Source organism: Labeo rohita, chromosome 22 (assembly GCF_022985175.1).
Source record: "Labeo rohita strain BAU-BD-2019 chromosome 22, IGBB_LRoh.1.0, whole genome shotgun sequence".
In the NCBI taxonomy this organism is placed as follows: domain Eukaryota; kingdom Metazoa; phylum Chordata; class Actinopteri; order Cypriniformes; family Cyprinidae; genus Labeo; species Labeo rohita.
The window spans coordinates 59326979-59471157 of record NC_066890.1 but is presented as its reverse complement, the minus strand read 5'-3'; the positions used below and the strand labels follow the sequence as shown (position 1 = coordinate 59471157).

The 144179-nt window shown below is 33.9% G+C and overlaps 5 protein-coding genes, 2 long non-coding RNA genes and 3 pseudogenes across 10 annotated transcripts; 9 read left to right on the top strand and 1 right to left on the bottom strand.

The window, feature by feature from the left end:
• Positions 1-12670: 12670 nt before the first annotated feature.
• Positions 12671-29561, top strand: LOC127154096 (uncharacterized). Its single transcript, XR_007825439.1, has 3 exons — positions 12671-14947; positions 15153-15206; positions 29440-29561. It is a non-coding gene; the product is annotated as an uncharacterized LOC127154096 (long non-coding RNA).
• Positions 29562-38418: 8857 nt separating this feature from the next.
• LOC127153443 (major histocompatibility complex class I-related gene protein) lies at positions 38419-45891 on the bottom strand. Its single transcript, XM_051094495.1, has 5 exons — positions 45675-45891; positions 44656-44931; positions 44156-44455; positions 43601-43671; positions 38419-38583 (listed from the first exon to the last, which is right to left on the bottom strand). The coding sequence occupies exons 1-5, from the start codon at positions 45889-45891 to the stop codon at positions 38419-38421; spliced, it is 1029 nt and encodes a 342-aa protein (XP_050950452.1).
• A 3218-nt stretch (positions 45892-49109) lies between these two features.
• Positions 49110-52218, top strand: LOC127154093 (major histocompatibility complex class I-related gene protein-like). The gene is made up of 5 exons (XM_051095495.1): positions 49110-49321; positions 49423-49701; positions 49918-50208; positions 50949-51034; positions 51717-52218. The coding sequence occupies exons 1-5, from the start codon at positions 49204-49206 to the stop codon at positions 51783-51785; spliced, it is 843 nt and encodes a 280-aa protein (XP_050951452.1). The 5' UTR covers positions 49110-49203; the 3' UTR covers positions 51786-52218.
• Positions 52219-53478: 1260 nt separating this feature from the next.
• LOC127153442 (major histocompatibility complex class I-related gene protein-like) lies at positions 53479-61404 on the top strand (annotated as a pseudogene).
• An 869-nt stretch (positions 61405-62273) lies between these two features.
• On the top strand, positions 62274-64395 carry LOC127153440 (major histocompatibility complex class I-related gene protein-like). The gene is made up of 4 exons (XM_051094494.1): positions 62274-62336; positions 63123-63389; positions 63468-63743; positions 64049-64395. The coding sequence occupies exons 1-4, from the start codon at positions 62294-62296 to the stop codon at positions 64393-64395; spliced, it is 933 nt and encodes a 310-aa protein (XP_050950451.1). The 5' UTR covers positions 62274-62293.
• Positions 64396-65936: 1541 nt separating this feature from the next.
• Positions 65937-68555, top strand: LOC127153439 (saoe class I histocompatibility antigen, A alpha chain-like; annotated as a pseudogene).
• Positions 68556-70007: 1452 nt separating this feature from the next.
• On the top strand, positions 70008-107911 carry LOC127154092 (major histocompatibility complex class I-related gene protein-like). Of its 4 annotated transcripts, none has more exons than XM_051095494.1 (6): positions 70008-70016; positions 89865-90134; positions 104806-105084; positions 105256-105546; positions 107529-107613; positions 107761-107911. In XM_051095494.1, exons 2-5 carry the CDS (start codon positions 89879-89881, stop codon positions 107588-107590), a joined length of 888 nt encoding a protein of 295 aa, XP_050951451.1. In that variant the 5' UTR covers positions 70008-70016; positions 89865-89878; the 3' UTR covers positions 107591-107613; positions 107761-107911. The 4 variants fall into 4 exon arrangements, with proteins under 4 accessions (XP_050951451.1, XP_050951450.1, XP_050951448.1 ...); XM_051095493.1 differs by lacking the exon at positions 70008-70016 and adding an exon at positions 78497-78505; XM_051095491.1 differs by lacking the exon at positions 70008-70016 and adding an exon at positions 83492-83623.
• LOC127153438 (major histocompatibility complex class I-related gene protein-like) lies at positions 70340-75544 on the top strand. Its single transcript, XM_051094492.1, has 4 exons — positions 70340-70427; positions 74486-74755; positions 74847-75131; positions 75213-75544. Exons 1-4 carry the CDS (start codon positions 70340-70342, stop codon positions 75542-75544), a joined length of 975 nt encoding a protein of 324 aa, XP_050950449.1.
• Positions 90997-98937, top strand: LOC127154094 (uncharacterized). Its single transcript, XR_007825438.1, has 4 exons — positions 90997-91189; positions 91932-91996; positions 93718-94763; positions 96730-98937. It is a non-coding gene; the product is annotated as an uncharacterized LOC127154094 (long non-coding RNA).
• Positions 107912-109204: 1293 nt separating the features above from the next.
• On the top strand, positions 109205-126580 carry LOC127153437 (major histocompatibility complex class I-related gene protein-like; annotated as a pseudogene).
• The last annotated feature ends 17599 nt before the right edge of the window (positions 126581-144179 follow it).

Below are 144179 nucleotides of genomic sequence, written 5' to 3'. Positions count from 1 at the left end.
TTTTTAGCATGTTTTAACAATTTATTTTGTTTAATGGTTGAGGTATTTTTTCTTATGTTTTTTGCATGTTGAATATGTGCAAAGGTATTATATTTTTTTTAGCTTGTTTTAAAATTTTTGCATGTTGAATGGTGTTTTTGTTATTTTTTAGCATGTTTTAGCATTGTAGCATGTTGAATAATTTTGAAGGTTTTTTGTCTTATTTTAACATTTTAACGTGTTGAATAGTTGCAAAGGTATTTTTTGTTTGGTTATTTAGCATGTTTTAGCTGGTGGAATAGTTGCAAAGGCAATTTTTTTTTTTTTTTTGCATGTTTTAGTATTTTAGCATGTACAATAGTTGCAAAGATATTTAGTTTTTTAAACATGTTTTAACATTTTATTTTGTTGAATAGTTACAGAGATATTTTTGGTGTTTTTGTTGTTGTTTAGCATCTTTTTTAGCATTTTAGCATGTTGAATAGTTGCGAAGGTGTTTTGGTGGATTTTTTTAGCATGGTTTAGTAATTTAGTATTTTAAATAGTTGCGAAGTTATTTTTGGTGATTTTTTTTTTTTTTTTTAACATTTTTGCATGTTGAATAGGTGCGAATGTATTTTTGGTGTTTTTTGTTTGTTAAGCTTTTTTTTTTTTTTTTTTTTAATTTTACCTTGTTGAATAGTTGCAAAGGTAGTTTTAGTTTGTTTTTAGCATGTTTTAGCATTTTAAGATGTTGAATAGTAGCAAAGGTATTTCTGGTGGGTTTTTGTTGTTCTTTAATATATTTTAACATTTTAGTATGTTGAATAGGTGTGAATGTATTTTTGGTGTTTTTTGTTTGTTTAGCTTGTTTTAGCATTTTAGCATGTTGAATATTTGCCAAGGGATTTTTTTTAAGCTTTTTTTAGCATTTTAACTTGTTGAATAGTTACAAAGGTATTTTTGGTTAGTTTTGTTAGCATGTTTTAGCATTTTAGCATGTTCAATAGTTGCAAAGGTATTTTTAATGTTTAAGTTGTTAAGTTTGGCTTTTAGCACATTGTTGAATGGTTTTGAATGTGCTTTGAGAGGGTTTTAGCATGTTGGAAAACATTGCTGTTTTTTTTTTAGCATGTTGCCAGTTTGTTATGAATGTTTTAGCACATTGCTTTGTGCCTGAGATGTGTGACTGGCTTTTAACACATTGTTGCATGCTTGTGAAGATGCTTTGAGAGGTTTTCTTAGCTTTTTTCAAGGTAATTTTTGATGGTAGGTCAAGCATTGCTGTTTTTTTAGCGTTGATCTGTATGCATGTTGTGTTTTTAACACATTACTATGCAGCTGATGTCTTTGAAAGGGTTTTAAGCATCTGCATGCTTTTTATATATATATATATATATATATATTTTTTTTTTTTTTTGGCAAGCTTAAACATTTATTCAAATACATTTTTTATATGTTTAGCCAATTGTAAAAATTAAAACATTTATTTAAAAAAAAAAAAAAAACAGTTGTTGGCATAATGAGCACTGATGTGCATTCATTAAAAAAAATTAATTAGAATAAAAATGTGTTTGTCAGCGAGTCTTGGTTCAAAAGTTGGCAAGGTCTGCTCTCATTTAACATTCATAATTTATTGCTTTTTCACACTTAACATGATCCGTCAAGCGTAACATCCACCCCATCTAATAAATTAGACAGAAAACTTATTATTATATTTATATTTTTCTCTCCAGTTCATATTATTGACTCCTGAATGCTAATGAGAGCAGGACAGAAGTGTACTAACACATTTCTCTCCTTCATTTTATAGTTCATTTAGTTTGAAATGACACATTGCTGTTTAAATACACTCTGTCTGATAGGATGAGTAAAATCTTTAAGAAATGTAACATAAAAATCATTATTTTAAGCCAAAACTACGTCCATTTCATGCAGTGATTTGGGCCTGTGATGTAAGACTGGGCTTTGAGGTTGCAGTCGGGTTAAGCTGAGCCTCCGGAGAGGCGCTTTTGCAGAAATCAAGGCTGTTTTTCTGTGTCGCGGACCCCGATGATGACGAGGCGCTTCTGTCAGGTCGCGCACTGAATTGGTGTCGAAACTCTCCGAATTCACGGGCGACTGATCAAAGCGGCTCCGGCGCGCCGATGAGACTCTTCGCCGACTTTCATCTCCACGTCGGGATCTTTTTTTGTTTGGGCTTGTCATTTCACAATGTTGCTTTCAAAGAAAAATCATCATTATTTATCACAGGAGCCTTTCTGATTTGTTTTGACTAGAGAATAATGACAGCGCTGTAGCAATAATTGATTCAGGTTTTTATTTTCACAGCTCTAATCCGACTCGCATATCTGCGGCCCGGTGCGATTCGTTAGGTTATTCAGTCGGAGCAACAATTAAAGCAGATCTCAGATGAAGTTTGGCTCAACTCTTGAAATATAAAGAGATTTGGAGAAGTTTTAGGATACACTCACAATTCAAACACATTTTTAGGAAGAAAAAGTACATGAAGTGCTTAAGTCGACTACATTAGCCATCAAACTGAATTAAACTTTAGATGAAACACCATTTTTTTTTTTTTCATTTGGCTGTTAAACTTATTAGTAAAGTGAATTTTTATTGTTCTATTTTATTTCACTCCTAAAAACCATTTTAATGCATTAGTGGTGTTTGGATTGGCTTTTAGTGCATTGCATGATTTAAAGATGTTTTGGGTGTTTTTAGTATGTTTTTAGTAAGTATTTTAGTATGTTCAGCATCTACATACTTTTGAAGTGCATTTGGAAGTTTTTAGCAAGCTGATGCATTGGTTGCAGTGCTTTTCAGTGTTATTTTTGCTAAAATGCTAATTGAATGATTTTAGTGCATTGTTTTGCTTTAAAGGTGTTTGAATTTTTTGTGCATTGATGCATGATGTAAATGCATTCTACATATTTTTTTTTCACATTGTTATTAGGTTGTCATTGCATGGTTGTTATTAGAATGGCTTGTAGCACATTTCTGTACTGCTGAGTCATTTGTATTGTTTGTAGCACCTTGCTGCATAGTTGCAATTTTTAGTGCATTGCAATACATTTGAGGTGTTCTGATTTTTAGAGAGCTGATGCATGCTTGCAGCATGTCTGGATGCTTTTAGCATGTTACCGTGCAATAATGAGGGTGTTCAAATGCATGCATTGATATTAAATTAAGGTGTTTGGACTGATCTTTAGCGCATTGCTTCATGACTGTTAATACATTAAGGGTGATTTCTGTAGAGTTGATGCATGCTTGCAGTGTTTTCGGCATTTTAAAGGAGAAGTCCACTTCCAGAACACAATTCACAAATAATTTACTCACCCCCTTGTCATACAAGATGTTCATGTCTTTGTCTTCAGTCATAAAGAAATTATGGTTTTTGAGGAAAACATTTCAGGATTTTTCTTCATGTAATGGACTTCTTTGGTGCCCCGATTTTTAACTTTTAAAAAGCAGTTTAAAGTTTAGTTTTTAAGCACAAAAGCTTGTGTAGCACAGGCTCTGGGATGCGTGTTCACGACACTACAAATTAGTGATGGGTTGTTCTTGAACGGTTCGTTCAATTTGAACGAATCTTTAATGTGACTCGGGAAGAACGAGTCGTCTTGGGGAGTGATTCGTTCAGTCGCGCATGTGCAACATCCTATTAGGTTCTGTACTGGAATTAGTTCACCCGTTTTGAGTCTTCGGGTTTTTCGAGTCGTTCGTTCTTCACGTGACAGCCCCATAAGATGAACGAACGACTCGAAAAACCCGAAGACTCAAAACGGGTGAACTAATTCCAGTACAGAACCTAATAGGATGTTGCACATGCGCGACTGAACGAATCACTCCCCGAGACAACTCGTTCTTCCCGAGTCACATTAAAGATCAAACCTCAAACCTGAAAACTTGTCAGATAAGAGGTGAGGTGAGCTAATCATAGACTAAAGACCCAGGTAAACAATGAATGAATCTTTTCTGTTTCTTATAGCATTACAGTTTTGTCTTGTTTGTAGTGTGATCAACGTTTGTGTAAGCAGTAGATGTGTTAGGGAAGTAACAGGTAACATTAATTATATTTTGCTAAAATGAACGAAATGACTCGAAAAGAGATTCGTTCATTTTGCTAAACGAGACTCAAAGGTCCGATTCGGTAAAATGATTCGAACTTCCCATTACTACTATGAATCACGTGTAAGTTCATCGTCTGTGTACTCCAACTAAAAAAGGTAGAGTGTGTTGAAAAACTCCATCTTATTTTCTCCTACAACTTCAGAATCGTCCAACATCGTTGTAGCTTTTTGTTTGTAAACAGCGTTTGACTTACTTGCACTTTCTTAGTCTTTGCGCGTTCACTTTGTAATCACTGGGTCTGTAGTTCTGGCGTGACCTTCGACGTGATTCAATAGTACGTGAACGTGCATCCCAGAACCTGTGCTACACGAGCTTTTGTGCTTAAAAAGTATACACATTTTTATTTTCCGAAAAAAATGACAAATCGTTTCACTAGATAAGACCCTTCTTCCTCGGCTGGGATCGTTTAGAGCCTTTGAAGCTGCATTTAAACTACATTTTGAAAGTTCAAAATCAGGGCACCAATGAAGTCCATTATGAAGAAAAATCCTGAAATGTTTTCCTCAAAAACCATAATTTCTTTACGAGTGAAGACAGAAAGACATGAGCATCTTGGATGACAAGCGCTTATTTTTAGTGCATTGCTGTGTGGTTGCAAATGCATTCTGCATGATTTTTTTGCACGGTGCTATTAGGTTGTTATGGTGTTTTATAGTGGTTTTTCAGCAGATTACTAGACCGTTGAGTTTTATTTTTTTTGTAGTGCATTGCTGCATGGTTGCGAGAGTGTTTAGAGTTTTTTTTTTAGTGTGTTGCAATACATTGTTTTTAGAATGTCGATGCATGGTTGAAGTATTTTTGGAAGTTTCTAGCATGTTACTGTGTGATAATGAAGGTGATCTGAATGGTTTTGGCGCCTTATGTTGTTTAGGTGTTTGAACTCATTTTTAATGCAATGCTGAATGGTTGTGAATGCATTTTTATATTTTATAAAAGTTTCATGGGATACACTTTTAATTTTTTGAGAAATGAAGAAATTGCATTTATGAAGTTATGCAAGTTATGAAGTCAAAATTGTGATATAAACTCTCAATTTCAAGTTATAAAGCCAAAATTGCCATATAAACTCACAATTCTGACGTTTCCCCTCAAGATTTCATGATATAAACTCACAATTGCAAGTTGTAAAGTCAAAACTGTGCTCTGAACTCACAATTCTGACTTTGTCTCACAACTGTGAAAAAAGTTAGAATTGAGAAATACAAACTCGCATTTGCATCTATTTCTTGCAATGAGTTTGTATCATGCAATTCTAAGGAAAAAATAATGAATTCAGAACTGTGAGTTTATATATAACTTGCAATTGTGAATTTATATTATGCAATCCCTACTTCATTTCTCAAAATTGTGAGTTTATCTCGCAACTCTTTTATAACTTATAATTACAAGTTTATATCTCACAATTGTGAGGAAAAAAAAATCTGAATTGTGAATTTATATAGGAATTTTGACTATAACTTATTATTGCAAGTTTTTATCAAACAAATCTGAGGAAAAAAGTTAGAATTGAGTTTATTTCGCAATTTTGACTTTATAATTTGCAATTGCGAGTTTATACCACACATTAACTACTACATTTCTGAAATTTGTGAGTTTATATCTCACAGTTCTGAGGAAAAAAGTCAGAATTGTGAGTTTATAGCACAGTTTTGACCTTATTTCTTGCAACTGCGAGTTTATACCACACATTAACTACATTTCTGAAATTTGTGAGTTTATATCTCACAGTTCTGAGAAAAAAAAGTTAGAATTGAGAGATACAAACTTGCATTTTTGAGAAAAAAACTCAGAATAGTGAGTTTTCACAATTCTGACTTGTATTTCTTGCAATGAGTTTGTCACGCAGTTCTGAGAAAAAATAATTGTAAGTTTATAACTCGCAAATTTTGACTTCATATCTTGCAATTGCGAGTTTATGTCTCTCAGTTCTGAGAAAAAAAAAGTCAAAATTGTGAGTTTATATTGTAATTTCGACTATATCTTGCAATTGTGAGTTTATATCTCACAATTCTGAAAACAAAAAGTCAGAAATGTGATTTTACATCTCGCAATTTTGACTATAACTTTTAATTGTGAGTTTATGCCACACATTAACTACTTAAGTTCTGAAATTTGTGAGTTTACATCTCACACTTCTGAGAAAAAAACTCAGAATTGCGAGTTTTCACAATTCTGACTTTTATTTCTTGCAATGAGTTTGTCATGTTTTAGCATGTTACTGTGCACTTGCTAAAGCGCTTTGATTGCTTTTACTGCATTGCTGTACATTAGTGAGGGTGGTTTCAAGGTGAAAATGGCTAGTTATAGCACTTAGTCATATCAATCACTCCTCAAGATGCATAATGATATATAAATGCTTTTCAGATGTTTATGCTTGATATGCATTGCACAGAAATATCTCAAAACCATATGCTGCTTCTATAGCAACCATGCTATCGCTGTCACGTGTCTCCTGCGGTTTAGGCCTCATGTGTTGCATGTGCAAAGCAATATGTGCTTTGTTTTCTGCCGTTGCATGCGTGCAGTATCTTAACGTGCACTGAGGGTGTTTGAGAAGGCATTCTGACTCTCATACCACCGCTGCGAGTTTGAGCTAATCTACAGCCGTAAATCCCCGGCCAATACGCATTACAGAAATCACATCCTACAGACTCCACATGAGGGCCGTTACGGGCTTAACGTGTGGAACGAAATATTTTCTGGATTATCCTCATTACAGCCTGATCAGTCCTCCATAGCAATTAGCGCTTCACTGTTTCATCCGCATATCGCTAGCGTCGAGCTCACGCGCCTGTACACGCTGTTAGCCTGCGCTTATTTATCTGTTTTGTGCGACTTGAAAGAACATTACTGGGATGGGGGATAGGGCTGAAAAATATTCATATTAATATTTTTCAGACTTAATACAATGTTTGATATGCATCTCAAGTTTAATTACTTTTTGTTGCATTCAAAGAACCATCATTTTGGCCAAACCAAGAAGATTTACAAGGTTTAATGCGAGTAGTAAACCACAGAAATCTAGGTAAAAATATTATTATTAAATAAAATATTTATTTTTTATATTTTATATATTTATTATATTTATAATAAAAATTAAATATTATTGATCTTTTTTTTGTTGTTGTTGTACAACAATAAAAGGTTATTTTAAACTTTATATGTATACAAATGTATAAATAATTTATATATATATATATATATATATATTTTTTTTAAACATTATATTTATAAAAATGTTTTTTAATTTATAGAAGTATTATTTTAAAACTTTATATTTATAAAAGTATTATTTATATATTGTATTCAGCAAAACATTTTTAAACTTTATTTATTTTAAACATAATTGTTTTTAAATGACGCAAATATTAAAAATAGTATTTATATATATTTTATTTATAAAAATACTTTTAAACTTTATGTTCCTGAAAAATATATTATTTGTGATTTAAACTATGCTTTTCATATTTATTTTAAAATTGTACAAATATTATTTTTAAGCTTTATATTTATAGAAGTACCATTTCTGTATTTTTATTATTAAAATATTTATATTTTTAAACTTTTTATGTATAAAAAATATTATTAGCCCTTAATATTTATGAAAAATATAATTTGATTTATTGAAACTATACTTTTTATTTTATTTATTTTAAATCGCAAAATATTTTTAAACTTTAAATTTATAAAAAAATATTTGTTTTTAATTTCTAAAAATAATATTTTTAAACTTTATTTATAAAAATATTATTTAGATATTTTATTCATGAAAATATTGTTACATTTTTATTTTAAACTAAATTGTTTTATAATACTTCTAACCTTCATATTTCTAAAAAAAAAATATTTGATTTATTAAAACTACTACTTATATATAGAGTACTGTTTATGTATTTCTATTAATAAAATATTTATATTATTTATTTTTAAACATTGTTTTAATATTTGAACATTTTATATTTACACAAATATTTGATAGAATTTATATTTATTTATAAAAATATGATTTATATTATTTTTATTTATAAACATTTTAGCCTGTGTGTGTATGTGTGTGTGTATATATATGTGTGTGTGTATATATATATATATGTGTGTATATATATATATATGTGTGTGTATATATATATATATATATATATATATATATATATATATATATATATATATATATGTGTGTGTGTGTGTGTGTGTGTGTATATATATATATATATATATATATATATATATATATACTGGCTAAAATGTTTATAAATAAAAATAATATAAATCATATTTGATTTATTTGAAGTTTACTGTAAGAATTTTTCTACAAATATTTTAGTACTTCATATTTAAGAAATTCTATGTAAAAATATTATCATAATATTATAACTATATTCATTAAAACATTGTTCATCATGTTGTTGTTGTTAGTTAGTTATATATTTTTTTACATGATTATATAATTATAAAAACATTACATAAAAATATAATTTATATATTTTTATTTATAAAAATAGTATTTTACATTTTTAATCCAATAATTAACAATTTTAAAAATTATAAAAATATTTAATAATAAAAAAATATTTAAACCAGAATTGATTAACTGAATCAATTAAGTAAACCGAATTCACTGATTCACTTTCTTGATTCAACAGTTCACTGAATTGGATCATTTGAACCGATTCACTGACATGAACCAAACTTTTTTGCCCATTTTTGCTGTTGATGCTTATTGAAACGTCTCTATTTTGTATTTGTTTCGTCTCCTGCTTCTTCTGTCCACTTCTTCCAGTGTCCTGTCCCAGAAAAAGGCAAATTTCCTCCAATATCCCCTCACAGATTGCCGTTCAGTGCTAGTTTTTACTCACAGATATCACACCACATGACGAAAACAGGTGCTCCTGCTCTATAAATATGTGTGTTCTTGCTGGCAGAGGAGGAGGAGGAGGACGATGAAGACGACGAGCGGCATTAGTCACTCCGTCAGCTGTAGATCCGTGGATTCTCAGCCAAACGCTGACCAAAATACTCAGTCACTCGCCCACCGACGCGACCGGGTGACTTCAGGAGTAATAGGGTGAGGAATCTGATTAGTGGTTTATAAAACATATTTTTACGACCATTAAGATGTCTGTACTTAAATACATAATTATACAGCAGTTAAAGTGCTATATATATATTGTCTCAAAATGTAAACAATATTATCAAACATCTCTAATCTGCTGAACGTGACTTTCAGGCATGGAAAAGATATTAGAAACATTAGCATCGTGATTTTCTGTAAAGAAATCTGATTTGAAACAATGCATGCTGTAAACAACACTATAGAAATTAATTTGTTTTTATGATTCACCTGTATGTTTTTAGTCTCTGCATGTAATTTTCTTCTACTTTCTTTTCCAGCAGGTGAATATATTTGACGGCCGGAGCCCCGCGGAGCCTCGGTACCAGCCGTGCCGCATCTATAATGAATGGATGGAGTGGCCAGACGTGTCTTGTGGAGGGTAACAGCGCTTCCTGCTGCTTTATGGCCACGCGCTTTATTTATGGATTTGACATGATGCCGCTGAGCAGAATGAGCAGGGAAAACCGGAAACAGCATGGTTGCAACCTGTCAAAACATCCGAAAGAAAAGCAAATAAGATTTGAGACAGTGGTAAGATTATGTGCAAGCGCTCAGATGTTTCTCCTGGGAAAATGAGTCTCGCATGAACTCTAGCATTTCTCATTAAATTCATCCAAAACCAAGTTTTTCACAATGCAATCCATCAAAAAAATATTGAAATTAGCCTAGTAAGATTTCACACTTTTATTTGACAGAAATATATCACATTATTGAGGCCAAACTCTGTAAACTATCATAAAAATGTTTAAAGTTACAAAAAAATTACGTATAAAGAAAAAACTGTAATAAGCATTAATGCAATGCATTACAATGTTGATGCTAATTGATATATATTAACCCATCTGCTTCTCTCATTTGCTCTTTTTACATTGACTATCTCTCTATACAGACTAATACAATCATATACAATCATTTATCAAATATTTATTACAATATGCTGATTGAACGTTCACTTCAACAGCGTAAGATTCAACTGATTTCCTATTAGACTGTATTACGTTGGTCAAACTATTTCAAACATAGTGAATTAAGCTACAAACTCGATCATAATGTGCAGTGTTTTCATTTAACATGTATTTTTATGAGCTACAGTTCGTCGCACCACGTCGTAAAATGATTCACTGTTTCAAAGCGCTCCAATCGGATCGCGTATCGCGAATCATTTGATTCAGATCGTGACTGCAAATCGCTTATCGCAAATCATTTGACTGAGATCGTGGCTTCAAATCGCGAATCATTTTATTTAGATCCGAATTTCGGAGCGGGTTCCATATTGTTTTCATATGATTCGCGCTGAAATTAAGGTTTGTGAACCATTCAGATGACTTCGGAGTGCGGGTCGCGAATCATTTAGATCCAGACTTCGGAGTGGGTTTGTGAATCATTTGATTCAGATCAGAACTTTCGAGCGGGCTCGCGAATCATTTCGCGATTTGACTGATTCGCGATACTCGCTACTAAGTCCTGATCTGAAATAATAGTTTGCAAATCATTTTCAGTTTTGGATTTCGTAGCGTGGATTGCGAATCATTTGATTTAGATCAGGACTTCTGAGCGGGATTGTGAATCTTTTGATTCAGATCGGAACTTTCGAGCGGGTTCACAAATCGTATCGTGAATGGATTGCGAATCATTTGATTTAGATCCAAACTTTGGAGCGTGTTCGAGAATCATTTCTGGAATTGAATGATTCGCGATTCGTTCTGATTCATGAATCATTATTCAGATGAGACTTTGGAGCGTGGAGCGCGAACCATTTGATTTAGATTCAAACTTCGGAGCAGGTATTTGAATCTTTTGATTCAGATCAGAACTTTCGAGCGGGTTCACGAATCATTTCGCGTTTTGTCTAATTCGCTATATATACTCGCTACTAAGTCCTGATCTGAAATAATAGTTCGCAAATCATTTTTAGTTTTGGATTTCGTAGCGTGGATTGTGAATCATTTGATTTAGATCAGGACTTCTGAGCGGGATCGTGAATCTTTTGATTCAGATCGGAACTTTCGAGCGGGTTCACGAATCGTATCGTGAATGGATTGCGAATCATTTGATTTAGATCCGAACTTCAGAGCGTGTTCGAGAATCATTTCTGGAATTGAATGATTCGCGATTCGTTCTGATTCATGAATCATTATTCAGATGAGACTTTGGAGCGTGGAGCGCGAACCGTTTGATTTAGATCCAAACTTCGGAGCGGGTATTTGGATCTTTTGATTCAGACCGGAACTTTCGAGCGGCTTCGCAAATCATTTCGTGATTTGAATGATTCGCGATACCCGCTCCGAAGTCCTGATCTGAAGTAATTTTCAAATGGGGTTTTGGAGTGTGGATTGCGAATCGTATCCTGAAAGATTCAATTAGCGAAAAGATTCGCAAACCCGCTCCGAAGTCCTGATCTGAAATGATGGTTCGCGAATCATTTTCAAATGGGATTTCGGAGCGTGGATCGCGAATGATTTAATTTAGATTTTGGAGGGGGTTCGCAAATCTTTTGATTCAGATTGAAGCGATGAGCTTGAATCATTTGATTCTGATCAGGATTCCGCTGTGGGTTCGCGAATCATTTGATTCAAATGGGGACTTCGGAGTGTGTATCGCAAATCTTTTTTTTGTGAGCTTTCTTTTTTTTTTTTTTTTTTTTATTTAAGAGTACAAAACATCACAACATTAATAAAATAAGTTATAAAAACAAACAAAAAAGAAAATAAAGTAAAGAAAGTGTGAACAAATACAAATCTTTTTTTTGTATAAACAGTTTTACTAGCAAAATGGTTAATTTTTGGTTAACATGGTTTAACTATAGTAACCATTTTATTTATTTATTTATTTATTTATTTATTTGTTCTAAGTAGAAACATGGTTAATTTTCACAAGGGATGTGTTGCCAGGTTAAATAAAAAAAAATAATAATAAATTTATACCTTAAAAGGACACACAGGATAAATATAGAGATGCAGTTTTGACTGCTTTAGAATGATCAGAGCTTTGTATAGTTTCCATATACTTGTCTTAATAATGTTGGTCAAATAAAGAATATAGAAAAGACCGCTTTAGAGCGAGGTTTCTGTTTATGTATGTGAAATGTAGCTAGCAGGAATCAAATTAAGTTATATTTTCCATATTCATTTTTGAGCACTCAAACAATCCAAAGACAACTTCTTTTAAATAGAAAAAAGTCACTTACAAAATTAAATTAGATAAATATTTAAAAAATAATAATAATAATTTAAATATTTAACAGGTGTTGTATTTTTTTATACATTTCATAAATATTTGAAATATTTAATAAAATCAAATATTGAATATAAATGAAACTTTTTAATAACTTTTTGTATGTTAAATATAAAATATAATATACTATCTGTATTTAATTATTTCAAATATATATTAAATATGTTTGATATTTATATTCCATTTTAATGTCAGAAACATATTAAGTACAACGTTCGGATAAAACTAGTATCCACCTGAAGATCAGGAAGTCAGTAAAGTATCAGCGCACTGACCAACATTTGTTCTTATGAACTCAGTAGTGTGCAACAGTAAGCTTAAACTATCCCAAAAATCCTTTCAAAACCGACTGTCAGTTTATTGTTTGTCTGCCGAGGTGTCTCCAAGAGTCCACCGAAGCAATAAGAAATCCCATCTCGTCAAAGGCGGCTCTGTTGCGCTTCAGTAATGTCTCCTGTGGTTTTTTGTTCTCGGCTGTTGTTCCTCCTCAGTTGTTACACCGCTGGAAGAAAAGCTGAGGCTGGCAAACATTTCCCCGGCTCATCGCCGCAAACAAGCTTCTGGAAACATCTAAGACCCAATATCTGACTAAGCGCTTCTCCGATCTCCGTCTGTTGGCGGCTTTATTCACTTGCGAGCTCACATCCATCAGAGGACGAGAAGATTAAAGTCCTCGCTCACATTTTCGGGCCCGATCCCATTTCATGCCAAAGATAGAATTCCAAGTTAATTACCGATGTTTTCCATCAAGACGTTTTTGCTAACTGACAGTCTAAAAATCACTGTCAGCGTGAAACGCTGTCCTGGATTATTTCCATATGAATCAGGGTATTTAATCAAGAAAAACATTTAACTTTTGTTCTGTTAGTAATTGATTGGGTGGTGAAAACTGGGCATTATGTACCAGGATGGATGCGGGGATTGGTGACGTCAACCGAAGAGCACAGAATGTTTCAGAATGAGTTATTACATATTGATTATGTGTTAAATAAAATATAAAGATCCATTTTTTTATGCAGGTTTCAAGAAGTGTTAAAGTCAGCAGATCTATTTGTTATAATATGTTCTATTTGTAATCCATTATTCATGGATTTTATTTTTGTGTCTTTCTGTCCATCTACAAAAAAAGTGACTGTCTGAAAAAGTATCTCTCTGTCTATCTGGAAAAAAATGATGTCTGTATCTCCATCTGTCCAAAAAGTATCTGTCTGTCCATCTATCTATCTGTCCGTCTGTCTGTCTCCATCTTTCTATCCGTCTGTCCGTCCATCTGTCTGTCTGCCTTTCCCTCAGTCTTGTCTATCTGTATCTGTCTGTCTGCCTCCCTGTCTGTCTATCATCTGTCAATTTATCTATCCATCCGTCTTTCCTTCTATCTGTATCCATCCGTCCATCTATCTGTCCCTCCGTCTATTTGTCTGTCCGTCCGTCTGTCTGCCTTTCCATCGGTCTTGTCTATTTGCATCCTTGTATCCGTCCGTCTGTCTCTCCGTCTGTCTATCAGTATATTCATCTGTCTGTCTATCTGTCTGTCCCATCTATCTATGCGTCCATCTGTCTGTCTATCTGCTTCTCCGGCTGTCTATCTATCTGTCTCTCTGTCCATCTGTCTATCCATCTGTCCATCCGTCTGTCTATCTGTCCATCTGTCTGTCTATCCATCTGTTTGTCCATCTATCTATATGTATGTCTGTCTGTCTGTCCGTCCGTTCATCTGTCAGTCTGTATCTCTGTCAGTCTATCTATCCAGCTGTCCATCTATCTGTCTTTCTGTCCGTCTGTCTATCTGCCTGTCTGTATAAAAAAGTATCTCTCTGTTAATTTGTCTCTGTCCATCTGGAAAAAAAAAAAAATCTGTCTGTATCTCTGCCTGTCCAAATACTATCTGCCTAAAATAATTTGTCTTTCTGTCTCTCCATCTGCATAAAAAACTATTTGTTTGTCTGTCTGTCTGTCTGTCCAAAAAGTATCTGTTTGTCCATGGGTCTCTTTGTCCATCTGAAAAAAAGTGTCTGTCTGAGATAATTTTGTCTGAAAAAGTATGTTCGTCTCTCCATCTGTCTATGTCCATCTGTCTCTTTGTGCATCTGAGAAAAAAAAATGTCTGTCTTACTGTCTAAAATGTATCTGTCTGAAAAAAAAAAAAGGTCTCTCTGAAAAAAGTATGTCCATCTGAAAAGGTGTCTGTCTGTCGGTCAGTCTATCTATCCATTTGTCTGAGTAGAATGTGTCTGCCTGTGTTTGTTTGTCCACATGAAAATCTGTCTGTAGGAAGTGCCTGATTGTTTTTCTCCGACTGTCTGAAAAAATATCTGCCTTTCTGTCTGTCTGTAGAAGTGCAGTGAAGTGTCTATTCATCTGTCCAAAAAAACCCCACCTGTCTGTCTTTAAAAATAAAGTTTGTTGCTGTCTGTCTGTCTGAAAAGTATTGTCTTCCAGTTGCAATGCATCATGGGAGTGGCCAGTTACTTGAGTGACTGATTGGTGGATCTGTCTTCGGGATTATGGGTAACTTTTTACAGAAACATACATCACTGAACAACCTTATGGTAACTCTCTCTTAAACTATTTATACATTATCATACAAATAGGACATCTTTACAATCTGATTAAAAATAAACAAGCTTGTTCTCTAGAGTGTGTCATTTGGCGTGTTATCACAGAGGCTTGATCTTACGTGTGTATGACCTCACGTTTGTGATTATCTTTTCAGTGTGGAGAGGAAAGTGCAGTAACAGCACCATCTGTTTGGGTGTTCAGTGCTCAGGTATGCCACACCACCTGTCTGCGTCTCTTCCATCGCTGTCATCTCACAGCGGCCGCCGTCGACATTTCAAGCATCAGGGTGTTTTTAACAAAACATCGCTGAGCTGAGTGCTGACATATGTTAAAGAGACACTCAGACAGACGCCACAGGAACACGTGCTGTTAGTACTCACTACACTGACACCTAGGAAGGGTTTGATTGTCCTGTCTGTCTGACAAGAGGATCCGTCTGTCTGAAAACAGTGTGTCTCTATGCGCTTTTCAGTCTGAAAAATGTCGAAGTATGTACCTGTCTGTCAGTCTAAACATCCATCTCTCTGTCCGTCCGTCCGTCTGTCTGTCCATCCTTCTGTTTGTCCATCTGTCTGTCTCTATGTCTGTCCGTCTATCTATCCGTCCTTCTATCTGTCTGTCCCTCCGTATGCCTGTTCTTCTGTCTGTCTGTCCGTCCATCTCTTTCTCTTCGTCTGTCCATCTATCTATCTGTCCATCTGTCCGTCCCTCTGTCTGTCTATCTGTCTGTCTCTGTCCGTCCGTCTGTCTATCTATCCGTCCTTCTATCTGTCTGTCCCTCCGTATATGTCTGTCCTTCTGTCCGTCCGTCCGTCTGTCCGTCCGTCCGTCTGTCCATCCATCCATCCATGTATCTATCTATCTATCCGTCTGTCTCTGTCTATCTACCTATCTGTCTGTCTGTCCGTCCTTCTGTCTATCTGTCCATCCAGCCATCTCTCTGTCTGTCTGGCCTTCTATCTATCTGTCCATCTCTGTCCATCCTTCTGTCTGTCTGTCTGTCTCTCTTTGTCTGTCTATCTGTCCATCTCTCTGTCTGTCTATCCATCCTTCTATGTCTGTTCATCCTTCTGTCTGTCCGTCTGTATGTCCTTTCTTCTGTCTGTCCTTCTGTCTCTGTCTATCCCCTTGTCTGTTTATTTTACGTCCGTCCGTCCATCTGTCTCTTTGTCTATCTGTCCGTCTCTTTGTCTGTCTATCTATCCATCCTTCCTTCTCTCTCCGTCCCTATGTCAGTCCTTTCCGTCCATCCTTCCCTATGTCAGTCCTTCTGTCCGTCCCTCCCTCCGTCTATCTACCCATCAGTCCTTCTATCTATCTGTCTGTTCATCCATTTGTCTGTCTGTCTATCTATCGGTCCGTCCGTCCGTCTGTCTCTCTTTGTTTGCCTGTCTATCTATACATCCTTCTATCTCTCTGTCTGTCTCTATGTCCGTCCTTTCTGTCCATCCTTCCCTATGTTAGTCCTTCTGTCTGTCTGTCCGTCCGTCCGTCCAACTACCTATCCATCCTTCTATCTATCTGTCCATCCGTCTCTTTGTTTGCCTGTCTATCCATCTTTCTGTTCATCCCTATGTCCATCCTTTCCGTTCATCCTTACCTATGTCCGGCCTTCTGTCTGTCCATCTGTCAATCTATCTACCTATCTATCCATACATGTGTCCATCCTTTTTCTCTCTCTGTCTGTCTGTTAGTAAAACAGTTTCTGATGATGGATTATTAATTACATTTGTATAAAGGAACAAAATTGCTCTTTGATTTCAACATTCATGTATAGTTAGGCACAGAATAGAATCTAATTTAAATGTTTTAAGTAAACTAAAAAAAAAAAATAATAACAACAAAGAAAACAGCAGAGAAATTCATTCCGGCAGCATGTTTTTGGCCCCACTCTTTTTTATCATCATATTTTTGCCCTGAGCCCTTGTTAATTTTCAGCCCTGCCTCTTTGCAATTAATTACTTCAAAGGGCTCAATCGCTAGCGTGCTTTGATAGTCTGCAGTGCGGCGAGGGCGTTCCACAACCGCTGCGCCATATTTCATCATAAAGGGTCACTTTATCAAACATCTCCGGCCGTTTTGGAGGCCTACCAAATGTGCAATTAACAGCGGATGTGGGGAGGAGGGCGGCTGCATCGCTGATAACGTCTGCGGCCGCCAGATGTACCGCGATGACTTTGCTAGCTGATTGCAGCATGGGGTGATTTTAATGACTCAGGTGTGGAAGGAGGAGAGCCGTGAGCCCGCGCTTATGCCTTCTGCTGTCTTCCGCTATTGATTTTGTCTGGAAGACTTTAGGCGGGATGCGTTTGTGTCTAGGGATGAAGATGATGTCTTTGTTTGTCCTGACGTTTGCTAATGTGGGGTAGCGTGTTTAAAACGCAGAGCGCAATCGAGAACTGAATGTTGGTTTATTGATTTGAGTTCACTTAAGGATATGAATGAAACGTTTGAATCATTTTTTATGCAAAAATGTAGACATGACCGCATTGCACCTGTTCATTCCCATTGGACGTTCTTGATGTGTGCTTGTTACTAAGGCACCACCAAACCTTCAATACTCAGTTTCTTCTTCTTCAAATTAAATTAAATTAAATAATATAAATAATTATTTATAAATGGTATGTTTATTGTGCTTGTTACGCTAGTTTATTTATATTCATTAAAATTAATAATTAATAATAATAATAAATGTATTATTAAATTAGTATTAAAATAATTTATTAATAATTATTTTAAATATTTAGTAACTTATTTATTTTATTAACTTATCATTAATAATAATAACAAATAAAGCTATTTTATTACATAAGCAAATAATTGTATTTAAATAATTTAATAATTAGCATTATTATGGTATTGTTGTCATTCTTAAATGATTTATTTTAATTATTTTAGTCTTTTTAGAATTAAATAATCAAATAATAATATATAATGAAATACAATTAACAAAATTATTTTCATTTTTTATTATTTTTATTATTATTGCAACAACAGAAATAAAATGACTTTACTGACTTAATAAAAAAATTAAGAAAGGTATCATTTAATCATTTTATTGTTATTATTAAATATTTATTTCTTTGTGTAATTGTCATTAACAATAAATGATTTATAATTTTCAGTTTTAGAATCAAATAATCACTGATTTAATTATTTAATTTATTAAATTAAGTTAACATAATACAAATACAATTATTGTAATTGTCATTATTTTAATTTATTCTATTATTATTATTATTATTATTATTATTATTGCAACAACAAAAAATTAAATGATTTATGTAATGTATTAATTGACACTTATTATTATTATAATTATTATTATTAAAAATGTTTGGTCATTTATTCATTTGATTTATTATTAAATCATTATATTTCTTTGTTATATTATATATAACTATAATTATACAATTAGATTTCTTAATTGTGTTTAACAATAATAATTCAAGTTATTATCTTGTTTTATTTTTAGAATTAATCAATGATTTAATAATTTATATTAAAATGTCATTGTTAAATTTATTATTATATTATTGTTAATTAAATCAAATAATGATTTTAATAATTTGTATAATTAAATTATTAGTATTATTATTATTGCAACAACAAAAAAATCAAATGACTTATTTAATTTATTGATATTATTATTATTATTAGTAGTAGTAGTAGTATCATTATTAAAAATGTGTTATATTTTATTCATTTTATTATTATTATTAATACATTATATTTTTGTAAATTGAGAGATAAATTCATATTTAAATATATGATTGTTTTTGTATTATTGTTAAATATATTTGTTTTGTATTATTGTTGATTCCCGTTGGAACATTTTGTTTCCTGCTCAAACTAAGTAGAAAATGCTGTATCATCAGCTCAGCAAAATGACACTAGTATTCACCGCTGCTAGCCATTATCGTTAGCGTCCGCCGTCAGCCCGCGCCAAACCACATAACAAGCAAACCATTTCCTAATTAGCCAGGAATGATCTGCCAGGAATGAAACTCTTTGTGTTTCGTCTTCAGTCTCTCTGTGTCGTGGCATAATAATAGCGAGGCGAATCAAAGCGCTAGGCCGCTAGGTTTCGTGTGGTAATAACGGAACAGAAGTAGCCTCGTCTCGACGCCTCGGTTAGATGGAAATGAAAGCGACGGGTGTGAATATCAACACCCACCCGGTGGCTCCATTTCACACTAACACACAGGAGACGGGCTAAATTTAAACTCTCGGGCTCCTCGCGGCGCTAGTATTAGCCGCTAATGCTCTCGGGGACTCGCGGACTCTCTCCAGACCGTCACGCCCACCCGCCTTCCTGTCACGCTGCTTATTGTTTATATTTACACGTTTGTCTTCTCCAGCACCTGAGCTAAAACTGTCCCGTCTTCTCGCCTGCGCTCGCACTATTAAATTTATCATGCGAGAAGTAAAAGAAGGTAAAAACACATGTAGTCGCTTGTTTAGTTTGAGAAAGGATTGAAAGCGACACTAGCGGGGATTGTTAGCACTTGTTGCATGGATTTGCTCACTTTTTCCTGTTTTAAGCTAATAAACGCATTTAGTCAGTTGGGTTTTGCTTGGTGGGTGATGTTAACCATGTTGCCTGTGATTTTTAGATAAAAAGTAATTGATTTATAAATTATTGATTTATAAAATATAATTATTTTATTATTATTAACAGTACATGGTAAAATGCACAGTATTTATTGGTTTATGCAATTTATATAATTGAATATTTTTTTTTTTCACATTATTATTAAACATCATAGTAGTAAAATTATAATTTTTATTATTAATGTAACTTACCTTTTATCATTTTAAATCAAGTATATAGTTAGTAAAAATGTTATTGATAAAAATGTAAGTTATTAAATAGTAACTTAATTATATAAATGAATTGCTTATTTTTTTATTATTTTTTTATTTTCAATTGTATTATTAAATGTTATTATTCATATATTATTATTATTTTTTAAATAATTTTAATTCAATAATTAATAATTTTATATTTAAAAATAATTGTTTATATAATATAATTTATAAAGTAAATTAATAGTAGTGGTAGTATTGATAATAAAATTATTATATATTTATATTACACATTTTAACTGATAAAACAAATAATATTATTTTTCGTTATTAAAAATAAGAATTAATTATTTACTGTTATAAATGTAATTGTTTTATTGTTTATTATTATTATTATAAAATACTTAAAATACTAATTAATTTAATTGTAATCAGATAATTATTAAAATAACAAGTAGTACCATTTAATAATTTAATGGTGTATTAGTTTTATTATACTATTTATATAAAATACTCATAGTTTTTAATAAATAAATGAGTTGTTGTAAAATATTTAAATCAATTTAATTTGAATCAGATAATTATTAAAACAAAATTAATAAAATATTTTTATTATTATAATTTTTAGTTTATTTATAAATTATTATTATTATTATTATTATTATTTATAGTAGTAGTAATATTTAATAATAATTAAATGATTTATTATTATTGTTGTTGTTAAATACTCAAATAGTTTATTTTAATCATATAATTAAAACAGACAATAATTCAAATTTAAAAAAAATAATAAAATAGTCTTTTATTCATAGTTTTATTAGTGTTAGTAATATTGTAATTTAATTGTAATAATTAAATGATTTATTATAATTGTTATTATTATTATAAAATGTTCAAATAGATTTAATTTAAATCAGATTATTAAAATAACAAAATTAAAATATAAATATTTATTAGTAGTAGTATTAGTAGTAGTAGTATCATATAATTAATATAAAATACTGTTTTAATTCATTTTAATCAGATAATTATTAAAATAAAAATATATATAAAAATAAAAAAAATTTGTTAATATTAGTAGTATTAGTACCATTTTATTAGATTATAATTTTCATTATACTGTCATTTTAATTAACTGATTTAAAATATATCATGCGAGAAGTAAAAATATATTAAAAACATATGTATGTTGTGCTTTAGCTTATTAAAGCACTGCTAGATTTGCACGTTTTCCTAGTTTAAGCTAATAAACACCATTTTAAAGTTTTCCGGAGGTTTTCAAACCCTAGAAATCACACTGATAATATTAGCAGTGTAGTATATATATGCGCGGGAAAATGGCGGCTTCTGACAGGAAACATTCCGTTTATTATTCCGCTTTAGTTTCATTTGGTTAACGTTAACAGCTTTGTAAATGGCCACAGTGGCAGAACAAAGGCTCATACAGATATAAAATGGCAAAATAAATCAGAATATTAGCCAGTTTAGGCGCTAACGCTAGTTTGAAAACTCAAAACGGAGACCGAACGATGACATAACTTCAAAAAACAGAACAACCCGTCAACTTTTACAGCGCTCAAATCTGTCCGACGGCGTTTTTAAACATGACGCTTGAACGTCGCTAGAAAATTGTCGTCACCAGAGCTTCAGGAATCTGCTGGCGCGCGTCAGAGTTTCTCGGAAACATGAATGTTTAATTCCTGATGGCTTTCCTCACCTGCGGGATCCGCGGAGCAGCGCTTTGATGGCGGCGAGCGCGAGTCTCATTATATTCGCTCTCTTCTGGCGTGTAGCCTATAGCCATGTGTTTGAAATGTATATATGCTTTCACAGGAGCTCTTAGTGGGAAATACGGCCCTCTGAACGACTCAAAGAATAGAGTTGCTCTGTTTGAAAGCTCAGCTTTTCTCACAGGAACAACGACTGCACGAAAACACACGCAGTCAGCTTTAAAACACACCAAAGTAGGAAAAATAGGGCAACCTGACTTGTTTTTGCTTTATTATACTGAAACATTATTATTTTTAGTTTTAGCTATTTTAATTATTTTAGCTATTTTAATCATAAAAATCCCATAAAGGTACATTGACAGAATGTTCAAATGAGCCAAGACTATTCAAACTCCAACTGTCAAAATTCAAACGTAAACTCAAGAATCCTCTGAGAGTAAATCAAGACTTCCCTTCTACTATTTCTAATCAATTCAAACTTCCATTCTAATATTTCTAATCTATTTATCTATCTAGACAAGCCTAGCAACTAGAATCATGCTAGTAACTTGCTAATCATGCTAACAACATGCTAACAACATGCTAGAAACTTGCTAATTATGCTAAAAACATGTTAACAACTTGTTAATCATGCTAGAAACATGCTAGCAACCTACTAATCATGCTTGAATCTAGGGATGTAACTATCAAAATTTCTTATCACGATGATAGTAAAAATGTATCACGGTTATCGGTAATATTACGGTATTGTTAAAATGTGCTTGAAATGTTACAAACATACTGACACATAAATCACGTCACCAAGTTTTATAAACTAAAACAATAACAGTACCAATGATGTCCGGATTTTAAATGACAACATGACTGACAACCGTTTAACTAATAGCATGTTTACATATCTAATGTAAATGATTAAAGAAAGCTTTGAAAACGTTTTTATAAAATCTATCCCTCAGATTTCAGCCTTTAAATAAAGAAAAGGGTTTAGTCAAAATGATAATTGATTAATAAATTATTATATGTATTTTATCTGTGCATAAATCTAGATAACTTATCTGAATTGTTCAAATGTGTAGAATCCAAGTAAGCTTGTTTTTCATCAACTGGTCAAAATTTAGGCTACAGCAGGGCATGCAAATTCGGTCTGTTTTTTTGGCCAGACAAAAACTGCACACAAGCTGAATGTAAGTCTCTGTAAATCCACTGTTAGACACTATGGCGCTTATGGAAAAGCTGAATTACAGGCAGCTGTTTTCCTTTGAACTCCGTGGATAAAGCAGCATTGCTTTAAATATTACATGGGGAGAAGATGAAAACAAAATGCCATCGAATCTTTTCTGAAGACGGTCAGAACCTCCAGAGGTACATTCATATAATTAATTCATTCATATATTCGTTTCATTTGTGTAATTCTTGAATTACGTTTGTGCCGGTGGGTGCCCAACAAGTAAAACGCATGGGCTGCAATTACATCAGTTACCAAGTAATACAGACATTCATCCTATGAGGGTTGCGCTTCTCTAAATAAAATGATTTAATAAATACCTGTTTACAATAAGCACTTATTCGCGCGTACACAGGACAAAGTTTGAGGGCGCGCACGTAATATCTGAGGTAATGCAGAGCATGATCAATATATATTTGGGAGAGCAAGCCCACTGCTAGCCGAAAGATTTGTGCTGACACCCTCACGTATTACAGTGCGCTCTTTGCATTTGCCATTAAAATGACACCAAAAACGTGTTCAAATGAACGATGAAAATGAGAATTAAGTCGTAAAAGCTGCAATCCATTTCTTACTGGTTAAACTGAACAGAGACTCGTGTTTTTCTATTGGTGCTCGATCATTACGCAAATGAGACTGTTAGTAAAACTGTGCTTTATGCTGTACAGTGTTCATTTATCGTCAGTTGTTCAAATCGCGATAATCAAATACGGTTATAATGATAATTTAAATATGAAACGGTAATACTAACCGTGGGGAATTTTATCATGATTTATCGTCAAACCAGTAATCGTTACATCCCTACTTGAAACATGCTGGTAACTTGCTAATCATGCTAGAAACACGCTAGCCCCTGCTAGTCATGTTAGCAACATGCTAATCATACTAGAATCATGCTAGAAACATGCTAGCAACTTGTTAATCATGCTAGCAAATTGCTAATCATGCTAGAAACATGCTAGCTACTTGTTAATCATGCTAGCAACATGCTAACATCATCTTAATCAGGCTAAAAACATGCTAGCAAATTGATAATCATGCTAGCATCATGCTAAAAACTTGCTAATCATGTTAGAAACATGTTAGCATGCTTTTTTTTTAACTTTTTAACTTTTCAAACGTTCTGGTCTGGCTTTAACAAGCTATTTTGTTTGTCTTGACAAACGTTTTTATCTAGTTATCATATATTATTTTATATTTTAATTTTAGATTTGTTTTGATACTTTAAATTTTGCAAAACAACTTAAAATGCCTTGTTTTGCTTTGTTATATTAAAATGAGATTATTTAAAAAAAAACCTAATAATATAAAACAATAATAATATAAATAATACATTTATTATGATTACAATATATATTATAATATATATAAACAATATAATTAGTGTTGTTTTTAGTATTTATTAAAAATGTTTACATTTTGTGTCTGCTTTTTAACATCTAAATTAATTTCAACATCTCAGTTAATGTTTATTTAAAATTTTGTAAAAGTTTTATTTGTGATTATAATTAAAATATCAAAAATTATCGAGTCAATTAGATTTTTAGTTACACCTTGTTTTGCTTTATTATAATATTATTATTTTAGATATGATCCTTTTTATGTAATTAATGTAGTATTTATTAATACTTTTAAGTTTTATTTATCATTTAGTATTTTTAATATTTTTTTGTCCTTTTTAAATGGCTTTTTTACTTGACAATTTTAGTAAAATAGAGAACATTTACATTTTTATCAACACTGATATTAAAAATCATAATAGTATTTTTGGTATGATTATTATTATTAATGTAACTGCTTCTATTATTATTATTTTAATTTATATAATTAATAAAAAATGTTATTAATAAAAAAATTTAAGTTAAAAATAATAACCTGTTTATATAAATTAATTACTTAATTTTTAAATCATATTTGTACATATAATCAAAATAATGAAATTGATTAATAAAATAAAATAATTAAATTAATTAAATAAAAATGATACTTTTTAAAAAAAAAAAAAATAATTTATATAATTTAGCTTAAAATAAACTAGTGGTAGTGTTTGTATTAACCTTAAAATTAAATAGTTTAAAATACGTTTTTATATTCCTAAACAGATCAAATAAATAATTCATTTAGCTTTTCATTTAAAAATAAATATAATACATTATTTGTTATAAATGTTAAATGTTATAATTGTTTTATTGTTCAGTATTATTAAAATAAAATATTAATAATAATTTTTATTTCATTTAAGTTTAATCATATAGTTAATTTAAGCAGATAATTTATTTAAAATTGTATTATTAACATTATTATTAGTAGTAGTAGTAGTAGTAGTGGTAGTGTTAGTATTAATATTACAATTAGTTTAAAATAATTATTAATATTATTTGATAAAAATATTCAGATTTTAATATATTTGGTTCATTATTATTAATATAACATATTCAAATAATTTAATTAATTAATAATTTAATTAAAATTAATTTTTGTTTAATTATTTTGTAATTGTTTTATTGTTCATTATTACTTATATAATATATTCAAACAATTTTAATTTCATTTTGTAAATAAATTGAATCATAATTATTTTTTATTATTTTATTATATTATTATATTTAATTATTTGGGTGCTAACGTTCATGTTTTCTGTGTTCTTGGATTCTGTCTGGGTCTGTCCAGTAATTTAAAATATATCATATAAGAAGTAAAAATACATTAAAAGTGCACATAATTTGTGGTTTAGCTTGATAAAGCACTGAAAATAACAGTAGCAGTGCTGTTAGCAGTTGTTGCCATTACATTTGCACACATTTTCCTACTTTAATAGTAGATTTAGTATTTTTGTTTGATGTGTTTTCCATTTTTTTGAATGCCTTTTTTACTTGACAGTTTGAGTAAAATACAGAAAATTTACATTTTTACATTGAGTAAATATTTTAGTAATTGAGTAATTATTTAGTTAATATTTTAAAATATTAAAATAATTAGAATTGCTACACTTTCCAAATGTTCAGTCAAAACATGTAAATATATTGTTTGTGATAAGAAAATGTTTTGTACTAGATGTCGATTTGCAATTACTCAAGAATGCTGAATTTAAGAGCGATTTTTCATGTGTAACCTGAACAAATGAGTATTTGTAGTATCATTTATGCGATGAGTGTATGTTGACGTTTCACACGTCTGAGATTTGAAGCGGTGTCTGTCAGAGTGAGTTAAAGCTGCTCTCCTGACCCGGCACTGATGGCCAGACCGTCTGACGTGGTTCAGTCTGGATCGGGTCGGTCTGACTCACCGAGCGCTGCATCTGTCAGACGTGGGAGAGACGTTGAGTTTGGCTCTTCATCAGCTCCATCACACTCCTCTGTCTGTCCACGCTACACACGCTCACCGTGTTTCCCAGAAAAGACGTTGCAGCGGGCCAAAACGCCACTGCTGAGAGCCAAAACACAGACAGGTTGCAGCAGCATTTAAGAGTCTTAGTGTATTACTGGACTCACAAATCATGTTCAATACCAGTAAATCAAAATACATTTTAATGAACATTACAAAGATGCATTTTAGATTCTCTCACGACACAACAAATCTTAATCCATTTAATGGTATTCAAAACTGAAATTGTATTACTATTATATTATTATTATTATTGTTGTTGTTGTTGTTGTTTTTTAAATCCTATTTAGATTATTTAATGTATATGATATGATAATATAATACATAATTTAAATATAATTATAATAAATTAACTTTTGTAATGTATTATTTATGTATAAAAAGACTATTTGAATAATTTCATGTATATTATGTAAGTTATTAATAAATAATAGTTTACGTAACAGTTGAATTTGTATATGCATTATATAAAAATAAATTAAAAACTAAAAATAATTTTCAATTAAATATTTTAAATGATTTTAAATGTAATGTTTTTCAGAACAGGACAGGATATATGTATTTATGTATTACTATTATTATTATTAATAATAATAATAATTATTATTATTATTATTATTTTAAATTATATTTCAGTTATTTATTTTATGTACATGATATGATAATATCATAAAATATTAATTTTAATATAATCTAAATAATACATTTATTATTTTATCATTACTTTAAACATTAACAATTTTGTACATAATATAAAGGGCTTCATTTCATGATTAGCATGTAGTTAGCATGTTTCTAGCATGTTGTTAGCATTATTAGCATGTTAACATGTTGCTACCATGTTTCTGGCATGAATAGCATGTTGTTAGCATGATCCTAGCACGATTATCATGCTGACATGTTGCTAGCATGTTTCTAACACAAATAGCATGTTGATAGCATGATTAGCATGTTGCTAGCATGTTGATAACACAAATGGCATGTTGATAGCATGATTAGCATGTTGCTAGCATGTTGATAGCATGATTGACATGTTGCTAGCATGTTGCTAACACGAATAGCATGATGATAGCATGATTAGCATGTTGCTAGCATGTTGATAGCATGATTAGCATGTAGTTACCATGTTTCTAACACGAATAGCATGATGATAGCATGATTACCATGTTGCTAGCATGTTGATAGCATGATTGACATGTTGCTAGCATGTTTCTAACACGAATAGCATGTTGCTAACATGTTGCTAGCATGTTTCTAGCACGAATAGCTTGTTAACATGATTAGCATGTAGTTAGCATGTTTCTAGCATGTTGTTGATATGATTAGCATATTAACATGCTTCTAGCATGAATACCATGTTGCTAGCATGTTTCTAACACGAATAGCATGATGATAGCATGATTAGCATGTTGCTAGCATGTTTCTAAAACAAATATGATGTTGATAGAATGATTAGCGTGTTTCTAGCATGTTGATAGCATGATTGACATGTTAATGTTTCTAGCATGAAGAGCATGTTGCTAACATGTTTTTAAGCATAATTATGTTAACTTGTTGCTAGCATGTTTCTAGCACGAATAGCTTGTTAACATGATTAGCATGTAGTTAGCATGTTTCTAGCATGTTGTTAATATGATTAGCATATTAACATGTTTCTAGCATGAATACCATGTTGCTAGCATGTTTCTTACATGATTCTAGCATGCTTCTAGCATCTGTGGCATGTTGTTAGCATGATTAGTATGTTTCTAGCTTGCTGTTAGCATGATGGGCATGTAAACATGTTGCTACCGTGTTTCTAGCATGAATAGCATGTTGCTAGCATGATTCTAGCATGATTATCATGTTAACATGATTAGCATGTAGTTAGCATGATTGGCATGTTGTTAACATGTTGCTAGTATGTTTCTAGCATGATTACTATGTAATAAGAAGTTATTACATTATAAATGATTAAAAATGTAACTATTAATATAATAATGTAAGTTATTAATAAAAGCATTCATTGTTTAACATTACAAAACATTTTGATATTTATTTTAATTTTAAATTAATATAATTTATGTAATTTATCATGCAATGAGAATGTTTAATATTATTAATGACAGTATTTAACATTATTCGTAAATTTTGTGTACATTATTTTGTTAATATAATATTTTCTTAAATAATAATTTTAAATGTTACATTCATTTTATGTACAATCTATGTCAATATTGATAGTTTTTATTATTTACAATTAATCATTATGCAAAAAAGATTTTATGTACATCTATACGTTGTTAATGAAAAAATATATTAATATTATTAATAGTATTTATTTAACATACATTTTATGTTCACTATGTAAAATTATTTTAAATTGTTATTTCAGTATAAATTCAATAAAATTATTTTATTTTTGGTAAATTACATACAATTATTTTAATAATATTGTAATTTTTTTCTAATAAAGAAAATAAAATATGAATAATAAAAATACAATATTTTAAACAATTCTTTATCACCAGTAAAAATAAAGGCAATGAAGGCAGCGCCCTACAAAATGCATCCAAACGCAGTTGACGATGGCTAATTAACAGATTTGTTAATGCAGAGTGTGATTAAACCACTGCAGGCGTCAGACGTGGAGATTCAGCGTGCTAATCACTCATGTTTTTATATATAAAAACACACATGTATTGTTGTGATTTAACCTAATTGCAACCGAAATGCAACGTTTGGCAAACACAGTGTTCTGTTCTGTTAATTTGCACCTGATTATGTCTGAAGAAACATTGAAACTTAAAGCAAAGATCGACACAATCAGACAAACCGTCTCCCAGAGGCTCATGGGAAATCAGGCCACCCGCCGGAGGTCAAAGGTCATGGCTCCAGTCGGCTTTGATTGAGCTATGGATTGATATTGATTCCTTTTTATTATAGTTTGCGTAATGAAAGTACACAAGATTGATTCAGGCATTGGATTTCCATTTGTTTACCTAATGCTAATGGCGGCAAGTCGCTCAAACGAACACTAGCCTGTAGTTTTTGACTGAAATCTACTGAAATGAATGTGAAATAACCTAAAAGTGTGTATAAATATACAAAATGACTGCAGATTTGTAGGAACTTGATTGTTTAAGTGTCGTGTGATTAGCCAATGAGCTTTCATGCTACATTTTCATCAAAACATTATGTTTGAACATGTTTGTTGATTTGTATGATCATGAAACAACTGTTTTATGTTAAATTTATACTGAGTTCATGTCTTAGCTTCATTTTCTTGTGCATTTACCTACTTTATTTTCCAGGTTTGTCATTTCTCATCGAGCGTCAAACGGTGATTAGCATACAGTGATGTTACGATCAGGATCCTGCGGTTTCAGCTGGGAAACCCTGTGGCGGCGCTAAAGGTCACATGACCATCAGTCTCACTCAGGTGTGTTTTCTTTTGAAAGATTTATTTTATTATTAATTTAATGTGTTCATATTAAAAATACTTTATTATTTGTGTTGTTTATCATTATTATTATTATTTTATTTATTTATTTATTTATTAAAACTTAAATTGGTATATTTATTATTGTTAATTATTGAAATTATTTTAATAATAATTTTATTAAAAATACAACCTGGCTGCACTGTAGCTTTTATTTTTTTATTTTTTTATTATTATTATTAATTAATTATTATTAAAATCATTATATTTATTTTAGTGTTAATTTAATTGTTCGTATTAAAAATATTTTATTATTTGTGTTATTTATCATTATTATTATTATTATTATTATTGTATTTTTAACAACTTAATTTATATTTATTATTAATAATAATTTAAATCATTTTTATAATAATTGTATTAAAATTACAACATGGCTGCACTGTAACTTATTTATTTATTTATAATAACATAAATGTAATAATTAATAAAATCATTATATTAATTTTAGTGTCAATTTAGCTGTGTTCACATTAAAATATTTTGTTTGTTTGTTAATATTTTTATATTTTTAACAACTTAAATTATTATTATTAATAATTATTTAAATTAATTTCTGAATTATTAAAATTACATCCGGACAGCTGCACTGTAGCTAAATTATATATTTATTTATTAATGTATTTATTTCATTATTTAATTTTTTATTATTACCTATTAATAATAAAATAAACATAATTATTATTAAAATATTATTTATTTTAGTAACTTAACTGTTTATATTAAAATACTTTGTGTATTATTTATTATTATTTTTACATTTTTAACAACTTAAATTAGTTTAAGTTTATAAATGTTTATTGAAATTAATTTTGTAATCTATTTATTAAATTTACAACCTGACAGCTGCACTGTAGCTACATTATTTATTCATTTCATTTCAGTGCTGAATTTATTTCATTATTAATTAATAATAAATAACATAAAAGTAATTATTGTTAAAATCATATTTATTTTAGTATTTGTGTTCATATTAAAAATACCTTAATGTGTTATTTATTAATATATTTTTAACAACCTAAATTATCATATTTATTATTAATAATTGTCATGATCCTGGTCTTCGTTTTCTGTATCCGTGTTTAAGGACACTTATTTTGTAGTTTTTGTGTCTTATTGTTCACTGTTTCCCTGCCTCTCTGTTCTCTTGTTTGTCGCCATGGATGTTCATTGAACCACACCCACTCCCTCATTAGTTACCCTGGTTACCAATTAGATCATTACCTCTGCCCTGTGTATAAATAGTCCTTGTCTTTCCCCTGTATTTTGTCAGTTGTTAATGTCTGTAATGGTTGCTTCCGGTTCTGGTCGGGTTTCTCAGTGTCACCCGTTTTGGATTACTTGTTGTTTTTTCCTTGGACTTTCAATAAACTCCTGCACTTAGATCCTCACCTCATCCTGCCTCAGCTCCGCTTCGTTACAGAACAACTGACCACTAAATGGATCTAGTAGGAGTTTTGTGCGACCCTCTGAGTACCCTTTGCTCAGTTTTTCAAAACGGCCGACCTATCGAATATTATGTGGAGGAGTTCCTTTTATATAGTCATCTTGTGCCTGGAGATGACACTAAAATAAAGGACTGTTTCTGGAGTGGACTCGATCCAGAAATTAGTTTAACCTTACCTGATGAGGACCCCAGCTGGACCTTGGCACAGTATATAGACTTTGTTTTGCTGTTTTGTGAGTCCCCTTTTACTGTGGAGGAGGTTGAGAGGGCAATTCCCAACATGGTCGCCAGCCCAGACCCGCTGGACAAGATGGCCGCCATGCCGGAGCCTGTCGCAAAGATGGCCGCCACGCCAGAGCCTGCACACAGGATGGCCATGCCAGAACCAGCCTACCGTAAGTCTGCTGCTCAAGAACCAGCTTACACCACGTCAGCCAAGCCACAGCCTGTTAACTTCATGTCTGCTTCTCCTGAGCCTGCACCAGCTGCTGTTCCTGCAAATTCAAGTCACGTCACAACTGCTGTTCTGGTAAAGTCCAGTCAGGTTTCCGAGCCAAGTCAAGTTGCAGCTGTGTTTCCTGAGTCAAGTCGGGTTTCTGAGTCCAGTCAAGTTGCAGCTGAATTTCCCGAGTCAAGTCAAGTTGCAGCTTCAGCGTCCAGTCAAGCCTCAGCTTCCAGTCAAGCTTCCGAGTCAAGTCAAGCCAAAGCTGTAGTTCCAGAGTCAAGCAAATATACAGTCGCTGTTCCAGTGTCAAATAAAGCCACAGCCGCTGCCTCAGGGTCGAGTCAAGTCTCATCTGACCGCTCAGAGCCTCGCCATGCATCGTTCGACGATCCTGAGTTAAGTCACGCCCCGTTCGACATTCCAAGGTCACGGCCCATCATGATGGCCAGCGTACTGGATCCACCCCTAGTGTCAGTAAGGGCAGTTAACATCTCAGCTGCATCAGCGTCTCTAAGACCAACTATTAATGAGGTCCTGCCCCCAGCTGCTGCTCTTCCTGTCATGGCGGTTGCCATTTGGTGTGTGTGGGCTGCACACTGTACTCCTGAGCTCATGTCTGTTCACCAGTTAGCTCCTGAGGTTACGTCTGTTCTTAAGTCAGCTCCTGAGGACACGCCTGTTCACAGGTCAGCACCAGAGCTCTCGTCTGATCACAAGCCTGCACCAGAGCTCTCGTCTGATCACAAGCCTGCACCAGAGCTCTCGTCTGATCACAAGCCTGCACCAGAGCTCTCGTCTGATCACAAGCCTGCACCAGAGCTCTCGTCTGATTACAAGCCTGCACCAGAGCTCTCGTCTGATCACAAGCCTGCACCAGAGGCCTTCCCCGTCGGAGAAGCTGCGCCAATGCCTCCAGAGGTGTCGGCGCCTGCCGTAGAACCTCTTATGGAGGGGGCGTTAACCTCTAAACACTCTGCTTCTCCCTTTTTCCTGTCTGCATCCTCTGTCACTGTTCTCCCCAGGTCCCAGTCGATGACGCAGCCTCCTGTTCCGCCCGGAGGGCTGCTCCGCCTCCTGTTCCGCCCGGAGGGCTGCTCCGCCTCCTGTTCCGCCCGGAGGGCTGCTCCGCCTCCTGTTCCGCCCGGAGGGCTGCTGCGCCTTCTCCCTCTATTCTGTCTGCCTCCTCTGTCCCTGCTTTCCCCAGGTCCCAGAGCGTGATGCAGATTCCTGTTCCGCCCCGCAGGGCTGCGGCGCCTCCTGTTCCGCCTGGGAGGGCTGTTGCGCCTCCGGCTCCGCCCTTGGGGGCTCTAGTGTCGCTGGCTCTGCCTCCGGCTCCGACCTGGAGGGCTGTAGCGCCGTCTGTTCGGCCTCCGGCACCGCCCTGGAGGGCTCTAGCGCCACCTGTTCTGCCTCCGGCTCCGCCCTGGAGGGCTCTAGCACTGCCTGTTCTGCCTCCGGCTCCGCCCTGGAGGGTTCTAGCGCCTCCTGTTCCGCCCTGGAGGGTTGCTACGCGCTGGAGGGCTCCTGCGCCTCCGGCTCTGCCCTGGAGGGTTCTAGCGCCTCCTGTTCCGCCCTGGAGGGTTGCTACGCGCTGGAGGGCTCCTGCGCCTCCGGCTCCGCCCTGGAGGATTCCGGCGCTTCATGCTCCGTCCGTTCCGCCCTGGTGGGCTCCTGCTCCGCCCTGCTGGGTTCCGCCTGCTCCGCCGTGGAGGTCTTCTCTCATGATCTGGTGGTCCTCAGCTCCCCCCATCTGGCTGACTCCACCCTGGCCTCTTGTTCTGCTTCAGTCCCCTGTTTATCTCCCCTCACATAGACCTGGCCCTCCATCCCTTCCCCAGTTCTGCCTGAGCTCCTCCCCCCTCCTGGACTTGAACTCCTGTTTGGAGCGTCTGGAAGCCGCTCCTTGGAGGGGGGCTTATGTCATGATCCTGGTCATAATTATTCACATTAATTTTATAATAATTTTATCATTATAATTATTATACTTTATATTTACATGAGTTATTTAAATAAATGTATTAATTTATAATCTGACAGCTAAATACGATTATTTAATTATATTTAGTTACATTTAAAATTATTAAATGTAATTCAGTTTATTTAATTACTATACTTATTGTTAAAATCATTGTTTATTTAAAAATATTTATTTATTTATTTATTTAATCATTATTATTATTATTATTATTATTATTATTATTGTTGTTGTTATTATTATTATTATTATTATTATTATTATTATTATTATTATTATTAAATATATTTAAATTCTGTAAGACTTTTATTGAATTAGCCCACTGCTTCTTTTTGGAAACATTAGCATGACTGTAGTTTGACTCTGTTAGCGTCTGTGTTTCAAGATAATGCGAACAATCCTGCTGAAAGTTTTCCCGCCCACGAAAACATTTGCTACTTGCAGAAACTCCAGCGACGTTCAGAAAAGTTCGGTTGACGCCGGGCGAATCTGCTGACGAGCGCCTCTGACCTTTCCGCGCCGAACGGGTAAGACATCGTTAATTTTCCCCGTGATTCTCCCGCGTCTTTGTCGAGTCCAACGGCAAACGCCGAAGTTCAGCGCGAGTCTGTCAGCCCGTTCGCGCGTGATTCATTTGCTTCGGCTCGCGTTATTAAAGGCCTTTCAGTTGTTTCAAAGCCTCCCCTTTTCCTCGTGCGACAGTTTCATTTCTGCCTTTTGTCCCGGCCGGTATTTACAGCCGTAATTGAACGGCGTCGGGTCCGCGAGTTCAATTGCAGTCAAAGGGGCCGGAGCCGGCGGATATGAAAAATGGGGCTCTTTTAAATGCTAATCAGCGTGGTTAGCGTGTAGCTCCTGCTTGGCTGGCAAAAATAATTGTGCAAATATCCATGAGAAACTGCAGTGCTTGTGTAAAGATGCTGCGGCGCGTCCCCGCGGCTCTCAGAGGCCAGTCATGCGCTAAATATCCCTGATTTCTCTCACGGCTTTCTCTTCCGCGCTTAGCACAACGGCGTCGTGGACGTGAGTGATAACGCCAGTCAAATATTCATCAGTCTGAAGAGTTTCGCTGTTTTCTGAGTGGAAAATGTCAAAAGAGTAATGAAATACAACGGTTGCTGGTAAGTGTTAACAGAGAACGAGCAGCTTATGAAATTAATCAGCAGAATAGACATTAAATCAATGACAGTCGTTTAAATATCCGCACATCAATAAACACCAGAATGGATATCACTGTAAAATCACAAATTGCATTTATTTTAAATCACATATAGGCCATTCTACAGAATTGTTGCAACTTCTGTCCCACAGCCAAAACACAAATTTAAAAAGCATTTAAGTATTCAAATCTTAGATGTTTATTAAGATCCTTTTGTTATCTGTTGAAACCCACAATGATATTTAAAATATCAGTATGCTTAATATATATAAAATCATCATTTATTGTGTACTTTCAATTGGGAGATGGCTGTTCCGAAACATAACTGCTAAATTTAAACTTATGAAAATGATACTGTAATATTAAAATAACTTTTTTTAAAATAACTTTTTGATTTTAAAAAGTATGAAACTTTATGTAAAAAACGCATCTTCATGTCTCTACCAAAAGTGTTTGTTTTAGTCTGTTGGCTGAGACTGATTTTAACTACACCCCTATGATCAGGAAATATTTGTGTCCCTCTCTTTCATACAGTAGCTACATGGTGAGTAGATAGGCCCCATCATTTTGAGGTAAATGTGTTCAAAGTATGAAAAGTCTGTGTGTAATTTCAAAGAATGTCACTACAGAACACCATTTTTTCTATAATTAAACAGTATTTTGGGGAAATATTCCATAGCATTTAGTTTTTATATGTGTACAACTTTTCAAAACTGTGCTTGCTAATCGCTTGAGACAGGTTCAAAAGCATCTAAAATTGTCACCAAATGTTTCAGGTGTGACTGTTTCAGTAGTGACAGTTTAATGGGATAACACCCCAAAAAACAAAGATGTCACTACCAAAACATTTGGTGAAGTTTTGATAGTGATGTCTTTGTTTTTTGGGTGTTATCCCAATAAATGGTCATGACTGAAAGATTTGGTCATGTTTCGGTAGGGACGTCTTTGTTTTTTGGGTGTTATCCCATTAAATTGTCACGACCGAAACATTTGGTGAAGTTTCGGTCATTCCATCTTTGCTTTTTTTGGGAGTTATCCCATAAAAAAATTTAACGAGCACAACATTTAGTGAGGTTATGGTAATGACATCTATAGTATCCCAATAACTGGTCATGACTAAAACATTTGGTGACGTTTCGGTAGTGACATCTTTGTTTTTTGAGGTGTTATCCAATAAAAATATTGGGATAACACCCCAAAAAACAAAGATGTCTTTGTTTTTTGGGTGTTATCCCAATAAATGGTCACTACAGAAACATTTGGTAAAGTTTCGGTAGTGACTTACTTGTTTTTTGGGGTGTTATCACATAAAATTGTCACTACTGAAACAGTCACGACCGAAACATTTGGTGAACTTTCGGTCATTCCATCTTTGTTTTTTCGGGTGTTATCCCATAAAACATTTAACGAGCGAAACATTTAGTGGGGTTATGGTGATGACATCTATGCTTTTTTGGGTGTTATCCCAATAAATGGTCATGACTGAAACATTTGGTGAAGTTTCGGTAGTGACATCTTTGTGTTTTGAGGTGTTATCCAATAAAATTGTCACTACCGAAACAGTCACGGCTGAAACATTTGGTGAAGTTTCACTCATGCCAACTTTGTTTTTTGGGTGTTAGCCCATAAAATTGTCATTATCGAAACACTGATGACTGAAACATTTGGTGACGTTTCGGTAGTGACATCCATGTTTTTTTGGGTGTTATCCCATAAAATTGTCATGATCTAAGCATTTGGTGAAGTTTCAGTAGTGACATCTTTGTTTTTTGGGTGTTATCTCATAAAATTGTCACTACCGAAACAGTCATGACCAAAACGTTTTGGTGACATTTCAGTAGTGACATCCTTGTTTTTTTGGGGTTTTTTCCCATAAAATTGTCACAACCAAAACATTTGGTGAAGTTTCAGTAGTGACATCTTTGTTTTTTGAGGTGTTATCCCATAAAACATTTAACGACCGAAACATTTAGTGAAGTTTTGGTAATGACATCTATGGTTTTTTGGGTGTTATCCCAATAAATGGTCGTGACTGAAACATTAGGTGAAGTGTCAGTAGTGACGTCTTTGTTTTTTGGGTGTTAGCCCATAAAATTGTCACTAACGAAACAGTCATTACTGAAACATTTGTTGAATTTTAGGTAGTGACATCTTTGTTTTTTTGGGTATTATCCCATGAAATTGTCACGACCAAAACAGTCAAAACGTTTTGGTGACATTTCGGTAGTGATGTCTTTGTGTTTTGGGGTATTATCACATAATATTGCCACAACCAAAACAGTCACGACCGAAACATCGGTGGCCTTTCGGTAATGACATCTATGTTTTTTGTTTTTTTTTTGGGTGTAATCCCAATAAATGGTCACAACCGAAACATTTGGTGAAGTTTCGGTAGTGACAACTTTGTTTTTTGGGGGGTTTTATTCCATAAAATTGTCACTACCATAACAGTCATGACCACAATAAATTGTCACTACTGTTCACTTGAAATATTGTTGAAATTGTATTTTTTATTGATTTACCTCTGAAAATGTTTTAATAAAAAATAAAAACATGATGTAAGCAAAATCTTAATAGGTCAATATTTATATATATATAATATTCTTATTAAATTATATATTACTGTTTAGATAGTAACCAATTTGGGGAGAGGACAAACATTCCGAAACTTTCAGAAAATACAATATGAGAATGAACTGCACAGTTACTAGAAATGTGTACTTTGGATATTGTACAGTTCACATACATACAAAACTTGTGAAAAAAAAAGACATTTTTCGTTTCCATCTCTTTGAACCAGTTCTGTAGAAAGGTCCATATATATACACACTGACAATTTCAGTGTAGCTCCTAGCCAGTAGTGAAGCTCACTACTTTTTCAAAACACTTGATGTAGTTGTATGACTCTGTTAGTGTCTGTGTTAGTCAGGATTTTTTGGTGTCTCAGCTTGTCCTTCAGGAGCATCTGAGGTGTGAGATGTGCCGTGAGGTTCGACTGATCGATTGTTCTCCGTCTCAAACAAGCGTGTCGCTGTTCCTGGAAGACTCCTGCTGAGACTTTAAGAGAGCGACCAAGACCAAACACAGAGCAGAATGAGATGAAATGCAGCAGATTAAACTAGTTGATAATCAGATTTGCTCTCAGAGCTGAAGAACACCTGAGTCTCACTGATAACAGCACAACAACAGAAAAGGCATCAGATGATACGCTCAACAAATCAACAACACTACACTTGGTGGGAAAAAATGTACAGTGGAATTGTATACAAGATTTAATTAGCAGCTTTATTGGTTTTTATTTTCCCCACCCAGTTTTGATTCTGAATGTACTTGTTGGTATGAATTTTGTGATTTGAAAAACCTCATTTAAACCGGTTTATGAGGTGACAGGCTTGTGCAACAAATTACATTTCCCTTAATTTTTCTTGCATAAAAACACTGCAAACACACGCTCATCTATAAAAAAAAAATAATCTTAGTAAGTTAAACAGCAAGAAATACATATTATATTGGCCGATATGTAAATTTCGCAGCTGAGCTGGTAAGAGGAGACTTATGTCAGCTGCAAAGTCAATAAAGTGGTGGGGAAAATGATTAGATTTTGATGAAAGATTATGAAAACAAACATTTCCTCTTTTAGAATAACATCCACGTTTGATTCAGTTGCAGTACATGTGCAGAACGGCACCCAGACTTGGTGAATTGGATGAGTTTTGATGTCTTGTTATCTTTTACATCCCGTGAATCGGCTCGATGTTCCAGACGTCAGGACTCTTCCATCTGCTCGCTCGTCTCGCTGCGGTTTAGCTGTGGAAACTGACGCGCGAGTTGGCCGTCGCTGTGGTTTTTGTTGGCTTCAGGTTCGCTGACACCTGTCACGCAGCGTTTTTGTCCTGAGGGTGAATCCGAGCCGCCGTTGGCTGTTTTCCACTAGGCTCTGAGTAAGAAATCACAAAACGTTTTACGCTTTGTTTGTTCGGAGTGTCCGAGGATACAAAAACGCCCGAACTTGCCATACTGAACCGGTTAGTGTCAAAAATTGAAGTCCGAGTCGGAGCCTAGCGGTTAGCAAACAAGCTAGTTTTGCCCACTGTTAGCATTAACATCCTTAGAGGATTTTACTGTGCTAACAGTCACATAGCATAAACCTATTTATGGTGTTTTCAGTGGAATGTAACAATATAACGCAACGTATAATCAAAAGTATAAGGGTAATTGGAAAAATATTGTAAATAAAATCGAAATTTCAGTGTTTATCGCCATCTTAAGTGCTACAGCTAGCAAAATTGGTAGATCTTAAAGGGAACATTGGCTAAAGTGACAATAATATATATAATACATGGTTTTCTTTCAAACCGAGCTACAAGCTAGTTTGCTAACAATCCTTGTCAGTTGTCCTCTTGTTACTCTTTCATAGTTTAGCATCAACTTTTTCATTCTCCATCTTCAAATAATGTGACGTTACATATGATTTCTCTCTTTGTTTCTCTTTATTTTCACATTATTTGCTAGCTTTCAAAGTCTGAGTTTATTTTCTAGCATGTTTTTTTTTTTTAGCACAGTCTAATGCCGCACTTCTGTCTTTTAGCTTGTTGAATAGCTAGTTATTAGCATTTCTGTCAGATTTTCACAGTTTAGCATAGATTTTTCATTCTTAGTCTTTAAATAATGTTACATTTTCCAACATTTCTCTCTGTATTTCTCTTTATTTATCAGCTAGCTTTTTTTAAAAAAGGCTAGCTTTTCTGGCTTTGTAAGCATTAGAGTGGTTTCTTGGTTTAGCATAGTCTAACATGGTATTTTAGCATTAGCATTAACCAGAAAGCGTCCACAAATATTAGAAAGCACACTGTAAAAAAACAATTTGTTGAGTCAACTTAAAATAATTTGTAACCTGGCTGCCTTAAAATTTTAAGTTCAGTCAACTCAAAAAAAAAAAAGTTTATTCAAATTAATGTTAAATTGTACTAAGTGACAATTTAGATATTTGAGTTGAATCAACTTTAAATTTTAAGGCAGCTGGGTTACTTAGCCATCTGGTAAGTTTAGCAAAAACAAATATCTAAGTTCTTCCTTAGTACAACGTAACATTTCAAGTTGACTAAACTTATTTTAGTTGACTGAACTTAAAATTTTAAGGCAGCAGGGTAACAAATTATTTTAAGCTGACTCAACAAATTGTGTTTTTTATTTTTTACAGTGTAGTTGATAGCTTATATTAATCAAAACTGTAAGGGTATTGTAATAAATATTGTAAAAACAACAACAACAAAAAAAAAAACAGTTAAATTTCACTTGTCATCTTGAATGCTAAAGCTAGCAAAATTGCTAGCGTTTGGAGTAAATACACAGCTAAAGATCTTTAAATAAAGGAAACATTGGCTAAAGTAACGTAATATCTGTATCTAAAATGGTTTTCTTCCGAAGAAGCTACATGCTAAAGCTAGTTTGCTAACAATCCTTGTCAGTTGTTCCTCTCACTACTCCTTCTGCGTTTGATATTTGCTGCATGAGGGTGTTTTTTTCCATTTAGCGCAGCCTAACGCGAGGCATTTCTCTCTTTTAAGCCTGCTCTATCTTTTCTGTTTTTTAAAAAAGAGTAATGAACATGTAAACATAGTGCAAACGTGGTATTTTAGCATTAACATTAGTCAAAAGGCCTTCACGGACAAAAAAGAAAATTGCTAGCTTCCTGCAAAAGCCTCTAAATGTCAAATCTGTCTGAAAAAAAAAAAATTAATAATTATATAAACATAGCTTTTCTGAGAGCATAATAAAAACAAATTCTGTTAGATTTCGCCGTTTAGCATAGATTTTTCATTCTCCGTCTTTAATGTTATTTTTTCCAAGATTTCTCCCTGTATTTCTCTCTATTTATCAGTTAGCTGCTAAAAAACTAGCTTTTGCAAGCATGAGAGCGTTTTGTTTTTTTTTTGTTTAGCATAGTCTACTGTGATATTTTAGCATTAGCATGAACCAAAAAGCCTCCACAGGAAATAGAAAATAGTTGATAGCTCCTTTTAAAAGCCTTTAAAATGTCAAAGACATCAGGACGAACTGTAATAAACACATCAAACTTAGCTGTTAGCTTATGCGAGAGCGCAGTCGAATCTGATTGTAAAATTTCCTAGTTTAGCTTCAGTTTTTCTATTTATTTGCCTGTTAGCTAGCTAAATTGTAAGATTCTCTTCTAGTTTTTGTTAGCATGAGGGTTGTTTCTTCATTTTAACAGTCTAATTTGGTAATTTAGTATTCGCTTTAGCCAAAAAGTATCTGCAGATTTAAAAAAAATGGAAAATAGTTCATTGCTAGCTTCTCAAAAGCCTCATTCAGACTCAGCTTTTAGCTTTTCCGCATCAGATTCTGTCATTTTAGTCACTGTGCTAACATTTCAGTCACGCGGCATCTGATGGACAACAACTGTATGTGTGTGTTTCTCAGACATTTGCCGTTTTTCACTCAAAGCGACCCTTAATGAATGGCTCTCGAACGATCAGGCAGATTAGCATGGCAGAATCTTAATTTGCGCATCGGGGGTAATGTTCGGGGTGAAGTAATTGTTTGTACACTAATCATGTACAGCAGCGTGTGGGCATTTACACTTCTGCCTCTGTCATGTTATTTATCATGACTTGATTTGGCCCGGTTAGCCTCAGAAAAGGGCGGCTCATGCTAGCGCGCGCACAGGTCTGTTGGGTGCAGCGACTCCTGACGCCCGAGGCCAGTGTGAGCAAAACAAATCATCAGTCACTGCTAAAGCCGCGCTCTACTTGGACTTCACCTGGTGTGAGTGTGGGACTGAGGGGTTTAGAGGAAATTTTAGCAGGTTTCATGCTTAAATGTTAAAACCCTATGCTAATACAAGAATGCAAATGCTCGTAAGTGGAGCACATGTGTTGTTGATTGCATAAATTTGGTCGGTTTTCTTTTTTAGGTTAAGTATAAAAATAAGTTAGTTTAACTAATAGCACATTTTAAAGAATCTCTATCGCCCCCTAGAGTACTGGAGGACGTCTTACAGCACAGTAGCACAAAAACAGACTTAATATGTTTTTGCAATGTTTATTTGGTTTATCAGCAATGTATTTTTATATTTTTAAAAGTTACATAATCGTTGTATCACATAAACGTTGCATCTGAAGTAAAATTATACATGGATATTTTATTGTTTTATTGTTTATTATTTGAGTGGGAAACAGTAGCCGGATCCTCATGAATAAGCAGGTTTTCTGTGTTCTGGTGTACCTGTCTCACACACAGGTGTCAGTGTGTTTCTTGCGCTGAGGTTGAAGCAGACAGTCGTACAGTGCTGCATGTTGTATTCTGGTGCTCAGACTCCTGTGCTGCACAGTTGATGTGACAGCGGCCCTTTCACAGCCCTGATTCTGTGTGGCACTGAAGAGACTAATTACCTCCTGTGACTGGACCTCACAAACAGCCCTACAGCTCCCGCCGCTCATACCCACCGCTCCAAAACATGCTGAGAACATACACTGGCAGTGGGGTTGGGTATCATTTGGGTTTTTTATGAAACCGGTGCTAAATCGATACTTTTAAAACGGATTTGAATGGATACTTTAAAAAATTTACACCAAATTGTTCTGTTCTTTTTTGTTGGACAACCGGTTTAGAAACACTTCCCACTGCAAGTCAGTCTGGAACGATAAGGAGAGAGCAACTGACTGTGGCCATCATCTACAAAACCATTATTTCTGGTGACGCTGGCTCTCCCGTGAACCTGTTTTCACTATTCAATTGCACCAAAGCAAGGATTCAGGTAAAACTCATTCACAATCACTTCTGCTTCCTAACTGGACAGATTAACATCCCTGAAAGATGCATCCGATCAGCGATTCTAGGGTATATTTTTTTTGTTAAACTGTCAAATTTATGAGTTGTCACATTTAGTTAGAATCTCCATTAAATGTTCTCTTAAAACTATTATGTATGCAGATGATAAGACACTGAACTCGCTCAGAAGAAAAGAGAATGGTATATTAGTGTAGTATTTATTATAGAACAAAAAAGGCAAGAAAGACAAAGAATGAAACAAACAGGATGACAAAAAAAATCAAATAAATACATGTTGATGGGAACAATGTTGTGAAGATCACATCATCATCATTTTACCATATCAACTAGTCACGAAACCATGAGATAGACCAAACTTAAACTGATCACTGACTATATACATATATTTTAGGAAATATATGCATATATTTTCATAGAAATAAAGCACATTTATACATAGAGTACATAGTTATACATATAAAATATGTACAAAAATATACAAATCTTTGGGAATGTGCATTTTAATGCCTTCATTAAAACTGCACAAATGACACTGGGTCATATCTTAACTTGAGGTTATTTAGAGGCATATTTCTGCATATTTTCTTTACATTTTATTTATGTATTTATTGTAGTTTTAATCTGTTGACAATACAAAAAAATCATTGGTTGTAGTAAAGATTGCAGTATATGTACAGAATGTATAAAATAATATTAAGTCAAATATCATTAAGAAAACATTTACAGTGTTTTTATTATTATTTTTTTTTTTATCATTTAACAGAATTCAGTGCAACAAATGAGGAATACAACAAAAGCCACTTTGCCTCCATCAGTTTGAAGAATGGTAAGACATGGTAATGGATATATTTCCTCTTGAGCTGATTGCAGAAAAGAGTATTTTTCACAAGTATGGTGACCCATACTCAGAATTTGTGCTCTGCATTTAACACATCCAAGTGCACACACACAGTAGTGAACATTTTCTATGTATATTCTGGAACTGCTATGTGAAAGAGGCTTAGCTCTTTAGATGTTTCTTAAACTTCATAAAAGAACTTGGTTATTGGGTAGGGCTATGAAAATCCTTCCACTGGTAAGGAACTATGAAGCTGAATGTTCTGGAAAGTGATTTTGTGTGTCAATCTGAAGGTACCATGAGGTGCTCCTCACTCCCATTATCTGGAGGAGATGCAGGGGGAGGTGTGAAATATGTGATCCGTTTCCCTGCGAAGAGAGAGAAATGGAAATTTAAAAAACGTTTTCAAGGGAACATTCTCTCTCACATACACACACACACCAACAGAATTCTAATAGTTTGATAATTTTAGAGAATGAAAAAAACAACAACAGCAGCAACATGAAACTGATAAAACATTCACTGCATTCTTCTTCACTGTACTGCCACACAGAAACACATGTAAAAACATTTGCACTTATGACTGGAATTATATCTCACAACAGGTCTTTAGTACTTACTATGTTTGGGTTTGTTGCAGCAGTGACGATGTACACACAATGCAGTTAATGCACAAACTAGGATTGAAATAACTGGATACACGACATATGAAACATCTGGTGCTAGAACACAAAGAGAAACTTTACAATACACAATGAATAATATTAGATAAAAGTAAAGGCATTCTCATGTGTTTGGTCCCTAAAATAAGTAAAATGTACATGGATTAAAATTAAGCAGGTTTCACCTTACCGTTACTCTTGATGTCATCCACAGTTAGATTCTTTTGGATTGGCTCAGTCAAACTTTCGTGTTCCACCACACAAGCGTACTGGTTTGTCTTCCAGTCGTCTGGAAGGAACTTGAGGGCAACAGTCCTCTGGAAGGTCCCATCCCCATTTGGTAGCATCTCTCTATATTCCACCAATTTACTAAAATTTTTTAGTCCATTTGTCCTCCACAAGATGTTTGTTTCTCTGAAGTGAAACCCTGTGACGTGACACAACACATAATAGTCTTGGTTTTTCTTCAGCAGGGACACCATAGGAGGCTCTAAAAGTAAATACAGAACACGGAGCAAAATGAGAACAGAAAAAACAACAACACATGCACTGATCAGAGTTTAACAGTCTCTAATTTCAAGTTGATCTTCATAGATCTATCACGCTGTCTGTTAAAACAATTTGTCAGGGATCTGCATATGCAAGAAGAAAAAAAATAAACTGTCTGTCCTGGTAACTCTAATATTATACCTGTTTTATTAAAAGCAGTTTTAGAGAAATCTAAGAACACTCTCAGCCAGTAAATGCACTCAGGATCATAGTTTTTCAGAAAATCAAGCTGTTTTCTGTCATTGTTCCACTTGAGCACTGTGGGTTTTGCCTGTGGTACATGTGCAGTGTATGTGAGCTCCTTCACATCTAGTGAGATGAAATCCTCTCCATCATAACCGTGCTCATCAAACACATGTGAGCCTCCAGTGTCATCATCCCAATCACATCCATACATCCTCTGATATGTATGAACACCTGAACAAGAGAGAGAGATAGTGGGATACTATACTTTATTATTATTTTAATGTACAAGATAATTCTTTTGTAGTTTAAAATGTAGTATAAGTAAGAGATAAAGTACAAATAAAGCCTTTCAGTCGGATACAAGACTCCTGATCACCCTGTCATAGTTTATTTTGTGAAAACAACTGGCTGGATGTATCCTGCTTATCACATGGCTACATGCCACACAAGTATATTATAAGACATGAAATATTAATATGAGTTATATTTTATTTTATTTTATTAGCTTATTAAATGAAAAGCTTCCAAGAAGAAAAGCAGCTCCTAGCAAATAGCTTTGAGTCTAGATGAACGAAGACGGCAAATTAAGGGATAATATAGTCATATCACTTATTATACAGCTTTTCACTGCATAAATGATCACATGAAAATCATTTTAAAATCTTACCTGTTTATTATTTTGTAATTCATAACAGCATACAAAGGGATAGTTCTAGCTACAAGACATACACTTCAACAATATTACCATAGTCCTCAGATTGTATTTTGCAGTAAATATTGTTGATAAATGAGGCTGTGTTGGCTGAAATGAGGTTAAGGATGTCTATCCGCATCGTGATCCGAGAGACATTAAATAAGTGTCATTATACAGCATTGCTAGTAATGATGGACATTATCACGAATAACAGACGGCAGAATATCGAAATCAAAATTGAGCATATCAGAGAACCATGTAGCAAAGTATTTTAACTCACCATGTGACTGATTGAACTGTTGCATTAGAACAGCAATGTCGATTTTGTTGATCTGCTGAACTCGTTCTCTGATCTCAATATATTTTTTAAATCTGTCTCCAAACTTCTTTATCCAGTCCTGTCTGGGAATCGGTGTCCCTGTGTCACTGTCATAATAATCAATCTGCTGTTCATCCAGAGTAGTTACAGAAGAAATCTCTGGGATTCTTGCAGTCATCTGTCCATTGATTTTAGTGTATGTAGTCATGAAGGTGTGTAAAGCTGAAAAAATATTCACCAAACAATCAACATCACAAAAAACAGTACCATAGAGCTCTTAAACATGGTTAAACACAATGTAGTGTCATAGGTCAAATTATTGGTTTGATGCCAACTAAGACAAGTCAATTAGTTTTTTACTTTTAAAGTCACCAAGAAGTTTTCTCCAAAAATAGAAAACGTCAAAAATCGTAAACGTCTGGTGCGAAGCAGTTCGAAGAATCAGTCTCTCTAAACCCCTCCTTTCCGTGAGCCCTCACTGCTGTGATTGGTCAGATGGTGCAGTCCTTTATGATTGGTCTACTGCGTACGGCGTGTCGGAAAACTAAACGCCCATTGCCATAACTGACTGACAGCCCTGGAGACTTGTCAATAGGGCTGTTCGATTCAGAGAATTTTGGAACCGAGTTCAAGAGATTTGATTCCAAGAATCGATTCCTCACTGTTGTTTTCAATTTTATTTTATTTTTTTTAATAGAGTGGGGGAACCTAATTTCGCCATGACTGTAGGATATAAAGTTCTTAGAAAGTAACCTTATCATAATATGAAGCTCTCGCCACTGATCTGTGCTCAGCATTCTTTCAGAATTATCATTGGCTGATAGAAAGGTTGAAAAATAGCATTTTATTTGAAATGGAAATAGGGGCAAGACCCTCGATCACGTCAAGGTCTATTCTGTCATGCAGCACTCAAAACTGTGGCCAATATAAGGCCGCGCCATTGTAAAATAACTTCTGAATCGTTTTGAACTGATTCATTAAAACGATCTATCGAAAGAACATTTTCATGGAGACGAATCAGACTTCTAGTCACTATTAGCGAGCAAGGCTGCATCCTCAAACTCTAACGAGCTCAGTACGGACTCTTTTCATTCAGTTTATTTTCGTCAGTCGATGTTCGGCGATGCAGCCTTCGTATGATGCAGCCTTTCGTTTCAGAGGCGCCCACAGATAAGCTTTGCTGAACTGAAAACGTTTATGAATGGGGAGTCAATTCCCCTTGATAGGATCTTGGAATCGACTCTCGATTCCCAACGCCTTGGAATTGATTCTTTTTGGAATCGACTCCCAGCCCTACTTGTCAATACATAGAAAAGATGGCATCGATTTTACCAATTCGAGCCAGAGTCTGGCGATGAAACGGCTGAAGTGGCTGATCGACAAGTTAGCACGGTCTACCGTGGAAAGTGCTCGCAATTGGCTTATGTATGCGAACCGGACACACCTCTATGTTGTAAACTTCAACACTGTATAATGCATTAAGCGGCTTTCACACCGAACGCGGAAAGCGCTGGCTGCTGGGTTCAGTGCAGCCCTTCAGAGCGCAGCGGCAAAAAGTTCAACTCTGCCTTTGGTCGAGGCAGAAACAAGCTGTTCCTCGCGCGGCACAAGCAATAAAAATGAATGGGTTTCATAGCGCAGCGCTTTCCGCATGCGGTGTAATAACTTTATTTATCGTGCACTGTCAGCTTCACAGCTTTGCAGATCGTTTATGTTCACATACAGCTACATGACACACTGCATGAAAGGTCATATTTGAAAAGGCATAATAGGAGCACTTTAATAAAATAGCCTAGATACTAGATCGCTACATTATATTCCTCAGCAACGAGGTGGTAAAACCGCTGTTTTTGAATAAATTCGTTGTTTGTAGAGAGAGACGCGCAGGCGCACAGCATTCAGGCAGGTACACTGATACATACACAGCTGTCATCTCTCTCTTTCTCTCTCTCTCGCCTTCTCTGTCTCGGTCGATCGATATTTTTTTTAAATAAATGCTATAATTCATTCAAATAAATGTGATCTTACCACACTATTAATTTGAAGTGGGCAGAATGCTAGAGCTGTATGTCATAACTTATGAAAATAACCGTCTTTTTTACCCAAATAACAAATATTGCGCTGCAAAGAGCACTACTATTTTTAACTTTTTAAATTACCATGGAATAAGCGGGATAATCAACGGCTTGCCGTGCATTAAACGATTTTAAATGCACGATGTGGAGGCTAAGAACGCCCGACGCAAAGCGGAGGGACAACCGTTGACTATCCCTTGATTATCCCTTAACCGTTGATTATCCCTTACGTATCTCAAATTTCCTTAATGTCTTGTACCTTTGAGGGTGTTAAACACTTGTGTCACGTAGATGGGAACTTGAATGCATGGAAATGTTATGCAGATGAGGTTATGCATAGTAAAACTAGTAAGACCTGGTGTTGTAAGAGATTTAGGGGAGCAAACGGGGGTCTCACTTATGAACGTTGCTTACGCACAAAATAAGCATAGAAATATGCGTACACAATTTTTGACGCACATATCGTGATTTACGAAAAATCTAATTGCCATAAATATGTACGCACCGTATGGACTTTCTAGACCATGCGTACGAGCTCTTTTTCTTGGAGTCAGAAAAATAATGATATAAACAACGATTTTAAACTCTGTTTTATTTCGATATACACGTATCAGTGTCAGTGACGCGCCGAGTCAGACAGTACACTGCAATAAATGTAATATGTTCACCTTATCAGCAAAACTGCATACATTTAATTTAATTTTAATTGTTTAAAACAAGTGAAATACTATTTGGCCAGTGGAAAAGAATCAGCTCTAGAGATCAACTCTATTTAAAACTATTTATCTGAGAACTATTTTAAACAGTTTTTTTTTTTTTAATGGATATATTTATATATTAATTCTAAAACATAAGAATACTAGATTATTTTTTAGCAATACAAATTAATGTGTATGGTGCAAATGGCAAAGAAGAGACGGGATGGAGAAGTACGTACGTGCAAGCTTCCCCTGACAGGGATTTATAAAGAGATTTTTGCACAGGTTCTGGCGTACGCATGGTTTTATAAATTTGAAAAATTAAGTGCGTACGCAAAATCTAGCTTTTGTGGTACATACACCTTTAGGATGAAAACTATGGAGAGTTTTATAAATGAGACCTCAGAACTGGTTTCACAGTCAGAAAATGTGCTTGAATGAGTAAAAGAAGTAGAACAACAACAAGAAAATAAAAAGCTTCCCAAAAGAACATGAATATTAATTATTATTTTTATTATTAAATATTTAATCATGTTTGAGAGCTTTGTCATCTTGTTGTTTGTCTAGAGTTGCACACCTTCATTACTACGTATACTGAAAGAAATGGAGAAACAATTGCAGGAATCCCAGAGTTTTCTGCTGTTACTACATTGGATGGACAACAGATTGATTATTATGACAGTGAGATCAAGAAGTTGATTCCCCCGACAGGTTTGGATGAAGGAGTTTGCATCTGGAGACAAATGGAAAGAATATACTGAGATCAGAGAACGAGTACAGCAGATCAACAAAATCAACATTAATTTTGTAATGCAGCTATTCAATCACTCACATGGTGCGTTACAACACTTTAAAACTTTAAAACTACAGTTTTAAATGTGAAAGATTGCTATACAATGAAAAAACATCTTATGGTTCTCACCTTTTCTTGTTCAGGTGTTCATACGTATCAGAGGATGTATGGATGTGATTGGGATGATAAGACTGGACACTCAAATTATTTTGATGAGCATGCTTATGATGGAGAGGATTTTATCTCACTAGATGTGGAGAACAGCAGATACAGCACAGCTGTACATCAGGGATTGATCACAGTGGCCAGGTGGAACAATGACAGCGCACAGCTTACCTATCTAAAACAATACTATAGAAATGGTTGCGTTGGCTGGGTGATATATTTCTTGCATTTAAAAAAAGTGGATTTAGAGAAAAGAGGTACCTTGTTTTTAAGAGCTTTCCTTTAAGTAGATTAAGTAGATCTTTTCTAAAGAGTCATTAATGTCTTTCTTTTCTCATGCTTTGCTTCATTAAAACACAAAAACTTAGCACAATTTAATAAGTTAATCATATAGATAAATGTTAATAAACTTCTGTAAGTATTAAATATATTTCTTGCATTTGTCTCTCTTTTTTTTTTCTTTTTTTTTTAAGCTCCTGAAGTATCTCTTTTACAGAAGAGTCCCTTTTCTCCAGTGGTGTGTCATGCCACAGGTTTTTACCCATCAGGAGTGACTATTACCTGGTTAAGAAATGGACAGGAGCACCATGAGGATGTGGATCTTGGAAATCTACTGCCAAATGAGGATGGGACCTTCCAGAAGACACTTAGCCTCTATGTAATTAAAAACAAGTGGAAGAAGGACCAGTATGTTTGTGTGGTGAAGCACAAGGGAAAGACCATCCAGAAGATTCTGACTGAGGACGAGGTCAAGAGTAACGACAGTAGGTTGTTAATAGTGTGGTATAGTGTTTATGATTGTTGTTGTTTTTTATACTATCAAGTTTATATCCTATCCTTACCACATTTGACTAATAGGTCATTTGATCTCAGATGTCAGTATCTACAGTATCTTCATTTGTGTTTTAAAGGTGAATGGAAGAAGTCTTATGGGTTTGGAATGACATGAGGGTGAGTAAATGATGATAGAATATTCCATTTTGGCTGAACTAAACTTTCAAGATTACACTGGGCAAACATATCAAATAGATATTTGAAATCAAAATTAAATATTAACAAAGGATAGTTCACCTGAAAATGATCATTCTGTCATCATTTACTTACCCTCATGTCATTCCAAACCCGTGCGACTCTCTTCTGCAGAACATAAAAGACAAAATATAGCAAAATATCTAGCATAATCCTCTTTCAAACAATGAAAGTTATGAAATGAGTCCATATGACTTGTGGGCCATATTTCAAGTATTCCAACATCTTTTGATAGCTTTGTTTGTTTGTTTATTTCAATTTAAGTTATTCACTGCAGTGCACCATTGATCATTTTTGTTTAGTTTACATTTTTTAAATTAAATATTTATACTTTTTTTTTGATTTCAGCTTTATTTCCAATTAGTAGATTCATTTTGCTAATGACAACCCTGGACATTAATAACTTAGTTGCTGTTTCTATGTATTGTGTTTTTTTTAAATGCATATATTAAGTGTTTTTATTTTTATTTTGAAGGACCTACAAAAACATACTTCACAATACCTGTGAATGTATTCATAGTCATCCTCATAGTCCTGCTTATTGGTACTTGTATTAAAAAAGTAAGTATATGTTTACATGTCTATTTTTCTGTTCTTATTTCTCATTCAATTGGTTTCATCAGCTATAGGATGATGGTAATGTCCTCAGCAATTACGCAAGTATTTGGATTTACACACGTCAGTGTGTTTGATAGTAATTCCAATAACGTGGAATTAAATAGAGCCAATGATTCACTAAAGTAGAAAATCACTATTATTTTTTGAATTACTGTGCATTATGCACAGCCACATCTTCAACAGCCATCACTTCAGTTACATTTACATGTGCTAGTGTAAACTGACTTCAAAACATCTTCAAATGTCAAGAAATTAATCCAGCCTTCAGTGACTGCATGTACATGGACCATAATAGTCCACTCTTATTCAGACTAGTCTACATTAGAGTCTCATCTAACTAATCTATTTCACTTGGAATAAAGGGCCAAATCTGATTTCATATGGATTCCAGGATGCATTTCAAAAATACAGATTTAGTATTTGCTTCTTGCTTTGTTATATAAACACATGTATTGATTTGATGCAACTGACAACAATTTGCAGGATTTACTGTTTTTATAATTCCAGTGCATAACTGCAAAAATCTGAGATTTGGAATTGGCCACATGCTGTTTCAGTGGTCATACAAATCATATAATTAAAAAAAAATCCTCATTTAATTAATTTTTATGACATTTCTTGGCAGAAAAAAAGTTTGTATCAGCGAGTTTCATCCTTTGACGATGACGAGAGTTACTCCGACAAAAGTCTTTGAAGAGTTTGCTCCAGTCATCTGCACTTTCCCAAGATTACAGTCCAATCAGGTATCTCCAGGATGTGGGAGATCAGATAATTTCGAGCATGCATGTGTGACTAAAACAATTCTTGTTGAACACGTTCCACGAGTATGGATGCCATGGACCTGTTTTCCCAAACAAGATGATCACATGACCAAACAAACACAAAAAAAGAACATGTGTGGTGTTAAGTCTATAAAAGCACAATGCAGACACATCAATGTAAAAGTGCAAATGCAAATCAGCTAAAGGGATCATCAAGATACTAATTATTAAACTTATGTTAATATCAGGTTTAATGGGCACATTAAATGCAGTACAGTTTGTGATCTTGTCTTTCACCACTCACATTTCTATATACATAATTATATATTTAAAGAATTTGTAAATATACAGTTCACTGAATAATAATAGTTTGACAGCAAGTGTTTGGAAGTTTCAAATAAAAAAACAAACTGAAACATTTAACAGATGCAGTTCTCTTTTATTTTCTTTATTTACTTCAATAAAACTTGAACATATGAAAATGAAAACCTGAAAATAGGAGATATATATATATGTGTATGTATGTATGTGTGTGTGTGTGTACACACACGCAAACAGAAACTTACAGCAAAAAAAAACCAACAACAACAAAAAAAACAGATTGGGCAGGAGAAAGAAAGTGTGCTTTTCATAGGTAATAAAAAGTAATAGTATGGGAATTAGCTATATTTATTTGCTTAGTCAGTGTGTATTTGGTTTTTGGCTCTGCTGTTTTCCAAACTAGATTTATCCAGTGTTATTTTACATTTGATTACTGCATTTAGTTTCTGCAGTACTTCAGTAACTGAATATTACTGTTAGATCTACCTGTTAGTACAATGTCTAAAATGGGTTATAAAATAAAGTGTTAACAGAAATGATCAAATGTCTGTCTGGGTACTGAATGAAGCAATGTCAAACATTATTATTGCCTATAAGCATGCATATTAAAACTTTATCTGGAGCAACAGTTTCCCTCAGTAAACACTTCTTCCTGTCGACATGCTAAATACTGCAGTGTGTTTTCAGTGTTCTCTGACGACTGCACTTATTTCATAGTCAAATGCATGAATTTGCATCTATAATGAAGTTCATAATTTCTGTACATTTTGTTTACTCAGGTGAGATTCATTTCATAACATCATTTAAAGGTTGAACTCTCCATCAGCTAACCAAGTAAATTAGTTTTCAACTAATATATATATATTTATTATTAATTCTGTTTTATTCCAGTTTCATTTTAACTAACAGAAATGTTTTTAATAGTTTGTTATCGATGATATCCCTGGTTGAACTGACAGACATTTTTAATCTGATTATTATTCTTATTATTTTCTCAAATATAAAACGATTTATTATTTTGTATCTTTTTTTAAATTCTTTAGCTTCTATACGAATAACTAAAGCTATGAACATTTTCATGTAGGCTAAATTGACCCGTTAACAGTGATCCCCTTCAACTTGCTTCAACTTAAACCTGTTTCAAGGCTTTGCTGACAGAATTCATCATTTAAATGAGTTTACAAAACGAATCTCAATCTGAGTCAACACCTGAATCGAAAGGAAAACGGTGGGTAACTTGGGTAAAAGGCTCCGCCCTAAATATCCATATTAGGACTGTTTATCCAGAGCGGAAGTGACGTGTGCAGCACCTGAGAAACAAAGAGTTGTGTGGCAAATTCATAGATTTTCATCTGCAATGAACTTTTTCATTTTCTTCATCTACGTACCTTTTGTTTACTCTGGTGAGATTGGTTTCGTGATGTCATTTAAATAGTGAATAGGGCTTATGCGCAACAGATTTAGCTGTTCTGCTAAACAAGTCTCGTTGCTTCCAGTTCACGCGTTTTGCATATGCCTTGTTAAATATGACGCTGTTTTATTCAAGATGCCTTCAAAGTAGACAATAAAGATGATCATAACCAATGTCCATCACATATGTGAATTGATATATTAAATTTGTGTATATATAGTTTATATAAAAACCGAATACAACGATAAAAACAGCTAGCTATTTTAAAGTAATTACCTTAAAAGTCCTTCGATATCGCTATTATTTAATACGGTTAGTAACTTTGATGAGACCTGTTTCCCGGATTTGGTCAGGTGACGCAGCAAAGCTTTTAGCTACTTCCGTGTATTGAACAGACATGGCAAAATCACGAGATGTTTTTAATCTGATATGTAATTTTTTTCTCTCTTTTTTAAGTAGCCAGGCTAGCAGAATTAGGTGACAGATTTAGTGCTTGTGGGCTGAAAAAGCAGGGTTTTGTTTTGTTGACGCTGCACTGAAATCGTTTCCATGTTTTCCAGTGATTTGTATTTGACTCATGAGGCCAGGCCAGTTTAAAACACTGAGAATGGCTCATTTTAATGTGCATTTTAATGTAAATGTAAAGAATACACTTGCTGTGCCACTGTTCTGTGAAAGATAATTATGTGTATGAGTGTTGATTTTAAAATATAGCTGACATGAAACACGACAAATGTGACCCTAGACCACAAAACCAGTCTTAAGTCGCTGGGGTATATTTGTAGCAATAGCCAAAAATACACTGTATGGGTCAAAATTATAGATTTTTCTTTTATGCCAAAAATAATTAGGAAATTAATTAAAGATCATGTTTCATGAAGATATTTTGTAAAATTCCTACTGTTAATATATCAAAACTTAATTTTTGATTAGTAATATGCATTAGTAAGAACTTCATTTGGACAACATTAAAGGTGATTTTCTCAATATTTTGATTTTTTTGCACCTTCAGATTCCATATATTAAAATAGTCGTATCTCGGCCAAATATTATCCTATCCTAACAAACAATACGTCAATTGAAAGCTTGTTTATTCAGCTTTCAGATGATCTATTGGTGGATCTGGTGTGAGTGACAGGTTGCCACGTCCTTGTCATCAGAGAAGTGATGTCGGTGCAAGGAGTCATTTTGATTCACGATTATGAGAAACGTTAATATAAAAAAAAATCATTTGTAATAAATACAATATTTAATAAAATATTATTGAATTTAAATTTAATGGTAACTTTTTTTTTTTTTTTTTTTTTTTTTTTTTTTTTTTAGCGACACACACCTTCATAACTACATACGCTGGACTAAATGGACAAACGGTTGCAGGAATCCCAGAGTTTTCTGCTGTAACTACACTGGATGGACGACAGATTGATTATTATGACAGTGAGTTAAAGAAGCTGATTCCCAAACAGGACTGGATGACAGATTATGCATCCACAGACATGTGGAAAGAAGACACTGCGATTCGACAATATGTGCAGCAGATCTACAAAACCAATATTCTTCATCTAATGGAGCGATTCAATCAGTCACATGGTGAGTTAAAATACTTTATAAGTACATTTGTAAATGTGAAAGATTACAATAGAAAGAGCAGATCTTACGATTCTTAATTTTCTTGCAGATGTCTATACATATCAGAGGATGTATGGATGTGACTGGGATGATGAGACTGGAGACTCGCATGGGTTTGATCAGCACGGTTATGATGGAGAGGATTTCATCACACTGGACATTAAGGAGCTCATGTACATCACAGCTCTACCAGAGGCATTGATAACAACGGCCAGGTGGAACACTGACAGAGCACAGCTTGACTCTCTAAAAGAATACTATGAACATGAGTGCGTTAACTGGCTGAAAGAGTTCATGAACTTTAGGAAAGAGAATTTAGGAAGAAGAGGTACCTTGATTTTGAGAAGTTCACTTTGTTCAACCAGTGAATCATTTTACTATTGTTACAGGATTAGTTGACTTCCAGAAGAAAAATGTATGTCTTTTCATGTTCTTTTTTTTTTCTTCATTTGTAAAGAAATTGTTTTTTTGAGGAAAACATGTCAGTAATGTTCTCCATAAAACAGACTTCTATGGTGCCTGTGAGTTTGAACTTCCTAAATTCAGCTTCAATGGGCTCTAAACGAACCTAGTCGAGGAAGAATGGTCTCATTTAGCACAACAATGTCATATTTCTTAAATAAATTAATATTTATACACTTTTTGACCACAAAAGTGTATAATTTCTTGCTCTGTGATGCATACTCCGTGCACTCCATTTCAAGACAGTTAGGGTATGTTGAAAAACTTCCATCTCATTTTCTCCTGTAACTTCAAAATCATCCTACGTCACTGTTTTACCCCCCCCACCTCCCTTTTTTTTTTTTTTTTTTTGTAAAGGGCATTGGGCCCTTTTTTTGTATGTTCACTTTGTAAACACTGGGTCAGTACTTCTGCAATGATGTAGGGCGATTTTGACATTGGAGGAGAAAATGAGATGGGAGTTTTTCAACATACCCTAACTGTATTGACCTGGAATTCACAGAGTTCACACAGAGCTACTCAAGATGATCATTTGAGGTTAAAAAGTATAGAAATTGCAAATTTCTTTTAGAAAATAACCGATTGTTTTGCTAGATAAGCCCGTTTTTCTTAGAGCCATTTGAAACTGCATTTTGTAAGTTCAAACTTGATAGAAGGCCACTATGTAGAAAATTCCTGAAATGTTTTCCTCAAAAAACACACTTTCTTCACCTTCATGACTGAAGAAAGAAAGACATGAACATCTTGGATGACAAGGGGGTGAGTACATTATCTGTACATTGTTCTGGAAGTGAACTAATCCTTTAATATCTTGTTCTTTTCTCATGCATTGCTTCATTAAAACATAAAAACTTAGCACATGGAACATAATAATATGGATAAAGATTAAGGATTTTCCTCACATGTATCTCAATCTTTTTTGTTTTAGCTCCTGAAGTGTCTCTGTTACAGAAGGACGCCTCCTCTCCAGTGTCGTGTCATGCCACAAGTTTTTACCCATCAGTAGTGACTATTACCTGGTTAAGAAATGGACAGGAGCACTAGGAGGATGTGGATCTTGAAGAGACACTACCAAATGAGGATGGGTCCTACCAGAAGACTGTTACCCTCAGTATTCCTCCTGATGAGTGGAAGAACCAGTATGATTGTGTGGTGGAGCACGAGGAAAAGACTATCCGGATCATTCTGACTGATGATGAGATCAAGAGTAACCGTAAGTTGTTAATAGTGGGCATGGTTGTTTTTTAATACTTGCTATAAAGTTTATCCTATCCTTACCATATTTGGCTAATAGGTCTTTTGATCTTAAAAGAGAAGTCCACTTCCAAATCAAAGATTCACATATAATGTACTCACCCCCTTGTCATTCAAGATGATTATGTCTTTCATGAGAAAAATATGTGAGCATATAATGGACTGATATGGTGCCCTGATTTTGAACTTCCAAAAGTGGCTTTAAACGATCCCAAATGCGGTTGTAAACAATCCCAGCTGAGAAAGAAGGGTCTTATCTAGCAAAATAATAAGTTTTGTTTTTTATTTTATTTTAATAAAAATAATACAATTTATATACTTTTTAATGTCAAACGCTCGTCTTGTCTTACTCTGCCTGGACTGTTTTTGTTCTGGTTCATGACAGTTACAGTTTGTCAAAAAACTCACATCTCATGTTCTTCCTCAACTTCAAAATCGTCCTACATCACTATTTTACCTTTTTTTTTTTAATTTTTTTTTTAAGGTTTGACAAAAAGGTTAAACTTTGCAAAGACTGGGTCAGCACTTCTGCAGTGATGTAGGATGATTCTGAAATGATTTTTGAAGAAAATACAAATGGAGTTTTTCCACATACCCTAACTGTCTTGAGTCAGAATACACAGAGTTCAGGGAGAGCAAGACAAGCGTTTGAGGTTGAGAAGTATTTACATTGTAATTTTTTTTATGAAAATAACCGATTGATTCGCTAGATGACACACTTCTTCATCAGCTGGGATCGTTTGAAGCCGCATTTACTCCATTCCAAACTGCATGTTGGAAGTTCAAAATCGGGGCACCATATCAGTCCATTATGTGGAGAAAAATCCTGAAATGTTTTCCTCAAAAAACATAATTTCTTTCCGACTGAAGAAAGAAAGACATGAACATCTTGGATGACAAGGGGGTGAGTACATTATATGTAAATCTTTGTTTTGGAAGTGGACTCCTCCTCTAATGAAGGGATAGAAATCTTTATCTGTATTCAATTATATCATCTTTATTTGTGATTCAAAGGTGAATGAACACATGAGGGTGAGTAAATGATGACAGAATGTTTGATTTTGGCTGAACCAACCCTTCAAGATCACACTGGGCAAATCTGTCAAATATTAACGATAGATAGTTCACCTGAAAATGGTCAGTCTGTCATCATTTACTCACCTTCACCCTTCTTGTGCCATTTACTGTTTCCATCATTAAGTATTTTTTTCATTATTATTTGTTTATTTAAATTTTTACAATTTTTTTTTTTTTTAATGTGTGTGTATATATTTAGGACCTCCAGAAGAAATATTCTTCGCAGTACTTGTGGCTACGATAGTCTTTTTCATAATCCCAATTATTATTTGTGCAGTCTTTGTTTGGAAAGTAAGTATGTGTTTACATCTCTTTATTCTGCTTTTATTTCTCATTCAAGTATCTTAATCAGCTGTAGGATGAAGGGAATGTCCTCAGCAATTACACAAGCATTCAGATGTTTTGAAATACATACATACATTTTAATGTGTTAGTTAATAAATCCAGTAATATAGAATTAAATAGAGCGAATGCTTCACTAATTAGAAAATGACTATTTTTTTAATTACTGTACTGTACATACACACAGCCTTATCTTCAATAGCCATCACTTCAGTTAAATTTACATGTGCTGGTGTAAACTCCAAAACATTTTCAGTTGTCAAAAAAATCAATCCAGTTTTCAGTGATTGCGTTTACATGGATTACAGTAGTCAAATTATTCAAAGTAGTCTAAAACAATTCATCTGGACATTAAGACTCATGTAACAATTTTATTTGGAATAAATGGGCCAAATCTGCTTCAAACTGTTTTCTGTAACTATAAAAAGTATGCATTTCAAAAATACTGATTTAATTTATATACACACACACACATTGATTTGATGCAACTGACAAAAGTAAAAAAAAAAAAAAAAAAAAAGTTGTTAATTTCCACAGCTGCAAAAACAGTTAAAACCAAATGTTTGTCTTCAAGCAACATTAGAAAAAGAGATTTACAGAATTTGCTGTTTTTTCAATTCTAGTTTTGTAATTGCAAAAATATTCCAAAATATTTGGAATTAGTCACGTGCCTCATTCATATTTTTACATTACTTTGCAGAAAAAAGACGTTTTCAGCAAGTTTCAGGAACTGAAACATCTGGGACATGATGGGACAACGTCACAGGAGGACTGAAGGGTCATATGCAGGTGAATGCAAATTGCTTATTAACAAAAAGGAAACTTGGGCAGTGAGCCGTTCTTCGGCCGTACTTGGCGGGCACAGCTGGATAGGAACTCAGTTGAAAACATACTCCGAATAGCTTTTACTGTGATTGGTAGTGATTAATTCAACTACTGTTTGTTTGGATAGTGTTATTTTCATTATTCCGACTCTGTATCTGTGTTTGAGAGCTTGTCTTTGTGATTGTGTGTTTCATTTTTGCTTTTCTCCAGAGTTTTCCGCTGTAAATTCACCAGATGAGCAGCGGATTTATGGATGGAGTTTGCATCTGAAGACACATGTAAAGAAGTTACTGTGGCCAGAGAACAAATACAGCAGATTTAATCAGACAAATGGTGAGTTAAAATACTTTATACTACATTATCAAACACCAAAGGATGATTCTTTAAAAAAAAAAAAGAGATGTTGTATTTTTTTTTTTTTTTTTTTTTTTTTTTTTTTTTTTAAAGCTCCTGAAGTGTCTCTGTTACAGAAGAGTCCGTCCTTTACAGTGTCACGTCATGCCACAGGTTTTTACCCATCAGGAGTGACTTATTACCTGGTTAAAAAATGGACAGGATTACCATGAGGCGGTATACGCTGGAAAGATACTGCCAAATGAGGATGGGACCTTCCAGAAGACTAGAATCCTCAATGTTTCTCCAGATGACTGGAAGAAGGGCAAGTGTGTTTGTGTGGTGAAGCACTAGGGAAAGGCCATTTGAGAGGGAAGGAAGTCGACTTATTACAGTATGTAAAAAACAAAAACAAAAAAAAACCTTGTTTAATGTTTCTCTCTCAATCACTACAAAGATTCTCATTTGAAGCTCCTAAAAAAAAGAAAACACTAAATGTCAAGAAAGTAGTTGATGGCTTATTTTACTGTTTCTGCAAAACATTGTGTATTTTTATTCATGTGTTTCTATTTTTTAGGACCTACCGTTTTGTTGGGATCAAGTGCAGCAGCTTTGTTTCGGCTTGCTTGCATATTACACAAAAGGCATCATATGGTAAGTGTATGTTTACCCATCTTTCTCCGATATGATCTCTTTTTCTCATTCATCAGTTTTCATCAGCCACAGTGACATTAGCATTCAAAAGTTTGGATTGACACAGACGTTTTGATGTTTTCGACATGACCAAGCTAGAATTAAATATTCTTTACTAATTTTACAAATCATTATTATGGAAATGTAAAATGATTAAATGATATTCAAGTCGACATGAAATCTATTTTATAAATGCATGTTGTTGTTATTATTGTAAATGAGCTATGCATTATTTATTTATTTATTTATTTTTCCAAATTGACCTTAAAGTCATAATTGGAACTTTTGGTGAAATGACTGACCTTTCCTTTTCATCCAATCAACAACCGGAATCTCTCTAAATATCAATAAAATAGACATATTGTTAATAATTTGTCTCTCCATGATCATACTATCAAGATGATTATTCAACTGCATTAGATGCATTTCAGAAATTCTGTATTTTATATTTAAATTCTATATTTATAAAAACAAGCCAAATATTTAAGCAGCATTTTAATGAGATTATTTGCAGAATTTGCTGTTTTGACACAATATGCTGGACTTGAATTGGTCACATGCTGCTTTAGTGGTCATACAAAACAGTGTAATTAATAATGTGTTGTTTATTCTTTATGACATTCATTTTCAGAAACTACAGTTTGACAAAGAATTTCAACCCATAGCACAGACTAACAGCGATGGACAATCATTTGCACAGTGCCCAGATTTCAATCCAACTGTCCAATCTTTAAGTCCTACAAAAGTTCTCATAACATCTGTTATCCATTATTGATTATGATTAGAAATTATTAGTAATAAGTATTACTCTGTGTGTGTGTCTGTGAACTTGTCATTCACCTCTTGCATGTGTAAATATTGTAAAAGAAAAGGTTCTGTAAATGCATAATATATTTTCAAGATATGTTTACTGATTAGTAATTTTTCTAAGAGCTAGCTTTCTGAACTTTCATTGTTAAAATGCAACATTAAAAAATAGAACAACTTAAAATGTTATCTGATCTAATGAAAATGTATTCGAGACTAATATAAATTGTCAATAAAATAACATTTCAAATAAAATAATTTTGTTATTTAAGAATTAAAAAAATAATTTAGGATGAACATACTACAACCAAGGCCACAACACACAGATATAGCATAGTTCAATTCAATGTGAACAAATATTCACATTCAGACGTTCAGAAAAACAGAGATGGACGCAACACTCTCCAACCTCCACACACAGCTTTTGTTATGCTAGCATGTGTGAAAATGTTTAAACCGTGTGTGTTGCAACTAACCCAGTTTTAGTTTGTTCCCCCCACACACCATAAGCGACATTTCATACATTTTTATAAAAAAGTCTCTCCCCTCAGAAAAACAAACTCTTCTGTCAGTCAGACGCAGATGAAGTAAACCATGTTTGAGAAAAAATGCTGTTGTCCTAATTCAGTAACTGCTATGAGATGTTGCCGGACAGATAAAGCGCAAAGACCACATAAAAACAATGTTATGTTACATTAGATTTTTTATTTATTTTTTTATTTTTTTTAGTACTTGATCCAGTTTCTACAGTTTCTCTGTACCTGAATACTGTATTACTGCTAGATCTGTCTGTTAGTAAGTTGTCTAAAGTGGCCTATTAAAATAAAGTGTTAACAGAAATTGTTTGTTGTTTTGTAGAACATGAAAGTTATATATGATATGAGAACAGAAGGGCCTGTAGATAGGAAGTTTGTGTTATTTAATAAACATATAATTATATTTTCAGAATGACAATTTTTTTTTCTCAAACATAGTCAAACACCCCCAGGGAGCAATGGGCAATTACTGTAGTTACTCTGTTCTGAACATCAAATGAATTCTAACAAGTTGGTTGAATAAAAATATTTGGATTTTATATTTAAAAAAAAAAATCCTACTAAATGAAGCAACATCAACTTGTGAGTGAAACGTTACTCTCTAAACATGCGTATTAATACTGTTTATCTGGAGCAACAGTTTCCCTCAATAACCGCTTCTTCCTGTCGATGTGCTGAAGACTACAGTGTTTTCAGTGCTCTTTGATGACTACACTTATTTGAGAGTCAAATGCATCATTTTTCATCCATAATGAAGTTCATTTTCTTCATCTGCTTACCTTTTGTTCACTCAGGTAAGATTAATCTTATAACATCATTTAAAGGTTGAATTATCCTTTAGCTTATTAGTTTTCTGATATTTATATACTTGTTCTAAATTTTGTTTTACTTAAATTTGAATTAACAGAGATGTTTTTAATAGTTGTAGTTATCGATAATATCCCTGTTTGATATTTATCAGATTTTTATATTTATATATTTTTTTCAAATATAAAACTATTTTTAATATTCATTTATTCCTTTCCCTTTTTTACTTTTTACCTTTTTTTGGTCTAGTTCTATATTAATAACTAAAGTTGTGAAGATGTTAATGTAAATTAACCTGTTAGCTATCACCCCTCTTTTTTAAACTTAGGTCCGTAGATTCATAAACACTTTAAAAATACAGACATAAGACTCATCTTTTTAACAAAAGCACACTGCAGATTGTAAGCACATCAAAAAAATGAAAGTATGAAAATATTCTAGAAGATAATTGAAAAGCAAATGAACTAAACATTTGTATTTTATACAAAATATGCTTTACAAAACAATGTGGACTCTAAAATGCTATAAAATTAAAGCCGTGTGTCTAGCCAAGTCATGTTTCAAATTTGAAGTTGATTCAAACCTGGAAAAAGTTTAATAGTACAGTTGTAATTGTAATTCAGTATTTTCACAGGATGAATTTTGAGTTTAAACCTTATGATGAAACTGCAAAAGCACTGATTGGAAATTAAAACAAATAACTGAATGACTCAAACAGTAATTTGATGAAACTGTATTTGTTTGAGAGCTTTACGTCGTCTTGTTTTTTTCAGAGTCGCACACCTTCTTCACATTATACATTGAAATAAATGGACAGACGATTGCAGGAATCCCAGAGATTTCCTCTCTATCTGTATTGGATGAACGACAGATTGATTATTATGATGGTGAGACAAAGAAGCTGATTCCCAGACAAGACTGGATGAAGGAGTTTACATCTGGAGACAGATTTGAAGAATACATTGAGTTTAGAGAACGAGCACAGCAGATCAACAAAATCAGCATTCATCTTCTAATGCAGCGATTCAATCAGTCACACGGTGAGTTAAAATAATTTATACTACATCAAGAATGACCTTATACAATAAAATTAAAAGTGAGCTCTCTCTCTTCTTCAGGTGTTCATACGTATCAGAGGATGTGTGGATGTGATTGTGATGACAAGACTGGAGACTCAAATGGGTTTGATGAGCACGATTATGATGGAGAGGATTTTATCTCGCTAGACATGAAGGAGCTCAGATACATCTCACCTGTACCTCAGGGAATAACAGTGCAGAAGTGGAATTATGACAGAAAACAACTTGATTTACTCAAACAATACTACACATATGAGTGCATTTACTGGTTAAAGAAGTTCTTGACATTAAGGAAAGTGGATTTAGAGAGAAAAGGTAGTTTGTCTTCAAGAAATTTACTTTGTTCAACAAAAGAGTATTTTTTTATTATAACGAGTCATTGGTCTTTGTCTTTTTTTCCCTAATGGATTGCCTCATTAACCCTTTGGTGCTCTTCAGTCAATTTTGACTGAAACATGTTTTAAAATGAAAAAATAGTAGCTCATTAAAAAAATTACTCCCAAATGAGGAGCACCGAATGGTTAAAACAAAATGTAGCTGCATTTATGTGTGAGTTGACTTCATGCATACATCTGAAGTAGTAAATATTTTCCTCACATTTCTCTCAATCTTTGTTTTAGCTCCTGAAGTGTCTCTGTTACAGAAGGATCCCTCCTCCTCTGTAGTGTCGTGTCATGCCACCAGTTTTTACCCATCAGCAGTGACTATCACCTGGTTAAGAAATGGACAGGAGAACCATGAGGATGTGGATCTTGGAGAGACACTACCAAATGTGGACGGGACTTTCCAGAAGACTGTTACGCTCAATGTTCCTCCAGACAACTGGAAGAAGGACCAGTATGTTTGTCTGGTGGAGCACGAGGGAAAGAGCATCCAGACGACTCTGACTAAGAAGAATATTAAGAGTAACTATGGTAAGTTGTTAATAGTGCGGTATAGTGTAGAAGTTGTTGTTCTTCTATCATAATGTACTCTATTGATTATTATTTATTTCATCAGTCATTTGTTTCAGTCCTATATTGCTGTTTCTGTAAATTATATTGTTATATTTTTAATATTTTTTTAAGGACCTTCAAAAGAGATGTGGGCAATAGCTCTGCTTATGGTGGCAGTTTATATGCTTCTGCATATTTGTTTTTCACTCCCAAATTGCATAGTAAGTATGTTTACCTGTATTTCCTATTCATTAGCATTAGGATGATGAGAATGTCCTCAGCAAATACACAAACATTCATATGTCTGGATTCACACATATTTTAATATGTACAAGTTTAAGTTTCAAAATGTACATTTACAAAAACAGTCAAGCCAAATGTGTGTCTTTAACTAACATTTGAAAATGATTGTTTGGAGAATTTGCTGGGTTTCTTTTTTTTTTTTTTTTTCAGAAAAAAATTCAGAATTTGTAATGTTCAAATGCTGTTTCAGTGCTTATCAAGTCAAGTCAAGCTTTATTGTCATTCCCCTACATGTGTGGACATACAGTGGAACAAAATGTCGTGTCTCGCAGGACCACGGTGCTACATAAATAAACATAAATATGAACATAAATACACTAGACGTAGAAACTAAGTGTTAATAAGAAAGTGTCTGGTGCATATAGAGATGAAAGAATGCACTACTACAGGTGGTTTGTCCAGCCCACTCACCTGTGTGTAACACACTCAGAATTGCAAAAACTGTGTTTTGAGTTTTTCAACAGTTTTTGTACCAATAGTGTAATTAAAAATATCTTAATATCTATATTTTGCAGAGCTGAAGTTTGAGCTGGAAGTCTAAACCAGGCCTAAATATTTGAAGAATTTCCTGTTGATCTGTTAAAAGTCCAATTGAGAATCTTCAGGACCAAAACATGTTTCATTGTTGAATAATATCCACGAGGACATCATAAACCTGCATCAGTGGCAGTTTTTGCTCATTTAGTGCCTTAGAAAAGATACAACAAGCAAATGCAAACTCATGTTAATAGCGGCTGTAATGCACCTTAGATTGTTAGTGTGTGATCTTGTCTTTTCATTTGTAAATATTTCAAAAGAAAATGACATGTAAACAGTGCTGGATGGATTACTTTAAAATTGTAATCTGATTACAAATTACATGTTGAAAATTGTAGTAATGTAATCAGGATTACTCATTTTAGGTAATGTATTCGGATTACTTTTGGATTACTTTCGGGATCATACATTTGTAGATTTGCAAGTAATTAAAATGTGATTATTGTTATAGAAGAAAGGGAAATAAAATGCATGACCATTAACGGACAACAGAGAACATGCAAATGTGTTGTTAAAATATTGAAATATTAATATAAATATTCCAAAATAGTACATGTACATTTTGTCTGTTAAAGAGCGCTTCATGTGGAAAGCATCTACTATGTACAAACATCTAATGAACGAATTACACAAATTGCAAAAACTCCCAAATTTCGCAAGAAAGTTTTTATGCTCACATGAGGTGGTTTTTCAGGCAAAAAAAATAGAAAAAGGAATATATCGCAAAATTGCAATGGAAACACATTTACAGGTTTACCTGGCTTACGTAAAAATCACATGATCAGTTTTAATGTACTACACTGTAAAAAAAAAACAATTTGAGTCAACTTAAAATAATTTGTTACCTGTCTGCCTTAACATTTTAAGTTCAGTCAACTAAAAAAAGTTTATTCTACTTAAAATGTTAAATTATACTAAGTGACAACTTAGATATTTGAGTTGATTCAAATTAAAATTTTACCCATCTGTTAAGTTTGACAAACACAAATATCTAAGTTGTTACTTAGTACAACTTAATATTTCAAGTTGACTAAACTTATTTGAGTTGACTGAACTTGAAATTTTAAGGCAGCCAGGTAACAAATTATTTTAAGCTGACTCAACAAATTGTGTTTTTGGTTTTTTACAGTGTATAACCTCCAAGCAACACCTTTTAACCCCATATGTACACTGCATTACGGCTTCAGCATGGCAAAAAGAGCCAATTGTTTCCTTCTGATTAAAAATAATGGCTAGTGTGGCGGCCACGAAAAACGCAAACCTACCCAGATCCGTCACTATGACTTATCACTAAAGGAAAAAAAACACGGTTTAGTTACATAACATCAGTAAATGGAAACGGCGTCAATTCACAATAGGTTTTTAATCAACATTTATAAAATATTGCAAACATTTCTTGCAAATCTGTAACTGAAACCCGGCTAGTTTTACATACATTTGCTAAACGTCTATTTGATCTATATCTAGAATCTATAAATTATGAGTAATTTACTCATAAGTTGTTATCATGCAGTGCAAAAGTAACTGCAATCTGATTATAAGCATTTTAAGGAGCAATTCAGTCAGTCACATGGTGAGTTAAAATACTTTATACTAAATTTCTAAGCGTCAAGAATTACCTTATATATTTAAAATAAAAGTAAGCCATCTCTCTTGTTCAGGTGTTCATACATATCAGAGGATGTATGGATGTGATGGGATGATGAGACTAGAGTCTTGCATGGGTTTGATCAGCACAGCTATGATGGAGAGATTTTCTCTTACTACAAGAGAAGTACAGATACACCACATTTATAGAGCAAGGACTACCCACCATGATGAAGTGGAATGATGACAGTGAACAACTTGAATTACTGAAACAATACTACCAACATGATTGTGTTGAGTGGTTAAAATATTTCTTGATGTTGAGGAAAGTGGATTTAGAGAGAAGAGGTAGCTTGTCTTCGAAAAATTCACATATTAATTAGTACCATCAAATTCTCTCAAATGAACAAAAATATATTACTTTTTTGAAAAATGCTGAAATTTGGTTTATTGACTCTCTATTTTGAAACTGAAATACTGAATGGTTAAAAAAAAATGTAGCTGCATTTATGTGAAAAAGTTGAATACATTTTTTATTTTATGCATACATTTGAAGTAGTAAATGTTTTCCTCACATTTCTCTCAAAGTTTTTTAGCACCTGAAGTGTCTCTGTTACAGAAAAATCCCTCCTTTCCAGTGGTGTGTCATGCCATGGGTTTTTACCCATCAGCAGTGACTATTACCCAGTTAAGAAGTTGGACGGGATGACCATGAGGATGTGGATCTTGGAGATCTACTACCAAATGAGGATGGGACCTTCCAGAAGACAGCTACAGTCTATGTTACTCAAAACGAGTGGAAGAAGAACTGGTATGTTTGTGTTGTGAAGCACGAGGGAAAGATCATCCGGAAGAATTCTGACTGAGGACGAGATCAAGAGTAACGACAATTTTGTTACAGTTTTTTATGGTTACTGATAATAACCCTGTACCCAGCTAATAACTTGTAATTTTTAGTATTGGTAATATTTATTTCACTGGCTACTTGTTTTTTTTTGTTGTTTGTTTGTTTGTTTTTTTGTTTTTTTCTAATAATGTTTTTATATTTTTGAAGGATTGGCACAAGTAAACCTCAAATTAATTTTGGTGGTGGGAGTTTCCATACTCCTGTTTATTGGTCTTTCATGAAAGATACAAGTAAGTATGTTTACCTGTATTTTTCCAGATCTTTTTCTAGTTAGGATGATGGGAATGTCCTCAAGCATTCGGAAGCCTGGATTCACACATATTTTAATATGTATGAGCTTAAGTTTCAAAATCTACATTTACAAAAACAGTCAAAACCAAATGTTTCTGACTGGAGAATTGGCTGGGTTTTTTAATAACAATTCCAAAAATTCTGAATTTGTAATGTTCACATGCTGTTTCAGTGCTTATACAAGTAGTATAATTAAAAATATCCTCAATTAATATTTAATATGTATGACATTGCTTTTCAGAAATGAAGTTTCAGCTGGCAGTCTGTCGTAAAGAAAATCAGACCTAAATCTTTGAAGAGTTTCTTCTGTTCATCTGAACAGATCCCAGATTTCAGTCCGATCGAGAATCTTCAGGACCAAATTATGTTTAACTGTTAAATAATATCCACAAGGACATCATAAACCTGTACCAGTGCTCACTTGGAGCCTTGGACAAGATACAACATGCAAATTCAAACCATGTTAATAGCAGCTGTAATGGGCGCATTAAATGTGTTACTGTGTGTGATCATGTCTTTGTAAATATTTCAAAAGAAAATGTCATGTGTTGGCTAGATTGCTTAAAATTGTAGTCTGTTACTGATTGCAAATGTTGAAAATTTAGGTAATGTAATTGGATTACTTTTTAGGTAATGTATTTGGACTCTCAGATTACTTTTGACATTATTCATTTATAGATATGGGATTAATCCATAAAAACTAACTGTAATCTGATTATGAGCATTTTAATCTAACTATGTAATCTAGATTACATGTAATCAGTTACTGCCTGTAAATATAGTTACATTTTTGTTTTTCAAACTGTAAGTTCATTCATTTCTAGGTTGTTTTTGTAAGTTTCAATTGTAAAATTAAAGAACGCATGCAGTTTCAATAAAGCTCTTGTAAACAATATAAATCTGAAAAATAAACATTTCTTATAATATTGTACGTGCAACATCAGCTCAATTTATAAATGTAAACACACCGTGAAAATATTTGACCAATTTTTAACTTAAAAACTTAAGTTTAGCAGCTGCCTTAAAATTTTAAGTTAAATCAACTTAAAAGTACAAGTCATTTAAACATATGATTGTAGTGAGTTGAAATGTCTTGTACTTTTAAGTTGATTTAACTTACAATTTTAAGTCAGCTGCTGAACTTAAGTTTTTAAGTTGAAATTGGAGAAAAATCATTTTAGGTAATGTATTCTGACGACTTTTGGATTACTCTTAGATTACTTTTGACATTATTCATTTATAGATTTGGGATTATTCCATAAAAAAAAACAAACTGTCTGATTATGAGCATTTTAATCTAATTATGTAATCAGTTACTGCCTGTAAATATACAGTTACAGTTTTGTTTTTCAAACTGTAAGTTCATTAATTTCTAGTAGTTTCATTGGTTGTTTTTGTAACTTTCAATTATAAATGTAAATAATACATGCAGTTTCAAAAAAACTTGTGTGGAAACAATTTAAAGCCAAGCAAAATTATAAACATCACTTATAAACAAATGTAGACACACTGTAAAAGGTTTTTACCAGTTTCAACTTAAAAACTTCAGTTTAGCAGCTGCCTTAAAGTTTTAAGTTAAATCAACGTAAAAGTACAAGTCATTTAAATATATTTTATTGTAGTGAGTTGCAATGACTTGTACTTTTAAGTTGATTTAACTTACAATTTTAAGGCAACTGCTGAACTTAAGTTTTTAAGTTGAAACTTGAGAAAATTTTTACAGTGCAGTTGTTACAAAAAAAAGAGAAAAATTTCAGACGCTGTGGCTAATGCATGCCATAGTGCATAAAGTGGTTACAGAAATGATCAAATTTAGGTTAGTGAATGAAGTGACGTCAACTTGTAACACTTTCCTCCCTAAACATGCATTTAAACAGTTTATTTTCCCTCAGTAACCACTTTTTCCTATCAATGTGCTGAAGAGCAGTGCTATTTGACGACTACACTTATTTGAGAGTCAAATGCATTGATTTCCATCCATAATGAAGTTAATAATTTTCTTCATCTGCGTACCTTTTGTTTACTCAGGTGAGATTGATTATTTTATAACCTCAATTAAATGTTAAAAAAGTTGCTTGTCTAATCAAGTTGTGTTTCAAATTTGAAGTTGATATCACAAAAATTGAGCCTGCGAAAAGGTTTTATAGTACAGTTTTAATTGTAATGTCATATTTTCAGATTGTTTTTGTTTAAAACTTATGATGAAACTGCAAACGTATTGTTTTGAAGCTATAACCTGGTTAAGAAATGGAGAGAAGCACCATGAGGATGTGGATCCTTGAGAGCTACTGGCAAATGAAGATGGGACCTTCCAGAAGTTTCCAGCTTTCCCTGTTCTTCCAGACGAATGGATGAAGAATCAGTATGTTCCTGTGGTGGAGCACAAGGGAAAGACCATCCAGGATATTCTGGCTGAGAATGAAATGAAGAGAAACGACAGTAAGTTGTCAAGAGTGTCAGTTTCAGCCCTATTGCTATTTCTTTGTGTTTTATTTTTTAATTATATTGTTTATATTTTTGAAGAACCTGCAAAAGTACACTTCATCGTACCACTTGCGTCTGTGGCGGGAGTTTCCCTTTTTCTGTTAATTTGTTCTGCAGTCCGAATGATGCTAGTAAGTATGTTTACCAGTTTTTTCTTCCTGGTCTTTCTCTGAAATGCTCTTATTTCTCTTTATGGCCTCATCAGTGTTAGGATGATGGGAATGTCCACAGCAAATACACAAGCATTCAAAAGTCTGGAAAAAGAGATTGTTTGGAGAATTTGCTGTGTTTTTACAATTTCAAAAATTCAGGATTTGTAATGTTCTCATGCTGTTTCATTGCTTATACAAATAGTGTAATTAAAAATATCTTCAATTAATATTTATAACATTACTTTGCAGAAATGAAGTTTGAGCAGGAAGTCTGTCAGAACAAAAAGCAGATCTAAATCTTTGAAGAGTTTCCTCCATTCATCTGTACAGGCCCTAGATTTCAGTCTATTTGTGAATCTTCAGGAGCAAAACATGTTTAGTGTTGAATAATATCCATAAGGACGTCATAAACCTGCATCAGTGGCAGTTTTTGCTCACTTGGTACCTTGGACAAGATTTAACATGCAAATGCAAACCATTTTAATAGCAGCTGTAATGGATGCCTTAAATGTGTTACTGTGTGTGATCATGTCTTTTCATTTGTAAATATTTCAAAAGAAAATTACCTGTAAACAGTGCTGGGTGAATTACTTCAAAATTGTAGCCTGATTACAAATTACAAGTTAAAAATTGTAGTTAGTAATGTAATCAAGATGACTCATTTAGGTAATGTACTCTGATTACTTTTGGATTACTTTTGGCATCATTCATTTGTCGATTTTGAATTAATTAAAAATGTGATTATTGTTATAAAAGAAAGAGAAATAAAATGCATGACCATTAACTGACATCAGAGAACATGCAGTATGTTGTTAAATTATTGAAATATTACTTATTCCCAAATAGCACACGCACATCTGCAAGATGTCTGTTAAAGAGCACTTCATCTGGAAAGCATCTACTATGTACAAACATCTAATGAATGTCATTAAGATGTCAGAAGGTGCGTTTCCATTACCCTTCAAATTGCACAAATTGAAATCTCAAATTAAAAATACGCCCATGGTTAGTGCGCCAACATATAGCGCCGTTGCACTGCGGGCATCCCGAGTTCGAGTCCAGGCTCGTCCTATCTAAATAAAGTTATAAAAAAAAGAAAAAAAGAAAATACGTCCAATGGAAACACGCCACTTTCACAAAAAAAGTTTTTACACTCGCATGGGGTGGTTTTTCAGACAATTTGAAAAGGAATATATCGCAAAACTGCAATGGAAATTTTTTTTCGCATTTACATGTCACCTGGCATACGTAAAAGTCACATGATCATCTTTAATTTACTATTACCGCCAAGAAACACCTTATAACAGGGGTTATTTACACTGCATTACGGCTTGGACATGGCAACCAGAGCTGATCGTCTCCTTCAATTAAAAATAATGGCTAGTGCGGCTGCGATATACATAAACCTACCCAGAGCCATCGCTATAACTTATTGCAAGAGGAAAAAACTAAGTTTTAGTCGCATAACATCGGTTAATGGAAACAGCGTTGATTCGCATTAGGTGTTTTATCGACATTTATAAAATACCGCATACATTTTGCACAAATCTGTAATGGAAACCCAGTTAGTTTTACATGCACATAAATGTCTATTTGACTAACCATTAGTCGATGAGAAGAGGCTTTGTCAACCAGAATTTTATTACTTAGTCGCAGAAAAAAACTTCCACAGGAAGTGGTAAAGTCATGGACAGAACGTTACTATCTGATCTATGTGGTAATATAGTGAGTGCATTGGGAAGGACATCCAAATGCTCACCTACCATTCATCAACCTCAAATACGAATCTGAAAGTTGTATGTAGTGGCAACTTTACATGGCTGCTCAATCTAATGTTAACTTAGAAAAATGTGCGCTATTGAAGTGTCTGTGCAGAGTGTGAAAACTAAATAGTAGCACATTTACTGCATGACAGAAGAAGGCGCCGGTGCGGTCGCTTGCTCTTAAAATACGTTGTAATTTCTAGTCATACAGATAAAAGTAATACATCTTTCAAATCTGTAAAGACTCTGTTTATTTGTCTGCACTCACAGTAACAACATAATGTTGCGCTTTTGTAAAATAAAGCAAACAGGATAGTCTTTCTGCCGTCTCGGTCTCTGAACTTGAGGAAGAAAAGTTGAAACTCTGTAAAATGTCTACTATTGAAGTAACCAATAGAAATAGAAAACAAATATTCTCAGATTATGTAATCCGTAAGAAACATGCATGTAGGTGCATCCACTACTGTGGAGATGACGAGAAATCACTAGTTTATTAGATTATTAAAACATTAATGCAGACTCCTTGCTGTTTTTCTCGGACACATTGATAATTATTATATCTGCCAGTGCGCTGTGGCAAGTTTTTCTGTGTGCGCTTGAGAGATTATTAGGCTTTGTAGGCAATTTAAAAGCTCATTATTATGATTTATCTGGTTTATTAATAAATGTACGATTAATTATGTAATCCATCTCTCTTTCACAAGCTCAATTCAGTATTTGCGGCTCTCAGACAGCTCCTTCTTTTTCGCTGCTAATTACACATGAACTTTCTGATACGCACAAAATGATGTCAAAATGCCCGTCCTGGTGAGTATTTATGGAAACACAGTCGGTGACTGTATGTGTTAAGTGAGTGTTAACAATTAAGAAAGAAAATGCACATGTAACAGTATATTAGATTTGTGCGGTAGGTCTTAAAGTGATAGCAGCCTAACAAACCTGTTAATCAAACAACAAACGACAAAGAGAAAATCACTTTGCTTTTGACTGAATAACTTTAACTGTAAGGATTCATCTGTGTATATATTTTACATTCAATTACTTCATTCAATTTCTGCTGTATTTCAGTACCTAAATATTACTGTTAGACCTAAAGTAAACAGTAAACTGTCTAAAGTGGCATATCAAAATAAAGTGTTAACACAAATTATCAATTCTCTGTCTTGGGAAAAAAGTAAAACTCCTTACCCTTGCGAGTAAAAACATTACTCACATGCATATTGCAACTCTTTATCTAGAGCAGCGTCTTCCCTCAGTAACCACTTCTTCCTGTCACCGTGCTGAAGATCACATTGATTTGCATTTTGACAACTACACTCATTTGAGACAAATGAACGTTTTATCAATAATGAAGTTCATCATTTTCTTCATCTACATACCTTTTGTTTATACAGGTGAGATTCATTTCATAACATCATTTAAAGGTTGAATTCTCTGTCAGCTAACCAAGTGAATCCAAATTTAAGTGCTTAGTTTATTGCCAAGATGATATTTTAAAATTTTTATTTAGTTTAAGTTTTCAACTAATATTTCTATTATATTTATTAATAATTCTGTTTTATTTCAGCTTAATTTTGATTAACAGAAATGTTTTAATAGCTTTATTTGTCAATAATATCCCTGCTATCTGATTTTTAATCTAATGTTCTCGAATGTGAAACTATTTATTTTTTTCTCCCTTTTTATTTTTTTTTTAAACGAATAACTAAAATTTCTTTTTAATGTAATTTACCATGTTAACTGTTACCCACCTTTTTTGTTGTTGTTGTTTAACATAAATCCATAGATTTATGAATGCTTTGAAATACAGACCCAAGTTTGGTCTTTTTAACAAAGTGTATAAAAGTTTAAACGTTTGTTTACTGTAGAGTAAATGTACTAAACATATTTATTTTATACACACTGTTTTACAAAATAATTTAGACTCTGTTTTATTGCTATAAAACCAAGGCCATATATCTAACCAAGTCATGTTCCAAATTTGAAGTTGATGCAATATTTACAGATTTTTGAGTTTAAAACATGATGAAACTGCAAAAACAAAAAATAACTTAAATGTGTATATGGTGTTTTAATGTCTGCATGTTGTTTGTTTCAGAATTGCACACCTTCACCAACCTTTACACTGAAATAAATGGACGGACGATTGTAGGAATCCCTGAGATTTCTTCTGTAACTCTATTGGATGGACAACAGATTGATTATTATGACAGTGAGATAAACAAGCTGATTCCCAAACAAGACTGGATGAAGGAGTTCAGTGCATCTGGAGACAAATGGGAAGAATATATTGAGATCAGAGAACGAGTACAGCAGAATAACACAATCAACATTACTATTCTAATGGAGCAATTAAATCACTTGCATGGTAAGTTAAAAAACTTTAGTTTTAAATGTCAAAGATAACCTTATTCAACAAAAAAGAGCAGATCTTATGATTCCCAGCTTTTTCTCTTCAGGTGTTCGCACATATCAGAGGATGTATGGATGTGATTGGGATGATAAGACTAATATCTCGCATGGGTTTGATCAGCACGGTTATAATGGAGAGGATTTCATCTCACTAAATGTGGAATACAGCATGTACTTAGCATCTGTATGGCGTGCAGTACGCACAATGATAAAGTGGAATGATGACAAAGGACAACTTGAATTTCTCAAACAATACTATGGACATGAGTGTGTTGATTGGTTAAAATATTTCTTGACGTTAAGGAAAGCAGATTTAGAGGAAGAGGTAGCTTGTCTTTAAAAACTTCATTTTTGTGTCTCTTATGTTTGTGTCTTAATGATTTCAATCATTGATCTTTTTCTTTTTTTTTTAGCTCCTGAAGTGTCTGTGTTTCAGAGGAATTCCTCCTCTCCAGTGATGTGTCATGTCACTGGTTTCTACCCATCAGAAATAACTATAACCTGGTTAAGAAATGAAGAGGAGCATAATGAGGATGTGGAGTTTGGAGATCTACTGCCAAATGAGGATGGGACCTTCCAGAAGACTGTTACCCTCAATGTTACTCCAGAAGAGTGGAAGAAGAATGAGTATTTTTGTCTGGTGGAGCATGAGGGAAACACTGTGTGGATGACTAAGCACGAGCTCAAGAGTAGCTACGGTAAGTTGTTAACAGTTCTGTTGTACTGTCGAGTTTGTCAAGCTTAAGAGAAGAAAACACCATAAGTTTCATTTTATCAATATCACTTGTGCGTCGTATTTTAAGTCTTCTAAAGTCATATGATAGATTTGTTTGAGAGACAGATGAACATCATTCATTTTTATTCCTTCAGATGATTTACAAGATCAGACATTTGCAACATATTGATGCTCAACAGGTCACATTATTTTTGCAACATTTTTCGTCCTTCATTGCTTTAAATAAGAAACCCTTGGCGTCATAATGCTGACGCAAAAGGCACTGGGAATTTTATCATCATGATTAAACTGGGTAATAATATTGGGTAATAATATTGCCATTATTGGGTAATATATGTTGGGGTGTGATTTTTCAATGTGAACAGTCACTAGTTTTCTTTACATTTTATTATTTACACATTTACGCCTGTTACACCTACCATTTGTCAATAAAACACAAGATATATCCGGCAGATACAGTCATAATTTATTCCAAAAGTATTAATATTCCAAGTCTTCTGAGGCAAAACTATTTATTTGTGAAAGGAATAGGCACGATCCGTCTCCGTCTGCCATAAAGCTCAATCTGTTTGTGTATAAATAATTTATTTTTTAAATTCAAACCATTAAATTAAGGCAAACAACTGAAATCACTGGATCATTTTCATGTCCAAAATTGATGTTTTAGTCTCTTCTTCAAGCATAAAGATATGTGACGGCTTCAGAAGACTCATGTTGCATTTATGACTTGTTTGCCAATTAGGTTTATACTACTTGTTTGTCAGTTTCTGCAAAAAATACCTGATACCTTTTGTTTGTTTTTGTTTTTTTTTTTTTCTTTTTTTTTTTTTTTGTTATTTTGTTGCTATTTAGGGTTAATTTATTTTTATTCAGTAGTTTGTATTTATTTTAGACATTTTATCTTTAAAATTTAACTTTAACTTACGTTGAAATTTTAATTAAGTTGAAATTTACCTTTAACTTAAACCTATTTCATTTAGTGCCAAGGAAACATTTGTCATTTTTATTTAGTTTATTAGTTTTTTCATTTGAAAATGTATTTTATTTTAGCTTTATTTAAAAGTACATTTTTAAGTTACTGATAATAACTCTGGGCCCAGCTAATAACGTGTCATTTTTAGAATTGATTATTATTTTTTTATTTCATTGGCTACTTGTTTCATTCCTATATTGCAGTTTCTGTATGTTATTTTATGTTTTTTTCTGATTATATTTTTTTATATTTTTGAATGACTTTCAGATGTATTCTTCAAAATACTTGTGTGTGCATTGGGAATTTCCCTACTCCTGCTTATTTGTCTTCTAGTCCGAAGGATGCTAAGTATGTTTACTTGCATTTTTTCTGATCTTTCTTTGAACTGCTCTTATTTCTAATTATGCCTTCATCAGGGTTGCCAGGTTTCACAACAAAACCCACCCAGTTGCTACTCAAAATTAGGCCAAAACTAGCCAATAGCACTTAGATTAAATTTTTTTTTTTTTTTTTTTTTTTTTTTTTTTGGTCAGTGTTCCCCTGGTAAATTCATATTTCAGGGGCTAAATATGACATTATTGTGGTAGCTTCAACCCACGGACTTCAAAAATAACCCACGGCAACAGTGTTAAAGTAGCCCAAGTCCACTGGAAAACTGCGGATTTGGCAACACTGGCCTTCATCATGATGAGAATATTAGCAGCGTTTACACAAGAATTCAGAAGTCTAGATTTACAGATATTTTACTGTGTATGAGTTATAGTTTACAAAATCTACATTTACAAAAACAGTCGAAGCCAAATGTTTGTCTTTAGGCAACATTTTAGAAAATTTGATTGTTTGGAGAAATTCCTTTTTTTCCCCTTATAATTCCAAAAATGTGGGATTTGGAATGTTCACATGTTTTTTCAGTGCTTATACAAATAGTGTAATACATAATATCCTCATTTAATATTTAAGATATTTCTTTTCAGAGCTGAAGATTGAGTCGGAAGTCTGTCCGAATGAAAATCTTCAAAGAGTTTCCTCCATTCATCTGTACAGGCCCCAGATTTCAGTCCAGTTGAGAACCTTCAGGACCTAAACACATTTCAGTGTTGAATAGTATCCACAAGGACGTCATAAACCTGTATCAGTGGCAGTTTTTGCTTGGTGTCAAGAAATGACAGGAAAGAGTAAGAAAACATTGTAAAAATAATGCAAACCAGCTAAAGAACAATCAGATACTGTCTGTATGAAACTCATGTTAATAGCAGATGCTTTAAATGTGTTACTATGTGTGATCTTGTCTTTCCATTTGTAAATATTTAAAAAGAAAATCTCCTGTAAACAGTGCTGGCAAGATTACTGGAAAATTGCAGGTCATTACTGATTACAAATTGCATCTTGAAAATTGTAATCAGTAATGCAATCAAGATTACTCATTTTAGGTAATGTATTCTGATTATTTTTGGAATACTTTTGACATCATTTGTTTATAGATTTGGAATTAATGGAAAGTTTGGGAGACCATACTTGGCCACACATCACATCACTTTGACTTTCAAAAGACAAAGAGAAAATCTTGCTCTTGACTGAATAACTTTTTCTAATTTTAACTGTGTTTATATAGTGAAAACTATCCATTGTTATTTTATTTTTGATTACTTCATTCAGTTTCTGCAGACTATTACTGTTAAATCTACATGTTAGCAGATTTTCTAAAGAGGCATATCAAAATAAAGTGTTAACAGAATTATCCATCTGGGAAAAAAAAAAATGGTTACTGAATGAAGCAACGTCAATGTGTGAATAACACTTTCTTCCTTAAACATCCGTATTGAAACTCTTAATCTAGAGCAGCACTTTCCCTCAAAAACCACTTCTTCCTGTCGATGTGCTGAAGACCACAGAGTGTTTGCAGGGCTCTTTGACAACTACATTTATTTGATTTCATCGATTTTTGTCCATAATGAAGTTCATAATTTTCTTCATCTATGTACCTTTTGTTTACTCAGGTGAGATTCATTTCATAACATCATTTAAAGGTTGAATTCTCTGGTCCATGTAAATCCATTGAGGCCACTGATCTATAATAGAGAACTGGACAGCTCATGACGTCATAGAAGTGAAGTCACTGCGCCGCCATATTGCTATTCCCTTGTATTCGCAAACATTCTATTGAATTAATAGGAAATAATACGACTTTAATGAGAAAACATCACCTAACAAGTCAGCGTTTTCATATCTGACGTCTCACTGTACATTCTCACAACGCAAACGTCCTAAGCCTGTAAACGGTTATTTGTTTAATGTCGGGAATTCCCTCTGCTTATTAAAAAGTTACATTCATATACATTACTGTAGCGAACATCATATGAAAATGATAAACATCGGACGTTCACCATATTTACAAATGACAAAATGCTTATTCTGAAAACTGAAAGATTTATGCTTTGTATACATATAATTTGCCTTGAACAGTTAATAATTGTTTATGCTGTTCTGTTATAGTGTTTTTATTTGTAACCTTACAGGCTAAATGCATGTTTCAACAATGATTTCCTTAACATCATTTTGAAGCAGGTAATGATTTAAAGGTTTAATTCAGCCTACATAACATTCATGTTAAGATAAATGTTAATAAATGTTAATAATGCAAAAATGTTAAATATAACATTTTAAATATAGCAATATCAAATGATTCAAATAACTAAAAAGACAAAAGCGACTCTCTTTACAAATGGGTAATTGAGTCAATGACTCAGATTCTTTAAAAACGCCCGTTCATTCATAAACGGAACAGCCGTGTTTGAATAGAGATATGCGGCTTAGTTGTGACTGTTTCCGACTATTTTCATTGACGAAATTGAGCAAAATGAGGTAGTGTTATATTCAGATAAATGTAATTTAAGGCACTTAGAATTTGCGCGATCTTTAAGAGTTTGAAATAGATGTGCTCACTTAGGAACCTTAAAATATGCACAACATAACTTGGAGGAATAAGTCTGACTAATTACATTTTGGTACACTTCCGGTGGCTTCACTGCCTTACCGCAGTTTAGAACGCAATGAGCGATCCAGTCATTATATATAGATCAGTGATTGAGGCTCTCGCCATGAATACAGCCTCAGAAGCTGTGAATAAGCACTGTGAATTCAGACATCTAGAAGTTGAAGTTTACTGTAAAGCAGATGTACTGAACTTAAAATGTGCATTTAATACAAAATATGTTTTATGAGACAATTTGGACTCTAAATTTGTTATAAAACCAAAGCTGTACGTCTAATCAAGTCATGCTCCATATTTGAAGTTGATATTACAAAAATTGAGGCCGCAAAAATGTTTAAAGTACAGTTTTAAATTATAAATTTTGAGTTCCAGTGATGCCTTATGATTGAGAGGATTTTATCTCACTAGATGTCAAGGAGCTCAGATACAGATAAATCATTTCTTGACATTAAGGAAAGTGGAATTAGAGAGAAGAGGTAGCTTGTCTTCATGAATTTCACTTTGTTCAACAAGTAGATCTTTTTTTATTGAAATGATTGATTCGTTAGTATTTGTATTATGTTTACACTGACCTTGTGCATAAATCTGAAGTATGAAATATTTTCTTCACATTAACGTTTTTATTTAGCTCCTGAAGTGTCTCTGTTACTAAAGAGTCCCTCCTCTCCAGTGGAGTGTCATGCCACAAGTTTTTACCTGTCAGCAGTGACTATTACCTGGTTAAGAAATGGACAATATCATGATGAGGATGTGGATCTTGGAGAGACACTACCAAATGAGGATGGGACCTTCCAGAAGACTGTTATCCCCAATGTCCATCCAAGGCTATTTCAAGGCTTCTTAAGTTGAATGATAGATTTGTTTGAGGAGCAGGCGGAAATTATTCATTGCGATTTCATGTTTTGAGACCTGTATTGCTGTTTCTGTATATTATTGTATGTCTTTTTAAGTATAATTTTGAGTCAGTCAAATCCGGACTGATATGATGGTGAGTAAATGAGTTTTTCATTTTGGGTGCACTGTTACTTTAATTAATACAACACCACGCTTGAATGAATGAAAAGATTCAAGACGTTTGGTGCTGAGCGTCATAGCGTTATAGTAATTTGTTAGTGTTGCTAGCGGACTTTTCAGATAGAAAAGGAAAAATATTAAATAATCACAGAGTCATAAATGTTAACAGAAGCACTTTAAATAGACTATGGGTAATACTTAACCAATCTGGTGCAGTTGTTGAACTGATGTAAGTGACGAAGAACAGAGCGATAATTTCAGACGCTGTCCTCACAAGCTGTTTGAATGCCAGTTGCCGTGGCAACTCCAACCGTCACCAGCACTATAAAAGTAAAATAACGTTTTACCGTTTTCCCACAGATCAAATAACATTTTTATATACTTTATTTCAAGTATTTTTATAAAAAAAAAAAACCTTTTCGCTGTAAAGTTCATATCTCACCTCAGAAAAAAAAGAAGTTTGTTATCAGATCCAGTTTAAGAAAAATGCAAGGAAAAAACGCGTTGTCCTAATTCTTGCTGGCAGGTGAGATGCTGTCACGAATCTGGTCGGTGTCCCGTTGTCCACTCACCACCAGAGGTCACTCTCGCTTCACCTACACACTCTGACTGTTACTTTGCATCTCGGACTGCATCTCCCATCCTCCACCGCTCTGATTGCGTCAGTCCACGTGACCAATCAGGCTTTCTATAAAAACCCCGGTCCTCCCCAGTGCACTTCATGGATTGTTGAATCGTTGAATTATTGTATTGTTGTATTCCTAGTTCCTGCTCCAAGTTCCTGGTTTTTGATCTCCCGCCTGGTTTTCTCGTTTACGTCTGTCTAGCCGCCTGCCTTGTGGCTTATCGCTCTGGTTTATCGGATTATTCTCTTCGTCTGCCTGTTACACACCTGTCTGCTCCTGTCTCGACCCTGCCTGCTCGACCCTGTATCTGTCTTGTTTGTTTAAATAAAGCTGGCACATGGATCCGCTCGCCTCTCGTCATTCACTCCCCCGTAAAAGATGCAGTCAGGCTATATCTCATTATTCTAACATTATTTTCCTAACTTGTTGCGAAATTAAAAACACGTTTCTTACGACTCGTCAGAGGTTATATTGTGCGCGCCGTTTTCAGTTCAATATGTGGAGGCGCGCACTGTAGATCACGTGCTGTATAACAGTTTATATATTTGTGATGAAAAGAAAAACCTTTTATCTTAAAGGAAATTTAATTTTGTCACTGACGTTTACACATTAAAGGGGTCATCGGATGCTAAGTTCACTTTTACATGTTGTTTGAACATTAATGTGTGTTGGCAGTGTATGTACAAATCTACCCTATAATGACAGAAATCCATGCAGTGTTTTTTAATTAATCAGTAAAACTAATATTCCCTTTTTCAAATCGAGCCATTCTCAAATGTCTGTCGTTGTGGCGTCACACCCACAGAGGCCGCTCCCACGATAGTTGATTGACATGAGCGTTTTACCTTAGATCGGCTGTCAGAGTCCATCCTCTTTGTTTCGATGACAGAGCAGGGATGTAAGTTAGACAAGAATATCTCCGATTGAGCGACTGTGTAGCTGGATGTAATAATGAGCATAGTGGTCGTCATTTACTCCCGACATCTGAGCCGCTGAAGATGCAGTAGATTATGTTTGTTTGTGAAGAGAATGCGCCTCCCGATCTACAAATATCTGTCTATGTTTGTGCGAATCATTCATGATCCAGATTCACTTACAGCAGAAGTGAGCATAAGGTTTTTTTTTTTTATGAATCTTTGAGATCGCCTTTCCTAATAATGTGCTAGTTAGCAAGTTTAGCGGCTAAATGCGGCTAATGTAAACAGTCGCGTCTTCACAGAGAGAAGAGAGGGGAGGGCGAGCAGAGCTCATTTGCATTTAAAGCAACCTCGATCAGAATGAGATGATTTTTGCAGAGCTGATTTTGACAAGGTAAAAAGAGTGTTGTTTTACACAACTGTTGAGAATTTTTAACCAAAGTATATTAGAGACTTTTCATTAAGACCCTAAAGAATCATATCAACTTGTGGAAAATGGGCATCCGATGACCCCTTTAAATAGCAAATTCTGGACAGAACACATGATTTTGCAGCTACATTGCCAAAAAGTCATGAAATTAGCAACGTATTATGAATAAAGTGCGTAGCTGGGCCTTCTTGGTTATCTTACAACCAAGAGTTAGTACTGAGGACGTTCCATTTTGAAAATTAAAGGGATAGCTCACTCAAAAATGAAAATTCTGTCATAAATTACTCACCCTCACATTGTTCCAAACCTGTAAGACTTTCATTCATCTTCTGAACACAAATTAAGATATTTTAATGAAATCTGAGAGCTTTCTGACCCTGCATAGACAGCACGTTCAAGGCCCAGAAAGGTAAGGACATTGTTAAAATAGTGACATCAGAGGTTCAACTGTAATGATATGAAGCTACAAGAATGCTATTGTGTGCAACGAAAACAAAAATAACTTTATTCAGTGATTTATTCTCTTGCAGGTCAGTCTCCACCGCCACTGACTAGAGTACCACGACGAGGAAGAGGCGCAGTATACGCAATTTCTATACTGAGGGGCAGCTAGTAAGCTAATGCACAACAAAATTGCTCCATAGCACCATCTAGAGTTGTACACTTACACTGTAAGTATTTTTATAACTATATAAATATGAATCAACACCTAATTATATTCATTGTAAAAACACTAATACACTGGATGAGGAAACATTTAGGTGAGTTCAAATGTGGGATCTACTACTAAAAGTCTGCTATGCTCTAATGACTGGTAGTTGACATGTAGTTGCTTAGTTAGAAGAATGTTGAAAGTGGACCATTGAAATAAAGTGTTAACAGAAGTAATCAAATGTCTGTGTGGGGGGGGGGAAAACCCCAAAGGTCACTGAAAAAAAGCAACTTCCGTATTGAAACGGTTTATCTAGAGCAGCATCTTTTTTCAGTAACCACATTTTGTTTCATTGTGCTGAAGACTACAGAGTGTTTGGAGTGCTCTTTTTGACGACCACACTTATTTGAGTGTCAAATGCATGGATTTTTCCCCATAATGAAGTTCATCTTTTTCTTCATCTATCTACCTTTTGTTTACTCAGGTGAGATTCATTTCGTAACATTATTTAAGGTATGAATTCTCTGTGAGATGACCATGTAAATTCAAATTTGGTCTTAATGTTTTTAGAAAAAATGGATCTTAAACATCTAATTTAGTTTTTATTTTTGAAAAACTAAACCTGGTTCTCACCATGAATATAGCCACAGAAGATGGCATGGCATTAAAAAAAGAGATTGATTTCTGTCAGGAAGGCCTTCAGCTACTTCCACGTGTTGAACTCAATGTTGCTTTAGTTTTATGAAAATTTTGATTTAGCCTTTATTTTTACTTTATTTAATGTTAATTTGTTTAATGTTTAGTAATTTCATTGTGCTTCCTTGTGAAACGTTTTCTTCTTTATTATTTTTTTATATTGCAATGTTGGTTTAATTTATTTTTATTTCAGTTTTAGTTATTTCCGGTAGCTAATTTTAGTGCTTCAGCTTATTTTAGTTTTGTTTAGTTTTCAACTAATATTTGTGTATTTGTTTATTTTATTATTAATTTTATTTTATTTCAGTCTTATTTGTTAACAGAAATTTTGCAGTTTTAGTTATTTATTTATTATCCCTGGTTGACCTGAGAGAAAATCATCAGGCGTTTTTAATCTGATATCTAATATTTTCTCAAACATGTCTTAAGATCTGGCACCCCTTCAGAGATTATATTTTAAATAATGCCCTATTATTGACTGAATTTCTCTCTATTAAAAATCTAAATGAATGTAATTATTGTTTATTTCGTTATTATTTGATGTGTTGGGATTTTTGAAATTTACATATCCATATAAGAGGTCATGCATTATGAACAAATTATACAAATGTTTATGGATTATTCCAATAATATTCTGTATTATCAATTATGACTAATCATATGCTAAATGTACTCTCTTAAGAATCATATTCTAGATGTATTAAACATAGTGTGCTCTTTAGTTGCCACGTGCACAGCGGATCTGTACGTCCTATATTCGGCCAAATCAATATCCTGAGGTTGATTATGTCTAGTCTTAAATCCAGCCTAATGTATGATTTCATGCACAGGTCTGTTATTTGTGATCTCAAGCAGCTGCACATTTCTCGAGTTTTAGATTATTTTGAGATATAGAAATGAACCATTTGCATTCTGCCTTCTGAGGAGTATAAACCACAGAGTTAATTATTCTTTTTTCAGACATCACAAGACCATACAGTCATTATTGACCTTTTAATACACCATAGACCTTCTACAGACGTAACCTTCTCAGATCTGTAAGATTTGTAAGACTTCTATGATTATACACTTTATAGATTTCAGATTTGGACTGACTAAGAATGACTTTCATTGAGTTTGCGTTATGTAATTTATTTGTGAAATGATTGACTTAAACATTCTTATTGAACATTCTTATTGAAATTTCTTATTTTATTTTCTCATTTTTATGTTATTAATAATTCTGTTACTCATTTGCATTTCTGAAACGTTTTGAATACATCGGCCTTCTTAGAGCAGATGTGAACTTACATGTTTGTAGTTTATGAATGCTTTAAAATACAGATGTAAAGTTGATCTTTTTAAAGACGACACTTTATAAACACTTAAAAATGAAGGAGTTCTAGAGGTTTAAGTTTACTCTGATGCAAATGTACTGAACTAAACATTTATTTTATACAAAATTTGTTTTAAAAAACAATTTGGACTTTGGACATTGCAATGAAATCATAATCATATGTCTAAACAAATCATGTTCCGAATTTGAAGTTGATATTACAAAAATCAAGCCTGCACAAAGGTTTTATAATACGGTTTTAACTGTAACGCACAGGATAAATTTTGAGTTTAAACCTTTCCAGTGATGCCTAGCTTATAACGAAACTGCAAAAGTATTGATTGAAGTTGAAAGAAAAAACTGAATGACTCAAACTGTAATTTCATGACACTGTGTGTGTTGTGTTTTTATGTCTGTGAGTTGCACACCTTCACCACATTACTTTTTAATCTCAATCATTCATCTTGTCTTGCTCTGCCTGAACTCTGCCTGAAGTGTATTCTGCTTCAAGACAGTTAGGGTATGTTGAAAAACTCCAATCGTATTTTCTCCCTCAACTTCAAAAATGATTTCAAAATCATTCTACATTGCTGCAGAAGTACCGACCCAGTTTTTGCAAAGTGTACATGCAAAGAAGACCAAACACCCTTAACAAAAAAGGTAAAACTGTGGCATTGAGGGAGAACATGGAATGGGAGTTTTTCGACATACCCTAACTGTCATGAACCGGAATAAAAAGAGTTCAGGCAGAGTGAGACAAGACAAGCATTTGACATTAAAAAGTATATAAATTATATTACTTTAATGAATATATTACATTATTATATTATATTATAATATTACTTTAATGAAAATAACTGATCATTTCACTAGATAAGACCCTTCTTCCTCAGCTAGGATCATTTACAACCGCATTTGGGATCGTTTGAAGCTGCATTTAAACTGAATTTTGGAAGTTCAAACTCAGGCACCATATCCGTCCATTATATGGAGAAAAATCCTGAAATGTTTTCCTCAAAAAACATAATTTTGTTATGACTGAAGATAGAAAGACATGAACATCTTGGATGGCAAGGGGGTGAGTACATTATCTGTAAATTGTTGTTGTGGAAGTGGACTTCTCCTTTAATGAGAAGTCCATAACATACTTTGGTTAAAATTTCTCAGTGGTAGTGTAAAAAACACCCATTTTACTTGGTCAAAATCTGCCCTTTTTAAAGTGAGCCGTTATGTTGCATTTGCCTTTAAATGCTTATGAGCTCCACTTACTCCCCACCCCCCCTCTTTTGTGGGCTGACGAGCCGCTCTGTTTACTTTAGCCACGAAAATTGCTAAGTAGCACATTATTATGAAAGGCGATTTGCAAAGATGCATAAAAACCCTTATACTCACTTCTGCTGTATAGGTGAAGGTGCATCACAAATGATTTGCGTGAACATAGATGCATTTATGTAGATCGGCGGATACTTTTCCTTCAGAAACGAAAGTAACGTTAACATTCAGCAGCTCAGATGTCAGGAGTAAATGACGACTGTTGTGTTTATTATTATATCCAACAGCACAACACCTCAGTCGCTCAATCGAAGATATTCAGAGTCGAAACAATGGCAGCTCGTTTAGGGCGGGTCTAAGGCAAAACGACTGTGTTAATCAACTCGTGGGAGCGGCTTTGGTCAATGTGACATCACACCGACAAGAAACTGAGAATGGCCTGATCTGAAAATCAGGATATTACAAATACCACTGGGATAAAAAAAAAAAAAAATACACACACTTCCAACACACACTTTTGTTCAAACAACATGTAAAAGCGAGTTTTGCATTCCAATGACCCCTAAAATAAAATTGTTTCAGAATTTGCTGTTTATACAATTCTCATTGAATCTTTTATCTTGCAGAAACTGCTTTAGTAGACTGTCTGTCAAAATCAAATAAAGAAAGCCTACAGATACAAAAAAATCTTTGAAGACTTTTTCCAGTCATCTGCAAAGTCCCTGTATATCAGTCCAATCAGGAATCTTCAGGATGTGGAGCAATACCCAGGGACGTCATATGTTAGTGTGTTTCTGTGATCTTGTCTTTCACCACTCACATCTGTAAATATTTAACAAAAAAAAAAAAAAAAAAAGGATCCTATAAATACACTGTTCATTCTATTCATGTTGTAAGTTGATTACATGTACTGTAGTTTGACTGCTAAGTTTTTAAGTTTAAAAGTTCCAAAAAAAAAAAAAACATTAAAGAACGATTGCAGATTTCTTTCTCTTTTTTTAAATAAAACTGTTGTATGTAAGAACATAAAGTTGAAAAAATGAATATAACTGCTAATGTTGTAGGTGCAACATCAGCCAAATTTGTAAATTGTAAATGTAAATGTGTGTTTTGTAAAGTTTATGTGTACAACCGAAGAAACAAGAATATCTTGCATTTTAACCTTAAAATTTCTAGTTTAACCTCAAAAAGATGCTCACAACAGAACTGACTGAATGTATGTGTACATTTTTAAGTCTTGCCAGTGTAAACATTCAAGTGCAAGAAGAATAAGAATTCATTTCAGTTCTCGTGTTTTTGAGTGCGAACACATGTACTACTAACAAATCTATAAATCTACTAACAAAAAAAGTCTACTAGTATTCTCTAATGACTGGTAGTTGCAAAGTTACTCATTAGCCTATGTCTAAAGTGGGCTATCAAAACAAAGTGTTATCATAAATAATCAAATGTCTGTCTGCAAGTAAAACGTTACTGAGTGAAGCAATGTCAACTTGTCAGTGAAAGTTTCCTCCCTGAACATCTGTGTTTTGGACTGTTTATCAGAGCGCAGTGGTGTACGTTCTGAAACTTTGAGTAACCACTTCTTCTTTCAGTTGTGCTGAAGTGTAGAGTTTTTGCAGCGCTCTGACGACTACACTTATTTGAGATTTGTCTATAATGAAGTTTTTCATTTTCTTCATCTACGTACTTTTTGTTACTCTGGTGAGATTTATTTCATAACATCATGAAAGGTTGAATTCTCTGTCCGGTAAACAAGTAAATCCCAGTTTAGGCTCTCACCATGAATATAGCCATAGAAGCTGGCATGGCGTTAAAAATAAAAGAAAGATTACTCTGTCAGCAACTTCAGCTGTATGTTAATTTCAGTGCTGCTTTAGTTTTATTATGTTGAATAAGGTTTTATTTTCATATTTTAGTTTTCATGTACATTTTCTTAAATATTTTGTTGTGTGCTTTTGATATTTTAGTAGTTATTTTGTTGTTAAATGTTGCAACTTAGAAATGACTAAAGTTCTAAACATTTTAATGCAGTTTTTTAAACATAGATCTGAGCTTATATAGTTGTAATTCATGAATGCTTTGCACTGTAAAAAAACAAAATAACACAATTTGAGTCAACTTAAAATAATTTGTTACCCTGCTGCCCTAAAACTTTAAGTTCAGTCAACTCAGATAAGTTTAGTCAACTTAAAATGTTATGTTGTAGTAAGTGACAACTTAGATATTTGAGTTGACTAAAAAAAAAAAATGTTTGTTAAACTTAAATGCTGGGATGTTACCCAGCTGCCTTAAAATTTTAGGTTGAATGAACTCAAATATCTAACTTAACATTTCAAGATGACTAAACTTTTTTGAGTTGACTGAGCTTAAAATTTTAAGACAGCCAGGTAACAAATTATTTTAAGTTGACTCAACAAATTGTTTTTTAGTGTACACACCTAAGATCGGCCTTTTTAAAGAAGACACCCTATAAGCACTTAATAATGAAAGTGTTAAAAAAAGTTTACTGTAAAGCAAATGTACTGAACGAAAATATGTTCTAAAACATAATTGTAATTGTAAAATAATAATAATTGGACTCTAAAAGCTGTATGTCTAACCAAGTCATATTTTTAATTTTTAATCAAATTTTTATTTATTTTTATTTTTTTTTTTTAAATGTTGCTTTTTTTTTTTTTTTTTTTCAAAATTAAATTAGAATTTTGGTTTATTGCCAAAGAAACGTTTCTAATTTTTGTTTAATATCCAATTTTTTTTTTTTTTTTTTAGCTTTATTTCAATTTTTTTTTTTTTAAATAGTTTTAGTTATTCATAATATCACTGGTTGAACTGACATAAAATCATGTGGTGTTTTTACTCAGATGTAAAATATTCTCAAATATAAATCAGTTTATTTTGTTTAGTTTTGTTTTGTTTTAGTTTATGACTAAAGTTCTAAACATTTTACCACAGTTTTTTAAACATAGATCTGAACTTATATGGTTGTAATTCATGAATGCTTTGGACTGCAGATTGGTCTAAGATTATTTTTTAATTTTTTTTTTTATTTTAAAGAAGACACCCTAGACACCCTATAAGTTAAAAAAAAAAAAAAAAAAAAAAAAAGTTTACTGTAAAGCAAATGTACTAAAAAAATATGTTCTAAAACATAATTATAAATGTAAAATAATAATAATTTGACTCTAAAATTGCTATTAAATTCAAATTGCTATTAAAGCCATATGTTTAACCAAGTCATATTTCAAATTTGAAGTTGATATCACAAAAATTGAGCCAACAAAATGGTTTTAAACTACCATTTCCATTGTAACACAATATCAAAACCAATTAAGTTTAACGTTTTCCAGTGCTGCCTAATTTATGATGCAACTGCAAAAGTATTGATTTGAAATTAAAGACTTAAACCGTGTTTAAGAGCTTTATGTCTTTCTTTGTTCAGAGTCACACACTTTCATGACCACATACACTGGAATAAATGGACAGACAATTGCAGGAATCCCAGAGTTTTCTGCTGTAACTACACTGGATGGACAACAGATTGATTATTATGACAGTGACATAAAGGAGCTGATTCCCCGACAGGACTGGATGAAGGAGTTCAGTGCAATTGGAGACACATGGAAAGAAGATACTGAGATCAGAGAACAAGTGCAGCAGATCTACAAAGACAATATTCATGTTCTAATGGAGCGATTCAATCAGACACGTGGTGAGTTAAATCAAAACTTTATACTACATTTTTAGATGTCAAAGAATTACTGTATACAATGAAAAAAAGAGCAGATCTTATGGTTCACACTTTTTCTTTTCAGGTGTTCATACGTATCAGAGGATGTATGGATGTGATTGGGATGATGAGACTAAAGATTCACAAGGGTTTGATCAGTACGGTTATGATGGAGAGGATTTTGTAACACTAGACCTGAAGGAGCTCAGATACATCTCACCTGTACAACAGGGAATAATAACAGTGCAGAAGTGGAATAATGACAGAGCCCAGCTTGAATTTCTGAAACAATACTACAGAAATGATTGTGTTCACTGGTTAAAATAGTTCTTGAGGTTGAGGAAAGTGGATTCAGATAGAAGAGGTAGCTTGTCTTTGAGAAATTTACTTTGTTCAACAAACTGACAGATGTTTTATAATTAATGAGTTGTTTGTGCTTCTCTTTTTTTCTCATTAATTGCTTCATTAAAACAAAATGTAGATGCATTTATTTAACTGATCTGATGTAGTAATATTTTCCTCACATTTATCTCAATGTTTGTTTTAGTTCCTGAAGTGTCTCTGTTACAGAAGGATTCCTCCTCCCTAGTGCTGTGTCATGCCACAGGTTTTTACCCATCAGCAGTGACTATTACCTGGTTAAAAAATGGACAGGAGCATGATGAGGATGTGGAGGTTGGAGAGACACTACCAAATGAGGATGGGACCTTCCAGATGACATCTACCCTCAATGTCCATCCAAACGACTGGAAGAACAACCAGTATGTTTGTGTGGTGGAGCACAAGGGAAAGACCATCCAGAAGATTCTGACTGAGGATCAGATCAAGAGTAACAAGAGTAAGTTCTTAATAGTGAGGTACAGTGTTTTTATGGTTGTTTTTTTTTATTATTATTCATAATTTTCATGACACATCATCACCCTCATAGTAACGTGCGCCTAAAATGTGCATTTTGTTCACAAATTTTTGTTTTTCTTCTTTTGAGATGAAAAATTAAAAAGTCTGTGCTGCAGTGGAATGGACATTTCCCCCTCCAGGTCTCTATTTTTAAGTTTTATTTACATTTTTAGTAATTTTGTTTGGTTTAGGTTAGGATTAGGTTTAATTTATTATTAGTCTAGTTTTAGCTTCATTTATTTAGTAAATTTAGAGCTTCAGTAGTTAGTGTGAGTGTCATGACAACATTTATCATTTTCGTTTAGTCTTTTTTTAATATAATATTTATATTAGTAGTGTCAAAATTACCACAGCGATTATTTTTTTAATTTTATTTTTTTTCAATTTAACGCGTTTATTTAACGCAATTAACGGTTGACGGTGACGGTTATTATAATGGGTTTATGTGAAGATTGTTTTAAGTTCACTTAAATTACAAATGAATGTAAAATTGAAAGCTCTCAATTATAATGTTGAATGGCTATAGTAAATGGTTCAATATTAGGAAACATATTTATAGACACATCAGTTGGTATCATGATACTTGCCTTCAGTCATTAAAAGATGTTATTAAACAAATATCAAAAATACACATCCTTTATGTTGTTTCTACATTAATTTAAAGATTGAATGTGAAATTATTGCAATATAAAAATATATTTAAAATTTGTAATATTAGGTGGGATTAATTGTGATTAATCGCGATTTCAGAAGAAAAGTGGGATTAATTAGTTCATTTCTTTAATCGATTGACACCACTAATTTATATTGTTTTGATTTCAGCTTTATTTCAATTGACAGAATGTTTCTTTACTTAACGATAATAACCTTTTTATATTTAAGGACCTACAAAAGCATACTTCTGTGTGTGATGGGACTATTCATATTTGTACTGTAGTCCATATGAAGTAAGTATTCTGTATGTTTACATGTCTTTTTCCAATCTTTCTCTGAAATGCTTTTATTTCACATTCAATTGGCTTCAACTGTAGGATGTTGGGAATGAATGTGGGAAAACAAAGCAGGGAACACAAAATATTTTTGACCGAATGCAAAAGTGCAAAGCAAAACTTTTGCGAGTGAAAGCAAAAGTCACAAAACTTTTGTGAAAGAACCCAAAAGCACTGAAATGTATTTTTTCCTCTCTTTTAGTATTTCTTCTATCACCATGTCCCTTCAGGGGCTCTGTAGGAAACTTTTCCAAACGTGTTCCCCTGAGAAATTTTGCGTTCCCCCACAAAAGTTTCTCAAGCAAATCCAACATTTATTAGGAACACAAACATTTTGGGGGGAAGCAAAGTTTCTCAGAGCAATGCAAATTTTGGCGAATGTAAAATGTTTCGGTGAATGCATTTTTTTGTGTGTGTCTATAGAAATTCCAGTAGGGTGGAGTTAAATCAAGCCAATGCTTCACTAATGTTAAAAATCACTATTACGGCTGGAAGTTATTCAGAATTATTAAAATATGTTAAAATGCAAAGCCTCATTTTCACTAACCATTACTGTAGTTACAGTTGTGGGCGATTTTCAAGAAGAAATTAGACATATTGTTAATAAATGATCTCTACATGATATTTAAAGTTTTTATTCCTCAACCAAACTCAGTTGTTGGTATCTGCATTCACGATCAGACTGCTCTCAATAAAAAGAGTATCATGGAACCACATCAGTTAGAATAAATTGGCCAAATCTGATGGAAATTTCATTTGGATTCATGAGGTTTTTCAAAAGATGTGTTAAAGAAATATATATATAAAATTATTAAAAGTGTAATAGACAAGCGTTGCAATGGAGTAGTTGTCCACATGCTGGCTTTACTTAAAAGTGTGGTTAAAAAGGCAGGATCGACTAGCAAACAGTAACATCCAAGGCAAAACAAGAGAGTAATTCACAAAACAGGCAATGGTCGGGCAGGCAGCAAAAGGCAAGCCAAAACTAGGCAAGGAAAAGTCTGCAATACTAAACAATACTTTGCAATGTGAGTGTGTGTGGGTGCAGCTTAAATAGTCCTTCTGACTGGAAAAGGGGTGTGTCTGTAAATTGGTTCCTAGGCAGAGGGTTATGGGAAAGTCCAGTGGAAAGTAGCAAGAGTCTGGGGTGGAGTGCCCTCTGGTGGAGCTTATGGGCACTCCAGCTGGAAATTGTGGCAAAAAGAAAGACGCATTTTAGAAAGACAGTTAGGGTATGTCTAAAAACTCTGATTGTATTTTCTCCCTCAACTTCAAAAATGCAAAGTGAACATGCAAAGAAGATCAAACACCCTTAACAAAAAGGTAAAACAGCGATATAGGATGACTTTAGAGTTGAAACAATGGTGGTTGGACTGTTCACAGCTCACGCAGCTCAATTAGGGCGGGTCTAAGGCAAGACGACCGTGTTAATCAACTATAGTGGGAGAGGCCTTGGTCAGTGTGACGTCAGACAAACAAGAAACTGAGAATGACCTGATTTGAAAATCATTATGTTATAAAGATTCATTAATTATTACTTATAAAGATTTAAAAAAAATACCAAATGATTTTTGTCATTATAGGGTGGCCAACACTGCCAACACACATTTATGTTCAAACAACATGTAAAAGTGAGTTTTGCTGTTTATACAATTTTCATTGAATCTTTTACCTTGCAGAAACTGCTTGAGTGGACTGTCTGTCAAAATAAAAAAAAGCAAGCCTACAGATACAAAAAAATCTCTGAAGACTTTCGTCTGCAAACACCCTGTATATCAGGGTCCAATCACGAATCTTCAGGATGTGGGACAATTCCCAGGGACGTCATGTGTTAGTGTGTTTCTGTGATCTTGTCTTTCACCACTCACATCTGTAAATATTTTAAAAGAGTCCTATAAATACAATGTTGATTACGTGTACTGTAGTTTGAGTGCTAACTTTTATAAGTTTAAAAGTTCCAAAAAAATAAACATTAAAGAACGCTTGCAGATTTTTAATTTTTTTCAATAAAACTGTTGTATGTAACAACATAAAGCTGAGAAAATGAATTAATATAACTGCTAATGTTGTAGGTGCAACATCAGCAAACATTTGTAAATTGTAAATGTAAATGTGTGTTTTGTCTGTGTAAAATGTGTAAAATCAAAGAAACAAGAATATCTTGCATTTTAACCTTACATTTCTAGTTTAACCTCAAAAAGATGCTCACAACAAGTGACAAAATGTGTGCGTACATTTTTAAGTCTTGCTAGTGTAAACATTCAAGTGCAAGAAGAATAAGAACTCAATTCAGTTCTCGTTTTTTTGAGTGCGAACACATGTACTACTAACAAATCTATAAATCTATAAACAAAGTCTACTAGTATTCTCTAATGACTGCTAGTTGCAAAGTTACTCATTAGCCTATGTCTAAAGTGGGCTATCAAAATAAAGTGTTATCATAAATAATCAAATGTCTGTCTGCAAGTAAAACGTTACTGAGTGAAGCAACGTCAACTTGTCAGTGAAAGTTTTCTCCCTGAACATCTGTGTTTTGGACCGTTTATCAGAGCGCAGTGGTGTACGTTCTGAAACTTTGAGTAACCACTTCTTCTTTCAGTTGTGCTGAAGTGTAGAGTTTTTGCAGCGCTCTGACGACTACACTTATTTGAGAGTCAAATGCAAGGATTTTCGTCCATAATTAAGTTTTTCATTTTCTTCATCTACGTACCTTTTGTTTACTCAGGTGAGACTCATTTCATAACATCAACTAAAGGTTGAATTCTCTGTCTGGTAAACAAGTAAATCCCAATTTAGGCTCTCACCATGAATATAGCCATAGAAGCTGGCATGGTGTTGGCATGCAACTTCAGCTGCTTCCGTATGTTAAACTCAGTTAAACTCACTTATTTTCATATGTTTAGTTTTCATGTACACTTTTATTTCATTTTTAGTAATTTCATTGTGTGCTTTTGTTATTTTATTAGATTTTTGTTTTTTTAAATGTTGCTATTTTAGTTTCTGTTTCCAGTTTAGAAATTAGAATTTCAGTTTATTGCCAAGGCAACATTTCTATTTTTGTTTAATATCCAATTTATATTTTATTGTTGTATTATTTTAATTTATTTTAGCTTAATTTTAATGTTTATATATATATATATATATATATATATAGTTTATAAAATCAATGGCTGAACTTACAGAAAATCATGTGGTGTTTTTAATTGGATGTAAAATTTTCTCAAACATAAATAAATGTTTTTAAATATATATATAATTCATAAATGCTTTGCACTGTAAAAAACAAAATAACAATTTGTTGAGTCAGCTTAAAATAATTTGTTACCCTGCTGCCCTAAAATTTTAAGTTCAGTCAACTCAAATAAGTTTAGTCAACTTGAAATGTACTAAGTGATTTGACTAAACAAAAAATTTGGTTTGTTAAACTTAAAAGCTAGGCTTGTTACCCAGCTGCCTTAATTTTAAGTTGAATGAACTCAAATATCTAAGTTGTCAATTTAATATTTCAAGTTGACTAAAATTTTAAGGCAGCCGGGTAACTAATTATTTTAAGTTGACTCAACAAATTGTTTTTTACAGAGTACAGACCTAAGATTGGTCTTTTTAAAGAAGCCACCCTATAAGCACTTAATAATGAAAGTGCTACAATTTTTTACTGTATTTTTTTTTAAAAAATGTTGCTATTTTTGTTTTTATTTCCAGTTTTTTTTTTTTTTAATTAAATTAGAATTTATTAGTTGCCAAGGCAACATTTCTAATTTTTGTATAATATCCTATTTATTTATTTATTTATTTATTTATTTTTATTTTAGCTTTATTTATTTATTTATTTTTTAAATAGTTTTAGTTATTTATAATATCACTGGTTGAACTGACATAAAGTCATGTGGTTTTTAATCGGATGTAAAATATTCTCAAATATAAATCACTTAATTTAGGGTTGTTTTTTTTTGTTTTTGTTTTTTTGTAATATCTAGTATATGACTAAAGTTCTAAACATTTTACCACAGTTTTTTAAACATATATTTGAACTTATATGATTGTAATTCATGAATGCTTTGGACTACAAACTTAAGATCAGTCTTTTTAAAAAAGACACCCTATAAGCACTTAATAAAGAAAGTGTTAAAAAAAAGTTTACTGTAAAGCAAATGTACTGAACTAAAAATATGTTCTAAAACATAATTGTAATTGTAAAATAATAATAACTGAACTCTAAAATTGCTATAAAATCAAAGCCGTATGTCTAACCAAGTCATATTTCAAATTTGAATATGTGTTATTTCCATTTTTTTTTTTTTTTTTTTTTTTTAGAATTTCAGTTTATTGCCAAGGCAACATTTCTAATTTTTGTTTAATATCCAATTTCTATTTACTTTTAAATAATTTAATTTAATTTTAACTTTATTTTAAATATTTATATATATATATATATATATATATATATATATATATATTTTAATTGGATGTGAAATATTCTCAAATTCATATTTCAAATTTGAAGTTGATATCACAAAAATTGAGCCAACAAAATGGTTTTAAACTACCATTTCCATTGTAATGCAATATCAAAACCAATGAAGTTTAACGTTTTCTAGTGCTGCCTAATTTATGATGCAGCTGCAAAATTATTGATTTAAAATTAAACGACTTAAGCCGTGTTTAAGAGCTTTATGTCTTTCTTTGTTCAGAGTCACACACTTTCATGACTACATACACTGGAATAAATGGACTGACGATTGCAGGAATCCCAGAGTTTTCTGCTGTAACGACACTGGATGGACAGCAGATTGATTATTATGACAGTGAGATAAAGGAGCTGATTCCCCGACAGGACTGGATGAAGGAGTTCAGTGCAACTGGAGACACATGGAAAGAAGATACTGAGATCAGAGAACAAGTACAGCGTTATTAAGTTGTCTTGAGAAAGCCACTACTGCACTAAGCATTACTGAAATGCTATTTAAACTTCGTCGTCTTCTTCTGAGACTAAAATTATCAACTCTAACTCCTCCTAGAGCTTTAACTCTACAAACTCCAAACTCAGCCCAGATCTTCAGGCTGATCTGAAGTGTGTTGCTGTATCTTTTTTTGATCAAACTGATCAGACTCATGGTTTTCATATAGATTTTTCATATCTATCTATAATAGCAGCCAGAATCATGTTAGTAACTTGCTAATCATCCTAGAAACATGTTAACATGCTGTTAATCATGCTAGAAACATGCTAGCAACATGCTAATCATACTAGAAACATACTAGCATGTTGTTAATCTTCTAGTATCTTGCTAATAATGTTAGAATCATGCTAACAACATGTTAATAATCTATCTATCTGTCTGTCTGTCTAACAAACTGCATTTAAACTTTTAAAATCTTTTAAAACTACTTTAATTTAAAACTTTTCAAACTTTTCAAACTTTTTCAAACTTTCTGGTCCGGTTTTCTCAAGCCAACTTAAAGTTTGTCTTGACAAACTTTTTTATCTAGTTTTATCTTGGAATTGGAATTGAAAATGTCACAATTTCAGCTTTGCGCCACCTAGTGGTGATTTTGTGTACGAGTTTCACATGTGACTGGGTTGTATTTACTGCCACACCGCTAACAGGTGTTTTAGTTGACTACCTGTTGTACATCCTTCATGTTTCTTCAGACAATTGGAAGATGAACCAGTATTTTTGTGTGGCGGAGCACAAGGGAAAGACCATTCAGTAGATTCGTGATCAAGAGTAACAACAGTAAGTTGCTAATAGTTCAGAATAATGGTTTATGCTCACATTTTGGTTGTACTACCCATTTAATGTACTAAACAGTGATTTTTGTTTGCTTGTTTATAAACAGTGTAATTCCAAACATTTCCTTTTAATCATTAAATTACTTTGCAGAAACTGAGCAGAAATCAAAATGAAAAGCCAACCTATAGTGACAAACAACTTTGAAGAGTTTCCTCCAATCATCTGCACTTTTCCCTGATTTCAGTATAACTGGGAATCCTCAGGATATGAGAGAACAGATGATTTCCAGCATGCATGTGTGACCAAAATATGTTTTGCTATTCTTTGTTTTCTTTTTTTTTTTCCTTGTAATTATACAATTTTAGTACAATGCTTCTTTTTTCAATTTGTAAGTTTACTGATTAAGTGTAGTTTTGTGGGCTTTTATGACTTGAAATGTAAAAAAATGAAACATTGAAAATTCAGTGCAGTTGTTGCAATTTTCTTTTTTTCATCAAAATGGTTGTAAGACACAATTTAAAGTTGAAAAAAACTAAAGCAAGTTTTAAGGATAATTTAATAATGATATGTGCAACATCAGTTAAATTTGTAGGTAAATAATGTGTTTTGTAAGTTAAAAGTGGAACTAAACTCTGCAGGAAGGTAGATCTCCAGGAACAGGGTTGAGCACCCCTGCTTTATAGTGGTTAAACATTAGATTAGATTAGATTAGATTAGATTCAACTTTATTGTCATTACACATGTACAAGTACAAGGCAACAAAATGCAGTTTAGGTCTAACCAGGAGTGCAATAAGCAGTAAGTGCAGGATAAAGGTATAAGTTATAAGTGCACTTAAAAGGGATATGTGCAGGGAGAAACTATGGGTAATATTTACAGATGGATATACTGTGAGCATAATATACAGATTGCTAGTAACTATAATCAGAGATTTACAATAGATGAACAATATATACAAGTTGCTATTAACTGTAATCAGGAATTTGCAGATAGATATGAACATAATGAACAGGTTGCTATTTTCTATAAACAGGAATTTACAAATAGACATGTACAGATATATATGTAATCAGAAATTTACAAATGTATTGTGCAATGGATATTTGCTTTTCAAATAGGTATGTACAGTGTAGTGCAATAAATATTAAATAGTGCAATGGTAATGGAGAGAGTATAGGGGTGTGTGAGGGGGGGGCAAAGGTGTCAGTGGGGGGCAGAGTTCAATAAGGAGACCGCTCTGGGAAAGAAGCTGTTTCTCAGTCTGCTGGTTCTTGACCTGGGACACCTGAAGCGCCTACCAGAAGGCAGGAGTGAGAACAGTTTGTGGGCGGGATAAGAGTAATCCTTAAGAATACTGCGTGCTCGACGCATACAGTGTTTCTTCTGGATGTCCTCAATGGCTGGAAGTGGAGTCCCTATAATGCGCTGGGCAGTTTTCACCACCCACTGCAGTGCCTTATGCTCAGCAACAGAGCAGCTTCCGTACCAGACTGTGACACAGTTGGTTAGGATGCTTTCAGTTGCACAGCGATAGAAGTTCACCAGGATGGCTGAGGACAGCTGGTTCTTCTTAAGTGTTCTCAAGAAGAAGAGGCGCTGGTGAGCCTTCTTGACCAGGCTAGAGGTGTTGGTGGTCCAGGATAGGTCCTCCGAAATGTGGGTCCCCAGGAACTTGAAGGATGAGACAGGCTCAACATCCATCCCGCTGATGTGAATGGGTTCATGTGAACCTCTTCTTCCCTTCCTGAAGTCCACAATGAGCTCCTTGGTCTTAGTGGAGTTAAGGAGCAGATTATTGTCCATGCATCAAGTGGCCAGGTGCTTGATCTCCTCCCTGTAGGCAGTCTCATCGTTGTTGCTGATGAGACCGATCACCGTAGTAGATGGTGTTAGATCCATGCACAGGCCTGCAGTCGTGGGTGAAGAGGGAGTAAAGGAAGGGGCTCAGCACACAGCCTTGTGGTACACCAGTGTTGAGCCTGATGGTAGTGGAGCAGATGTGGCCTGACCTAACATGCTGAGGTCTGTTGGTCAGAAAGTCCATAATCCAGGTGCAAAGTGAGGTGTTAATGTCCAGGTCTCTGAGTTTGGTGATTAACTTAGAGGGTAAGACAGTATTGAATGCTGAGCTAAAGTCCACAAACAGCATTAGTGCATAGGTGTTTGTACTGTCCAGGTGTGTGAGTACAGAGTGCAGCACTATGGAGACTGCATCCTCGGTACTCCTATTGCCACGGTAGGCAAACTGGTGTGGGTCCAGTGAGGATTTAAGAGAGTCCTTTAGGTGTGTCAGGACCAACCGCTCAAAGCACTTCATAATGATGGGTGTGAGTGCTACAGGGCGGTAGTCATTCAGGCATATTGGGCTAAAGTGTTTCGGCACTGGCACAATTGAGGTAGATTTAAAGCATGCTGGTACAGCTGCTTGGGCAAGGGACATTTTAAAAATGTCTGTGAATACCCCAGCGAGCTGCTCTGCACATGCCCTCAGTACGCGCCCAGGGATACCGTCTGGTCCAGCAGCCTTGTGCGCGTTGATCCGGCTCAGTGCGGTGTAGACATCAGAGGAGGTAAGTGTGATGGGTGAGTGGTCGGTTGAGGAGGCGATCTTGGTGGGAGTTTCTTTATTGTCTCTCTCAAACCGAGCATAAAAGTCATTAAGTTCATTCAGGGGGGTGGAGTGACTGGGTTTGTAGTCGCTGATGGCCTGGATGCCCTGCCACATGCGTCGAGGGTCAGAGTTCGAAAAGTGCTCCTCTAGCTTTAGTTTGTAGCAGTGCTTAGCCTTTTTGATGCCCTCTTCAGATTAGCCCTGGAAGTGCTGTAGGCCTGTGCATCACCTGATCTGTAGGCAGTGTTGCGTGCCTTTAACAGGATACGCACATCCTTGTTCATCCATGGCTTCTGATTTGGGTATATAGTGATCTGATAAGTCATTTTGGGTAAATCTAACAGCCAGTCTTTGGTCTCATTAAAGGAGTGCTATTATGCTTTTTCACTTTTTGAACTTTAGTCAGTGTGTGGTGTGTATCTTTGGGCATAAAAAAAGATCTACAAAGTTGCAAATCTCAAAGTCCACTCCAAAAGGAGATATTTTGTTTTTAAAAAAAATCCACAAATGGCTCCTTTGTACTACAACGCTTGTTTTCCGGATACAATAATGTCACAACGCGGTCCATTAGAATATCATTAAATTAAATCCCTCCCACCGAAATTCTAATTGTTGGAGGGAGGGTAGGAACGAGGTGGGGATTAGCCTAACTTTAGCGATGCAGCGTGGAGGACTGCTTCAGCGAGCCGCAGGGCGGCGCATATAAACAAAAGCATTGACTAGAGTGGCCGCTTCAGAGCTGTAACACGTCACAGACGTGTGCAGTGTGTGGTAAGAGATTTATTCATCATACAGTGTAGATAGCTTCACTTATAAAGCAAGTGTTGTTTAAAATGCATAAACTTGCACTAGAATAGGCTAGGTTAATCAGTGATGATGTTCTTTGATGAATGTTAGGCTGCTTTTACCTTATGCTGGAGCTGGTTTCAGGCAATGAAACTAAGTAAGTAAAAAGTTAAATACGTTAGTACGATAATATCATGTATCTCGCAAGTTGACGATAGGACCCAACAATACTGTAGCATATTATTTACTCACCCTCCATGCATCCTAAGTGTATATGACTAACTTCTTTCAGACAAATGCAGTCGGAGTTATACTAAAATGTATCCTCATCAGTCCAAAACAAGTCCAATAATGTGCATCCATCCATAATAAAAAAATGCCTCACATGGCTCCAGGGGGATAATAAAGGCCTCCTGTTGCAAATCGATGCATTTTTGTTAGAAAAATATCCATATTTAAAATATAAGAATCACTTTAATCTAGCTTGCGCTAACAGTTATACACAGAACTTGCTTCTTTGTCAAGGGGTGTGGCAGTAGGGAAACACCGTCTTAGCTGTTCGCCAATTGCAATGCAGCAGGACAGCTAACCAATCACAACACATTTAGTTTTTCGGAAGGCGGGCCTTCATCAAACCCGGAACTAATCGAGCCTTATGTGCCAGGCTAGGAGAAATGTATTGTAATAATGTAAATTATGTTAAAAATAATGCATTTTTTGAACCGCCAAGCATGAGAGCATGTTCTAGTACACCCCCAAAACAAAATCAAGACTCTGTTAAAGAGCACATAATAGGACCTGTTTAATCTATTATGTGTTCCAGAGCAAATAGTTTTGGTAGAGTGTAAAATCTCATCACATTATATTTTATGTAATTTTAATTTTATGTAATTTAATCAGAGCACTGCTTGTGTACTTTTGACTGAATTGCATAGAAACTTTTATGATGGCTGTCAATGCTGTTTACTAAATATGATTATTAGGGCTGCCTTCGACTAAAGATTTTTCTGTCCGACTAGCAGTCATTAATTTTAAGCATTAGTCAGACATTTATTAATAAACCATAAAAATCATAATAATGAGCCTTTACCTCGTTTGTACCTCGTTTGTAATGTGTCAACTGGAACCAGGAACACTTTCCATAACACCCAATGTACTCGTTACATTGTAAGAAGAATGGCATCTACACTAATAATAGTCTGTATCCAGATCAGGAGAGCATGTCAAGTAGATGAGCCCCAGAGACAGATCCCATGCAAAGACCTCGTCACCTAGACAGCCATCGGCACAAGACCGCAAGTAGAAGACGAGTCCTCTGCTCAATCTGACTTGTGTTGCAACCTGAAATTAAAACCACACCATACTGGTTTTGTCTGGAGAGAGGAGAACTTGCCCCCCAACTGAGCCTGGATTCAAGAGATTTTACACCATTCAAGTGCAAGAAGACGCGAAAGAGAAATCAGTGCTCAGCTTAGTACTCATGCACTTTCTGATAGGCAGCTGGAAAACTTTCTGATATGCACAAAATTATGTAAAAATGCCTGTTCTGGTGAGTATTCATGTAAACACAGTCATTTATGTCTTTAGTGAATGTAAACAGTTGAGAAAGAAAATGCATTTGACAGTATATTAGATCTGTGTATTATGTCTTAAAGTGACAGCAGCCTAATAAACCTGCTGCTGTCTGTGTCATTAATGTTAATAAAACAGACAAAAGGAAAATCACTTACTGCTCTTTACTGAATCACTTTCTAACTTTAACTGTATAAATTTGTCTGTATTTATTTCTTTTTTTATGTTTAATTACTTAATTCAATTTCTGCAGTATTTCAGTACTTGAATATTACTTGTAGATCTGTCTGTTAGCAGAATGTCTAAAGTGGGCTATCAAAATAAAGCGTTAACAGAAATGATCAAATGTCTGTCTGGGAAAAAATGGTTAATGAATGAAGCGGTCAATCTGCATCTTAAACATCTGAATTGAAACTATATATAGAGCTGCAGCTTCCTTCACTAACCACTTCCTCCTGTTGATGTGCTGAAAACTACAGAGTTTTTACAGCGCTCTTTTTGATGACTACACTTGAGAGTAAAATGCATGGATTTTTGTCCATAATGAAGTTCTTAATTTTCTTCATCTGCGTGCCTTTTGTTTACTCAGGTGAGTTTAACGATTAATATTTAGGGATGAAATCTCTGTCAGCTGATTAAGGTTATCTAAATGTGGTCTTAGGTGTTTTCGGGTGTTTTTAGTTTTATCTTTGAATAACTAAACTTGGCTCTCGCCATGAATATATTGACAAATACGGCATGGTGTTAAAAGGGAAAGAAAGATTGCTCTGTCAGCAAGGCCTTCAGCTACTTCCGTGTGTTGACTCTGTGTTACTTGAGTTTTATTAATATTTTAAATTAGCGTTTATTTTTATATTTTTCTTTTTATTGATAATTTTAAAGGCTTGTTCAGACTGTCAGTCCAAATTTTTGTGCATATCTGACTGGAATAACTGACTGTTCACAGTAGCCCTGTTTCCATTACCCTTTAAATTGTGCAAACTGAAATTGCGAATTGTCGAATGGAAACAGTTCAGTTTCACAAAAAACTCCCATATAGCGCAAGAAAGTTTTTACGCTGACATGCGGCGGTTTTTCAAGCAATTTGAAAAAGGAATATTTTGAAAAACCACAATGGAAACTTTTCTTTTTTTTTGCATTTACAGGTCACATGGCGTATGTAAAAGTCACATGATCATTCTTTAATGTATTATAATCTCCAAGTATAAGGGGCTCCTCCTTCAAGTATAAGTTAGTAAACCAAGTAAAGGGCTTTCCTTGCCAGTAATGGCTGAGATATACGTAAACCTACCAGCATCCATCGCCTTGAAGAAATTATGTTTTAGATACATAACATTGGTTAATAGTTTTTTATCAACATTTATTTAAAAAAAAGCACACACACAAAAGTCTGTAATGGAAATGCAGCTACTAAGTTTTGCAACTTTTTAAATCCAGTTTGAGTCCCCCATGACTCTCTTTCGTTTTATCTGCATTGGTTTCACTGGCAGTGACATTGCATTGGTACAACTGTCTATCTATCGATCTAGATCTATATCTATCTGCAGTAGCACCTACCTCAAACTTTCAGGCTAGGCTTTCACAAACTTTATCTAGTTTATGTTGAAACCGCAAAAGTATTGATGTGAAATTTCTCAAACAGTAATTTCGTATATGGCACAGTACGTAGTGTTTAATTGTGTTTGTCTTGTTGTTTGTTCAGGGAGGCATACCTTCACCACAACTTACACTGAAATAAATGGACAGATGATTGCAGGAATCCCAGAGATTTCTTCTGTAACTGTATTGGATGGACAACAGATTGATTATTATGACAGTGAGATCAAGAAGCTGATTCCCAGACAGGACTGGATGAAGGAGTTTGCATCTGGAGACAAATGGAAAGAATATATTGAGATCAGAGAACAAGTACAGCAGAACAACACAATCAACATTACTATTCTAATGGAGCAATTCAATCAGTTGCATGGTGAGTTAAAATACTTTACAGTTTTAAATGTCAAAGAATTATCTTATATGTTAAAAAAAGAGCAGATGTTATGGTACCTCCTTTTCTTCTTCAGGTGTTCATACGTATCAGAGGATGTATGGATGTGAATGGGATGATCAGACTAACGACTCATATGGGTTTGATCAGCACGGTTATGATGGAGAGGATTTTATCTCACTAGATGTGAATCAACTCAGATACATCACTCCTGTACCACAGGGATTAATAACAGCCAACACGTGGAATAATGACAGAGCCCAGCTTGAATTTCTACAACAATACTACAGACACGATTGCGTTAACTGGTTAAAATATTTCTTGACATTAAAGAAAGCGGATTTAGAGATAAGAGGTAATGTGTCTTCAAAAATTCACTTTGTTCAACAAGTAGATCACGTTTTATTTATGCCACTCTTTCTTATAAACTGCTTCATTAAAACAGAAGATACATAGATGCATAAATTTAACCAATCTCTTCTGAAGTATTAAGAATTTTAATCACATTTATTACATCTTTTGTTAGTTCCAGAAGTGTCTCTGTTACAGGAGGATTCCTCCTCTCCAGTGATGTGTCATGCCACAGGTTTTTACCCATCAGGAGTGACTATTACCTGGTTAAGAAATGGACAGGATGATTATGAGGATGTGGATCTTGGAGAGACAGTACCAAATGAGGATGGGACCTTCCAGAAGATATTTACCCTCTATGTCAATCCAGAAGAGTGGAAGAAGAACCAGTTTGTTTGTGTGGTGGAGCACAAGGGAAAGACTATCCGGATCATTCTGAGTGAGGACGAGATCAAGAGTAACAAAAGTAAGTTGTTAATAGTGCGTTACAGTGTTTTTATGCTTTTTATAAAACACTTTTTATTCATATTTTATATAAATTAAAAAGTATCTGAAGTAAGATATTAGAAATGAATTATTAAAACAAACTAAAATTACTAAAATTGTTACATGCTTGATGTTATATGGGGATGACTGTATAACATTTATTGGATATGCATGCTGCTGCATGCAACAAACAGAAACAACCAATGAGATGGGAATAACTTGAAGTTTTATGAATAAACTTGATGTAGCAAGATTAAAAATAACAATCAATTAACCTACGACGAGTTGCATAAACGTAGCCATTATGTTAAGACTGTGGCTGTCTGAAATCGCTGCATAAACCATTTAACGGGCGCAACCATTTGTAGTGCTCTCCGAAACCATAGTTGATGCTATCATGTGCATTCATTCGATCCCATAATACACCACAGCAACAAGCAAACAACTGATATACACTCAATGTCCTAGGACTACCTATAATGCTGAATGAATTTCCACATCTCACCAGAAGATGGCGCATAATTTGTTGAGATTAAATGTTACAATGCTATATTAGTTATTATCGTTTAAGATGACCAGTCATTTTTCATTATTTTATCTTCATTTAAAATGTCACAATTCCACCTTTGCGCCACCTACTGGTTATTTTGTGTATGAGTTCCACATCCCTGATAGCACACATACATCACAGAGATGTTTATTTGACATCCACATTTACATATGCAAGACATATTTTTTAGTGTTTGCTCATCTGCAATACTCATTTCCTATCAGATGTCAAATTGATACATATCAATATATTGTAATATATGACGTCTGTCAAATATTTGTACACAGCAGATGCTTTCCAGATCAAGTGATCTTTAACAGACATCTTGCAGACAAGTGCTATCCTGGTTTATAACACAAGAAAATCATAGAGACGTCTATATAACATCTGCAAGACATATTTTTTAGAGTGTTTGCTCATCTGCAATACATCTATAGGACGTTTCCTATCTGATGTCAAATAGACATTTATTGAATGTCTTTAAGATGTTTATGATTTAGAATGTATGTAAAACTGACATCTTTCAGACGTCTGTCAGATGTTTCTAGACAGCAGATGCTTTCCAGATCAAATGATCTTTAACAGACATCTTGCAGACATATGTGTGCTGTCTGGACTTATAATACATGTAAAGCATGGAGATGTCTATATAACATCTGCAAGACGTATCTTATGTCAAATAGACGTTTATTAGACGTCTTTAAGATGTTTATGATTTAGAATGTATGTAAAACTGACATCTTAAAGACATCTATTTGTGCACAGCTGATGCTTTCCAGATCAAGCAATCTTTAACAGACACCTTGCAGACATACATGTGCTATCCTAGCTTATAACACAAGTAAATCATGGAGATGTCTATATAACATCTGCAAGACTTACTTTTTAGAGTGTTTGCTCATCTGCAATACGTCTATAGGACATTTCCTATCAGATGTCACATAGACAGCTTTTAGATGTCTTTAAGATGTTTATGATTTAGAATGTATGTAAAACTGATATCTTACAGACGTCTATCAGATGTTTGTACACAGCAGATGCATTCCAGATCAAGCAATCTTTAACAGACATCTTGCAGACATACATGTGCTATCCTGGCTTATAACACAAGTAATTCATGGAGACATCTATATAACATCTGCAAGACATATTTTTTAGAGTGTTTGCTCATCTGCAGTACGTCTGTAGGACATTTCCTATCTGATGTCAAATAGACATCTATTAGATGTCTTTAAGATGTTTAGGATTTAGAATGTATGTAAAACTGACATCTTACAGACGTCTGTCAGATGTTTGTACACAGCAGATGCTTTCCAGATCAAGTGATCTTTAACAGACAGGTGGGTTGTATTTACCGCCGCACCGCTAACAGGCGCTTTACATCCTGTTATACATCCTTCATGTTTCTCCAGGAAGATGGAAGATGAACCAGTATTTCTGTGTGGCGGAGCACAAGGGAAAGACCATCCAGTAGATTCGTGATCAAGAATAACAACAGTAAGTTGCAGAATAATGGTTTATGCTCAGATTTTGGATGAACTATCCTTTTAATTTACTAAATAGTGATTTTAAAAAAAAGTCTTTGCTTGTTTATAAACAGTGTAATTCAAAATATCTCCTTTTAATCATGATATTACTTTGCAGAAACTGAGCAGAAATCAAATGAAATGAAAAGCCAACCTATAGTGACAAACAACTTTGAAGAGTTTCCTCTAATTATCTGCACTTTTCCCAGATTTCAGTATAACTGGGAATCCTCAGAATATGGGAGAACAGATAATTTCCAGCATGCATGTGTGACCAAAATATGTTTTGCTATTCTTTTTTTTTTTTTTCTGTAATTATACAATTTTAATATAATGCTTCTTTTTTTTTCAAATTGTAAGTTTACTGATTACGTGTAGTTTTGTGTAGGGCTTTTATGATTTGAAATGTAAAAAATTAAACATCGAAAATTCAGTGCAGTTGTTGCAGTTTTCTTTTTTTTTTTTTTTTTTTCATCAAAATGGTTGTAAGTTTCAAGGATAATTTCATAACAATATGTGCAACATCAGTTGAATTTGTAGGTAAATAATGTGTTTTGTAAGTTAAACTCCGCTTGCAGTATTTCTCACAGCAAGTGTCATGGCGGACTCCCAGATCCGCTAGAATTGTATAAATAATACTGCTTTTTGTGTCTCGGAATGTATATTTAAGAGTTTTTTTTTTTTTTTTTAGCCAAAACTGTACTTGCTTAGACTTCAAAAATGTGGTTTGTTATTAAAGATAACATCTACTTGAAAATTTGCTTCGATGTTTTCGGAGATGTGAGCTCCAGGGCGTCAGCGGCTGTTCAGCACTGTGAACCTGCCAAGAGCAGCCTTACCTTGACCAGACCTTCTGGAATTTGCCGCTGGCTCTGATGTCTTTATAGTGGTTAAACATGACAGGCAGTCTTTGGTCTCATTTATCTATTATTTGTTCCAGAGCAAATAGTTTTGGTAGAGTGTAAAATCTCATCACTTTATATTTTATGTAATTTTAATGCTATATATCAAAGTGCTGCCTGTGTACTTTTGACTGAATTGCATAGCAACTTTTATGATGGCTGTCCATGCTGTTTACTAAATATGATTATTAGGTCTGCCCTCGACTAAAGATTTTTCTGGCTGACTAGTAGTCGTTCATTTTAAGCATTAGTCGACTATTAGTCGCACGTTTATTAATAAACCATACAAATCATAATAATGAGCCTTTTGTACCTCTAATGGGTCAACCAGAACCAGTAGATGTCAAGTAGATGAGCCCCAGAGACAAATCCCATGCAAAGACCTCGTCACCTAGACAGCCATCGGCACAAGACCGCAAGTAGAAGACGAGTCCTCTGCTCAGTCTGACTTGTGTTGCAGCCTGGAATTAAAACCACACCATACTGGTTTTGTCTGGCCAGAGGAGAACTTGCCCCCCAACTGAGCCTGGATTCAAGAGATTTTACACCAGTCATGTCCAAAAAGACACGAAAGAGAAATCAGTGCTCAGCTTAGTACTTGTGCCCTCTCTGAGAGGCGGCTTTCTGAAAACTTTCTCATACGCACAAAATTATGTAAAAATGCCTGTTCTGGTGAGTATTCATGTAAACACAGTCGATTATGTCTTAAGTAAGTGTAAACAGCTGAGAAAGAAAACGCATGTGCCAGTATATTAGATCCGTGCATTATATCTTAAAGTTGTTCTTAGGGTTTTTACAACAACAACAAATCTTAACTATCTAATTTAGTTTTATCTTTGAATAATTAAACTTGGCTCTCAAAATGAATATAGCAATAGAAGCCGCATGGTGTTTAAATAAAAGATTTCTGTCAGCAAGACCTTTAGCTACTTTCATGTGTTACTCTGTGTTGCTTTAGTTTTATTAATGATAAATTAGCATTTACTTCCAAATTTGTATTTTTCTTGTTAATTTTTGTAGTAATTTTATTGTGTGCATTTGTCATTTTATTATTTTTGTTGTCGTTTATTTTTTTATAATATTGCTATTTTTTTTTTTTTTTTAATGTATTTCCAGTACTTCAGCGTTAATTTAGTTAATTTTCAAGGCAATATTTAACATTTTCAAGTTTTCAATTAATTTTTATATTATATTTATTATTAATTTTGTTTTATTTCAGCTTTATTTTAATTAACAGAAATGTTTTAAATAGTTTTAGTTATTGATAATATTCCTGGTTAAAATGACATGTTTATCTATGCTTATATAGTGTCGCATAATATACTGATACTAAAATGTATCACGATACCCTGCTTCTAAAAATGGTACAATTTATCATTTTACTAGTACCAGTACTTTGAGAATGACATTGTTTTAATAAGAGCTGTATTTCCTGAATTGTGTCAAGTTGCGACAACAGGGCATGTGTGTGTTCAGCACTCTGCTTCCACTCCCTGCATGAACACTGGACAAACTTCATCTGTGCATTGCTACAATGAAGTGCATTGCTCTAAAATTGCTATAAAATCAAAGCTGTATGTCTGTCCATGTCATGTTCCAAATTTGAAGTTGATATCACAAAAACTGAGCTTGCAAAAATGTTTCAAATTATCCACTGGTGATGCAATATAAAGACCATTTTAACAGGATGACTTTTGATGCATTTCAGTGATGCCTAATTAGTGACTAATTTTTTTGTGCATTTCCAGAGTCCAGTCTAAATGATTGACTGCCAACTAGCCAAACCTAAAAACTAGCCTAGGACTTGTCAGCAACATGTTAAAACATGGTAGTAATGTGCTAAATCATGTTAGAAACATGCTCAAACATGTTAACTGTTTGCTAAATCATGCTAGAAACATTGAAACGTTAGCTGTGTGTTAAATCAAACAAACAACATGCCAAAACATGTCAGCAAAAGTGTTAAAACATGCTATCAATGTGTTAAATCATGCTAAATACATGTTAGCAATCATGCTAGCATCATGCAAACATGTTATAAACATGCTTGAAAAATGTTAAACGTGTTAGAAACAAGCTAGCAAACATGCTAAGACTTAGCAACTACATAGCAACACCTTAACAAACACCCATAACCCCTTAGCAAGCATTCAGAACAACCTAAACCAAACTTTATCTAGTTTATGATGAAACTGGGAAAAAAGGTTGATGTGAAATTAAAAGAAAAAACTGAATGACTTAAACAGTAATTTGATTCGTGCCACTCTGCGTGGTTTTGAACTGTTTTTTCTTGTTGTTTTAACTGTGTTTCTTGTTGTTTGTTCAGGATCGCACACCTTTATCACAATTTACACTGAAATAAATGGACGGACGATTGCAGGAATCCCAGAGATTTCTTCTGTAACTGTATTGGATGGACGACAGATTGATTATTATGACAGTGAGATCAAGAAGCTGATTCCCAGACGGGACTGGATGAAGGAGTTTGCATCTGGAGACAAATGGAAAGAATATACTGAGATCAGAGAACGAGTACAGCAGAACAACACAATTGTAACAATTGTAATACAATTGTAATGGAGCAATTCAATCACTTACATGATAAGTTAAAATACTTTACACTACATTTTTAAATGTCAAAGAATTATCTTATATGTTAAAAAAGAGCAGATGTTATGGTACCTCCTTTTCTTCTTCAGGTGTTCATACATATCAGAGGATGTATGGATGTGAATGGTATGATTGGAATCCAGGCTCATACGGGTTTGATCAGCACGGTTATGATGGAGAGGATTTTATCTCACTAGATGTGAATCAACTCAGATACACCGCATCTGTACAGCAGGGATCAATAACAGCCAACACGTGGAATAATGACAGAGCCCAGCTTGAATTTCTACGACAATACTACAGACACAATTGTGTTTACTGGATAAAATATTTCTTGACATTATGGAAAGCGGATTTAGAGATAAGAGGTAGTGTGTCTTCAAAAAATTCACTTTGTTCAACAAGTAGATCAAATTATATTTGTGCTTCTCTTTTTTTATGGATTGCTTCATTACAACAGAATGTACGTAGATGCATAAATTTAACCAATCTCTTCTGAAGTATTAAGTATTTTAATCACATTTATTACATCTTTTGTTAGCTCCAGAAGTGTCTCTGTTACAGAAGGATTCCTCCTCTCCAGTGGTGTGTCATGCCACAGGTTTATACCCATCAGGAATGACTATCAGCTGGTTAATAAATGGACAGGATCACGATGAGGATGTGGAACTTGGGGAGCTACTACCAAATGAGGATGGAACCTTCCAGAGGACATCTACCCTCAATGTTCCTCCAGACGAGTGGAAGGGACCAGTATGTTTGTGAGGTGCAGCACCAGGCAAAGAGCATCCAGAAGTTTCTACAGTACTACAGAACTACAGTAAGTTGTTAAAGGGATAGTTCACAAAAATGAACATTTCCTGCTCACTTACTCACCCTCATGAAAACAGTAAAGAAGATTTTTAGTTGAAAGCATCATGCTTGGTTATTCATAAAATGGCTGCTTTTGTCTTTTTTTTCTTACTGCTGTTTTAGTTTTTAATCTCCCTGTAACGTGAACACTGAGGCGGTGTAGAATCCAATTGCAGAAGTTTATTATAAACAACAGCAATCATACACGATGAAACAGGCAAAGGGTCAATAACCGGAGAAGCAGTCCAAAACGTAAACGTAATCCAAACAGCAGAGAGTTTAAACAGGCAGTGGGTCAAATACCAAGCAGACAGTCCATGAAAGCAACCGTAACAATAGGGAAATCCAAGGAGCGATAGTCAAAGGGCAGAAAAGGGTCAAACCTTGAAAACAGTCCAAACATGCAAACAATCCAACAGGGGTAATCCGTGAAATCAAGAGTCCATAAACAAAGCAAGGTCGCAACAGGTAATCCAACAGAGTAATAATAAACGCTTGGTAAGGCAGGTGAAACTGGCAATACTTCGCAAAGGTGTGAGCACATGGTGAGTCCTTATATACTGCCAAACAGGAAGTGACAGTAGAAGCAGCAGAGGGAGCATGCAGGCAGTACTGGGGTGAGGGCTCCCTCTGCTGGCTTGGCGTTACAGAATCCCCCCCCCTAGGAGCGACTCCTGGCGCTCAAACAACAGTCCAGGTGGGTGGGGGAACAGAGGCAAAACAGGGGGTGGGATGGAGGGCCAGGTCCATGTAGAGCAGGTGGGCCTAGATCGTGGAGCAGGGACAGACAGTGAAGCACTGGAGGACCTGGACCATGGAGTAGTGGCAGACAGTGAAGCACAGGAGGACCTGGGCCATGGAGCAGTGGCAGACAGTGAAGCACTGGAGGACCTGGACCATGGAGCAGTGGCAGACAGTGAAGCACTGGAGGACCTGGGCCGCGGTGCTGTGGCAGACAGTAGAAACCTGGAGGACCTGGGCCGTGGAGCGACAGCAGACCGTGAAATACTGACGTGCCTGGGCCGCAGAGCAATGACAGACAGTGGAACACTGGAGGTCCTGGGCCGTGAAGCAGTAGCAGACCATGAAGTACTGGAAGGCCAGGGCCGTGGCACAATGGCAGAGTAGGGAACCATGGTGGGGCAGGCAGAGCAGACAGAACAGGAGGCCATAGCGAGGCAGGCAGAGCAGGCAGAGCAGGAAGCCATGGCGAGGCAGGCAGAGCAGGCGTAGCAGGGAGCCATTGCAGGGCAGGCAGAGCGGTGTGCAAATGAATGATTTCTTTGGCCTTCTTGATAGCGACATGGCGGGCAGAGAGTTCATGATAGGACGCCGCCCCCATAGGAGGATCTACAGCTTGCGCTGACACCTCTGGGGGCATGGGCGCAGATGCTTGGGCAGGTGTGGTAGGGCAATTATAAATGGCCTTCATGGCCGTGACTGGACAGGCAGAGAGTCCGTGGGGAAACGCCGCCCCTTGAGGAGATTCTGCAGCCGGAGCTGCCACTTCTGGGGGCATTGGCGCAGAGTCCTTAACAGAGGAGGCCTCTGACGTAGACTCGTGGACAGACGAGGCCTCTGGCGCAGACTTGTGGACAGGTGAGGCCTCTAGAGCAGACTCGTGGACAGACGAGGCCTCTGGAGCAGACTCATGGACAGACGAGGCCTCTGGAGCACAGTGTGCAGCCCACACACTGAAAATGGCTATGGCCATTACAGGCAGCACAGTAGCTAGTGGGGTGTCTGTTGACCTTGTGGGTGCTGATGTTATGGGCTTGTGGCTTGTGAATGTGGGGTCTGCGTGGCTTGGGAGCGTGGGCTCTGCGTGGCTTGGGTTAGAAATGTTATAGGGGACCAGATGAGGATTTGGTAGGATAATAGCTTTTTGCCTTGAGTTAGGGAGACCTGCCGTGGCCGGACTTGACTCAGGGAGGCCTGCCGTGGCCGGACTTGACTCAGGGAGGCCTGCCGTGGCCGCACTTGACTCAGGGAGGCCTGCCGTGGCCGCACTTGACTTGGGAAGAACAGCGGTGACTTGACCTGGCTCGTGCAGTCCAGCTGTGACTTGACTTGGCTTGTGAAGGTCAACTGTGACTTGACTTAGCTCAGGGACAATAGCAGCAACTTGACTTGGCTCATGAAGATCTGCTGTAACCTGGCTTGACTCAGGAACGACATGGCTTGACTCAGGAACGACATGGCTTGACTCAGGAACGACATGGCTTGACTCAGGAACGACATGGCTTGACTCAGGAACGACATGGCTTGACTCAGGAACGACAGCTGTGACTTGGCTCGACTCGTGGGGAACCACAGCTGTGACTTGGCTCGACTCGTGGGGAACCACAGCTGTGACTTGGCTCGACTCGTGGGGAACCACAGCTGTGACTTGGCTCGACTCGTGGGGAACCACAGCTGTGACTTGGCTCGACTCGTGGGGAACCACAGCTGTGACTTGGCTCGACTCGTGGGGAACCACAGCTGTGACTTGGCATGACTCGTGGAGAACAGCTGTAACTTGGCTTGATTCATGGGGAACAACTATGTCCTTGCTTGACTCATGGAGAACAACAGCTGTATCTTGGCTTGGTTCGTGGAATACAGCTGTGACTTGGCTTGGTTCATGGGGAACAGCAGCGTTGGCTTGACTTGACTCTGTTGCTTGACTTGACTCTGTTGCTTGACTTGACTCTGAAGCTTGGCCGGGCTCTGAAGCTTGGCCGGGCTCTGAAGCTTGGCCGGGCTCTGAAGCTTGGCCGGGCTCTGTAGCTTGGCCGGGCTCTGTAGCTTGGCCGGACGCTGTAGCTTGGCCGGACGCTGTAGCTTGGCCGGACGCTGTAGCTGGACTTGACCCTGGAACTGGACTTGACTTGGAAGCCTGACTGGACTTGGAAACTTGACTTGACCCTGGAACTCGACTTGACTTGGAAGCCTGACTGGACTTGGAAACTTGACTTGACCCTGGAACTCGACTGGACTCGGAAGCTTTTGACCCTGGAGCAGCAACTGTGGCTTGACTTGGTTCTGCAGCTTGACTTGGTTCTGCAGCTTGACTTGGTTCTGCAGCTTGACTTGGTTCTGCAGCTTGACTTGGTTCTGCAGCTTGACTTGGTGCAGGAACAGTAGCTGTCATTTTAGCTGCCCATACAGCCATTAGGGGTGAGTCCAGTACGTGTGCCATCATGAGGCGTGGCTTGGAGACAGCGATTACCTGGTGGAGTGGCTCTGGGATGGCAGCCATCTTGTGAACTGGCTTGGGGAAGGCAGCCATCTTGTAGATTGGCTCTGGGACGGTGGTCATCTTGTGAACAGGTTTGGGAATGGCGGCCATCTTGTGAGTAAACTCTGGCGTGGCGGCAGCCATCTTGCGTGCAGACTCTGGCGTGGCGGCAGCCATCCTGCGTGCAGACTCTGGCGTGGCGGCAGCCATCTTGCGTGCAGACTCTGGCGTGGCGGCAGCCATGGCGTGAGCAGGCCCTGGAGCGGCAGGCATGGCGTGAGCAGGCCCTGGAGCGGCAGGCATGGCGTGAGCAGGCCCTGGAGCGGCAGGCATGGCGTGAGCAGGCCCTGGAGCAGGCTTTGGCTTGGTGGATGTGGCTTGAACAGGCTTTGGCTTGGCAGGCATGACGTGCACAGGCTGTGGTGTGGTGGTTACTGCGGGATTGCGGGGTCCCTCGTCCACAATCCCAACAGTGTATGGTGATCCGCTTAGGAGCAAAGCATGATCGATATATTCCTCCAGTGACCAACAAATTTTTCCCCCTGGCAGACTTGAACTAATGGGCTCGTTCAAACCGAAACGAAAAAAGTCCTTTAGTGCCACATCATTAAAATCTACTTGATAACACAGTCCACAAAAATCCTCGACATACTCCTCTATGGACCGGTCGCCTTGACGAAGGCAGATGAGACGGGATACTGCTGGGTTCATGATTCTGGTTGTGTGTGCGCTGTAACTTCTGCTGGCTTCAGGGGAGGCGAAGTATTCTGTAACGTGAACACTGAGGCGGTGTAGAATCCAATTGCAGAAGTTTATTATAAACAACAGCAATCATACACGATGAAACAGGCAAAGGGTCAATAACCGGAGAAGCAGTCCAAAACGTAAACGTAATCCAAACAGCAGAGAGTTTAAACAGGCAGTGGGTCAAATACCAAGCAGACAGTCCATGAAAGCAACCGTAACAATAGGGAAATCCAAGGAGCGATAGTCAAAGGGCAGAAAAGGGTCAAACCTTGAAAACAGTCCAAACGTGCAAACAATCCAACAGGGGTAATCCGTGAAATCAAGAGTCCATAAACAAAGCAAGGTCGCAACAGGTAATCCAACAGAGTAATAATAAACGCTTGGTAAGGCAGGTGAAACTGGCAATACTTCGCAAAGGTGTGAGCACATGGTGAGTCCTTATATACTGCCAAACAGGAAGTGACAGTAGAAGCAGCAGAGGGAGCATGCAGGCAGTACTGGGGTGAGGGCTCCCTCTGCTGGCTTGGCGTTACACTCCCATGCTTCAATGTAAACTTATTTCAGTGTACTGACAAGGCAACATTTATTTTTGTTTATTTCAACTTTTCAACTATTATTTATATTAACTATTCATTTTGCTGCTTCTTCTTCTCCTTCTTCTGTTTCTTCCACTTCTTCTATGGCATCCCATCAAACCGCTTGCGGGAAAGTTATGATTTGGCACACAGATAGAGAACAGCCTCAACATTAACTATATGGAGTCTCTAACTCAAACTCTCCACTTGCCCAAAATTTTACTCAATTTTATACTAATAACTTTTGAACAGTAAGGTCTAGAAGGAAAATCTTGTTTCTTCTGAGTCCTTGGCACATGCAGATTCAAATGAACTTCAAAATGTAAAAAAGCGTAAAGGCTTATTTTTTTTTTTTTTCGCTATTTTTTATAGTTTATAAAAACTTACTTTTTTTAACTTGTCCTAGATGGCTTGTCTGATTTTCATCAAATTTGGCTTAGATCATCTTCAGATCATTTGGCAAAAAGTTGTGGAAAGAAAGTCGATTGGTCAAACTGTTCCAAAATAACGCGTGAACAAATTTGCCGAAAGAGCATGCAAAAAAGGATGTGAGGCTACATCTCTGCAATGGTTTGGCATATTGACACCACACTTGGTGCGTGTTATAACAATCATGACCTGAGGCTACCTGCACAGCACAGCGCCACCTAGTTGTCAGGAGATGTGAAAAATGGCTAATTTTGCTTATAGTAATGCAACAAATCTGAATTGTTTGTCCAAAAATCGCAAAACTGGTCTTTTTAGATTCGGAGGAGCATGCTAAGTCGAACCATACCTACATACATGAACGCATTGGCGTATTGTTAAAAAAACTCAGTATAGCGTGTTAAGCTTTTTTTTTAAATTAATATTTTATCTCAGTTAATAAGCTGCTAAAGTAGGATATTAGAGGTTATTACAAATAAAACTAAAATAACTTAAATTGTTAGCTTGATGTTACAAAACAACCAATGAGATGGGAATAACTTGGAATTGTTAGGAATGAACTTGATGTAGCAAGAATAAAATGACAATCAACTAACCTGCGGCCAGTTGCATAAACTCAGCCGTTACAAGATTGTGTCTGAAATTACCCACATACCCTATATAGGACATTGAGGGCACAATCATTTGTAGTTGTGTCGGAAACCACAGTGGACGTCGAGTGCACTCATTCAGTCCCATAATGCACCACAATATCAAGCAAACAACCAATGTACACTCAACAGCTTAAGAATACCCATAATGCTAAATGAATTTCCACATCTCACCAGAAGATGCTACATAATTTGTCAAGATTAAATGATATATCACAATGCTTTATTATTATCTGTCACGCACCGCACCTCAGTGGCTCTCTCCGACCGTCACCAGCGGGAACCTTCGCCCGAGTTTTAACGTTCCCACCCGGACTCATTTCACTCACGTACCTAGGACTGATCACCGGCCCAGGTGTTGCTCATTATCTCCCCTTTATAAGCGGGAGGTTCGATCGGGATCTTCACGAAGTCTTGTTTGCCCCGGCTGCAATTCTGAGCGTTCATTCCTATCTGTGGATTTATTGTGTATTACCTGGACTGTTTATTCCGATTGTGATTCTTGCTGCCTGCCCCGACCGTCTGCCTGTATATTGACCTGAGTTTTGCCTGTCCTACGTTGTTCTGTTTGCTGTTACCAATTTCGCCTGTCTGACTACGAATAAACTGCTTGCATATGGATCCGCCTGCCTCTGACTCTGCGTCACATTATCATTATTAATATGACCAGTGGTTTTTTATTATTTGTGACCGCAGACCACAAAACCAGTCATAAGTGTCAATTTTTTGAACTTGAGATAAATATTGAGAAAATCACCTTTAAAGTTGTCCAAATGAAGTTCTTAGCAATGCATATTCCTAATCAAAAAATACATTTTGATATATTTACAGTAGGAAATTTACAAAATTTTTTCATGGAACATGATCTTTACTTAATATCCTATGATTTTTCGCATAAAAAAAAAAAAAATCGATAATTTTGACCCATGCAATGCATTTTTGGCTATTGCTACAAATATACCCGTACTACTTAAGACTGGTTTTGTGGTCCAGGGTGATTTTGTGTACAAGTTTTACCGCCACACCGCTAGCAGACGTTTTAGTTGACTACCTATTCTACATCCTTTATGTTTCTCCAGACAATTGGAAGATGAACCAGTATGTTTGTGTAGCGGAGCACAAGGGAAACACCATCGAGTACATCTGGAGTGAGAATGTGATCAAGAATAACGACAGTAAGTTGCTAATAGTGCAATAGTGTTTTTATGCTTATATTTTAGGTGAACGATCTCTTTATTGTACAAAGTAGTGATTAAAAACGTCTTTGTTTGCTTGTTTTTAAACAGTGTAATTCAAAATATCCCCTTTTAATTGCTATGACAATTACTTCGCAGAAACCAAAGTGTGAGCAGACAATCTGTTAAAAAAAAGCCTACCTGGAATCTTCAGGATGTGGTAGAACAGATGATATCTAGAATGCATGCGTGGCCAAAACGCGTTTGTTTTTTTTTTTTTCAAAAAAAAAAAAAAAAAAAAATGTTCTGTAATTTTTTAAATTGTACTTTTAAATTTGTAAGGGCTTTTATTATAATTTGTAAAAGAGCTTTTGATTTAAAATGTAAAAAAAAAAATAATAATAATAATAATAATAAATGAAAATTTAGTGTAGTTTGTGCAGTTTTCTTTGTTTTTTAATTAAAATGGTTGTACAAAACCATATAAAGCTGATAAAGCTGTATCTTCTGATTAAAGTAAATTAATTAATTAATTAATTAAATTACCAGACCTGAGTTTTGTTCATGCATTTACAATGGTATTAATAAATATTATAGCTGTCATGTTGATTGGTGAATTTCTGTTGCATTTGTCTTTTACCTATAAGCCTCTGAAACATCAAACCCGGATGTGATGGTGAGTAAATGATTAAGTTTTTATTTTGGGTGCACTGTTCCTTTAAATACTACACACCACTAGACTACATTTATAACTTTTATTAGTCGTCATTCTACTCTGTTTGTTGCTCAACTCTGTTAGTTGACACTAGCATTGTGTGTAGCAATAATATTTAGTTATTTATTTAGCTTGGAAAGTCCCCAGTGACTCAACTTACCTTGGTGTACTAAGTCGTTTTTTCCCCTTTTAAGATCTGTTGTCTTTTTTTTAAAGGTCTCTCGCTATTCCTTCAGTGTCTTTCAGAAAATTAAACTCTTGTGTTTCAGATGATAAACCCCTAAATCGTGTGATTTTCCGCCTCACGGGGCCGGCGTGTCCGCCGCTGAAATATTGTTCTTGCTAATGAAAATGAAGAGACACTCCACACGTGATGCGCTTTTTGGCGCGCGCGGCACCGTGAAGCTTCGGGATGAATATAAACTGGTTTCACCGTGTGTTTTGGCTCACCTCCTCTGCCCTCTTGTTTGAAACAGCTAGGGTCTCTCTCTCTCTCTCTCTCTCTCTCTCTCTCTCTCTCTCTCTCTCTTTCCCAGCAGGTTTATTCTCGTTCTCGGGGGCCCGAGCGCTTGCAGCGCGATTCCAGCGGCCATTAGCTCGACGAGAGGCAGTGAAGATGAGCGCGCTGGCGGGTAAGCACACACACGCGCGCGTGCGCTCCCGCTCCCGCTGCTCGCCGCGGGTTCCATCCGAGACTCGCTGAAGATTTCCAAGCCCAAATTACATCTTCAGTTCCTCTCATCCAGCGGCCTGCAAACAATCCTGCGGCTCCAGGAGCTTAACAATGTCATCTCTGACCTCTGGAGAACAACCACTTACACTCTCGTGCCTGTGCTTCCTCAGCACAACAGTTTAGCTGTTCACTTCTGTCCTGTTATGCATTTTGGCAGACGTTTTAGATAGAAACTAGGGATTTTTTTTCTGCTTATTTGAACTCTGGTTGCCAGAGTGCAATGTTGTGGATCTAAGGTATTGTTGTAGGCTGTTGCTAGGGTCCTTAGTATAGTTAGGGATTGCTGTACAGCTGGAAGAGTTGTAATAAATATTTTTTTACCCACCTAATTAACATGCGGTTGCCAGGGTGTTGCTAGGTTTTATGTGTGATTATATAGGTGGTTGCTACTTTGTGGGGTTGTAGTGTGTTCTTAGTTGTCAGGGCATTGCTATACAGTTGTTAGGGTGGTAAAAGTGGTTGCTATGGCATTACTGGGGTTTGTGGGTGGTTAAATTGGTTGTTGCTAGGGTCTTCTATGTTGTTAGGGGTTGCTATGCAGTTGGTAGTGTTATAACGGTTGCTAGGATGTTGCTATGTAATTGTTATGTTGTGGCTAGAATGTTGCTAGTGTGTTCTTAGTTGTCAGGGCATTGCTATGCAGTTGTTAGGGTGTTAAACGTGGTTGTTAGGGTAGTACTAGATTGTTTCTAAGGTGTTATGGTTTGTTGTCAAGGAATAGTTATGCAGTTTGGGTTTTATGGGTGGCTACTTAGGTGGTTGCTAGGGTGGTATGTAATTGCTACATTGTGCCTAGGTTGTATCTAGGGGGTACTTAGTTGTCAGGGTATCACTATACAGTTGTTAGGGTGATAAAAGTGGTTACTAGGGTATTATTATGTTTTATGGTTTGTTGTCGAAGAATTTGATGTTTGGGTTTTATGGGTAGTTACATTGGCAGAGTGTTATATTGGTTGCTAGAAAATTATTAGGTGGTTGATATGGTGTTAAAAGTGGTTACTGTTACTAGGTGGTTTTCCAGGTGTTGTGTTGTTACCAAGGAATATCTAGAATGTAATTGCTACGTTGTGGCTAGGACGTTGCTAGGGTGTTATCAAATCATTGCTGTCTAGTTGCTAGGGTGTTAAAAGTGGTTGTTATGGCATTACTAGCTGCTTTCCTATGTGTTCTGGTTCGTTGTCAAGGAATAGCTATGCAGTTTGGGTATATGAGTGGTTACATAGGTGGCTGCTAGAATGCTATGTAATTACTAGATTGTGGCTAGGATGTATCTAGGGGTTTCTTAGTTGTCAGGGCATTGCTATGCAGTTATTATGGTGTAAAAGTGGTTGCTAGGTGGTTTCTAAGGTGTTATGGTTTGTTGCCAAGGAATAGTTATGCACTTTTGGTTTTATGGGTGATTACATAGATGGTTGCTGTGGCCTTCTGTATAGAAAGGTGTTGCTATGGAATTGGCAGAGTGTTATAATAGATGCTAGAGTTTTGCAAAACTATATAATTGATTTGTTGCCGAGGATTTTCAAGGATGTTGCAGTTCAGGTTTTATGGGTAGTTAAATAGGTGGTTGTTAGGGTCTTTAGTATTGTTAGGGGTTGCTATGAATCAGTAAGTGTTGCTATGTTGTTGGCACAGTGTTACCGTGATTGCTAGGATGTTGCTAGGACATTCGCCACAATGATATTCTTAATTGCATTGCTATGGCATTAAAACTGGTTGCTATGGTATTACTGAGTTGTTTCTAAAGTATTCTGGATAGTTGCCAAAGAGTAGCTTTCCAGTTAGTAAGATTATGGGTGATTGCTAGGCAGCTGCTAGATTGTTACTATGTGATGGCTACAGTGTTTGGTATGATAGCTACTGTGTTGCTAAGATTTCTGGATTGTTGTCAGGGCATTGCTATGCAGTTGCTAAGGTGTTAGTGGAGGTTGCTAGGTTGTTACTTTAAGGATGTTCTGCATTTAACGCCCGTAAAAGTATAAGTAGGTGGTTTATAAGGTCACCTGGGCTGTTTCTGAGGGTTTATTTGGTGGTTGCTAGGCAGGGCTAGAGTGGTTGAGATGTTGCTGTGTGATTGCTATGGTTTTTGACACTGTGGCTAGAACATTGCTAGGGTGCTTTTGGTTGTCAGGGCACTGCTATGAAGTTGCTAGGGCATTTCTAGGTTGTTCTGTATTGGTGTAATGGTGCTTTTTGCTATGAAGTTGCTAGGGTGTTATGGGTGGTTGCTAGGATATTATAACTGTAGGTGTTTTGGGCTGTTGTTGAGTAATTGTTATCTGGTTAGTAGGGTTTTACAGGTAGCTAAACATTTCTACAGTGCTTTATAGAGTTACTAAGGCATTGCTAGGCAGTTGGTAAGATGTTGTCGGTGGTTGCTAGGGTGTTAATATGTGGTATCTAGGTGTTTGTAAGAAGTTAGAAGTTCATGGGTGGTTGCTAGGCGGTTGCTGGGGTGTTTGCTAGGATGTTGCTATGTGATTATGTTGCTAGGGCATTTCTAGGGTGTTCTGAATTGGTGTAATGGTGCTTTTTGCTATGAAGTTGCTAGGGTGATATGATGGTTGCTAAGGTATTACAACTGTAGGTGTTTTGGACTGTTGTTGAGTAATTGTTATCCAATTAGTGGGGTTTTATAGGTAGCTAAACATTTCAACAGTGCTCTCTAGTTACTAAGGCATTGCTAGGCGGTAGGTAAGATGTTGTGGGCGCTTGCTAGGGTGGTTGCTAGGTGTTTGTAAGAAGTTAGAGGTTCATGGGTGGTTGCTAGGCAGTTGCTGGGGTGTTTGTGGTGGTTGCTAGGATGTTGCTATGTGCTTGTGTTGCTAGGGCATTTCTAGGGTGTTCTGTATTGGTGTAACAGTGCTCCTTCAATGTAAGTCTATTGGACTTCGTCAGATTTCGATTGTGCAGCAGGATAATTTGAGGCATTGTTCATTCGGTGGCTCAGATGGTGAGCTGAAGTCTAATAGACTAATTCATTTTGTACAAATTGAAGCTGAAATTGAGTCATTCTGAAAAACCTCACAATGATCACAATATAAAATGACACCGATTCTGCTACGAGCTGAACTCAATCCGCTCTCGTGTCATCACACAGCCGTAATTTGATTGGGTGTGAAGTGTTTTTGACACATCCGGACTTAAAAGCTGTCGTGGTCACTGATTGGCTGTCAGCACCTGTAGAGTTATAACAGGAAGAGGAAATCAGGACTCTTAATGAACAACCTGGTGATGGCCTCAAATCCATGTGTGAAAACAACACTGTATGTGTTTCATTGGACTAGATACGTATTATAAACTATATGGGTTTTAATGCTACCGTATATAATTGTAGCCACACTCACCTTTGTAATAAAATTACATTCAAATAATATTTTAAAGCTACATTTTATGGTATTTTCACAATGTTTCAGGACTAGTAGTGACTCTGAACAACTACCGAGGTTTACGTAATAGACCAGAGAGAACGAGATGATGATGAAGGACCACAGGCTTCTCTACGGTGGGCGTATTTGATTAATTTGATTTATGATTTCAGTGACCAAACGGTCATTAAACGCATGTTCATTACCTAGGAGCCCATGAACAGATTGCAAGGCCGTAAACCGCCGTCAAAAGCCATTTGCGAAGAGGACGAGAGATTAAACGTGAAGAAGAACGGCAGAATTGTGCCAACGGCTGGTATATATAGATCTTCACCCCACAACATGTATTATGAATCCAGACAAATGGGCTTTTGCTGTCTCTGCTGTACAGATGAGTTCATAAACCCTTGTTCAGCTGTGAAACAACAGCCTCGTGTGTGTTTGCGAGCTTTAAACAGGGAAAGAAGATCATGAGATGCTCTGGTGATAGCAAATGAAGAAAGACACAACATTTGGTTTGAGGTGAACTAGTCTTTCAAAAGTAGATTTTTGAATTTATTTTTCCACCGGCTTTCGGTTCCTCCATTTGTTATGATTTGGCAGCTTTCAGAAACAATTCCTTGTTGGTTTCAATGTAACTCCTGATGATTATGTTGTTTCAAATCCAAACTTAATGTTCCAAACATTTTGTTGTTTTCGTTTTTGTAGTAAAATTACATTAGAATGGTGATTTGAAATGTATTTATGACTTAAATGTTCAGCAACTTTACCACATCGAACCTATAAGCATAAATTTTCACTGTTTAATTTAAATGTGCAAATTTTTACTTTAAATACAAATTAAAATGTTCCAGAAACTTAAAACGCTAAAAAACTTTTTAGTAAAATTACGTTAGAATGATGTTTTGAAATGCATTGACTATAATGCCTACTAATAATGCTACATCAAACATATAAACAAATGCATTTTTAGTTTTCTTTAATGTTTAATTTAAATATGCATATTGTTACTATAAATCGAAATAAAACATTACAGAAACATTGCTGTTTTGTTTGAGTTAAGTTGAAACGAACAAGGATTTGTTTAAATGTATATCAGCTTTACCACATCAAACTTAGAAACATAATTTTTCATAATTTAATGTAAAGTTTTTTACTTTAAATACAAATAAAATGTTCCAGAAACATTTTTGACTATAATGTTCAACTTTACCATATCAAACCTGTAAACAAATGCATTTTTGCTTACTTTAATGTTCAGTTACTTTAAAGCCAAATGAAACAATCCTGAAATATTGTTGTTTGCTTGTTTTTTAAGTAAAATTACATTAGAATAATGATTTGAAATGTATTTATGATGTAAATGTTTAACAACTTTACCATACCATACTTATAAACATATACATTTTTTAAAATGTTTTAATGTAATGTTTAATTTAAATGTGTATATTTTTACTTTAAATACAAATTAATTTTTGTAGTAAAATTAGAGTAGAAGGTTTTGAAATGTATGACTTTACCATTTTAAATGTATAAACAAATGCATTTTTGTTTACTTTAATGTTTAATTCAAATGTACAGATTGCTACTGTAAAGCCAATTGAAACTATCCCTAAACTTTATTTGTTGCTTTGTAGTAAAATTACATTAGAATGATGATTTGAAATGCATTTATGACTTAAATGTTTAACAACTTTACCACACCAAGCCTAATAACATACCTTTTCACTGTTTAATTGAAATGTGTAGATTGTTAAATACAACTGAAATGTTGCTGTTTGTTTTGTAGTAAAATTACATTAGGATGTTTTAAAATGTATTTATGACTTAGGGTTAGGGTTAACATTATCACATCAAACCTGTAGAAAAAGCATTTTATTTTTCTTAAATGCTCCTAAATTTCTTAAAAATAAATGTGCAGATTTTTATTATAAATCCAAATTAAACGTGCCAAAAACATTGTGTTATTTTTTTTAAATAAATTATGTTAAAATGATGATTTGAAACCACATCAAAACTATAAACAAATTAACAGCGATTAATTTAACATTTACTTTAAATGTGCAGATTATTACTTTAAAGACAAATGAAATGTTCCAGAAACCTTTGCCCCTTTTTTGTTTGTTTGTTTGTTTGTTTGTTTTTGGTAGTATAATTACAGTAGAATGTTTTGAAATGCATTTATAACTAAAATGCCTGACTTCACCACATCAAACCTATAAACAAATGCATTTGTTTCCTTTACTGTTTAATTCAGATGTGCAGATTGTTATTATAATGCCAAATGAAAGGTTGCAGAAAATACATCAGAACAATGATTTGAAATGTATTTGTGATGTAAATATTTAACAACTTAACCACATCAAAACTACAAACATACACGTTTACTGTTTAATTTAACATGTAATTTAAACGTTACTTACAAATTAAATGTTACAAAAACGTCGCTATTTTTTTCTGTAGTAAAATAGCAGTAGAATGACGTTTTGACTTGAATGTTAAACAACTCACATCACATCAAACCTAAAAACATACATTTTCACTGTTCAGTTTAAATGTACAGATTGATAACAGCCCTAAGTGTGTATTCATGAGTTTCAAACCGGCAAAGAATATGTTATGACAGCTCTGGTGTCCCCGAATGAATAAAGACTCCTTCAGTTACCTCCAGGAAGCACAAAACAGACACCAAGGTGAGTAAATAAATACACGACAGTCGTTTTAAGGTGAAATAAAAGAGCATTTTTAGATTTATTTTCCCACCCGGACCATCGGCTCCTCCATTCGTTATGATTTGGCGGCTTTCAAAAGCGATTCCTGGTCGGTTTCAGCTTAACTCCTGCTGACTCGCGCCATTACGCCGCGGCGTTTCCGGTCGGAGAGAGTACAGCGGGTAAACGCGACCTCTGCTTGTTTTCCCTCAGAGCATAAGCGCGGGAAGATGAAGTGGACGTGTCGTCCCGTGTAGCCGCGCTAATATGTGAGGATGCTTCTGCCGGGCCTTTTGTCTTGTTTTTTCCTAAGTAAGAGCGGGATGCTGAGAGGAAATACATCACAGCTCCAATAAATGTGATATATTTGTAGATATAGAGGTATTTGTCAAAACAACGTCAACCGAAGCAGCTTCAGCAGAGGTGGCCATGTTGTTCAAGTCCGTTTAAAACTATGAGGCTGACTGGAAGCCATTATTTCATTATTTATTTAATAGAAAAGTCATATTTTTATTTTTGATTTCAGTTTATTTAAAGGGTAAAATATGACCTACACACGTTTTTTTATGACATTCACCCATTTTGTGAGAATAACTGGTTTGATTTATGTTGTTGGTCACCAGTTATGTTGTTTTGCTGATGGTGTTTCTGGTTTTCTGTAGATGCGCTTTGTAATCTGGACCCTTCGTAGCTCCATGACTAGATGACAAGCCGCGACAAAACTCTAAAGTTTGTAAGTCAATCCCCGACATCTGCCATCAAACAAACAAACGCGCGCACACACATACGCGGGTAAACAAACTGCCATGAGGGCGAGCAGGGCGACTGATGACAATAGATGAATCAACATGGAAATTAGAGAGGAAATCAGAGAGCACAAATCATCTCCTCTGAGAAACAGAGACGGGATGAAATGAGATGAGAGAACAGAGAGAACCGTACATCTGAAACCAGAGAATAGTAACAGCTCCATTCACTTCCTGTCTGTGAGAAATGAGGTTTAGAGTCTCAAATCATAGTCGACAGACTATATAAGCTACATATCTTTTTATGTTAAGACAAGGTTGTCTTTAGTGATAATTCTAGTTTCCACATTTATATTATAAGATTTGAATATATACATTTTCCTATATATTTTTAAACATTTTATAATTTTCTGTGTATGTACATTTTTACGTAATTCTTTTGTTAAATGGATATAGTCTTTTTTTATACTTTTTAGATTTTTATAAACTTTATATTTAGTTTTAAATGCATTTTAAATATTTTATAGTAATGTTTTATTAGACATTTTATAATTGTACTTATATTAAACAACATTTTATAGTAAGATATTTTATTTAATTTTGTTTTTAAAAATATTTAAAAAATATTTTACATTTTGTATTTTTAATGCATTGCAAATATTGTATATTCGCACTTATGTACTTTTGTTTTTATGCTTTATATTTTATTCTTTATATTTTAGATATAATGTTATATTTTGTAAATGCATTTTAGATTTATATTTTTATTAGATACATATTTTTCATGATGATATTGTATACATTTATTTATTAATACATTTTATTTAATTTTGTTTTTAAAAATATATTTTACATTTTGTATTTTAATGCATTGTAAATATGTTATATTAATACTTATGAACGTTTGTTTTTAGACATTTTAGATATAATGTTATATTTTGTAAATGCATTTTAAATTGATATTGTTTTATTAGATGCATATTTTTCACAACAGTATTTTATATGAATATGTTAAGTTTTCATTGTATATATATTTTATTTATAATTATATATTTTATATTTTTAACATGCATTTTAAATATGTTATATTAATGTTTTATTAGACATTTTATAATGCTATATATATATATATATATATATATATAAACAAATCTTTATATGTTATTTTTTTAAACAATTTATAATATAACTTCAAATATTTTAATTTTGTTTTTAAAATATGTTTAAATACATTTTGTATTTTTAATGGATTGTAAATATTTTATATTGTTACGTATGTCCTTGTGTTTTTAGATATAATGTTATATTTTGTAAATGCATTTTAAATTTATATAGTTTTATTAAAACTATTTTTCAAAACAATATTTTATATGAATATTCTTGGTTTTAATTGTGTGTATTTTTTATTTATTTTATTCAATTTATATATATATATATATATATATTTTTTTTTTTTCATATTTAAGTGTGTGTGTGTGTGTATATATATATATGTATATATGTATATGTGTATATATGTATATGTGTATATATATATATATATATATATATATATATATATATATATACATATATACACGCACACACATTTTAACATACATTTTAAATATTTAATATGAATGTTTTATATAATTTCACATTTTTAATATAGTTTTAAATGCATGATATAATTTTGCATGTTTAATAATTTTGTAAATCTAGATTATTACTAAAGCTATATGTGTGTGTGTGTGTGTGTGTGTGTATGTATATATATATATATATACACACACATATATAAAGCAAACTTATTTCAGATCGTTGCCAAGGAAAGCCTGATTTCTTATCTAAAATTATATGGACATTTTAAAATAAATAAACACATACATGCATACATGAATAAAAGCAAAAACGTCTAGTATATCAGTAATGCTAAAATAATACTTAAACGCATAAACACAATGCATTTGAAATATTTTTAATATTTAATTTTTTTTTTTAGATATAATATTATATTGATTTTTAAATGCATTTTTTTGAGATGTAATTATAATAAATGATTTCTCATTAGTCTGTGTTGGTGAGAACAGTAGTTTGATGTGTTTTAGTTTAGTTTGCTGTGAGTTTGCTCATGTCATCTGTCTTTGTGTCTGTCAGGTGTTTGTGAGGAGACACACGTCTCGTTTCCTCTCAGATGTTTGTTAATGATCTGTGTTTGATTGGTTTTGTAGTCGCAGACGCTGAACGTCAGTGCGCCGAGGTCACGTCTCGTCCCGGATGAAGGTCCGTGTTCGTCCGTCGCCGTCTGACCCGCAGAACTTCGGCGAACACCTGAGAGCGACCCGGAGAAAAGCCTCATTAGGAGAACAAACGGCCCGCTGCACACTAATGAGCACAAATCCATTCCTGTGTTTCCTCTAATAACGGCTGAAGTCATTAACGCTCCGCTGAGACTCTTCCTCCGACGGGCCAAACGCTCCTCATCCTCTTCCTCACGATTAACAGGTGAACGCCTGCGCTTCACAATCAGCCTAAACAAAGAATGACCAGAAAATAAATATTTAATACACACCTCAGAATTCAGATTTTACAATTTGTAATTATACATATATTTTAAAAATATTTTTTAATATTTAAAAACTATATTTTAAAGTTTATTTTAAGTTTAGTAAAAAAATAGTAAATAAATATAATATTTATAATATAATATAGTATTTAATTTTTTGATATTGCTTTATTTAAAAAATATTATAATTTTAGTAATATTGATCAATATTAATATTGCAAATGTAGCTGTTTGTTGGTAATAGCCAATATTGTAATACACACCTCAGAATTCAGATTTTACAATTTGCAATTATAAATATATTTAAAAATATTAAAAATATTAAAAAGTTTATTGTAAGTTTAGTAAAAATGTACTAAATATTTTTAATATAATATTTAATGTTTTTGTTATTGTTGCTTCATTAAAAAATATTTTAATTATAGTCATTTTGATGCTATTTGTTGATCAATAGTGTATATTATCACATTTTGCTGTTGTTTAATTAAAGCAATGTTGGTCTCCTGTACATAAATTAGCACCGTAATTATAGCACTTAAAATATGTAATAAAAAATATTAATAATATTAATGATATTAATAAAATTATAATGAATTGGAAAAATAAATAAATAAGTAAATAAATAAATAAAAAATATTAATTATTGTAAAATACATATTGTAAAATGCAATGCATATGTAATATTTTATATATTTTAATATATATATATATATATATATATATATATATATATATATTATTTAATATTTATTTATATATTATAATATTTCTAATATTTACATAAATAAAAAGTAAGTAAATAAATAAATAAATAAATAATAAAATTATTAATTACTGTCAAATAATTAAATTGTAATAATTTTCATTAAACATGTTATTTGTAGTCATTTCAATCAATATTAATATTATAAATGTAGCTATTTGTTGATCATTACTGTGTTTTATCACCAATTTTGCCATCATTTATTTAAAGTCATGCTAGGCTCCTAAATTAGCACTGTAATTATGACACTTAAACATGTAATAAATAAAATAATAATAATAATAATATGAATTAAATAATATTTAATTGGGGCAATAAATAAATTAAATAATAAATAAAAAAATGTATTATTTTAAATAAAATACAGAACATAATATAATATAGCATAATATTAATAATTAAATAAATAAATAATAAACTGAAAAAGTACATTAAAATAAAATAATAATTATAGTAATAGTGTTCATTAAATATTTAATTTGTAGTCATTTTGATCAATAATAATATTATATATGTGTCTGTTTATTGATCACTGGTGTGTTTTATCATATATAGAGCATGTAGCTCTTATACATGAATTAGCGCTGTAATTATGCCACTTAAATATATAATAAATAAATGTTAATGCTAATGTGATTTGCTAAAGCCCATGTGAAGCGACGCTGATCTGAAATCTGTGACTGTAAGATCTGCCAGATGTTTCTCTGTTTCTATTTCACGCCGTTTACATTATGCGAAGAGCCGATGAATATTCAATCATCACTCAGAAGCATTATTAACCATTAAAAACTACAAATATCATTATCTGTGGCCGAGATCCAAACCACATCAGTGTTGAAGATAATGTAGGTCATTTACATGTTTAAACTGAACTAATTACATGATATATCCAATTTAATTAGTCAAATTAACACCATCTACATCAGTATTAAATAAATGAGTGCTGTTGCTTTACTTTGCTGCTTTTTCCAGATAAGACACGCCCACAACAACAGAACGTTTGATTGACTTACAAAGCGACCAATCAGAGTTTGTCGTGTCGTTTAGGGGCGTTTATCTAAAATGCTCACTTCAGTCATAAAGACTCAGTAGAGTCAGTTTTTCCAGTTTTTGGATTTGTTTGCTGGTTTGTCTCGGTCCGGCAGTTTTATGTGACTTGAATCCTCTGGGATGCAGAGAAAACTTATTTTTGGCTCTTTCGGACAAACAGTGATGAGTTGAAAAGTCAACAAATACTATGAGAGCTTCAGGTGTCCAAAACATGGGCATAAAAACAAATCAGGGTCATAAAAAAGGTCAAATTAATTGTTTAATACAAATAAAGCTCTTGACTGCGGCACTCATAATTAACACTAAAGATCATTTCTCATTTTTAAGGTAAATTTATTACTTATTAATGTGAAATTATATTACAGAAATGTATATTTTTAATTAATTTATTTATTTGATACATATTTAATATATTTTATTCTCTCAAAGCTGTGTATTGTAATGTTTGTTGTACCTAAACCACCATTTTAAGTACTTTAATGTCAAAAATGTTTATGAAGTTAATTACTTTTTAATTACGTACAATTCTTTTTAACTTAATAGTTAATTTACATTATTTTATGTATTTGTATTTAAGTGTTTATTACACCATAAACCTCCACTGTAAGTACTTAAATGTAAAAGTGATTCCGATTATAATTTTTTTATTATTAATGTGAAATTATTAAAATATATATATATATTCTATGTATTATATATATATATATATATATATATATATATATATATATATATGTAATATACATAGAATATATATAATTTTTTAAAATAATTTCACATTAATAATAAAAAAAAAAAAAAAAATATATATATATATATATATATATATAATTAATAAATAATAATAATGATATTATTTATTTATTATTTAAATTTATTCATGTAATATTTTATTATTTATGTGAAATTATATATATATATATATATATATATAGTTTATTTTGTTTTAGTACATTATTTTTAATTAGTTACTGATGTAAAATTTATTATAAAATAATAATTGATAATTATGTTATTGATTTATTATTTAAATGAATTCATACATTTTTTTTATTAATGTGAAATTATTTTTAAAAACAATATTTTATAAATGATATTAGTTGTTATTATTTAAATTAATTTGTTATTATTTATTTATTATTTTACAATAATAATTAATACATGATATTAGTTTTTTGATGTATATTAAATATTTCAGTCTCAAAAAAGTTTATTGAGCCATTGTAAGCACTTCAATGTAAAAATGATGATTTAATTCAATACATTATTTTAAAATAACTTATTTTTATTTTAAAAATAATAATTAATACATGATTTGATATATGTTAAAAATATTTTATTTTGTCAAATCTATATTTTAATTATTGAGCCATAAACCTCCATTGTAAGTACTTAAATGTAGAAATGATTATTTAATATAAGAAGTTATTTTAAATTAACTTAAATTTATTTTTCAAATAATAATTAATAAATGATTTGATATATATTTAAAATATTTCACTATGTCAGAACTATATTTTCATGTTTATAGACTTATAAACTTCCATTGCAAGTACTTTAATCAAATTTAAATTATTTTAAATTATTAAATTCTTTTGAAAATGTGTATTTTATTGTTTTATGCACCATTAAGGGGGAGAAACTCATATGGATGACTTTGACTCTCTCGCTCTCTCTTGCTCTCTCTCTCTCTCACACACACACACACACACACACAGCAGGTGACTTTGAAGTTGAAATAGCCGCAGACGATCTGGCAGCGGTTTGCGCTCTTGCGTTTGGCTCTAAACGCTCTGGGATGCTGCTTCTCTCTGTTGTGGGTATTTGGTTTCAGTTGAGAAAAAGTGTCCAATTAGGGAAGCCGCAGTATCGATCTGCAAAACGACTCAATCTCACACACACACACACATACACAGAGAGAGTTTAAAGGAGCTGCTCAGTTTGTCTTCATGCTCCTATTTACTGCTCACAAAAAACACTGTCAGAGCTTAAACACCAGACAGTGTGGGAATATTATGAGTTTTGCCACACATAATACCATGTCTTTTGTTTCTTTTTGATACTATGGCAAAATGTTTTTTATTACCATGAAAATATCTCGTCTCTTTATTCATTTTTGGTGTATTTTTAAAAAGTTTAACCCTCATTGTAAAATAAATAGGCTTGTTATAAAGCAAACAGCTCTGAATATGAGATCTCAACTGGATTAGAAGCAAATAAAAAATTATTAAATAAAAATATTTATTAGTAAATAAAATAATAATAATTGTCACACTTACGGCCAGACAACAGAACATCAAATTTTATATTTTGTCAGGTTTTTTTGTGTTTAATTTAATATTTCTGTTAATTGTTTTGTTATCGTTTACTTAAAAATCATTTTGGTCAATAGTAATATTATAAATGTAGCTTTTTTTATTGATTGCCAGTGTGTATTGATAATAGTATGAATATGGTAATATTTCTGTACAATTTATATAGATTTATTATGCTGTACATATAAAATAAAAAATTAATTAAAACATTTATAATATAGAAATTATTTATAGGCAAAAAATGTACATATTCACAATTTAATAATGTGTGCATATAAACTAAGTATGCATAAGTATTAGTATAGATTATTATTGAAGCCTGTTTCCACTGAATAAAAATGTAAAAAGGTTATTGTGACTTTTCTCACAGTTCTGACTTTTTTTTTTTTAGAATTGCATGATATAAACTCAACTGCGCAATTGCAAGTTATATAATCAGCAATGCATGATATAAACTCATAATAACAAAAAATAAAGTCATAAAGTTATAAACTCGCAGTTGCAAGGAAAAAAGTCAGAATTGCAAGATAGAAACTCACAATTCTGACTTTTTTTCTCACAGATGTGAGTTTATACCTTGCATATAGTTTATACCGTGAGTTTTTACTCAGAATTGTGAGATATAAACACGCAACTACAAGTTATAAATCAGAAATGCATGATATGAACTCGGAATCAGGAGAAATAAAGTCATAAAGATGTAAACTCGCAATTGCGAGGAAAAAAAGTGAATTGCGAGATAACTCACAATTCTGACTGTTTTCACGTAATTCTGACTTTTTTCTCACTATTGTGACATTATAACTCGCAATTGCAAGTTATAAAACCAGAGTTGCGTGAGTTGCACTGATTGAAAAACTCACAATTCAGATTTTTTTTCTTGCAAAATGCGAGTCTTGCAATGTTGACTCTTTTCTCAGAATTGTAAAATATAAATTTGCAATTGCAAGTTATAAAATCCAATTTTTTTCTCACAAATGTGAGTTTGTATCTTGCAATACTGACTTTTTTCATGCAATTCAATTTTTTTTTCCTTAGAATTGTGAGATATAAACAGATGCGTGTTAAAAATTCCGTGACAAACTCATAATTGCGAGAAATAAAGTCAGAATTGTGAGTTTGTAATCAGTGCAACTATTTCTTCCAATTACGAGTTTATATCTCGTAATTCTGACTTTTTCATGCAATTCAGACTTTTTTTTAGAATTTGAGATATAAACTCCCAATTGCGAGTTATAAAATCAGAATTGCTTGACATAAACTCATAATTGTCAGAAATAGTTGCACTGATTACGAACTCACAATTCTGACTTTTTTCTCGCAATTGTGAGTTTGTCTCACAATTCTGACTTTTTTCATACATTTCTGATATTTTTCTCAGAATTGTGACATTATAACTTGCAATTCTGAATTATAAAACCATAATTGCGCGAGTTGCACTGATTAAAAACTCACAATTCCGACTTTTTTTTCTCACAATTGCTAGTTTATGTCTCACAATTCTGACTTTTTTTTTCCTCAGAATTGTGACGTGATATAAACTCATTGATGTGAGCTATAAAATCATAATTGTGTGATATAAACTCGTAATTGCGAATAATAAAGTCAGAATTGCACTGATTACAGACTCACAGTTCTGACTTTTTTCTCGCAAATGTGAGCTTGTATTTCACAATTGTGACTTTTCTCGCAATTCTGACATTTTTCATGCGATTCAGATTTTTTTTCTTAGAATTATGAGATACAAACTTGCAGATGCGAGTTATAAAATTAGAATTGTGTGACAAACTCGCGTTTGCAAGTTATAAAATCCATTTTTTTCTCACAAATGTGAGTTTGTATTTTGCAATTATGACTTTTTTCACACAATTCTGACTTTGTTTCTCAGAATTGTGACATGAACTTGAGTTATAATATCAGAATTGCATGCTAATTGCGAGAAATAAAGTCAGAGTTGCACTGATTACAAACTCACAATTCTGACTTTTTTCTCACAAATGCAAGTTTGTGTTTTGCAATTCTGATTTTTTGTTCTCGCAATTGCGAGTTTATATCTCACAATTCTGACTTTTTCTCAGTATTGTGAAATATAAACTCGCAATTGCGAGTTATAAAATCCAATTTTTTATCAAATGCAACTTTGTATCTCACAATTCTGACTTTTTTCACACGATTCTGACATTTTTCATGTAATTCAGACTTTTTTCTAAGAATTGTGAGATATAAACCCACAGATGCGAGTTATAAAAGCAGAATTGTGTGATATAAATTCGTAATTGCAAGAAAAAAAAGTCAAAGTTGCACCGATTTAAAAACTCACAATTCTGACTTTTTCTCGCATTTACGAGTTTATACCTCGCAATTCTGACTTTTTATGCAGTTCTGACTTTTTGTCAGAATTTGAGATATAAACCCACAACTGAAAATTATATACTCTATTTTTTTGCGAATTTGTATCATGCTTTATCACGCAATTCTGACTTTCATTTCAGTAAGACAGTCTGAATTGTGAGATGTCAACTCGCAATTGTGAGGAAAAAAGTCAGAATTGTGAGATCAAAAATCGCAGTTACCACTTTTATTTTTTATTCAGTGGCGGAAACGGGCTTCCATAGATTATTGAATAATATAGGAATATGTTAACGTTCATTAACGACTGCACTCTCTTTGAAACACAAATTATTCAGCACCATGGTATATATGAAAGTACTATGGTATTGCTGCAGTACTTGTTTATAAAGATCTCCACCTAATCTGGCATCTGTCAGTTTTTCTCAGTATTAGCTTGTTTGTTCAGCTAGCAATCATGTTTCGTTTCAGCACAAGAAGTGAGGAAACATTACCGAGGGTTTCCTTTGAAGCCGTGTGTGCGCTGATGAACACTTGTTGCTGCGGTTTCATTGAAAGTTTGCAGAGAAAGTCTTTCATGTGTTTTCAGATGAGTTTGTGTGAAGTGATCCGCGACTCCCGCTGCGAACGAAATGAAAATGATTAGCATGACGCATAATCACAATGTAGTACAAAGCAAAAACTACAGATTAACTCAAGGGAAACATGTTTTGGAAGAAAAACTCTCATTAGAATTTATTTGCCACTTTAGCTAACAACCAAAATTGCTAACTTGTATGCTAATCACCTTCGAATCTCAGTGCTAATTCCTATTAGCCATTTGTTATGGTTATTTATGTTAACAGGATGATTTAGTTTGTACAAATCCATGTACTTACTAACCTTTTGTTGTTACTTAAAGTGGTTTAGCGGCTAGTGTTAGCATTTCATGCTACGTTTTAACCCGCAACAGTTGCAATGAGAGTTTTTTGCCATCCCGTCCATCGGAGATGATCTCTATGCTGTCAGTGTGAAAGAATCTCAAGCGGGAAGTTTGTTTGTTTTTAGGCACCAACAAACATTAACCATGAAAACAGGAAGTTAGCTGCCACGTGTAACGGATTAGCTTATCGCATTTGCTAAACAAAAACAAACACAATGTAGCTACAAAACGTGAACAATTGCATTCTACACGTGATGAATGTGAACTAGCATTATCAGTAAATGATGTCTGAGCTGCAGCAGTGTGATAGTCATGCTAAAGTAATCAGTCATGTTAGCGCGTAGCCGCGAGATAATTGCATTGACGCCGCGCGTGTGAGTCAGACTTGTTTCCAGGAAACTCAAACCTGATGGTTTGTATTCTAGTGCTGTACGTTTGAATGTTGTTGTGTGTGATGGGATTAGCAATGATGTTGACCCATGTCGCTTCACTCCACAGACAGGAAGTTAGCGTCTGCGCCACGAACGTCGTAGCTATGAGCTCCGAAGGGTTGCTGTGGTGCACTTCTGGATGTTAATGACACTAGGGATGTGGGAAGCATCTTCACCCAGTGCGTTCAAGAAGTGCTAGTTCTGCTAAGTAGTTAGCTGTGCTTGCTTAGATTAGCATCGCTAGTTCATATACTTCAGGTCAAGGGTTTGAGGGTGATAAAGCTAGCAAGTAATCCATTCAAAATCACTTTTAACATGATATAATCATGGTAAAGTGCTAACAAAGCACTTAGCATACTTTAGCATAGCATAGCACATTTTAGTTTCATAATGTGATGTATTTCTGGATGTATAAAGAGAAATTATGACGACAAGTTCGCAACAGAGCAGTTAGCTTCTTGCTAACGTGCTAGTCTCGTAAAAAACCAAAGATATTTCTCACTAAAATTGTTATATAGAGATCAAAACCAATTTTACTTTAATGTGATAGCTTTTATGATGACAAGTTTGCAACAGGACGGCTAGCTACTTGCTATCATGCTAATCTTGAGAAATCACAAGATATTTTGTCATTAAAATCATTGTTATAGTCATCAGAACCCATTTTACTTTCATAATGTGGTGTTTGTCTGGATGTATAAAGAGACATTTTGATGACAAGTTTGCAACAGAGCAGCTAGCTTCTTGCTAACGTGCTAATCTCATGAAATCACAAGATATTTCTCAGTAAAATTGTTCTAATGATCAAAACCAATTTTACTTTAATGTGATAGCTTTTATGACAAGTTTGCAACAGAGCAGCTAGCTTCTTGCTAACATGCTAATTTAATGAAATCACAAGGTATTTCTCAATAAAATTGTTATATAGAGATCAACACCAATTTTACTTTCTTTATGTGATATATTTTTTATGATGACAAGTTTCCAACAGGACGGCTAGCTACTTGCTATCATGCTAATCTTGAGAAATCACAAGATATTTTGTCATTAAAGTCATTATTATAGTCATCATTACAGTCATCAAAACCCATTTTACTTTCATAATTTGATGTTTGTCTGGATGTATAAGGAGAAATTATGACAACAAGTTCGCAACAGAGCAGCTAGCTTCTTGCTAACATGCTAATCTCATGAAATCACAAAGCATTTATCACTAAAATTGTTATATAATGATACAAAATCAATTTTACTTTATTAATGTGATATTTTTTATTATGACAAGTTTGCAACAGGACGGCTAGCTACTTGCCATCATGCTAATCTTGAGAAAAATTGCAAGGTATTTTATCTTTAAAGTCATTATTATAGTTGTCAAAACCCTGTTTTACTTTTATAATGTGATGTTTATCTGGATGTATAAAGAGAAATTATGATGACAAGTTCACAACAGAGCAGCTAGCTTTTTGCTAACATGCTAATCTCATGAAGTCACAAGGCATTTCTCACTAAAATGGTTACATAATGATCAAAACCAATTTTACTTTCTTAACGTGAGATTTTTTATCTGGATGACAAAGAGAAATTATGACGACAGGTTCGGCTAGCTACTTGCCATCATGCTAATCTTAAGAAATTGCAAGGTATTTTATCTTTAAAGTCATTATTATAGTCATCAAAACCCATTTTACTTTCATAATTTGATGTTTGTCTGGATGTATAAGGAGAAATTATGACGACAAGTTCACAATAGAGCAGCTAGCTTCTTGCTAACATGCTAATCTCATGAAATCACAAGGTATTTCTCACTAAAATTGTTATATGATGATCAAAACCAATTTTACTTTCTTAACTTGAGATTTTTTTTATGACAACAACTTTGCAAACGGAATGGCTAGCTACTTGCTATCATGCTAATCATGTCACTTCAGTACAATCTTTAAGCTGTTTTCTCATTAAAGTCATGATATAGTGTTTTCAATCCATCTTTCTTTCATAAGATGATGCATTTCTGAGTGAAACTAGATATACATTGAGATAAAAACGTGGTTCACTTGAATCTGTCTGTGTTTCATTGGATAGTAGTGGCTTTTTTCATTAAATTTGCTTTCATTGAAAGTTGTAAAATGTAAGTAAACAGCATCAGCTGTGATTTCTTGTTGGCGTTTCGTCCCAGATCTTTAGCATATGTTGTCAGCTAGCATGTAGATCAGGCGTACGTTGACTGACCACCAGGAGGGGCCGCTGAGCCGCTTGACCTCGATGCCCCGACATCTTGTTATTGAGTTATAATGAGTTCCTTAACTATTTATCTGCTAATTTATTTATGATGAAGTTGTAGCGGCGTGTTTGCCAAGCCTGGAAGTCATTAAGGGACTAATTAGTGGAGTTTTCGTGGCAGCCATGTTTGGTGGCGGAGAGAGTTCGTGGCTTCTGCATGGCAGACGAGGCCGTTTCTGACACGCTCTCACTCTCTTCCCCGGGTGCCGGTCGTAACATCGGCGCGCTGGCGCTTTTCCAGGCCACCTGGTGTGCGGCAGAGCCGCGTGTCTCCGGGGCAGGTTAAAACCTGGCGCTGCCCTCGCCGGAGCTCCGGGGGCTCAGATATATATATACGAGGCCGCCACACGCCGATGCTCCTTTTCAGATGCGGTGGCAGCCGCTGCGCCTCTGTTAGTGACACCGCGAGCGGATCACAGCTGCCCGTCACCGCCGCTCCGGGCACCATGCTTACTGGCCGCTTTGTTAGTGTATATTCAGAGACAGGAAGCTGCTAGCATGGCTAATGTTTGTTAGGATTCCTAAAACATTGTTTTCTGTACTTTTTTTTAATTTTGGGAAGCTTTGTTTAATTGTTTTTGGACATCTTAGCTTAATATACAGAGAAATAAGTAAGCCAACTGTAATTTTAAGAAAATCAATTGAGATGACAATTATATATTTAAAACATTAATTAAATATTTATTTATCAAAATGTTATCATTTAAATGTAAAAACACATTGAAATTATAATTTAAATATTAATATTTTAATACTAAAGATATTATTATTTTTTAAAATATTTCTAATTTTAATATAAGGACAAACACTGAGGTTATAAATAATTGTAATATTAGTATTTGAATAATAATAATATAAAATAAAAGTTTTTATTTAATAATGTGTGTGTGTGTGCTGTGTATATTTATTATGTGTATATAAATACAGACGTGCATTTGTATGTTTAAGAAAAATGTTTATATATGAAAAAACTATTTATATACAGTAAATAATACAGTAGTATACACATTATGTAAACAAACTTTTATTTTGGATCCAATTAATCATTTGACAGCAATAATTTTAGTATCCAACATTATTTTATATGAATATTTATTTATAATTTTAAGTATTTTAAGTGCAAAACAGTACATAGAGGTTATAAATATGTTCATATGAATAAAAATGTAATATTTATATTCAATATTAAATATTTAATAAATATGTGGATATTTAATATGAATATGCGTCATTTAATATAATATAAATATTTTAATATTTATTGTTTATTTTTAAAATTTTAATATTAAGTATTAGAATGCACACTGATTTTAAAATACTATTTTTTTTATAAATTTATTTTTTTAACATAACATGCATTGAGATTATAAACAATATTAATTGTAATATTTCAAATATTATTTTTTTTTAATAATTCTAATAAGAAGTTTAATATTTTAAGTGTGCAGTTTTAATAACTTTAATATTAATATAGATTTTTAAAATATTTTAATTCTTTGAATTAAAATAATAATAATAATAATAATTAATTAATTAAATAAATATTTAAATATATTTACAATATTATTATTTAAAATATTAATATTTTTATAATACATATTAACTAGTATATAATAATTCATATTTTAAATATATTTCTAATTTTGATATTTTGTTTAAAATGCATTATAAAGTCTTTTAATGTTACTTTATAATAATTGTATAATCATTTATATTCATTTTTAATATTTAAAATATTTAATTTTATGAGTTAATGCATTATTCTGTACAATGTTATAATTATGCTTGACTATTTTGTATTATTATTAAGTATATATTAAAAAAATTAAATATATATATATATATATATATATATATATTAGAATTTTATATTTTTAATTTTATAATATTCTAATGTAAATGTTTATTCTAATGTAAAATTGTATAATATTCTAATCTTAATTCTGATGTGAATTATTTGATTTATTATTTTGTATATTTTTATAATTATACTTGACTATTTTATGTTATTAAATATTCTTGGATATATAATTAAAAGAAAAAAAAAAATATATATATATTTATACACTTTTTTATATATATTCTAATGTTAATTTTATTTAAGAACTTCCATGAAGGTTATAAATATTTAAATATAAATTTAAGTATTTAAAATATTTAATTATATTCTGAGTTTAATATTTAAACTTTGAGTTTTACTTCACATTTTTGTTTTTTGTTTCATTTTAATATTAAAAAAAATATTTATTTTAATAATATTTTATTAAATATATATATATATATATATATATGTATATATATATATACATATATATATATATATATATAATATATATTATTGTATATTCAGTTGTAGTTATAAAAAAAACTTATTTTAATATTATAAAATATTTATAAGTATTTTTTTATTATTTTTTATTATTTTATTTATTATTTTGTACAGAAATTGAATTAATATGTATAATACAATGTTTTTTTTTTTAATTATAATTATGTAATTTGTATATTTGTATAAACTTTTATATATTAGTTTTACTTTAGTCTAGCATTGTCTAGATATTTCTTTTTATATTTTATTGTTTATATTGTACTTTAATATTATATTCTGTATTTATTTTTGTTTAATACCAACAGAGATTTGCACCATCATGGCTGAAAAACAAGCACTGTTGTGCTTTAATTTATTTTCTTATTTTTTTCAATTCAAAAACAGCACTTGTATCTCTGCTGCAGTGATATTTCATCACATTGTCTGTGTTTTAACTCATCAGGTACAGGATTTGTGCTCCTCTGAGGAGTTTATGAGCAGAGATTGACTGTATTTACAGTATCTGTACACAAACATTCATAAAGGAAAGCATTAGAGATTTCCAGTAAGTGCTTCATCCGTTCTGTTCGGTTTTATAGCGCCGTCTCAGTTTCTACAAACAATCGAAATCTTTCCCTTTCAGCTTTTCTCCAAACAAACACGAAATGGCCCGAAACAGACCTGTGTATTTCCCTCAGGACTTCACACGGCCTCGTTAGCCGGCCTAAATTGGCCTAATTATTAAAGGCTCTTAAGATCACGACTCCATTAGTACGGAAAGAGCCGTTCAGATGCTTCGGTCTTCTGGAAATCAGACGCTGGTTTTTGTTTCTCGGCCGTTAATGGATGTTGCGTTTCACACTCGTTTAGCTCGTCACACCATTAAATGCCTAATCAGAGCAATGCTGTCGCAGCGCAGATGTCCAGAGACGTACGCGCTGTCAAATTAAAAACAATCTCACACTAAACAATTATAAATAATGACCAAATACAATTTTCCAAAAGTGCCATTTAATATTAAAAGTTATTCCAGCAGAGATACATATTCATTTGTGCTTGATTTGTTTAATAATATATATATATATATATATATATTTATTATTATTATTATTATTATTATTATTTAAATATATATATAAAGTTTTACATTTAAATGAAATATTTAGTTCTTGGTATATTTATACTAGTTTATATTTTTGTTAAATAAAAAAAATAATATATGTATTATTTATAATTTTATTATAAATTATTTTTTCCATTTATAAATATTTTTAAGTGTGTATTCATTGTTCTGTTTATTATTTTGAACATAAATTGTATTATTATATATAATAAAATGTTTTGTTTTAAATTACAAATAAAATGTTTAGTTTAATCTTATTTTATTAATTTAAAATAACCTTACAATTTTTAAATATTTAATTATTTTAATATTATAGAAATAATATACATTATAAATAAAATATTTAGTTTAATTTTATTTTATTATTTTAAAATAACATTTACATTTTTAAATATTTAATTATTTTAATATTATAAAAAATAATATAAATTATAAATAAAACATTTAGTTTAATATTATTTTGTAATTGTATTATCAGTTTTACATTTAAATTAATTAATTATATATGATAAAATGTTTTATTTTAATATTATTAAAATAATATAAATTATAAATAAAATATTTAGTTTAATCTTATTTTAATAATTTAAAATAACTTTTACATTTTAAAATATTTAATTATGTTAAGATTATATAAATAATATAAATAATAACACGTTTAATATTATTTTGTAATTTTATCATCAGTTTTACATTTAAATTAATTATTTATTTTGTTTAATTTTGTATTTATAGTTTATATAAAATATCTAAAAATTACCTAAAAATCTTATATATGTCTTATATATACTTTTTTAGATTTAAATATCTTAAATGTTTTATTATAAACTATTTTTAATATATAATTATTTGTTCAAGATATAACTATTTTTAAATGTATATTCGTTGTTCTATTTATTATTTTGCATATTTTTCATATTTCTGTTTTATATTTTATTTAATTTTTTGTTTTGTCATACATTATAAACAAAGCAGTTTATATAAATTTGGAATGTACTTTATATACAGATAGATAAATGTACATTTC

What these genes read in the sequence shown, in the direction of transcription:
- LOC127153443 (XM_051094495.1), bottom strand. Translation starts at nt 45,891, where the DNA reads ATGACTGCAAGAATCCCAGAGATTTCTTCTGTAACTACTCTGGATGAA. An exon ending in ACAGTTCAATCAGTCACATG is followed by an intron (nt 44,932 to 45,674) that starts GTGAGTTAAAAT and finishes TCTCTTGTTCAG; the next exon opens with GTGTTCATACATATCAGAGG. An exon ending in GGAGTGAGGAGCACCTCATG is followed by an intron (nt 38,584 to 43,600) that starts GTACCTTCAGAT and finishes CTCAGAGCCTAG; the next exon opens with TGGAAAACAGCCAACGGCGG.
- LOC127154093 (XM_051095495.1), top strand. Translation starts at nt 49,204, where the DNA reads ATGAAGGAGTTTGCATCTGGAGACAAATGGAAAGAATATACTGAGATC. An exon ending in CGAGGTCAAGAGTAACGACA is followed by an intron (nt 50,209 to 50,948) that starts GTAGGTTGTTAA and finishes TTTATTTTGAAG; the next exon opens with GACCTACAAAAACATACTTC. An exon ending in TTGGTACTTGTATTAAAAAA is followed by an intron (nt 51,035 to 51,716) that starts GTAAGTATATGT and finishes ATTTCTTGGCAG; the next exon opens with AAAAAAAGTTTGTATCAGCG.
- LOC127153440 (XM_051094494.1), top strand. Translation starts at nt 62,294, where the DNA reads ATGAAGTTCATTTTCTTCATCTGCTTACCTTTTGTTCACTCAG. An exon ending in GCGATTCAATCAGTCACACG is followed by an intron (nt 63,390 to 63,467) that starts GTGAGTTAAAAT and finishes TCTCTTCTTCAG; the next exon opens with GTGTTCATACGTATCAGAGG. An exon ending in AGTGGATTTAGAGAGAAAAG is followed by an intron (nt 63,744 to 64,048) that starts GTAGTTTGTCTT and finishes TCTTTGTTTTAG; the next exon opens with CTCCTGAAGTGTCTCTGTTA.
- LOC127153438 (XM_051094492.1), top strand. Translation starts at nt 70,340, where the DNA reads ATGAAGAATCAGTATGTTCCTGTGGTGGAGCACAAGGGAAAGACCATC. An exon ending in TGAAATGAAGAGAAACGACA is followed by an intron (nt 70,428 to 74,485) that starts GTAAGTTGTCAA and finishes TGTTTGTTTCAG; the next exon opens with AATTGCACACCTTCACCAAC. An exon ending in GCAATTAAATCACTTGCATG is followed by an intron (nt 74,756 to 74,846) that starts GTAAGTTAAAAA and finishes TTTTCTCTTCAG; the next exon opens with GTGTTCGCACATATCAGAGG.
- LOC127154092 (XM_051095491.1), top strand. Translation starts at nt 83,557, where the DNA reads ATGCATGGATTTTTCCCCATAATGAAGTTCATCTTTTTCTTCATCTAT. An exon ending in AGCGGATTTAGAGATAAGAG is followed by an intron (nt 105,085 to 105,255) that starts GTAATGTGTCTT and finishes ATCTTTTGTTAG; the next exon opens with TTCCAGAAGTGTCTCTGTTA. An exon ending in CGAGATCAAGAGTAACAAAA is followed by an intron (nt 105,547 to 107,528) that starts GTAAGTTGTTAA and finishes ATGTTTCTCCAG; the next exon opens with GAAGATGGAAGATGAACCAG.